Genomic DNA, 115,581 nt, shown 5'->3' on the forward strand with positions numbered 1-115,581 from the left:
AAAAATATTGTTGTTTCTACAATGTTCCAAAACAGCACTCAAAATAAAAATTGTTGAATTTACAATATATTTTTTTGTTTGTACAAAAAATATTTTTAATCCAAAAAGAAAAATTTTTGCTTTCAACAATATTTTTCTTAAATTCAACAAAAATAAATATTGTAATCAAAAATTTATTTTGAATGTTATATAAAATGTCTTGTGATTATCAATTATTTTATTTTTGGGTAGGCTTCGTGTGGAAAATAAAACCACAATAATTATATTTGTAATTTTTTCAAATATTTACTCCACAAACTAGTTATACTGTATTAATGATTACTGGATTGCAGTTGAAACAACAATGAAATTTTTTGAATTAAATATATTTTAGTTTTGATTTTAAAAATAAAATATTTGGGTTTAAAAAATATTTCAATAATTTTATTTTTTAGTTCAAAAAGGTAGAATTTCTCTGCGTGAGGAATTCCGAACCAAATCTCGAATGATTCTAAAACAAGAGAGATTCTGAAACAAATCCTCCATAGATTATAAAGGGTATCCACCACAGATTCCCAAAGGTATTCCTCTATGATACCAAAAAAATTCAGTGTGAATTCTTCTGAATTCCGGTTGGAATACTTCGATGATTCTAAAAGGAATTGTTAAGATGTTCCACAGAGAAATGTTCCCAGATTATGATGGGTATTCGTCTCGAATTCGGATGAGAATCCTTCTTGGATGCTGATTGAAATCTTTCTCAGAAACAAGCTCATTTGTCTACTCATTATGATAGGATGAATATGGGAGATATTTTTTGTTGTCTTCAAACTTTTTCAGTAATTCATTATGCTGTATGTTGAAAATCGATATCACTGCTAACAAACTTTTAAAATCCCAGGTGGGGAGTAATTTGTTTTTAGGGAGAGCTAAGCCCCCAAGCGAGCGAGCGCGTGATTCATCCTTCGCCGCCACACATAGTTCTCTTGCACACCACCAAATATGGTCCTAAGCACGTGTCTCACCCCGAGCGGTTGCAATGTCCTCCTCGAACATGGTCCAAGTCTCATGCCCGTAGAGAACTACCGGTCTTATAAGCGTTCTGTACATGATACACTCGGGCAGCAGGGACTATGTCCAAGGGCTTGACGATCCCTCCCCAGGCCATCTGCGAGTTGTGGGGCTTGCCTAGGATGTGGTGGGGTTTGACAGTGGGCCCTGTTAAATTCCTATGAAAAGCTGCATGTATCCGCAAGTAGGCCCCACCAAAGCGACCGTGTGCCGCTCAAAGCGCACAAGCCCAAGTCCTGGTGTTAGGTGGGACGCTAAACAGCCCTGACACGACGGCCCTCCGACGAGACAGGAGGTTTGCGCAGGCCCAGTAAGCCGCCTGGAAAACCAATAATTACGAACAATATAAGAGATAATGCGACTCGATATAATCGGCAAATACCTAGGCGACGAATACAGGATCAATATTGGAAGCTTGGAACATGGAACTGCAAGTCGCTAGGTTTCGCAGGTTACGACAGGATGATCTACGATGAACTACATCCCCGCAACTTCGACGTCGTGGCGTTGCAGGAGATTTGCTGAACCGGACAGAAAGTGTGGAAAAGCGGGCATCGAGCGGCTTCCTTCTACCAAAGCTGTGGTACCACCAACGAGCTGGGAACGTAAGGGCCACGTGCCACAGCCTGATATGTGTAAGGACATAAACGGGAACCTTCTTACGAACGAGCGTGAGGTGATCCAAAGGTGGCGGCAGCACTACGAAGAGCACCTGAATGGCGATGTGGCAGACGAAGATGGCGGTATGGTGATGGACCTGGGGGAACGCGCGCAGGACATATTTCTACCGGCTCCGGATCTTAAGGAAATCCAGGAGGAGATTGGTCGGCTGAAGAACAACAAAGACCCTGGGGTTGACCAACTACCAGGAGAGCTATTTGAACACGGTGGTGAGGCACTGGCTAGAGCGCTGCACTGGGTCATTACCAAGATTTGGGAGGAGGAAGTTTTGCCGCAGGAGTGGATCGAAGGTGTCGTGTGTCCCATCTACAAAAAGGGCGATAAGCTGGATTGTAACAACTACCGCGCAATCACATAGATGAACGCCGCCTACAAGATACTCTCCCAAATTTTATGCTATCGACTAGCACCAATTGCAAGGTGCGGGTTTTATGGGCGAACGCTCCACCACGGGCCAGGTGTTCGCCATTCGCCAAGTACTGCAGAAATGCCGCGAATACAACGTGCCCACACATCATCTATTTATCAACGTCAAAGCCGCATATGATACAATCGATCGGGACCAGCTATGGCAGCTAATGCACGAACACGGATTTCCGGATACACTGACACGGTTGATCAAAGGGACGATGAATCGGATGATGTGCGTAGTTCGAGTTTCAGGGGCATTCTCGAGTCCCTTCGTTACGGCAAGGTGATGGTCTTTCATGTCTGCTATTCAACATCGCTTTGGTACACGAGTGGTACAATTTTCAATAAGTCCGTCCAGCTATTTGGCTTCGCCGACGACATTGATATTATGGCACGTAACTTTGAGAAGATGGAGGAAGCCTACATCAGACTGAAAAGGGAAGCCAAGCGGATCGGACTAGTCATCAACACGTCGAAGACGAGGTACATGATAGGAAGAGGTTCAAGAGAAGACAATGTGAGCCAGCCACCGCGAGTTTGCATCGGTGGTGACGAAATCGAGGTGGTAGAAGAATTTGTGTACTTGGGCACACTGGTGACTGCCGAAAATGATACCAGCAGAGAAATTCGGAGATGCATAGTGGCTGGAAATCGTACATACTTTGGAATCCGCAAGACGCTCCGATCGTGTAGAGTTCGCCTCCGTACCAAACTGACAATCTACAAAACGCTCATTAGACCGGTAGTCCTCTACGGACACGAGACCTGGACGATGCTCGTGGAGGACCAAGGTGCACTTGGAGTTTTCGAAAGGAAAGTGCTGTGTACCATCTATGGTGGGGTGCAGATGGCGGACTGTACGTGGAGGAGGCGAATGAACCACGAGTTGCATCAGCTGTTGGGAGAACCATCAATCGTTCACACCGCGAAAATCGGACGACTGCGGTGGGTCGGGCACGTAGCCAGAATGTCGGACAGTAACCCGGTGAAAATGGTTCTCGACAACGATCCGACGGGCACAAGAAGGCGAGGTGCCAGGGGGCAAGGTGTATCGATCAGGTGGAAGATGACTTGCGGACCCTCCGTAGACTGCGTGGTTGGCGACGTGTAGCCATGGACCGAGCCGAATGGAGAAGACTCTTATATACCGCACAGGCCACTTCGACCTTAGTCGGAATAAATAAAAATAATTACATGATACATTTGGTGCGGGTGTGTAACACCCAAAAGGCCAAGCTCTTTGAGAAAGCGATTTTTGATTTTGAAAAAATCATAACTTTTTTTATTTTTTGTCCAATCTTGATGAAATTTTGACACAAGGTCCAATTTTTATTCTAGTTTTGGCTGCACACTGAGTTTTTCGGAATTTCTGGACGGAATTATTCCAGATTCCCTTGGGGTACCAGCAAACTGGTGTTTGGGGTATTTCGCCAGTTACTCAATATTTCTCCATGGAACCCATATCAAACAGTATAAAAAAATGTTGCCACACTAATAACGAGTCTCATAGCGATTTTTCCGAAAGTTGGTCTTCCATACGGACATCCCCAGGAAGCTTCTAAATGTCCCCAGGGAACCTGTAAAGGGGACAATTTCGATTTTACTCCGAAACATGTCGTGCGACGGCTCTTTCTTCACAATTTTTCATGAATATACTCGCTGTTGTTATAAAAGTGATCTATGGCCAGTTTGGCTACTCTTGTGACGCCCGGAATGCCCCCAGGGAACCTGTAAAGAGGACAATTTCGATTTTGCTCGGAAATATGTCGTGCGACGGCTCTTTCTTCACAATTTTTCATGAATATACTCGCTGTTGTTATGAAAGTGGTCTATGGTCAGTTTGGCCACTCTTGTGACACCCGGAATGCCTCCAGGGAACCTGTAAAGGGGACAATTTCGATATTACTCCGAAACATGCCGTGCGACGGCTCTTTCTTCACAATGTTTCATGAATATACTCGCTGTTGTTATAAAAGTGGTCTATGGTCAGTTTGCAGCCCTTGGTTCACCCGGAATGCCCCCAGGGAACCTGTAAAGGGGACAATTTCGATTTTACTCCGAAACATGCCGTGCGACGGCTCTTTCTTCACAATTTTTCATGAATATACTCGCTGTTGTTATAAAAGTGGTCTATGGCCAGTTTGGCTACTCTTGTGACACCCGGAATGCCCCCAGGGAACCTGTAAAGGAGACAATTTCGATTTTACTCCGAAACATGTCGTGCGACGACTCTTTCTTCACATTTTTTTATGAATATACTCGCTGTTGTTATAAAAGTGGTCTATGGTCAGTTTGCAGCCCTTGGTTCACCCGGAATGCCCCCAGGGAACCTGTAAAGGGGACAATTTCGATTTTACTCCGAAACATGTCGTGCGACGTATCTTTCTTTACAATCTTTCATGAGTATACTCGCTGTTGCTATAAAAGTTACCATTGGTCAGTTTGGCCGATCTTCTGACGCCCGGAATACCCCCCAGGGAACTTTACAGGTTTTTACAGGACAATTTTGATTTTGCTCCGAAACATGTCACGCTACGGCTCTTTCTTCACAATTTGTTATGAATAAACTCGCTGTTCTTACAAAAATGGTTTGGCCACTCTTGGGACACCCGGAATGCTCCCAAGGAACAATTAAATGGAACAATTTCGATCTTGCTCCGAAACATGTCGTGTGATGGCTCTTTCTTCACAATTTGTTATGAATAGATTCGAAATTCTTATAAAAGTGGTCATTGGTCTGTTTGGCCACTTTGTTCAGAATTGCTAACGTATTCTTTTCAGAATCCTAAATAAATTCTGTTCAGAAAACCATTCGATTTTTCTTTCAGAATCGCAAACAGATTCTGTTAGGAACCTTCAACGGGTTCTATTCAGAATCTCAAACGGATTGGGATCCGAATTCCAAACAAATTATGTTCCGAATCTCAAACAGATTCTTTTCTGAATCCTAAACGGACTCTGTTCAGAATGCTGTACAAATTCCTCTCCAAATCTCAACCGAAATTATGTTCAGAATTACGAACGGATTCTGTTTAGATCTCCAATCGAAACGGATTCTGTTTGAAATTTTGATTCCCGTACAGATTCGTTTCAGAATCTAAAATAGAGTCTGTTTGGAATTCCATACGGATTTAGTTTAGAATCTTCAACGAATTTTGCTCATAATCTTGAGTGGATGCTTCTTAGAATCTCGAGCCAATGCTAATCAGGATCCCAATAGGGTTTTCCTCAGAACTTCACCCTAAATTTTTACGACAAGTTATTGTTCACTAAGCCTCGAGCATAAAAAACATCAGATCGAAATTATAGAATGGGTCAGCATATGATTAACTGAGCCGAAAGGTGCTATGGCGAAAAAAACTATTTCTCGTGTCAAGTCTGCTACTGCAAAAAATGTACTATAGACCTGGGTGCTGCTGAAACAGTCGTCTTTTTGCTCTCAAGCGAGTGAAGGGGTATTTTGAAAATATTCCCATGAGCTATAATTTGCAGTTACTTAGTTGTAAACAATTTCTCGCTCTTAAGATTTATCTTTTCATGCTGCATGAGGGCGCACAAATGCGCGATACTCGACAAATCGATTTTATTCGAACCTCCCAGCTATAGACTAAAAATCAGCTATGGCGATAAAACCTGTAGAAATAATGTCCTCACAAGTACATAATTTATTTGAAAAGGACTCACAGGAATAAAATATGTTATCCAAATACACAATATTCTGTAATATGTAATATAGACTGAAAAAACAAATGCTGTAATAATAAGTTCAAGTTTATAAAAAGTTAGTACGTATTTAAAACCCCAACTCGATTTTCCAGCAGTCAGTTCAGCGGATACGGGCATCGAGGTTTTTTTAAAACTAATTGCTTGAAAAGGTGCTTCCGTTGCATGCAGTTTATTCTCCAACGGGATTCGAAATTCGAGTCTTTCAATTATCTGCAGGGTAACATTAATTATATTTTATTTCTGAAACTGCTGTTGGTAGCGAGGACTAAATACGAAATATCGTAAACCGTAACACACTACGTCAAAGTGATTACCGTGTTAAGGGAAAAAAATATATGTATGTATGTATGAATGCCATCATTATTTTCAATAAACTTTCACACAGTTCTGTTTTGTCTTGAATATCTGAAACATCATAATTCTGCTTCTCAGATTCCCCAGTAAGTCCTGGTTGAAAATTTACTTTTTCTCCGACTTCAAGACAGCATCACTAGTTCTTTAAACTATTTCTATGTGTGCACATTTAGATTACTCCGAGGATACTGCAAGCAGCGTAGAGCTAGTAGGATATCGCAAGAGACAATATACGGAATATTAGGTAGAAATGACAGAATGCTTCATTACTTATTCAAAACTCCCATCACTTGTAACTATGAAACAATCAGCCATTGGCTGTGATTTTACTCTAAACATTCTAACGAATATTGTAATTCTACTTGCTTTCATATATGTTCACGATGTCAAGCGTGAATTATAGCGAAGCCTGTTTCTATTTGTTCCTCTTTTGACTGGTGCCGCATCAAAATCAATGACTGGCATCGTCAAAATTCTTGGAATTCTATAATCCCATTGTATTATATTATGTGGGCATCGATGAAACACAAAGTATTCGGTGATACATCATTTACAGCCTTTTGCAAATAGAAGCCGGTTGCGACAGTATATAGATGCAAAAAGGGCTTGTTTTATCTGAATTTTAAATCTTACTTTTCTTCGCATCGATAAAATTTTCTCAAATTTCCTTGACCTTCAAATCTAGTTGTCAAGCGATATTAAGATTGACCAGTTGTAAAAATGCAGAGCTCATCGGAGTCGGATCTAGTCAACGTGCATTCTGATGTCGACGAATTCGTCTGTGATCTGAACGATGACGAAGAGCTTTTTGAAGTGCATCCGTTTGCATACGAAGAGGATGAAACGACATTTTTAACAAATCAGGAGATTTTAAGTGGTCAACAAAGTGACCTTCCAAAGTTCGTTAAAATGATGCAAAACTTGAACGTGACAAAAGTTTCAATCTATGTTTAAGTAAAATAAGTTATATACACAAATACGGAAGTTGCTGCAAGGAGGATACCAATTATCGTCTCTCGACCACTTTTATAACAACAGCGGGTATATTCATGAAAAATTGTGAAGAAAGAGCCGTCACACGACATGTTTCGGAGCAAAATCGAAATTGTCCCCTTTACAGGTTCCCTGGGGCATTCCGGGTGTCACAAGAGTGGCCAAACTGACAATAGACCATTTTTATAACAACAGCGTGTATATTCATGAAAAATTGTAAAGAAAGAGCCTTCGCACGACATGTTTCGGAGCAAAATCGAAATTGTCCCCATTACAGGTTCCTTGGGGGTATTCCGGGCGTCACAAGAGTTACCAAACTGACCCTAGACCACTTGTATGACAACAGCGAATATATTCATGAAAAATTGTGAAGAAAGAGCCGTCACACGACATGCTTCGGAGCAAAATCGAAATGGTTCCGTTTGCAGGTTCCCTGGGGATATTCCGGGTGTCACAAGAGTGGCAAAACTGACCATAGACCACTTTTATAACAACAGCGAGTATATTCATGAAAAATTGTGAAGAATTCTGAAGCCGTCGCACGACATCTTTCGGAAAAAATCGAAATTGTCCCCTTTACAGGCTCCCTGGGGTCATTCCGGGTGTCACAAGAGTGGCCAAACTGACTATAAACTATTTTTATAACAACAGCGAGTATATTCATGGAAAATTGTGAAGAGAGAACCGTCGCACGACATGTTTCGGAGCAACATCGAAATTGTCCCCTTTACAGGTTCCCTGGGGGCATTTCGGGTGTCACAAGAGTGGCCAAACTGACAATAGACCATTTTTATAACAACAGCGAGTATATTCATGAAAAATTGTGAAGAAAGAGCCGTACCACGACATGTTTTGGAGTAAAATCGAAATTGTCCCCTTTACAGGTTCCCTGGGGGCATTCCGGGTGACGGCAGGTTTTTCTGGAACCCGTAGTAGGCACGACTTCCACAAATGATGCGCCTACGTATTTTACGACTAACATTACTATCAGCCGTTAGCAAGGATCCAAGGTAGACGAATTCCTTGATCGCTTCGAAGGTATTCAACATCGTTTTGGAGGGAGTAATATGAAGGGCGGGGAATGACACGAGAAGTACGATATTCACGAAATACAGCTATTTGGTTTTGCCGACGACATCAATATTATGGCTCGTAACATTGAGAACATGGAAAAAGCCTCAGACTGAGAAGGGAAGCTAAGCGGATCGGACTAGTCAAGAACACGTCAAGGACGAAGTACATAATAGGAAGAGACTCAAGAGAAAACACTGTGTGCCACCCACCACTAGTTTGACGATACCAGACGAAAAATTCAGAGACATATCGTGGCTTAAAATCGTACATGTTTTGGACTCTGCAAGATGCTCCGATCGAAACCTCTGGATCGTAGACCGGTAGTAAACCTGGACGATGCTCTTGAAGTAGTAAACCTGGACGAAAATGGATTTCGACAAGGATCCGACGGGCACAAGAACACATCGTAAGCAGCGAGCATGGTGGATCGATCAGGTGGAGGACGATTTGCGAACCCTCCGTAGACTACGTGTTTGACGACGTACAGCTATGGACCGAGCTGAATAGAGACAACTTTTATGAATCTATGACAAAAGGTCGAAAACACATAAGGTCGAAAAGGACGAAAGGTCGATCAAGAACATCTTGATAACAAGTTGAGTGTATTCCAAAGGAATTTGTGAAATACATTTAACTTCAATCAGAAGTAATACACTTCTCTCACCAATCAAAGTTGATAATGAGAAATTTACAAAGCAGGAGTAATTACTATGAAACAATATTACACTACTAAAAATCCACCCATATTTATTGGCAAAAATCCATAGATTTAACTTATGATGTATATCAGCGCACACATAACCATTCTCCACGCAAAGTACTAATAAAATATATATCCAAATAAACTTTATGTGTGGTCTCGAATTAGCAATTATTTAATTTATGTGTGGTTCTATATCGATTATATTGGGGTGGAGCTATTGCAAAAATTTATAACGGCGACACATATATCTTATATAGATATTTTTGGCAGTGTATGAATATCTAGATAGTTATGTTAGAGGTAAAATAGATTGTTGATTTACGAAATGTTTCTGGTCTATTTCGACAGTTTTTCCCTTTCGACCTTTCGTTCTTTTGATCTTTTGTTATTTCGACCTTTTGTACTGTTCGACGTTTTGTTCTTTCGAGCTTTTGTTCGTTCGAATCTTTGTCCCTTTCGACTTTTTGTACTTTTCGACCATTTGTCATTTCGTCCTTTTGTCTTTCGACGTTTTGTCTTTCGACCTTCTGTCTTTCGACCTTGTCTTTTCGACCTTTTGTCCCTCACCCAACTTTTATGTACTATACAAAGGCCACTCTGGCTTTAGTTTGATTAAAAAAAAGTATTGGAAGCGTAAAAGTGTAAGAACTTTAACAATCGTGGAGATATTCTCGGTTTGGAATAACAACGGATACCATTCAACTGTACCTCCCTTTGCCGGATAACCGCAAAGATGTGGCTTGCATGTGGCTGTTGAATAAAAGTCTCGCATTTTCTATATATATATCCAATCTTGATTCACTCCTAATCAATTCAGAATTGATGAGGTTTATTAAAAAAAGGTATCAAAGTAGGGGAAAGTGGGGCAAGATGGCCATCCTAAGCGGTAACCCTTGTAAAATAGTGACACTCCTTCAAATTCTGCTGATTTGTCCATAAAACACCTTTATGATGACCCGTCTTTGACATAAGTATCAATAAACACTGATTAATAAAGTTTTAGTATCTTATAAACTGGTTTTAAAAAAGGTGTTTTTATGATGCCTAAATTTACCATATGGGGCAATATGACCACCCCCTCGGGGCAAGACGAGCATGAACAAAAAACTATATCAAAAGTGTGCTAAATTTATTTAGAATAGGGGGCACATTTCTTGCACTTCTATGGATTATTGGATTATATGTACAAATGATGCTTCGTTTAAAAATGTCGTATTTCATATTGATTTTTTGACAACTGGCACTACGACAATATCAGAATTTGCCTAAAACTAATTTCCTGCTGTTAAAACCATATCCTTTGTTTTAAATCATCTCTGATTCACGCAGAAACTATGTTGATCATTTTTTAAAAGCATTTAAGGGTTGGGCTACTCTTAATCCTGGAGATGACCTTGTTCCTATACAGTTGGCAATACCGCCCCAGGCCGACGTATATCCAAAGATTTATATCCTATCAAACCTAATTACTGTGAATCTCCTCAAATTATTATTGTATATATGCTATAGTTATATAAAAGCTTCGGTAAATATCAATTTGACCTGAAAAATGAGTAATTTAGGCTTCAATTGTTAAATTATGTAACTAGAAAATTATAAGAAAATTCGAATTTCAACTAAACCATCTTCAAATCAATATTACAAGAACAAGTGAAGTTGTCAAAGTGCATTTTTCAGTTGTATAGTCCTTTTACATGATTGTGAACCATCCCTTGTAATAATAATGTGAATATAATGCTCACTTAAGGCATAATTAACGTTGGCTGTCTTGCCCCATATGGCCATCTTACCCCACTTTCCCCTACCTTTTTTTTCTCTCTCTTGTTTTCATACAATATTTAAATAAATATATTTTATTCTATAAGCTACGAAATTAAAACATCTCATTTAAAAAAAATAATATAATATAAGCATTTCTCAGTGTCGTACTGTTGTTTACCGAGATAGACCTTTATCAACCAAATGAACCAGATGCGGTGAGCGCCACTGGCAAATACATTCATGTTTCTTGCGTTCTGGGCAAATACGCACGTATAAACTAAATAGAAAGCACAAATAGCAACCAAAACAAAGGATCGGACAGTAAGCAGGTGAATACAATACATACTGCCTGTGTGTTTTATACGCTATTTTTGCATCGCTATTCAAACGAAGAATCTATTGAAAAATTATCTGCATCTACGCCCGATATTCGACTTTGCATATCAGGTGATCAACACGCGTATTTCGTGTAGAACATCGTTGCAGCTGCAGTGAATCAATCCACGAATCATTCGTTGTGCTTCTTCAAGAAAGGATATAAGGCAAGTTCTCAACTCTACACACTATGCCTGATCTCACGTATTGCGAAGTAGGACACAACAAGGCAAAGCCCTATCTTACTCGTATCGCTTACTCATTGCTTGCACCTACCTATTATACTCACAAAAACAGATGAATACAATTATTTTATTTCCCAACACCAGCTGGTTCGAGTACATCGTTATCAATAATGTTGCTGCTACTGCTGATGCTCCACTGAGAGCGAGACTCACCACAAACTCGAAGAACAAGCGTACGTAACTCGACGGCATCTTCGAATCACGAACGCAGTAATCGCCAAGGATTCGATCGCGAAACAGCTCTTCCATTCGAACGATCAAACCAAGCAATTTAAGGTGCCGTGGTTCGGGTTCGATGTTGCGAAGTACGCCGTGGCTACATTGTTCCTGCTTTCACGGTGCATAAGCTCCGGCCGGGCCCCACAAGAAAGTTGCGCGAGGCGCCATAAATTTTGTTCGCGGGGCACAAATATTGACCAAGACTCTGATGGACGTACGGGCGGCAATATTTGCACGCTAGCACCGAGTTGAATTGCTGTTGCACTGGAATTATGGCGTTGGAAAGCATGCCGTACGCTCGAATTGGGATTTTGTGGAAGAATTATTTGAATGCCAGCAACGAAGACGATCGCGGTCCGGACGACGATGACAACAACGATGATATCGGATCCTCGACGATTGTCGGCGGAAGCAAGGTAATTGCGTCTTTTATTGCAAGTGACTACATTGTACATTTATGGGCTATAAACAGTTCTACAGCACTTCTTATATTTTCTTATCTGTAATACCATTTTCCATCCATTTATCTGTGTTTGTAATAACAGTTTTTAATTCCATTTATTTTTATTTCTATCCTTTTTCGTTTATCTCTACTTATTTTCTATTTCGATTCAATACTCAATGAATTCTTCTTTTATATTTTTTTAATTGGTTTCTGACTAAGTTCGCAGAATTAGTTCTTTTACAACCTTATTCGAATTTATTTCGCGGTAACGTGTTCTAGATTTTTCCATCATATCAAACAAAATTTGATTGGTAATCTATAGGTAGTCGAATGAAATCTTAAGTAAATACCATTAACTATATCTGGAGGAATGTCAAACGAAATTAACTTTAGTTTCATCGTAACTTCTAACTCATTTAACGTCAATTATAACTCTATTAAAGTTTTAAAGGAATCCCTATGGAAATCTGTCAGAGCCCCATCATATACCATTTAGCATGCATCAGACCTCCTTCGAAATCCCTTTTGAATCACTTCGCAGTAATTTCAAGCATTTTTATGACATCATTCGGGGATTTCGGGGTTCAAGTTCAATCCGCGTTTCCGATTGGTTCAGGCTGGTTCAATCGTTTTGCCTTTCTCGTACAACTAAGTTGTACCGAAAGGCTATCATTTCACTCCAAATTCGAACTTTTGATAAAAGTCCCGGAGACCCATAGTGTTATATACCATTCGATTCAGCTCGATGAGCTGAACAAATGTCTGTCTGTCCGTGTGTGCGTGTGTGTGTGTGTATGTGTGTGCGTGTGTGTGTGCACAAAATGCCATAAAAAACATTAGCCAAATTTTCACATAGAAACTCTTAACCGATTTTCTTGCAACAAGTTGCATCCGACAGAGACTAAAACGCTGTTGATCACTATTGAATTTCATAATAATTGCAAATTGCAAAAATAGATAATATTAAAATAGTGATGAGACATAGTCACGTAGAACAATAATGTGTTATGAAAAATGCCTTGCATCTATGAATATTTTATCCGTGGCTTCCCATTAAGAGTTTCATCGCACTATAAAGATGCTCGTGTTGCACGCATTTAGGCGTAAGTATGCTCTTCGTTCAGTTTCATAGTACTATGAAATTGTCCGAAAGTCAAAATTCGAACATAGGAAATTCGAGAAACTTTTGGCAGCGCCATATGTCGTCTACTAGTGTAAATTTTCTATCATAACATTAGACGGTGTAACTGTTTTGCCTTTCTTGTACATCATCGAGGTGTAAGCGTAAAGGTTACATTTATTACCTTTTTGCGCGAGAAAGGCACCATCACCGTTAGGTGGATTAATCTGGGTTTTTTTTTTCTCTATTGCTCTTATTTCAGACTGCATGGCTGGAGGTGTTCCTGTACGAGTTTGGGAAGCTGAGTGAAGAACGGCGCACATACTTTCAGCAATCAAAGTGAGTAAACCAGACACATATTGGTACATTGTGATGATGCAAGTGGCGGCACGTCCGTAACTCAAAGCAAAACAGAAGGTCACACACATCAAGGCTTATCATCTATTAAAGATTGAAGGATGGACGAAGATGTACATAGTTATCAGTGTCTTGCATTCTGGCCTGACTCAAAGGAAACATAATTCACGGTTCCGTCATCGAGAGTTGTATGGTGCATTGACCACCAACAAGGTCTACTCGTAATCTGTGAACCGTATATTATTACGGTAGTCGAAAACATAACTTACCTTACTTTTTAGTCAAACGTATGATGTGTTCTTCATTGTACGCGTAATTTTCTTGCTATCTGTGAAGATTGGAGGGACTTTTTTTTGTACTAGTTGAAATGAATCAATAATTATTTATACCGATTTTCTGTTCAACTTATTTGAATAGCTTACTCAACCCCTGATAACTGTTTTATCTTAGTATCGTAATATTACTGTTAACTTAGTGGCGCCAAATTCCAAAGTAATGACGATTATTTTTTTAATAATTAATGTCGCAACTGCAGTTGAAGCCATCTTGCACGCATAGTCGACATGGCTGCCGAAGGCCTTCTCGCCGTCAATTATCACCCCAAGGAGCTTCAAACTCCGGTTAGTTGCGATCGCGACTTCACCCACATTAATCACTGCATGTTGAACCGACTTGCGGTTGTCGTCCCGAGCAGGAAAAATTGGCTCAATAATACTTAATTCTGTTATTGATACCATACTCTGTTATGAACTAGCCCTGCATAAGAGGTAATTTTAAAAGTACCAAAGGAATAATACCCCAAAAACTAATATGCACAATACTTAATTCATAACAAACTCAGTTATTAAATTGGATTTCAATACCAAATGCATAACCAATTATTATTCGTTTGGTATTGAAATACCTAAGCATGGTATACCTCAAGTATTGTGCATATAAGTTTTTGGTATTATTTTTTGGTATTTTACCTCTAAATCATACCAATTTCTGTTATCTAGGTCGTCGCTCCTGCTCGGGGTATGTTCCATAATACCGGGCCCAGTGTTGAACCTTGCGGAACTGCGGTAATTGAAATGCTTCTCTAACCGGCGTCAGTTTCGTATAATAGTACATCAACTTAATCTTGTAATCTTGTAATATCAACGCACCCTCTGACCATAGCCTATCTGCGTTGTATTTAAATACCGCTGAGCGATACGTCTACTGGGCAACACGTCCGGTGTGCACTGCATTAAGATCTCCTTAGATGCAACCGGACCGAGATCTTACTTAAGGCTCCGAAGGGACCGTTTCGTTGTGATATGTTGCCATAAAATAGAAATATATGCACTTGCTTTTCTAATCTACGGGAATATTTAAATTTACTAATGATATTGATTAGTGACAAGTAAATTCATTCATCGATCAGATTAGAACGAGCTCAGTGCAATTAAAATATAAACGCAATACTTATCTGCAATTCACAGAAGATGTTGGGATTGTCCTTGAAGTAATCACGTTGTGAACACAGACTTCCTGTATTGACGGTGGTTGTTATGAATATGAATACCACTGCTGATACCGGAACTATGAGATGTTCTTCATCACTGGTCGTCTGGAAAGAGGTAGATAAAAGAATTGGGCCGCTTTCACTCGCCGGCCCGCAAAACATTAGTAAGTAATTAATCTTACTACAAAGACTAAAATACAGTTCTAATAATTCTGTCTTATTAATGGATATCACACATGCCCATCTGGCACTCAACTTAACCAAAAACATATCCTCAATACTTAATAAAACGATAACTGTATATAGTTTCTATTATTGTCCATATATACCTACTATTCAATCTAGGATTCCAAATCGGATAAATTAATTCAGTTCCTAACTAAAAGCTTATCCTCAACGCTTTGGCTGTCAATAGTCTCCACAATATGAACCTTGAAGGTTATAACTTTGTTCAATCCTACATCTGTTTATATTAAAACTCAATCCTCACTTTGCCCTGAAACTGCTTTCAACACATAACTGCCCCGAGCACAGCCACTACATGCGACCCACAGGACCCCAATCGAGGACGGCCTACACTATACCGTTGTGAGCTTACACCCTCTCCTGCCTAAAAAATAAAAATAATTAAACTAATTACACTAAATCTTACACTTTTGATCGAACCCGGCTGACATTCGCGTTAAACAATGTGTTCCATGAGTGCTGATCACTCATGATAACGCCCCGAATCGGCGAATAAAATGCAGTTTAACGCAGAGTTTAAACCCTCTCTTGCGCTAAGTAATGCTGAAAACCTAACTTCTAGGAATTTGATTCGTAGAAACAAATTATACTGAAATTGGTGCGTGGCAAAATAAGTTATACTATTAGCTAATTACGTTAAACCCTGATTACCCCACATTATTCTGGCCCGTTTGGAGTCATCCAGTGGCACTTGGTCTTAGCATTCGTTTTCTTTTTAAATTCTATAACAATTGACCACGCTTACCCCCATATTAGTAATATGTAGAACGAATGCTTGACTATTACTATACTAAGTATAGTAAAAGACCGGAAGTAATAATTGGGCCAGCCACCACCGTATATAGTACATCAACTTAATAAAAACAAAACTAGAAAACATTTACTTTCACTTTCCTACATCTGAATTGTTGATTTGATGCACTGCTCATTCAACCTCCAGCTCCATTCATGCCTATCGATAATCACCATACACCGTTTGTTTTACTCCTCGACAGTAACAGTGGTCGCTTCTGATTGTCACGACCAGTGTTGTAAAATGTCATTTGCATTTGTTTGTAAAATTTTCCCAGAACTTTTTCCAGACGGTAGCTATCAATTCATGATGTATGACGATCTTATAGCGCTTAAATGTGACTACAACTTTGTCTAACAAGGCATTGCTGTAAATATGTAATCTGGGGCGTGGGAGGCAAAATGTCATTCAAATGACATTATGTCAAATGACACTTGACATTTTGGAGAGTTTTCACTCTCCAGCCTCAGATGTTATATTTAGAACAATGTACCCTTGGACAAAAATGTAGCCCTACTCAAGAGTTATGAGTACATCTAAAATTATGGAATAAATTAGGCTTCTACGACAAACTGTATTCGATTTGCAACGACAAAAAATTGGCTCAAGCTCCTACAAGCGGCGTCCACCGGAGCTGCGACATCTTCGTAATGTGCCTCGAAAATCTCGACATCGATTCTTTCTAACAAAAATGAGGGACACAGAGAAACCCTATTTGAAATGGAGGCAAAGTACAAGTCGGTTCACTTTTATACATGCAAAGACTGCATAACCAGCATTCAGGCTAGTGTTAAACAAAATCCATCACGTTTCTGGAGTTTTGTAAGGAAACAAAAATCAACAGTTCGGATTCCTCTCAATGTTAGCTATGACGAGATTCAAGCTAGTTCAAACGTGGAAGCTGCTAACTTGTTTGCGACGTTCTTTGAAAGCGTATTTAGCAATGCGTCGCCGATTCCACGTAGCGTGCACAATCATATTCCTATGCACGACATCAATCTCCCACTCATTCAGTTCTCGGCCGATGAAGTTTCGCAGGCTATTGACGAATCTGGAATAGACAACATACCTCCATTGCTTCTGAAAAACAGTTCTGCGGACCTCGCTCTTTTCAACCAGTCCCGACTGCATGGAAAACTGCTTTAGTTGTCGCCATTCACAAGTCAGGGAACATGAATAGAGTATCGAATAATCGTGGTGTGTCCATATTGTGCATTACCCGATCAGTAATGCAAAACAAAATTATAACAAGGGGAGTTATTTATTTCAGAAAAATATTGCAACAAAATGTGTTATAAATTTGGCTCATCGTCGGGTCGCCCGTTGTGTGGGCAGTGCACGTTGATGATGCAATAATTGAAGAAACGGCCATTTATCCTCAGCTTGCACATCCTTGCGCTAATTGGCTGCCACCCAATCATGCGTTGGCGCATCTTGCCCAGCACTATGAAGCCGGTTCCCAGCTCGTTGGTGGTGCCGTAGCTTGGTAGAAGGTAGCCGCTCGATGTCCGCTTTTCCACACTTTCTGTCCTGTCCAGCATGCGCTACGATGTTGAAGTTGCGGGGATGTAACCGCGGAAAGTTATATACCGCCAAATGTTATTCCGCGAAATGTCCAACAGTGAAAATGAATTCCGCGAAATGGTTTTCGGCGAACTGTTAGGGTAAATGATCCAATAGTGGAGGAACTAAGCACGTTCCAACATTATTCATTTTCCTAGAATTAAACGAAATTTCTTTTCGCTTACCTTGGATATATATTCGAAAGCGTTCCCCATATATTTTATTGGAGAAATGCCTCCGTATGCCATGTATGCCGTCTCAAAATAACAACTCTAATTATTGGTACACTGTTCCAATAGTTGCGGTATTTTTTAAATTCGTGTTCTTATAGTTGCTAATCTCATTGTTTTCTACCGCAATTATTGGTGTACAGGCGAAAATTTGGTGAGGTGTTTTCTAGATGTTTACCAGTATTTGAAGATAATCAATGCTGTTTTCACTTGCTTCACATATTGACATATCGTTTTATCTTAAGACGTAATGGATTACTGCGTTTGACACTGTGCGAGGTTTCTAAGCCAAGTTACCATTTCTGCATTCGTATGTCATGAGGCTAACACGATGATACTTTTTATGCTCAGGGAAGTCGAGACAATTTCCGATCCGAAAATTGTCTAGACCGGCACCGGGAATCGAATCCAGCCACCCTCAGCAAGTCTTGCTTTGTAGCCGCCCATCTTACCGCACGGCCAATGAAGGCCCGAAATATTTGTATATATTGACACGCAAAAAAACTTGTGCAAAATATAAATTTTGCTGGATAATAAACTTTATCCACGCATGTTGAAATGGTTTATTATTTTATCTTTCACTTATTCAAGGTATTGAATTGAATGGCTTTATATGATTCTGAAGCGAAACTGAATAATTTTGTGCTTCATCAGTGAAATACTTGCGTATTATTACTTACCCCATTTAACGACTTACCCCACCGCACCTGATAGTTTTCACGTTTTTTGAAGACCATGCTTTGTTATAAAACCTCAACTGTCGGGTGTTATACGAAAGGCTAAATACTCATAAGGCTGAACTCAAAAGGCTGAAATCTCGAAAGGTTGAAAGTCTCAAAAGGCTGAAAGCATCAGAAGGCTGAAATGTTTCGAAAGGCTGAAATTGAGGGGATGAAATGAGTCCCCATATGAGTCGTTATACCAAAATAAAGAATAACGAATAAATAATAAAGAATAAAGAAAAACGAATAAAGGATAACGAATAACGAATATCAAATAACGAATAACGAATAAAGAATAAAGAATTAAAGAATTAAAGAATAAAGAGTAAAGAATAAAGAACACAGAAAACAATATACAGAATACAAAAATCAGAATACAAAAAACAAAAAATATAATACAGAATACAGAATACAGAAAACAAAAAACAAAATACAGAATACAGAAAACAAAACAGAAAACAATAAATAATACAGAATTCAGAACACAGAATGAAGAATAAAGAATATAAAGAACAAAGTGTAGACTTTATTTATAGTGAAATAGAAAATCAAGAATAAAGAAAGAAGGAAAAAGAATAAAAATTAAAAAAAGGAAGAGGAAAGAAGAAATAAATAAAAAGGAAGAAAGAAGCAGGTGGAAGCAAAACAGATGAAAGATTGAAGAAGGAAGAAAGAACATAGAACAAGAAAAAAAGAAGAGGAAAGAAGGAAGAAAGATAAATTATGCAAGATTCAGGAAAAGACGTTAAAGAAGGAAGAAGGAAATAGTAAAAAGAAAGTTAGAAGGAATAAATAGGAAAGAAGTAGAAACAAAAAAGAAGAAATACAGAAGAAGGAAGGAAAAAGATGGAAGAATGAAGAAAGAAGAGAAAAAAATAACAAGAATAAAGAAAGGATGAAAGAAGATAAAATAAGTTAAATGAAGGAAGAATAAAACAACGATAGTAGAAGGAAGAAGAATGGAAGAAGGTAAGAAGGAAGAACGAAGAAGGAAGATTATTATTTATTTATTCAGACTAAGGCCGAAGTGGCCTGTGAGGTATATAAGAGTCTTCTCCATTCGGATCCATACATGGCTACACGTCGCCAACCACGCAGTCTACGGAGGGTCCGCAAGTCATCTTCCACCTGATCGATCCACCTTGCCCGCTGCGCACCTCGCCTTCTTGTGCCCATCGGATCGTTGTCGAGAATTATTTTCACCGGGTTACTGTCCGACATTCTGGCTATGTGCCCGGCCAACCGCAGTCTTCCGATTTTCACGGTGTGAACGATGGATGGTTCTCCCAGCAGCTCATGCAACTCGTGGTTCATTCACCTCCTCCACGTACCGTCCGCCATCTGCACCCCATCATAGATTGTACGCAGCACTTTCCTTTAGAAAACTTCAAGTGCGCGTTGGTTCTCCACGAGCATCGTCCAGGTCTCGTGTCCGTAGAGGACTACCGGTCTAATGAGCGTTTTGTAGATTGTCAGTTTGGTACGGCGGCGAACTCTATTCGATCGGAGCGTCTTGCGGAGTACAAAGTACGTACGATTTCCAGCCACTATGCGTCTCCGAATTTCTCTGCTGGTATCATTTTCGGCAGTCACCAGTGAGCCCAATTACACAAATTCTTCTACCAATCTACCACCGATGCAAACTCGCGGTAGGTGGTTCACATTGTCTTCTCTTGAACCTCGTCCTATCACGACCTTCGTCTTCGACGAGTTGATGACTAGTCCGATCCGCTTAGCTTCCCTCTTCAGTCTGATGTAGGTTTCCTCCATCCTCTCAAAGTTACGTGCCATGATATCAATGTCGTCGGCGAAACCAAATAATTGGACGGACTTCGTGAAAATCGTACCACTCGTGTCAATCCCAGCCCTTCGTATTACTCCCTCCAAGGCAATGTTGAATAGCAGACACGAAAGACCATCACTTTTCCGTAGGCCTGTGCGCGTTTCGAAGAAACTCGAGAATGCCCATGAAAATCGAACTACGCTCGAAACCCGATCCATCGTCGCCTTGATCAACCATATCAGTCATCTATTTCAGTCACTATTTTTGCACCGCCTATTGGAAAAAAGCCAAAATAAAAATCATTTGTACCTATTTTTATTATCAACCGAATCAAATGTAAATCTGTAGTAAATTCACGAATGGAATTTGTTAAAATACGAATTGCAGACCTTGAGTACAGAGTAAGGTACCCCGGGGCAAGTGGGACCTAAAAAACGCTAGTTCAGCAAAATTGTTAACGCATACTTAGAAAACAGGATATTTAAGAACATTAATCTCGAATACATCATTAAATGCTTTCATTGTTGAAGTGTAGAGGTGCTGGAAGCCATTTATTCAATTACAAAAATATCGGTAGTGCTAGAAATAAATTTACCTTCAGGACCCTATTGCCCCTTCAAACGGGGCAAGTGGGACCTATTCTGTTTTTTAATGTCAAACGAAACTATGTTAAGGAATGTAGGGGAAAATACCTATTCTGGGCAGTCTAAGACATTCGCCAAATTGAATGATAAAAATAATGAATAATTACACTAAAACACGTGTATAGTTCAACTGGTATACATTCGTATGCTCTTCCTTTGATGATTGGTGTTCACTTAATATAATATCTTTTACCACAAACTTAGTAAATCTAATATAAAGTAACAGGTCAACGTTTCTTCTATTGGCATAGCAATTTCTATTATCAGCAATGATTTTGCTCCCTTCAGCAACTAGACATGGAAGTAGAAAACTAGTAATGTATTGGTGCCAGATGCTGGTTGTTTATATCCTCTAGTAGTAAAATTCATTCATAATAATCGGCCGCACGCTCATCTCGCTTCACTCAATTTTGGAAGAAATTTTATTAATTATCAAAACTGGTTTAAAACAAAACATTAATTTAAGCCTTGGCATCAATTTTATGTCACGTGGAAGATAGGCAAAAACATTTAAACACATTGTAAAACAAATTTTACCCCTTATGCGGCCAACAAAAAACAGACGTGAATAGCAGATAGGGTACCCGTGTACCCAGATATTGACAATTTCATAACTTTTACCATTTTTAACCTATTTGAATAATTTTGGCCATTTCGGAGAAGGGAACTTACATACTTTTCGTCCGCTGCCAAGATTTACATTTTTTGTCTTTTGTAATGCCTTAGAGTCTTCACGCGTAAGCAAAAGTCCATCAATCAGTTTCAAATATACAACTTGCTTTTTACGGTCCTTAGATTTGAAGGTCCTTACATGATATGTTTGTTTCATCAAAATAATCATGGGGTTGTGTACAACGACGTAAACTATGTAAAACCAAATCTATACACATAAGATTGAGCTGGAGCCACCTCATTCGTACACTACGTTTCACAGTTGAATAATTGATAATACCCTAAAAGTAGGCAATTATTTATGGTTGAAATGCACTATGTAGGAACGGGAATGGTTATGATTTTTTTGATGAGCTTGGAAAGTATTAAAGTTGCAAAAGGAAAACGGTTCTGTCAGCCACATAAGGCTTAAAATACTACGGTGTGGCTATCACTTTTGATATAATTCATGGTCTGAGTAAAAATCTGAATAGAAGCATTTGTATTCTAACACTTTTTTAAAATAAATGCCAACGCCGGATATTTTGTTCGTAGTTTTGCTAAATTAAATCACATGGAATTGTGCGTGGTATTTTTTTAGCGTGTGTTTGATATGCTCACAAACACATTCTCTCGCTCTATTCCGAAGTGCGCTGCTGCCAAAGAAAACGAACAGTCCCAATTTTATTTAGTGAAACATAGAGCAAATATTGGATAAATTTGCTAATTGTGGTGATAATCAAGTGGTAATAAAGTGACAAAAGTGGTTTACATACTAAATTCGTCGTCTAATACACAATAAAGAGGAGAAACAAGGTATCCAAATAAGTAACAGTTTGCTTTTCTTGGGCGATGCAATAATGGCAAGGATTTCGCAGGTGCATATTTGTTTCGGTGATTAATTCGTCAAATCTTGCTACTTTTACACAAACAACTTCTTCAAATGAAAGCCTAGACTTGAAATGGTGTGATTGAATCAAATTTATGTTCATAAATAGTGTATGTTTGCTGGAAAACGCAAATATTGTTGAGGGTGCCAACAAATGTCGCACCCTGCCAAAGCCGTATTCTACCCTAGATATACTGTTCATATTATTTCTTAGTATAAGTATTTTCAGATCAGGGATAGAGATTGGTTGCATGTCGGACTTTGTTTTTGCGAAAAGAAATGGATTAAAATGTTAGCAGATATGAAAACAAGACTACACTGCCGTAATCTGGAAAAGTGACGTAACAGCCATTTTACAACAGGCATGTTTTCCATTTTTCTGTTAAAGAGCTCGATGAGTAGTACTCGTTAACACCATTTTTGGAAAATGGCGTATACGTCACTTTTTCAGATTACGGCAGAACAGACGATTTACTGTTTATTTGGCTGTTGTCTTGTATTTCATTAGCTTACTTTTGTACCAAATGTTTTATGTGGCAAGGATAAGTAAATCTTTATTCACTTTTCGTATAAATAAATATTTCTCTGTTTAGAACACAAAAATCAGTACTTTAGAAGAAACGTTTTTATTCAGGCGATGCGCAGTGTTTTAACAGAACAAAATTACTATTTTATGTGTTACGCACTTTATTTGTCTGAGAATCTATTGCGAAGTTTGAAAATAACAAAATACAAGACAAATCCTGTTGACCTATTGTAGAATAAATTATTTGCATTGTAAACAGAAGAATATCGCATCATAGTTATAGCCATTGCTCTTCTTCATGCGGAAGATAATTTACAGAATGCAAAATACACATTTGGTAATTAACTGCACAATACTTTTTAACATCGAAATCAAACTGCGACTGATTCAGACCCATATGATATATGAATAACGAAGTTATTTCTCACTGGACAACCATCTGAAAACAGTTAAAATAGCTTTTCGGAAATGTTGTTCAAATATGTCCCACTTGCCCCATGTATGTTAAAACTCAAGGGCAAATGAAAATTGCAGATTTTGGCTTTACTTAAAAATTTCAAATCGTTTTCGATGTCACACAATTATTAAATTGCTCAAAACATTCACTTTTCACATCAATGATACAAAAACGACTATTTAGTTTAACATCCTTCTTCTTCTTCTTATTGGCATTACATCCCCACACTGGGACAGAGCCGCCTCGCAGGTTAGTGTTCATTAAGCACTTCCACAGTTATTAACTGCGAGGTTTCTAAGCCAAGTTACCATTTTTGCATTTGTATATCATGAGGCTAACACGATGATACTTTTATGCCCAGGGAAGTCGAGACAATTTCCAATCCGAAAATTGCCTAGACCGGCACCGGGAATCGAACCCAGCCACCCTCAGCATGGTCTTGCTTTGTAGCCGCGCGTCTTACCACACGGCTAAGGAGGGCCCCATTTAACCCCAGTTTAACCCTCTCTTTCCCATGACTTTTTTCAATGATTTCAATAGGAAGGAATCATGTTTGGAAAAAATGCTAGAACAAAAGTTATTTGGCTTAGCTAAAATTAGTGGAAAACGAAAAAAAAAGTTTTTGATTGTAAATCAATAGTTACTTGATTGTTTCCAATAGTTTCACTATTTTTTTTTTTAACCAGTTATTTTATTTATTAGGTTCAATTATTTAACAAAAAAACTCTAAGGAGCCAAACACATTAGAAATAATATCACAAATTAATCCGAAAAAGTGACAGTTTCTCTGTGGAATGTCTTCTTTGGTGGGGCACGGTCTATTGATCCAACCGTAATAGAATGCTCCCGTCGCTGACTCGACGATTGCGCTAGTTTCTTTTTTCCTTTTCCTCTTTCATCTTTTTGTGGTAGTCCGTGTAGCCCATTATTGCCTTCTTCACAAACCAGATCCGATCTGTTTTGTTCTTGAAGACCATTTTTTCCGCTAACTTCTCGCGTTCTACCATCGAGTTGGGTATTTCGAATGCTTCCATTCGTTCCGTTGAGCCGCTGTCCAATTCCACTACATCTTCCTCTGGCACTTCAATGACGTCATTCTCCATTGCTTCCGCCGATGTTTGTCCCGATGCTGCTTCGAAGCCAATAACGACCCCAGAGTATGATTTCCGCTGTCCGTTCTGCGTGTTCGCACCGGCTGCTTGCTCCTTCTGCTGATTCCCATTTTTCCTTTGGGGACACGCATCCTTTCGATGCCCTTCTGCCCGACACACGAAGCATTTTTTTCGTAGATCTTTGTAGAACACATTTCCTCTCCAATTTGACACTTCCAGCGATGAAGGAATTTCCGTCTTCACGTCTATGTAAACACCTCTCACTCCGGTGTACATATGGTCGAGTCCTAAGTTTGGCGGGAATTTTTCCCGGACCACGCGATCTACTTCTCCGTACTCCGCAAGACGCTGTTCTAGCTCCTTATCCGGTAGTTCTGGTGGCAAATCAAATACACGTATGTACTGCATATTGCTACCGGCAGCCGTCATATTTACTTCCACTGCAATCCCGCTAGAATAGTGAAATTTTCGCGGTTCCTTATTCTTCCTCAAAGACTCCTGCATTGCATCCATCGAAACGAATTTTACGAACAGCGACCGATCCAGTGCTGTTTTGTATACCGTTTCCATGAGAGACACATCGGTATCCAATTGTCGCACAAACCCGGCAACCTCTACCCATGATGGCCGGGGAGCGGTGGGTGGAAAACGAAATTGGACGGTGTTGATTATCATTTCGCACGTTCTGAACAACCGCAGTTAAAAGAACCGTACGAACGAGAGCGAATGAAGCCAAACCGAGAAACAATGCAGCCTGGTAGGTACCTACAGTGCCAAATCGAAAATAATCTGACTGCTACACATCCGCGCGCGACGAGTGCAAAACAACAACTGCACTATTTTTATTCAAAATTGATTATATTTGCAGTCTAATGAAACCATAAAGCTGTGCCAAATACTGCCTTTTGTTGTTGAAATAATTTGATGAATGTTGGAAGGTGCAAAATTTGATGGAGCTCTACAGCTACCATGGGAAGGAAAGGGTTAACATCCATTGAAATAAAATAAAGGTAATAGATTTTCTCGGCAATTTAAAGTCATGATCAAGCAATAGCATTAGTATGGTGCCTTAAATGGTTTTAATTCCAAATATTTTTGTGTCAGGGGAATTCGTTGATAGTTCTGCTTCATCTTCCTAGAACATTGTTACCATCAAAAACGTTCATCGATTCATCCGCAGTCGTAGTACCCACTTACCCCGTATTTTCACTTGCCCCGGGGTACCTTACTGAATTGAGTAGTGTAGAATCAAGTTTTATTTTATTGAAAAAAATGCGAGTTTTCTCTATGTTAGGGAAAATAATGAGCGATAATAAGGCGTCGATGACGGAAAGTACTTTAAAATTGTTTATGATTGTTGTCAAAAGTAATTCTGGCACAGACCAGAGTTAAATTAGTTTAGTTAAATTTTATTGTGCTGTCCCCACTCGCATAAGTCACATTTGACTTTTATCATTTTTTAGTTAACTCAAGGAATAGTGTTCATCGCATTGGGGATTCCTACTTCCCAATGCACTTTCCTACTTCTATAAATTATAATAAAAATTGAAATTGTTTGACATTGAATTATTGAAAAATATTATATTGAAAATACCCGCATATTGAAAACACCCACAAAATAGTTCCATTAAGACCTGCACGGTTCTAAACAATTTCAATCAAACTAAATCGTTTCACGGTAATCTATCGAATAATGAACAACTCATCAAAATTTCAACAAGAACCGTTGATGTTTCAATTTATTAGATTTTTTAAAGATTCATATGGAAGATGCGATAACCGAAATACGAAAAAACGATATGGGACTAATATGCGAGGGTGGACAGTGTAGACTGTAGGGGAAGGTGGGGACAATATATCCTACTTTGATGTCTTAGCAGTACCGTTCTTCATGGGTACTTTTCCTCATGCAACAGTTAAACAATATAGAAAATTGCATCATTATTTAAATTTCTTTAAGTTATAACAAGCTTTGTGAGTTCAAATAATTTTCTGTCTAGGAATCAATTAGATCATTTTATACCATTGTTTTGCAGTTTCACGGAAAACTTCGAACTCATATTAAACATTATTACCACAATGATGTAATTACTAGGCTTTCGCTAAGTTGATGGCCTCTTGCTAAGTTCCATCCTTTTTTTGGTTACCGTGAAGATAGGCATAGTCAATAGTAGTAATCTTCATGCTTTTTTTTTTATATTTTTGTCTTTTCTTTATTTCTGATAGCATTCTAGATAAGGATTTGTGATATTACAAATTGCGCACTCTATATCACCTGTTATGCTTCTCGATTTTTTATTCAACAGCGCAGCACGCATCCCGTCCTCTCTCGCATTTTTCACCAATTGACTCACTCACACATACATGCTAGCTAGGATGGCACAGGATTAAGGTGACACGGGAAGCACTAACAATCATCAAATCGTCATCATTTTCATCATTGAATGCTTGACTTTTTTTCTACAACAAAAAATATGATTTAAAAAAAGTATCACCGGCGCTTACTTGCGATCTGCATGCTGATACATTTACAGTTAAATCAAGCAACTAAAAACCGAAATACGCCGCTTCAAAGTTGCGAGGTGATAATGCTAGAAAGAGACGAAAGATAGGAAACACGGTGTATAGTGCCAAAGAATTAAGGATAAATACGAATATCGCTACATAGTTTTTAGTCTACGAATTAAACCGTAACAATGCTAATGGAACTTGTAGCTCATTATCTGGTTATAAAATTTATACAAAAGTCACTATTTGGTAACTTTTTTAGTCATTGGTCACTAAGTCACTATTTTGAATGGCATTCATCGCTACCAGGCCTGCATATGCGGCTTTGAAGTCGATAAATAGATGATGTGTGGGCACGTTGTATTCACGGAATTTCTGCAATACCTGACGTACGGCGAACACCTGGTCTGTGGTGGATAAATTCCTGCCCCACTGCACTATATGGTCCAGGATACAGATTTACGCGGAAAGATGAATTTTACGCCAAAACTATATTTTTCAGAAAAACCTTCACCTTCTGAATACTTTTGGAGATTTTCAAAACGCGTGTTTTGCTATAAAAATATCGTCTGTATCTTCTTGCATTGTCGAGTTATATCAATTTATTTGAAAAAAAAAACATGATTTTAGTAAAATTAGTAAAATTTGAGATAAAAAAATAACATATTTTTTGACATAATAAAGAATATGAATTGCTCTTTCAAATTCTGTGTAAACATATTTTTTGGTCTGCCCTAACCGGAGATATCAACTTTTGAAAGAAAAAATAATAATTTTGACTGAAAAACGATTATAACTTTTGATCGGTAAAAGATATTGAGCATATTTACCCATCAAAAGTTGCATTTTTTGAGCTCTAAAAGTCACCTGAAGACGACTTTTTCGAGAAATCTAAAACAAAAAAAGTAGATCAAAAATACTGTTTTTGTGAGGTACACCCTAATTCAATTAGGTAAAATTGCTCTAAATCAGCCAAATTAAGATCTACAGATTTTTTTTTGGCAAAATTGATTAGAATAAGCTGCACTACAACTTTGTAGAGCATAACATGTCAATATCCCAAAAAACAATCTCATTTTTTTTTATATGATGGGCCACCTTATTTTTTGGTTGCACCATAATGATGGCCTTACTATTCCGAACAATTTTGTAGAACAACATTTTTTTCTAAAAAATATAGTTTTGGTGTAAAATGCATCTTTTCGTGTAAATCTGTATCCTGGACCATAGTGCACTGCCCCACGAACTTTCTTGCAATTGGTGTTAGTCGGCGGCATAAAATTTGGGAGAGTACCATGTAGGCGGCGTTCAGTAATGTGATTGCGCGGTAGTTGCTACAATCCAGCTTATCGCCCTTTTTGTAGATGGGACACACGACACCTTCCATCAACTCTTGCGGGAGAATCTCATCCTTCAAACCTTGGTAATCACCCAGTGCAGCGCTATAGCCCTAGCTCAAGTGCTCTTCGTAGTGCTGCCGCCACCTTGAGATCACTTCACGCCAGTTTGTAAGAAGGTTCCCGATCATGTCCTTACACATATCGGGCTGTGGCACATGGCCCTTACGTGAACGGTTCAACTTCTCATAGAACTTACGTGCGTTATTAGCGCGGTACTGTTTCTCCGTCTCACGGTCTTGATCTTCCTGCTGGCGTTTTTTCATCCGAAAATCGAGTTTTGTCTGTTCCGCGCTCGTTTGTATCGTGCCTCGTTTGCCCTCGTGCGGTGTTGCAGCAATCTCGCCCATGCTGCTTTCTTCACCTCAACTAACTGTTCACATTCGCAGTCATACCAGTCGTTTCTATGATCCGGAGCCAACGTGCCTAGTGCAGCGGTTGCGGTGCTTCCAATGGCGGATCGAAGATCTCTCCAGCCATCTTCAAGAGACGCTGCGTCTAGCTGCTCTTCCGTTGGGAGTGCCACTTCCAGCTGCTGCGCGTAGTTTTGGACTATCGTCTTGCAGCCGCCAAATGTTTAGCCGCGGCGGACGACTCCGATGCGTGTTGTACACCGTCAAGAGTTTTGAGCGCAGACATACTGCAACGAGGTAGTGGTCGGATTCAATATTTGCACTGCAGTAAGTGCGTACGTTCGTGATGTCAAAGAAGAATTTACCGTCGATTAGATCGTGGTCGATTTGGTTTTCCGTTACTTGATTAGGTGATTTCCATGTGGCCTTGTGGATATTCTTGCGGGAAAGAAAATGCTTCGGACTACCATTCCGCGGGAGGCTGCAAAGTTCATGCATCGTTGGCCGTTGTCGTTCGATACGGTATGCAGACTATCCGGTTCGATGACCGGTCTATACGTTTTCTCCCTTCCTACCTGAGCGTTCCTGTCACCGATGACGATTTTGACGTCCCGCAGTGGGCATCCATCGTTTGTATGCATTTTGTATGGTATTTTCAAAATTTGAATAATTAATAATTTAATAATGATTATCTATACCTAATAAACTGTAAAAAAAGGAAATCATTTTTAAAAACCTATTTGTTTTCTAGATAAATTGCGTACGCGAAAAATTGTGTCAAAAATTGATCCATTTTTGGCGAGGCAAATTTGCCGGGTCAGCTAGTTTCATCTAAATAAATTATTGCTGTTGATATATTTGTAATAGTAGTGATTCTCGTATTTAAGGTCTATAAATACCATTTTTCACGAATTATTTATCAAACATGGATTATATAATACATTGACACACTTTGCACTTTCGGTTTCTGATTTAGTATTACCACCATACCCACGTATCACTCTAATAGCCAAAAGCCTTCGAGTGAGCTTGAATTGGTATCAGTTGTTCATATACATTTGATAGAAATTATTACAAAAGGCTGAAACACATAAGACCAGGCTTCGGAATTCTCACTCATGTGAATAAAAACCTGCGATTAATCCATTAAGCGGAGTGTGATTTTTCATGGTCCCCATGTGAGAAAGTATTCTCACACAACATTTTTATCCGGATAGAATGGCGGGTGATAAATTCGTGAGCGCCGGCTCGCCGGATAATTTAATTTTAATCCACATTTTTTTTCCTTCTTGTCGCCTCACCTGATAAATTTTACAAGCATATTTACAAAAATTTAGGACCGCAACGGGATTCGAACCGAGAACAATCTTAAAATATTTCGAGTGCCCACTATAACTACGCCACCACATGATTTGATTGAAAGCGAGGGGAAAAACTGCTGTATTGAACCTTCTGCTTATCGTGGCGCATCGTCAGATTCAATCCACTTGGAGAGGCAAAGTAAGCAGCATTTGATTTTCGCGAAACATGGGAAGAGTAATATTTTTCGCACCATCGCTTGTGCCGGAGTTTATCGCACTGTAATTTATCCGGATAAAACGAATGGTGGAGTGATCAGTTGTCGCGTGAGTGAGTGAGAAATCCGAACCCTGCATAAGACTGAATACTCATAAAGCTGTACTCAAAAGGATGAAAGTCTCACAAGGCTGAAAGTATCAAAAGGCTGAAATGTATCGAAAGCCTAAATTGGTGGGCAGTGTTGATAAACAGATCGACATGAAATTTTGAAAATTCAAATATCGCTGTGTTAGTTGCGCTTCCTGACGTACACGGAACCGCGAAACATCTCAATTTACGGTTCCTTTCACTCAAATCCGCCCTTGCGTGGGAGAAGCCAAAAATAAGTAAAATGCGAGAAAATCCGTTGAGTACTTTGCCTTGACTCCCGTGTTGAATTTTCACCCACTATGAAGTTTCACCAACTCAAATTTATGTTATTTTGTAGAACTCAAAGTTGAGTTCTTTAAACTTTTTTTTAGGTTCTTTATTTTTTTCTGTGTAAGAATAAATAATTCTCGGGAACTTTTTCAAATCGGCGTATGTAACATTTTGATCAAGCTGAGAAAATGAGCTTGAAAGTTTTCAGATTTCATTTTTATTCCTATTTAGAAACTAATCATTTTTATTGCAATTGAATACATCTCAACGATACATTATGAAAAGGTTCATCTTCACTGACCCTGAAATCTGCACTGCTTGTGAACATTTCAGTTATTTTGATAAAAATATATGTTACAACGTTCTGCAACAGATAAATCACATACGTCGTTTTGATACGTCAGCATGACCGAGGTCATGCTACTTTCGTCGAAATGTTACGCTGCTCCGTACGCTGCATTGTTGATACGTCGAAATGTTGCGTCAAGTTGAAACGTTTCACGCACATGCGACAAAAAAATTGCAACACTTACAACACGACGTAACAACATTTGCTGCAGAAAAACAACGTAAAATGTTTTTCTTAACGAAAATCAGAATATTTAAGCAACATGCTTAATTTTGAAATCAGTGATGAAAAAGTACAAGCAGACGCACGTTTCAAACTATTTAGTTGTTCGAAAAAACTTTTTAAAGTACATTTTCTGCTAAGCGGTGTATGTGCAATATTTTCAACAATGATGTTACACCGTTTTGCAAAAAATTGATTTACATTTTTAAAAACACATTTTCATGTAGCTTTGAAGATATACACATTTTTAGATGAATTTGATGCCATATCTAGACCAACATTTGAAAAGGGCGTAACAGCCAAAATTTATTCCTACTGATTCTTTGTCCACATATATAGCAATATATGTAGACGAAGAATCAGGAGGAATAAATTTTGGCTGTTACGCCCTTTTCAAATGTTGGTCTAGATATGCTGTTGAAAACGCGTTTGTTTACAATTTGCGACATACGCCGTTTTGAAAAAGTACCCGAGAATTGTTTAGATAGTGCAAAATCAAAGAGCGGTTTTTTTTTGCACAAAGTGTAGGGCAACATTGTCGGTAGGATGCAATGACAAGTGGTTGAATAGTGAATAATGAATGAGGAAACAAAAATGAAGAATAAAGAATAAGGAAATGGAAAAAAAACAGAGAATACAGTTTAACGAAATGAAAAAAAAAAACAAAGAATTAAGAATAAATCATAAAAAAGGATAAAAAATCAAGAATAAAGAAGAAAACCCAGATTAATCCACCTAGCGGTGATGGTGCCTTTCTCGCGCAAAAAGGTAACAAATGTAGCCTTTACGCTTACACCTCGATGATGTACTATGAAACTGAACGAAGAGCATACTTACGCCTAAATGCGCGCAACATGAGCATCTTTATAGTACGATGAAGCTCGTAATGGGAGCAAGCCAAGGATAAACATTAAAAATATTCATAGATGCAAGGCATTTTTCATAACACATTATTGTTCAATGTGATTATGTCTCATCACTATTTTAATATTATCTATTTTTTGCAATTCGCAATTATTATGAAATTCAATAGTGATCAACAACGTTTTAATCTCTGTCGGATGCAACTTGTTGCAAGAAAATCGGTTACGAGTTTCTATGTGAAAATTTGGCTAATGTTTTTTATGGCATTTTGTGCACACACACACATACAAACACACACACGCACACACGGACAGACAGACATTTATTCAGCTTTTCGAGCTGAGTCGAATAGTATATAACACTATGGGTCTCCGGGACTTCTATCAAAAGTTCAAATTTGGAGTGAAATGATAGCCTTTCGGTACAACTTAGTTGTACGAGAAAGTCAAAAAGGAATAAAAAAGGAAGAAAAAAAAGAAAGAAAAAGGAAGAGAAAAGAAGGAAGTATAAAGAAGGAAAAAAGAAGACGGAAGAAGCAAAAAAGGAGGAAAAAGAAATACACAGGATTTTGTTTTTACACGATTTTTTTTGCTCGTATTTTTGATCGTGTGACTTCAATTTGCCACCAAACTCTTCGCAACATGTTTCAAAAAATCCAGAATAAATCAAAGAAAAATCACATGATAATCCATTTACGTTAAACATTTAGGATGAGTGAAAAATTGAGAAAATGTAAATCACGTAAAAACAAAATCCAGTGTATAGTAGAAAGAATAAGTAAGGAAGAAGAAATGACAGGGAAGAAGGAAGAATAAAGGAAGATGGAAGAAGAATGTTGAAAGAAGGAATAAGGAATAAAGAAGAAGGAATAAGTAACAAAGAAGAAAGATTAAAGAGGGTAGTTAGAAAACGGTAAAAGGAAGAAGAAACATTGTGGAACGAATAAGGAAGAAAGAAGAAGGAGCTAGAAAGAAGGAAAAAGTAAAAGGCAGAAGGAAGGAAGAATAAAGAACAAGGAATAAGGAAAGAGAAAGAAAAAAGAAGCACGAAAGAAAGAGCTAATTAATGTTCACGAAAGAAAAAGAAACAAGGAGAAAGAAGCAAGAAGAAAGAGATAAGAAATAAGGAAGAATATAGAAGAAAGAAGGTTAAAAGAAGAAAAAAGTAAGTAAGAAAGAAGAAGGAAGAAAGTAGAAGAAAAAAATAGAAAGAAGGAGAAAAACTATAGACAGAGGGGAAAACAAAGGAGAAGGAAGAAGAAAGAAAGCAAAAGGAAAAAGAAAGAAGGAAGATGGAAGAAAGTTGAAATAAGAAGAAAGATGGAAGAAAGTTAAAAGAAAAAGAAATAAGGAAAAAGAAAGACGGAAGAAGATAGAAGATAGCGAAACGAAGGATTTAGGAAGAAAAAACGGATGAAAAAAGAACAAAGAAGGAAGAATAAAGAAGAACGAAGAGAGAATAAAGAATATATAACAAAAAATACAGTGGTAATCTTGGTAAGAATGGAAAACCAAATATAAGAACCAAGAGCAATTAATAAAATATTGCTCCTTTCGATGCTACCTCAAAATATCTCGTGCAGTACGTACAAAAAAAAATGAAAATTCTGAATCACAATTGAAAGAAAACAAGGCGTCCCAAAAAGAGTTCGGTTTATAACCGTTTTTTCAAAAGGACCTAAGTAACATTTTTTTCATGAATTAATTTGACTATTGCAATCAATGGAACAACATGAAAGCTTTTGATTGCAGTACTCAAATTAATTCATGAAAAAATGCTATGGTCCTTTTGAAAAGTTAAGCGAGAAATGTGAATTCTTCAACTTACCCCATTTACCGACTTACACCAGACCATGCTTTGCTATTAAACCTTAACTGCCAGTTAGCCAGACTAACTAATTAAGATCTCAAATCTTCCAAATTGCACCGCAAGCATATAGGAAGCTCTTCGCTACCTAGCATTTCCGACGACCACCTAATCATAAAAAACAGTTAAAGATAATAGAACTACGCAATACCAAATATGAGGTTTCCGAAAAATGTGGATATCTCAACACTACACAGCATCAGTGATCATAAATTTAGTGATTCACTCGGCAACTTTAAAGTGTGCACACGTCGCTACTTCCGTAAGACCTAATTTCCATGATGTAATGCGCCGTGAAAGTGAATGTTCCACCCTTTCGACACGTAGAACCCAGAATGTTTAGACGCTGATAAGGCATGAGCCTCGTCTAATGTGTACAAATTTACGACTGGGCCGTTAACGTTGCATCCAGTAAACAAAAATGCATTGGATCTTCTCTTTGTATTTCCACAGCAGCATCTCGGAAACCATATCGTCGGTCTTATCGCGCCAGTTGCTTCTATTTATCTACGAAATCTGTGATTCGTCGAAAGGCATACCCGAGGAGCAAACACTACGCAAACGTGCCTCATCTATCACGTCGTCGCTTTCGTCGGCGTCTACGTACATGACGGCTCGCAGCGGAACGACTGACTGTACCAATGGCACTGCTGCAGACGACACCAACCAAGTTCTACTCGACGGTAGCACAGCAGCCCTGCTACTGCCACCAAACACCGATCACCAACAGTACGATAACAAGGTAATTCTCCACTGCCCGTGGTATGATGGTATTAGTATGGGTAGTCCAGCAATCCTACTTGCAAACTATGCAAGTGGCTCCCATTTGATATCTTAACGTTGCGGATGCTGGACGTTTTTAGTTTAATCTCACTTACTTTATATAATAGCAATTATTGTTTCCTACAGATCGATTCCGATCCGTTAAATAACGATCCAGGTGAGGATCGATGCACTGTTCTTAGAGAGTTCCTATTGGAAGGTATAGGAGGACGTATTCTAAGAGTGCTGGACCAAATCGGAGCCAAAGTAGGTTACACGGTAGAAAAATTCCAAATTTACCTTACATTCAAACAATATTTCTTCACAGGACATTGTCAATTCACGAGAGTTTACGGATGTATTGATCCAGATTCTGCCGACTCGAAAAAAGTGGATTACTCAACAAACCGAGCTAGAGTATTCAGTTCAGTACAATTGGCAGCTGTTGAAGGTGCTCAAAATGCGCACCGGAAACAGCGATTGGAGAAATGGTGTAAAACGTAACTCTATGAACTTGAGCTCGTCGCAGATCATCGAATGCACCAGTCCAGTACAAGTTTCGTCTCCTCCAGCAATCTGTAGAATGCTGTCTTGTCCACCGGTGGCACAGGAACACAAAGTTGCTCAAACGCATCCTGATCCTCCACAGCCTACGAACCTGGCCGACTATCACACAGAGGCTTTCAAGGCCCACATTCATAATCCGTTGAGCCAAGATCGGCTTACCATGATCGTACTTAACCTGCTCGAAAGTCTAGTCATACACGAGAATATTTTCATGATAGACGAAAAGTCCGTCACCATCAGTTGTCTCCGAATGGCGGTCGAACGGCTCCGTCGGCAGGAAGTCTTGGAGGAAAACTCACGAAACAGATTGATCCTCAGACACAAACTACTCGGAATATTAATGTTAAGTTTGAACAACTTGTTCTTCCTCGACTCACTGGAGAGTGATCGCGTTAGCTTGAAGCAGATCACTTCCGAAGTCATGGAACTGCTACGAAAAGAACTAGACGTCGGCAGTATAAACCCAATTAGCTGTGATTTTGTGTACAACCTTACCTATACGATCGTGTCAACCGTGAATCAAAGTTTTCTCCATTATTGCGAGCATTTGGTCAGCGAACATTTTTTCCAAGCGATCTTCCGTTTACTCGAGAGCAATCTCGACATAGTCAAACACGTCTACAGCTTGCTGCAAGAGACAAACGGCATCAACGGAACTCACCAGTCCGTGATACACATTCTGCTCAAAATGCTTCAGAATTTTATCCTCGTTCTCGCTCCCAATCGAAGTACAGGGAAAAAGCCTCCACGTGCTCGTCACAGATTACATCACGCGCGCCAGGATCCCAAAACTGCTCACATTTGCGCATTGGAAAACATCCTGCTCAATATCTTTCCCGTGGTCAAGTATTCCGATCAACGAACACTGTTACACTTCTTCGGTGAGAATCAAATTTGCTGCTGTAATGCGACCATGGAAACGTTGGAAGCCATTCTGATAATTACCAACGATGACTTAGTTCCGAGGATCTGCCTGAACTTTGCCAACCGCAGTGTGATAGGTGCAATATTCAGCCGATCGAGCTGCACGAGGTGCGAAAGCGAAAGGCGTAGCGATCATTTCAACGAACGGTTCGATCGTGTTCATCGTCGAGTATTTGAGGCGTTTGCCCGAGCGGAAAATCGACCTAGGATGCCGATTTTGCTTAAATATCTACAAGACGTCGTCAAAGTGGTTCCCCCGTCATTAGGGAAGTCTGTTTTGTTTGAGTTGGTGTTGCCGCAGCTGATTAAGGAAAGAACAGAGTTTACAACCAACACGCTAGATGACACGACGAAGGATCTCGTCAACGGCTGTCTGTCCATCGTGGCAAGGTGTTTGAAGAATACCGACCTTTTAGAGATTTTTTTCACAGACAAAAACATAGAACTATTAAGTGATCTTTCCAAACGCGCTGAGTTCGTCTACCATGTTGGGGTGATATTTAGAATAGCTTTCGACGCTTCGGATTTCCAAAATATTATGCACGATCAACTGGGGAATATAATTATGAGCAATCTAAAAGCGTTATCCGATTATTTGGGATCACTGTTCGCAATTTTAAAAACTAGTGATATTCATATCCGATTAAAAGGTCCGGCGGAGAAATTCGAGAATGATCTCTCTAGCGAACAATCTACCAACAACGTTCTGCAGGTGTTCGCTGAGCATTGGAAAATTGTTCGATACTTGATCCAAGTGAATGATCATTTCTACAATACTTTTTGCAAAACATTTGGTGAATGTGAAGAACTTTTATGTTTGGTGTGCAACATGTTCAGTGCAGTAATATACCAGTATAAGCCAAATCAGAGTGAAACTCCGCCAACAAAACTATCCGCGGATGAGTTGTCCGAACAGACAAACCTTGAACGCCGCAGCATACTGAACATATTCCATTTCAACGATGAACTGATCGATCATCAGCTTCCGAGTGATGAGTTCTTCTACTACAGCTGCAGCTCGACCGCTTCCGATGGGATAGAAGATGAAGACTATTCTCTGCTTCGCGAGTTGACCAATCAGAAGATGCTACCATTTCCGTCGGCATCTCAGGAACAGTTGAACAATGGCAAGTTGGAGCGAACCTGGTCTCTATTTGAAAAACTAAACATACGGCAACTGTTGACCGAACTGGTGGACGAATATTTCCCAAGAAATGCAAAACAGCGGGCGCCGTTTAGTGATCTTCCCGAGCAAGCCCGACAATTGCTGTCCACCGGAGGATTCATTCGCAAACGGTTGGCCATGCTGGTGGAGCTGATTCTCAGTACGTTCCAATTGCTGGTGGCCAAGGACAACCGGTTGGGTGAGTAGCATCATATTTATTTTGTTTCGTTTCAATCAGCGATGAAAAAGGCACTAAGGTAGATACGGCTGCGGCATGTAATCTGATACGTTTCGTTTCCATTTTTCTCATGTGGGAAGACTGAACGACTTTTACTCGTGCGGAGATAATTCGTTTCGTTGTAAACAAGGGTGGCTCTTTATGTTGAAAATCATTGAAGTCATAATTCCATGAAGTTTTTTTTTTTTTTTAAATAGGCATACCGTTATGTGCCCTAATTTTGCACGCGCCCTAACTTCGCGCATATTTTTTTTTTAATTTTTAGGTACCAGTCAAAATAAAAAAATCTGGAGTTTTACAAAATATTATTATTGTTGAATGTTTTTCACGAAAGAATTTGAAAAACGAACCTGGTTTAGTACAACAAATAAAATTATTTCAATTAGGTCCTCCCATGGACCGCCGTATTTGCTTGTGCTTAGCACAGAGACGAAGAACATGACCTAAGTAAATCTAAGTGGCTACTTTTTGGAAATATGTGTAGTGTATTCATTATGCTCTGTTGGATATTTAGTAGGGTTTTGGTCACCGTGAATTTTTATATCTTTGTTAGTTTTTCACCGAAAAAAATCAACAACCCAAAGATATATCTGTTGGATATGTTTATTCGTCATTACTATTGAAAAGTGTGTATTTGAGTATTTTGTATTTATTTAGACTTTCGCTTTATGCGCGAAATAAGGCATATGAGAGTAATTACGGTACCTAATTTCGTTCTGGTGGATGGGCGCTATTTCTCGGATGTTATCGATGTGCGGACATTCAGAGATCCGAACATTGACTCTGATCACTACCTCGTTGTCAGTAAAATTCAATCACGGTTGTCAACTGTATCGAACGAAAGATCACAGCCAACGATGCGTTACAATATCCAGCGATTGTCGGCGGAAAGAGTATCGGCTGAGTCCGCCAGAAGCTCGACGAACAACGTTAGCGATAACATCAACGATTTATGGGAGTCGATCCATGGAGCGGTGAGCACAACAGCACGAGAAGTGGTAGGCACTCCACAGAGACGATCCAGGACGGGTTGGTTCGATGTGGAGTGTCAGAGAGTGACAGACGAGAAGAACGTTGCCAGAAGCCGAATGTTGGTGTCAGGTACCCGATCGAATAGAGTTCGATACAAGGAAGCAAGAGCAGCCGAAAAACGAACCCACCGCAGGAAGAAGAAAGAATATGAAGAACAAGTAATTAGCGAGGCGCAGGAAAAAATGGAGCAGAACGATATGCGGAGGTTTTATGAGTCTGTCAATGGCGTGCGGAGAAAGACAGCACCATCTCCCGTCATGTGCAACGACCAACAAGGGAATTTGCTGACAGATAAAACCGAAGGCTGCCAGGTGGAAGCAACACTTCGAGACTTTGTTGAATAGTGGAAGTGACGGTGCATCGGTGAACAGAATAAATGGTAGTGGCTATGGACAAGCTGTGGAGTCGCCTACATTAGATGAGGTTAGAAAAGCTGTTAAAGAGCTGAAAACAATAAGGCTGCGGGGAAGGACCAGCTCCTGGCTGAACTTCTCAAACAGGGCATTGAGCAGCTTTATGAAGTTCTGCACCATATTATGTCGAAAATATGGGAAGACGAGGAATTGCCCGCTAGCTGGTTGGACGGCCTCATTTGCCCTCTCTTTAAGATAGGGCACAGACTGGAGTGCACCAATTAACCCTCCTTAATTCGACGTACAAAATTATGTCCCGTATTCTGTTCAATAGATTGAGACCCCTTGAAGAGTCCTTCGTCGGCAAATACCAAGCAGGTTTTCGCGAGGGCCGATCATCGACGGATCAAATGTTTACCCTGAGACAAATCCTTGATAAATTCCGGGAGTACAACTTGCAGACACATCATCTGTTTATTGAATTCATAACTGATAACGTTGGATGGATCGAAATCAAGCGTAAGGGTTGCGTATGAAGTATCGACGTCATTTGTTACCTTAGATGGATTAAAACAGGTTGATGCTCTCTCGAATCTACTGTTCAACATAGCGCTAGAAGGGGCGATTAGGAGAGCTGTTGTGCAAAGAAGCTGTGCCATTATCACAAGATCGCATATGCTCCTGGGATTTGCGAACAATACGGATGTTATCGGGATTGATCGCCGTGCAGTGGAAGAAGCTTTTGCGCAATTTAAGAGGGATACAGCGAGGATTGGACTCACGATCAATACCAGCAAAACAAAGTACACGGTCGCTGGCAATCAACGTGGATTCATTAGTAGTAGTGGTAGTGAAATGGTGCTGAATGGTGAACAATTTGAAGTGGTAGAAGATTTAGTGTTTCTTGGAACATTAGTGACGTGCGATAATTACACGCGAGGTGAAAAGCCGTATTGCAGCTGCATATATGGCTAATTGCGGTTTCCGAAACCAACTTAAGTCACATAGTCTGCAAACGAAGACAAAATTCGCGATTCTTCCTATCGTAGTTCATTTAGCCGCTAGACAACCCCTCTGCGTGGGCTGATTATTTATATAAGTGGGTATCACGAGAAGGCGAACTACGCGGCCCACATACAGATAACGTTGTGTGGCGACAAAGAATGAATCGCGAGCTTCACCAAACCCAGGAAGCAGAAAACATTAATTGACCCGCACTGTTCGAACCATCCGTCACGAAAAAAATATTTTGTGAGTGTATCGTTCAACGACAGTCTGCTGCTCTTTTGTCTAACAACGAAGGATGCATCCTTCAACGCAACCACGAGTCGAGTTTTTAAATACAGTCCACTCTCGAACATAATTTTGGTCCAGTCGAATCGGATCGTGCATAGTATAGTATCTCCTGTTCCGGAGCCGGCAGAAGAACCGTCAAGTGCAAAACTCAAAGCGTATTCCGAAAAAGTCGGAAAATTCAAACGATAATGGTGTGAGCAAGATGGCCGCCATAGAGGAAGTACAGTACTCGATGTGCGGTCGCCATTTTGAAAAGTGATGATGGTAAAAGTAAATCATAAGAGAAGTGAAATAAGCGAGTAATTATGTGCTCAACACGTGGGGTAAGGAAACCCGAAACAAGTGAAGATAGTCGCTTCGAAGCTAGTGCTCTGGTTTGGCCACTTGGATCAGCAAGTGACCGTATCGGAGACGAGCCAGCCTCGGGCTGAAAGTCTCTTTAATAAAGACACAAAAAAAAAAAAAAAAAAAAGAAAAAAAAAAGCAAGTGACCGGTTGCGTGAACATAGACTTGGCTGTGTTCCCAACCACCGTCAAGCATAAGGCGTGTTTTTCGAAGCAGCAAAAAGCCGGAGACTCTGGAGCTAGTTCTGCACTTGGGCAGTCTACTCTAGATTCTTCCACTCCGTTAAGCAAGAAGCAGAAGAGAAAACTAAAGTTGGCGGAAAAGTTAACTGCCATGGACAACATCCAACGACTCGTCCGCCGTCGTGGCACAGCGAAAGGTAAGGTGTCTCGCATCCTCAATACTATCCGCCCAAATGGAGATGAAGTGGTTCAGCTAACGGAAGCTGAGGTAAAGGTCTTATGACGAAATTGGAAAAAGCCTATAAGGACTACAATGATGTTACAGATCAGTCAAGCAAGCCGTCCTCGAAGCCAGCGACAGAGCAAGAAGATTCACCATCGGCATCGACGCCGGCTACGTGTTCAAGCGTGGCTACCAACACGCAACAAGTGTTGTTACTCACGGCGGTGGTTGATGTATTGGACAAGACCTATAAACCCCATCCATGTAGAGTAGGGTGGCTCAAAAAACACTTTTTCAATTTTTTTGATGGGCCGCCCTCTTATTCGGTTCTATTTGGTGCCCTGATGCTCTGGACAAAATTTCAGCCAAATCGGTCAACGTTTGGGCGGTGCTAAACTCATTGGAAGTTTATATGGAAAATGTATGCAGAAACATCCTAAAACAGTGATTTGCAGTTGGACGGCACAATTTACTATGATACTCATTCAGTTCTTGTAGAATTAAATACAGAATGTTATGCTAAAAACCGCGAGAAGATTAGAGTTTATTAGGCAAAGATATTAGCATTTTACTGGAGTGTTGTAGGGGTGAATTTATTTCTTTTCAAAGGTAAAAGAAACGAAATTTGCCCAAACCCCACTTCAGAGAAATGCTAATAACTTAGCCGGGCAAACTCTAATCTTCTCGCGGTTTTCTGCATAACATTCTGTATTAAATTCTTCGAGATCTGAATGAGTATCATAGTTCTTCATCGTAAGTTGTGCCGTCCAACTGCAATTCACTGTTTTTGGATGTTTCTGCATACATTTTTGCATATAAAGTTCCAACGAGTTTAGCACCACCCAAACGTCGACCGATTTGGCTGAAATTTTGTCCAGAGCATCAGGGCATCGAATAGAACCGAATAAGAGGGCGACCCATCAAAAAAATTGAAAAAAGTTTTTCCCATACTAATTTGAGCCACCCTAATGTACAGTTTTATTGGATAATGGATCCCAAGTCAATTTAGTTACACGAGCCGTAGCTGATAAATTGGGCTGGATTTATCGAATGTCACGATGTTCGGGGTGAGCAAAACGAAGACCCAGTCATCCAGCTGCGGTGTGATTCATCTTTCGTCGAGGTACAGGGATTTCCACGCGAAATTCAAGTGTCTGGTAACTGACCAGGTAACAGCAGATCTCCCATCATCGGTTATCAATGTTAGTGCATTGGAGCTTCACGTTGGTGTTCAGCTAGCCGATCCGAAGTTTTTTCATCCAAGCAAGGTGGATATTCTACTGGGTAACGAAATGGTTCCTCAAATTGTTACTGCCCGGAGAGATTCCATTATCTGACAGTCTTCCCATCCTGCACGAAACTCAATTTGGTTGGGTTGTTGGTGGAGTGTTTGAAGAAGGTGCGTTTTCTGATGGAGTAGTTTGTTCGCACACAGTCACGATGGGCGATTTGAGCCAGTCTATTCAACGCTTCTGGGAAGTTGAAGATATCGCTGATGCCGATCAGCGTGACAGTGAAGAAGAGGAATGTGAAAGTCATTTCCAGACGACTCATCGTAGAGATGCTTCTGGTCGTTACATCGTAGAGCTGCCTCTAAAGGAGTCCGTCAGCGAGTTGGGAGATTCCAGACCGTTGGCACTACGAAAGTTTCATGCACTGGAGCGAAAGCTTTCGCAGCACCCAGATTTGAAGAAACATTAACATTAACAAACATTAACGAGTACGAAGTTCTTGGTCACTGCGAAGAAGTTGATGTTAGTAAGGATCAGACAGATATCATCAACTGGTATTTACCTCACCATGCCGTCCTGCGACCATCGAATACCACTAATAAGTGTCGTGTGGTGTTTGATGCATCGGCGAAGGTGTCTGGCTGGTCGCTAAACGATGTAATGAAGATTGGTGCCATCATTCAAAGTTATCTGCATTCCATCTCTCTTCGGTTCCGTGTACCACTTTATGTTTTGGCTACTGACGTGGCAAAAATGTACAGGCAAGTCCTCATCGATCGGCGGCATACGCCGCTAGAATCCTTCCATTTTAATCCAATGCGTGCCTTAGAACTGACAACAGTCACTTATGGCACAGCTTCCGGCCCCGTTCTTGGCAACGCGGACATATTTGCAACTGGCTATCGACGAAGGTTCCAAGTATCCTGTGGCTGCAGACATCCTGAAGAAGAGTTTCTACGTGGACAACGCATTGTTCGGGATCGGGTTTGATGACTTGTATGAAGCAAGCGAGGCTCAGGTGCAGTTGATTGGTCTACTCAAGGAGGGTGGATTTTATCTGCATAAATGGGCTTCCAACAATCCTGCATTTACAATGTTATGAAAACTCATATGTGAATATGTACGTTATGTGGAAGATATTGATTTGGAAAATGTATTGGAGGTAACCACTTTCCCTTCGATGGAACCCATGACCCTACAGTACGCTAGACTGGTGCTTTAACCAACTAAGCTACGAAGGACTTCCGTCGGCCTTCGCAACCTAGCAGCTACTGAACGAGCTTGAGATTCCCAAATTGGACGCATAGTCCTGCACTGCTGGAACGGATTCCAGAAGGCGATCGGGACGAGCTGGTTAGCATCGACGATGAAGGCTCTAAGGAAATAATAAAATCGTTGGAACTAATGTGGAATCCAATTTTGGACGCACTGCAATTCATCTCCATTCGAACAGTGCACTATGGTCCAGGATACAGATTTACGCGGAAAGATGAATTTTACGCAAAAACTATATTTTTCAGAAAAAACTGTTGATCTACAAAATTGTTCGGAATAGTAAGGCCAAGGGTACGATGGGCAGGACATGTTGCAAGAATGCCGGACAGCAACCCTGCAAAGATGGTGTTCGCTTCCGATCCGGCAGGTACGAGACGGCGTGGAGCGCAGCGAGCGAGATGGGCAAACCAGGTGCAGAACGACTTGGCGAGCGTGGGGCGTATCCGAGGATGGAGAGATGCGGCCTCGAACCGTGTATTGTGGCGTCAAATTGTTGATTCAGTGTTATCTGTTTAGATGTTAACTAAATAAATGAAATGAATGAGTAAGGCCATCATTATGGTTCTACCAAAAAATAGGGCCCATCATATAAAAAAAAATAGAAAATATTTTTTTTATTTCTCGGAATATTGACATGTTATGTTCTACAAAGTTGTAGCGCAGCTTATTCCAATCAATTTCGCTAAAAAAAATCTGTGGCTCTTAAGTTGGCTGATTTAGAGCAATTTTACCTAATTGGATTAGGGGGGTATACCCCGTTAGGCATAAGTACGTTAGGCATAAATACGTTAGGCATAACGGACGTTAGGCATAACGGACGATAGGCATAATGTACATTAGGCATAATGGACGTTAGGCATAAAATGACCCAAAGAACAGCCTATGACATAAAGAAGGCAGAATTGTGCCAAACGTCCATTATGCCTAACGTACATTATGCCTATCGTCCATTATGCCTATCGTCCGTTATGCCCAACGTACTTATGCATAACGTATTTATGCCTAACGTACTTATGCCTAACGTACTTATGCCTAACGTCGTGGACCTGGATTAGGGTGTACCTAAAAAAACAGTACTTTTTATCTACCTTTTTTGTTTTAGATTTCTCGAAAAAGACGACTTCAGGTGACTTTTAGAGATCAAAAAAATGCAACTTTTGATGGGTAAATATGCTCAATATTTTTTTCCTATCAAAAGTTATAATCGTTTTTCTGTCAAAATTACATTTTTTTTCATAAGTTGATATCTGCGGTTAGGGCAGACCAAAAAAATATATTTACACGGCATCTGAAAGAGAAATTATTATTCTTTATTATGTCAAAAAATTGGGGATATGTTATTTTTTTATCTCAAGTTTCACCAATTTTACCAATTTTTTTTCACTAAATTGATATAACTCGATATAAAAGATATAGACGATGTCATTATAGCAAAACACGCGTTTTAAAAATCCCCAAAAGTCTTCAGAAAAAATGACATCCGTGAAAAAAAAATGAAATGAGCAGATTATAAATATTGTTTTTTGAGGGACACCCTAATCCTAGTAAGTAAAATTACTCTAAACAAGTGAGCTTAAGAGCTACATAAAAAGTTTATATAGCAAAGTTGATTGGAAAAAGCTGCTCTACAACTTTGTAGAACATTTTATGTCAATATTCCGCAAAATAAAAAAAAAATCACATTTTTATAAAATGGCCCACCTTATTTTTCGGTAACTCTATAATAAGGGCCCAAGTATCCAGAACAACTTTGTAGAACAAATGCCTAACGTACTTATGCCTAACGGGGTATACCCCAACCAAGTGTCGTTTATCCAGTTTTCCGCGAGCGGTAATGGCCGCCAGCTTGCCTGCGGGTTAGTCTCTGATTTGACATTTCTGGAGGTCAACTGCACCCACCATTCGAGCATTTTGATCAATGTGGTATATAAGAAGGCTTGAATTCACTGAATCAGCACCTTCTTATATGCAACATTGGTCAGAATGCTCGGAGCGGTGGGTGCAGCTGACCTCCAGACACGTCAAATCAGAGACTGAACCGCAAGCAAGCTGGCAGCCATTACCGCTCGCGGAAAACTGGATAGCAAGAATGTTCGACCCCTTGGGTTTTGTGGCGCCAGTTATCGTGATCGGTAAACTTTTACTGAAGAGCATCTGGCAGGAATGGGATGAAGATCTCAAGGGAGAGCTGAAGAAAAGGTGTGACAAAATCCTAAGCGCGTTGAGTGGTGTTACTATGCTTTGGATTCCTTGTCACGTGGTGGCCAGTGGGATCATTGCATTTGAGCTGCATGGATTTGGTGACGCAACATTAGAAGCTTATGGTGCCTGCATGTACATCAGGTCGATTGTACCTAGTCAAGCTGCAGTTGTGAAGTTATTGTGCGCAAAGTTCCGTTCCGTTAGTTGAAGTTTGCATGTTGTTGGTGCCTGATTGTTGTGAGCTGCCGTTATTGTTCTGAATTCGTGTGAAGTTTCTTTGGTACATTAATCGTTTTATAATTCAACTTGAGCTGGACTAGACATAAGTCAACCTCGCGGCTAATTGTGGAATCTCAATTTGAATCAGTATTCACCAAGAATTCGAGACATTAAATTCGTAGCAGTCGATCCCAGTTTATTATGGAAAATAACAGAGTGTGTAAAAAGTGTTCTCTGCGTATTGATGGACAAGTAAACTTATTTACTGTTTGTGAAGGCGATTGTGCGTGTCTTTTTCATGCCAAATGTGTGGGTATTAGTGAAGACGACTTGGGCGTTCTATCGCAAAGACAAAATATAATGTGCGATGCGTGTATGGATGGACAAGTTCCGAAGGATGAGAGACGGTATGCGGCCTGCTCCTACTGATGAGAACGTTGAGAAAACGAAAATGATCGAGGAAAAGGTGAAAGAGCTGCGAGCTAAAGTAGACAGAATATTGAATTCGCTCTCCACTATCGCACCGACGACTCCTATATACGATGCTGCATTACATTCAACGCCTATCTCATGCAATACACTTTCCAGTTGTACGAATGCTTCTACTACCAATAATGACTGCCTCCAGCCGCCACAATATTTAACAGATGGCGAAAAGTTTTCATTGTTTCTTTCGAATATTGATCCATGCGTTACTGAGTGGGATGTTCATCGAATGGTTTCTCGTGCTTTAGGTAGCTCTGAACCTGAACGCATTGAAGTTGCAAAGTTCAGTAGAAATTGGAATGGTAGGAGAACGCTAGATTTCATTTCATTCAAAGTCGTTGTTAGTAGTAAATGGAAAACTCGACGTGGCCAGTAAATATCAAGTTTAGAGAGTTTGTTCAATTGCATAACAATACTTGGCGACCCTAATTAATAAAATGCTTGTAACACTTAAATGGTTTGTGCGTCGCTGTTGAATTGTATAATTATTAGAGTAGATGATGTTTGTTATGAATAACGATGATGTGTTTAAGTATCTATTAGTATTGTTGTTTGTGAAATGAGTTTAAATGTTTGATTCAATTTGATGTTTGTTTTTATAGTTTTAAGTTTTAAAATATTCATTAAGGCTAATTGATGTCAGCGAAGACTAATTGGCTAGCGAAGAATTTTGAAGTATTTGTTCGGAACCGGGTTAGTGAGATTAAATCTACTGGACATCAATTTATGTGGAAATACGTGAGAACGCTGGAAAATCCAGCCGATGTAGTGTCGCGCGGCCAATTTGTCGACGCTCTTCAAAAGAACGATCTATGGTGGAATGGTCCGTCGTTTTTGCGCAGTGAAGATTATCAGATGGTGGTCTCGAAACCACTATCCGTGGAAGATGTTCCTGAGTTGCGGCAGACCACTGTATCTTCTACGGTGGTGTCATTGGAGAAACTGCCGATGTTCTACAAATACTAGTCATTCAGGAAGCTGCAGCGAGTTACTGCAGGAAGCTGCAGGACGATGGAATGATTCGTGTCGGTGGACGACTACGACATTCAAGTTTGCCTTATGGTGTAAAGCATCAATGGATCTTACCTAAGAACGATGGGACCGTCCAACGGTTGATTCAAACTGTACATCGAGAGAACCTGCACATAGGACCGTCAGCACTACTCACCCAGCTTCGCCGGCAATTTTGGATTCTGGGAGCCCGTTCTGCTGTACGCAAGGTGACAAGAAATTGTGTGCGGTTTTTCCGGCTGAACCCTCCGTGCGCCAGTCAATTCATGGAAGATCTTCCCGTCGCAAGGTGCAACCAGGCTTCCTCATTCATGAAGGTTGGAGTTAACTTTGCGGGTCCCATTCTCATTGAACAAAAAGGAAGATGACTCCTGTAAAGGGTTATGCGAGTGTTTTTGTTTGCATGGTCACCAAGGGCATTCATTTGAAGGTAGTATAAGACCTTTCTACAGATGCGTCCATCGCCGCCCTGTAGCGATTCGTCTCTCGTCGTGGTGTCCCTGAGCAGATATTTTCCGACAATGGGGCAAATTTCATCGGTGCTTACAACGAGCTGAATAAGCTTTATCGGCTTTTCAAGCAGCAAGCCACCGAACTCAAGATTTTTGAATTTTTGAAAACCTTTGTAGGGGTATGTGGTGGACCATCATCATCATCAATTCTGCCAACCTCGGCAAATTCAATGGAAGATGATTCCACCGAATTCCTCACACATGGGTGGGATCTGGGAGGCGTCAAGACCATCCTTAATATGAAATATCAGTAAAGCCTCCTAACGATGTCCAAGTTTTCGACTCGGCTATGCCTGATCGAGGCTCAACTCAACTCTCGGCTCTTGTACGCTCCATCTGAAGATCCATTGGAATTTGAGCCGCTAACTCCCGGGAATTTTTTAATCCATCGCCCTTTAATGCCATCCCGGAGCCAAGTTATGAAGGAATTCCGGAAAATCGTCTTTCCAGATGGCAGTATATCGAGCGCCTGCGTCGAGAATTCTGGAAGCGTTGGTCCGATGAATATCTGCTGGAGTTGCAGGTGCGACACAAGTGGAATAGGAAGAACGGTGGTAGTTATAAAAAATGATAACTTACCGCCAAAACAACGGAAGTTGAGTAAGGGCGAGGCAAACTACACTGGATCGGATGGATTGGTCCGTGTAGTGGACGTTCAAAGGAAAGCTGGTCTTCTGAAGCGTCCGATACACAAGCTGGTCCCGCTACCTATACTGGACAACGAGCGCAAAGAACCAGTGAGGGAGGATGTTCGAGCCATCCGTCACGAATGAATGCAGCTGTACGAAGGATGCATCCTTCAACGCAACCACAACGCAGCAGCACAAAATAAGCACGCAAGGAGCGCATCAAAGAAGAATACGCGAGGGTGTTTTCCACCCAAGAAGAAAGACACCATCACTGTACGCCGTGCTTTCAACTCGGTTAGACGTGTTAGATAATTAGCTTGAAGTAAATTCGATTATCTAGAAATGTAATTAGTGTAAATATATTGGTTTAAACTAAGCAAAGGATTTCTTTTATCCGGTATCCGAATTTCGTGGTTGGTTTTCTCGGAGAGTTCCGTCGGTCCGCCTATGTCGAGTTTTTAAATACACTCCACTCTCGAACAAGCACCTTAATCGCCTGTTCAGAATACGATCACTTAATAACATGATAAAAAGTATCTATCTTGAAGTCAAAATTCACCCATCGTATTTAAATTTCATAGGATATTCATAAGATTCGGATATCACACAACTTAGTATAAATTAATGATTGTTTAGTTGATTAATTAGTAAAGTTTAGTAAAAAAAATAAATACCCAATGTCCCAATCAGTTATTATCCAAGTACTTTTAGCTATTCTCTCATGTTCGGGATCTTGCCGTGAACCTTGTGGTGTCAATGTGTTAATTCAGTGTAATATGTATAAGCTAATAAATGTCTCCTTAAAGAAGCCAACATATAGCCGTATACTTAAAATACGAGAAAGACAAACAAGAAAAATCTATATTGAATGAAATTCAATACGGTCTAGTTATGTCACGCAACCACCCTAGTTCCATTTCAAACCTTGTCATCAACACGGTGCAGCTTATGAACCGCGAAGCCTTATGAAAGATCACGGTCGCCAGACCGTCGCCCTGTTTTCGTTATTCTTTGTAAAGTTGCACAGGGAAAAGGCTATGACCTCACTTTAATTTAGATAAGTTTGAGGCCAATATTGATTTAACGAAATGTCTACTACATAGTATGTATGTCCATATTACGTATAGATTAAGCAATCGTCCCGAACGTTATTTAAGCATTTGGAAAATCAGCTAGGTAATTGTTCCATGAACATCAAAAGTCTATGCCATCGATAGGTAGATTACTCATCTTCTTATTACAAGTACGGTGTGAAACACATGAGCATTATGCAGGGCGCACATTCTCATCACCGTGGTGTTTCCGCCGTGTTCAGTTCATTAAAATGCAATGAAACATTTGCACGCAATCAATTAAGTTAGAACTCTTCTCCCACGTTTCAGAGGACGCCATGCAGTCGGCGCTGATCGAACTGAAGAAACTTCTGCTCAGCGGAGCGCTCGAGAACTGGGACTCACCGGAGGTCACGAAAAATGTAATGAACGCCCTGCAGTCGTTGCTCAAAATCGCTGAAGTTCGGGGTGAGGTGGCAGGATTTGAAATCATCGATGGTGCGCAGACGAACGAGTACTACTTTCCGGTGCAATCGTTCAGCGGGGTCGGCAGAAAGTCAGTCAGTGCAGAGGACGACATTAGTTCGACGGATGAAAGCTACACCACCGCTTTTGACGACGGGTACGATGGAGATGTGGAGAACGATCAATTGCTTACAGTTGCCTCGCGGAGAAACAGTAGTATGCGATCGAGGGAGGTTGGGTCCACCAAAATTAACCAGAATATCTGCAACATAGTGATCGACATATTGGTTGAATTGTCGAAAAAGTGTGCCACAGATCCTCAGAGTTGGTGTCCCACGCTATCGCAAATGATTTTGAAGCTCAACGGAATCAAAGATCATCTTGGAGGATCACTGTACTTGATCACTGGATTCGGACCTGTGCTGGAGCGGAGTGATGTTCGACTGAAGGAGCTGCAGACATCCATATTGGAATTGATCACAGATCTTGACACACCAGAAGTATTCTCCAAATTTCTCCAGTTGTTGACTCTTGATGATCCGCCAGTTCAGCTAATCTTAACCAAATTGATGAACATCGTAGACACTACATTTAAATTGGAATGTTACACCGAAATAAGCTTTCCAGATAAGGGTGACGACGGTTCTCGGATATCCACGTGCGATGCGCTTTTATCTAAGAAGATTAACTATCTACGGGAGCATCATAAGTTTTACAACATACGGTCGCCGTTCACGTGTTCGGCTAAAATGATTCCGCTAAGCTACGTAAACTTTTCACCGTGGAATACTGAAGGATTCACCGCTTCGGTTTGGTTTCGTTTAAGCGCGACTCAACAGGATAGCAACCGTCTCGCTATCACACATTTGATCTCCGTTGGTAGCGAGAAGCAAATCATTTCCGTGTTCATCAATCGCCAACGGCAGTTTACGGTGCGGTTTAATAAACCTGATAGAATCATCACAAGTGCAAATACAAAGCGGTACCTCGCTAGTGCGATTGATGTGAGCTGTTGTGATAACTGTGCCAAAGAGCTATCCCATATGTGGAGTTATAAAAATTTTCTGCGATCGATAGAACCATCCGTACAGGCGTTTCGTATTGACACACCGGGTGCACAATGTGTTTATTGCTACAAACATCTTCCGGCAACGACTAAGAAAGTGGCGACAAGCAGTCTCTCCAATGATTATTTTTACGACCTTCATTCGGAACAGTACAGTATCAAAGAATTGCAACTCGTAGAAGATCAATGGACATCACTGGCCCTATCCGTGCAGCAAGTGGATAACTCTATATCCATTGTCCTAACGCTAGATGGAGTTCAACAACAACATTTAACCATAGTAGAACCATGCCAAATTCACATCGACACGGCGCTTCCAGTACTCGCCATTGGTCATCGAATTGGTATTGAAGATGATTGCCCTCTAAGCTACTCACTCTCCAACGTTCAATTGTTTAGGAAGTGCTTCACAGATGTGTCCACCCTGGCAAATCTGTACTCCCTTGGTCCCAATTGGATCCATCTATCCGGTTTTCTAAAGGGAGAGATTGTCCCAAACTATGGCAATCTCAACCTGTCTAAGTTATCGCTGGAAGATCTCCATCCCCGGAATCACTTTCAACTGTTGCACCGATCACACATCGGTAACTTCGCTGCCCACAAACCGGACGTTTTTGTCACGGGTAAACCTGGGTACGGAAGGGTCGCATTGGGAATGCTAAGCTTTTCGCCACGAATTGCTCCAGTGGAAAACCTCTCCTTGCAACGATCAATACAGCTATCGGGAGGCATAACAGCTATGCTTTTCGCTTTTGCACGAATCGTCGAGCTTTCCGATTCGGCAAGAATCCACGCAAATGCTTTAAACTTGCTGTTGCGAATAGCTCATGACAACAACGACTTTTACAACGAGTTTGTCCAACGGGATCTGCTGGAACTGGTAGGGATTGTCCTCAAGAATAAGAAATGCCACAAAGAAGTCTGCGTCCTTGCGGCCATATTGCAAGTAACGTTCGATCAGCCGGTTTTGGTTTACCGGGGCGACACTTACAGTGTTCTGACTAATTCGGTAGCCAGGATTCGCTACCCGGAAATTATTGTGTTCTTTTTTGAAAACTTCCAAATCTGGATCGATCATTCTGAGGAGGTTTTGAATTTGGTGTTCAAAATCATGATCACGATCACCCGTGATAAACACCCTGGTATGGAGTACAATTGCAAACGGCTGGCTGATGCTGGTCTCGTTCCAACGCTGATCGACTTCTGTCGGATGAATTTTGTCATCCCACCAAAGACCGTCAAAATATCCGAGACGGCAGCTGATTGGTTGGTGACGCTGATCAAGAACCTCTCCAGCACTCCTCCCAAAGTGAGTTTACTCAAGGAAATCATTGATCTGCTGTTGCTCATGCACAAACCTACCGACAGTTACGTCACCCACGATCGGCAAAAGTTTTACTTCAACATCAATCCTCAATTGCCAATCAGAGCTACCAAGCCTAATGAGAATAAGCTGTCCCAACGTCTGAACCTTCGTGAAAGACGTCTCAAGTATTCTCAGCTGCGAAAGGTCATTCCTCTGGCCATCGCCAACACCAACAACGCTTCCTTCGAATCGACGACCAGCTTCATCGAAATGGGCAAACTTGAAAGCAAGAGAGCCGACTCATTAGAGACTTCACCGCAAGCAACGCCGAAGTCTTCGCAAGGTAGCCCAACTGCCGAGAACTACCAGGCCAACTATGAAAAGCTGAATCATGCTCTTGCTGATGTCAACATTCGCCGGAGAAGCTTGAAGAGCGAAAAGCGTAAAGTTCGACGATTGCAAAGTCCGACCGCCAGAGTTTGCTCGACACCTAAAGAACGGACATCCCCTTCAAAGGCTGCTGCTAGGAAGGAACTCAATATGTCCACGCAATCGCTACCAACTAAATTCAGTAAGTTACTTCAGAATTTTTCAATTAAAATAGATTGTCTTAACTAATTTTCTGATTGTATTCCACAGAGTTCTTCGAGCAAAACTATTTCGGAACAGGCAACGACTTCATCCAGGAGAGTTTTCTGCGCGCGATGTGCGATTTACTGCTGATCTTGCCGGATCAGGAAGCGCGGCAGTTCTTCTCTGCGGAGAATAAAATAATCGAAACTCTGTTGATACTGGCGAACAACTCAAACATTCGAATTAGGACGAGGATCATCAGTCTGATTGCGGTCATCAGCGATCGAGTGCTGTCCAGCTACACCGAGGAGCAATTCAAGATCTTTTGGCACCACTTGGGTAACCAGATAGGATCGCACAGTGTTAACATCGATCTGCTCAATAGCTGCTTCCGATGGATCACAAAAACTGGTTCGGTACTGTCGTTAGAGTCATTGATTTTCGAGTACCATGTGAATATCGTTCAAGAGTGCGGATTGAATGTATTGATGGCCACCCTGCCACAATCGCATACCGATCCAAGGTTGTTCCAACTGATACTGCATCTAATATTGTACATCGAACTTAAAAACCAGAAAGCGACACAGTATATGGTGGACAACGGACTCGTGGGGACGTTGGTAAAAACGGCGGTCAAAATGCACGAAAAGGATGAGGCCGGTGAAGTGATCTCCAATCGTGATTGCTTTCTGAGCTTTATCACAACCTTTGCACAACGATCGCTAGCCTCTGTGAACTTTGTTATTGTAAGTATCTAGTTTAACTTTTCTACAGTGTTCGGGTCGATATGATACGAATTGCATTTCCAAATCGCCATAACTTTTTAATGCAACATGAAGGTCTGAACTGTTTTCCTATTTCGTGGAAAACTGTGTTCGTGAATGTTGATCTACTTTGTGCGATGTTAAAAATACTAACACTTGAGGTGTTTGTGTCAAAGAGACCCGGATATGACTTAGCAATATCTTAATTGTTTCTATGCCACAAATTTACATATTCATATATCCAAAACAATCGCCAACTCTTGAAGGATCGACAGTTGTCCACTTTTATATGAACGAAAATTGAACAATTACACCGCCCGTTACAACGATTTTATTACTCTAAAACTATTTCAATATTACCGAAAATGTTATTATTTATTTATTCAGAGAAAGGCCGAAGTGTCCTGTGCGGTATATAAGCCAACCACGCAGTCTACGGAGGGTTCACAAGTCATATCTTCCACCTTATCGATCCACCTTGCCCGCTGCGTACCTCGCCGTCTTGTACCCGTCGGATCGTTGTCGAGAACCATTTTCACCGGGTTACTGTCCGACATTCTGGCTACGTGCCAGGTCCACCGTAGTCTTCCGATTTTCGCAGTGTGAATGATGGATGGTTCTCCCAACAGCTGGTGCAACTCGTGGTTCATTCGCCTCCTCAAAGTACCGTCCGCCATCTGCACCCCACCATAGATGCTACTCAGGACTTTCCTTTCGAAAACTGCAAGTGCGCGTTGGTCCTCTACGACCATCGTTCATCAGGTCTCGCGTCTGTAGAAAACTACCGGTATAATAAGCGTATTGTAAATATTCAGTTTGGTACGGCGCCGAACGCTATTCGATCGGTGCATTTTGCGGAGTCCAAAAAACTTACGATTTCCTTCCATAATGCGTCCCCGAATTTCTCTGCTGGTATCGTTTTCGGCAGTCACCAGTGAGCTCAAGTTCACAAATTCTTCTACCTCCTCGATTTCGTCACCATCGATGCAAACTCGCGGTGGGTGGCTCACATTGTCCTCTCTTGAACCTCTTCCTATCATGTACTTCGTCTTCGACGTGTTGATGACTAGTCCGATCCGCTTGGCTTCCCTCTTCAGTGTGATGTGGGCTTCCTCCATCTTCTCAAAGTTACGTGCCATAATATCTATGTCGTCCGCGAAGCCAAATAGCTGGACGGACTTATTGAAATATGTACCACTCGTGTTAGTCCTGCTCTTCGTATTACCCCTTCAAAGCGATGTTGAATAGCAGACACGAAAGACCTTGCCGTAACCCTGTGCGGGTTTCGAAGGGACTCGAGAATGCTCCTGAAACTCGAACTACGCACATCACCCGATCCATCGTCGCCTTGATCAACCGTGTCAGTTTATCCGGAAATCCGTGTTCGTGCATTAGCTGCTATAGCTGGTCCCGATCGATTGTATCATATGCGGCTTTGAAGTCGACGAATAGATGATGTGTGGGCACGTTGTATTCGCGGCATTTCTGCAGTATTTGGCGAAAGGCGAACACTTGGTCTGTGGTGGAGCGTTCGCCCATAAAACCCGCCTGGTACTGCCCCACGAACTCCCTTGCATAAAATTTGGGAGAGTACCTTGTACGCGGCGTTCAGAAATGTGATTGTGCGGTAGTTGCTACAATCCAGCTTATCGCCCTTTTCGTAGATGAGACACACGACACCTTCCATCCACTCCTGCGGCAAAACTTCCTCCTCCCAAATCTTGGTAATGACCCAGTGCAGCGCTCTAGCCAGTGCCTCATTACCGTGTTTAAATAGCTCCCCTGGTAGTTGGTCAACCCCAGGGGCTTTGTTGTTTTTCAGCCGGCCAATCTCCTCCTGGATTTCCTGGAGATCCGGAGCCGGTAGAATTATGTCCTGCGCGCGTTCTCCCAGGTCCATCACCATACCGCCATCTTCGTCTGCCACATCGCCATTCAGGTGTTCTTCGTAGTACTGCCGCCACCTTTGGATCACCTCACGCTCGTTCGTAAGAAAGTTCCCGTTTATGTCCTTACACATATCAGGCTGTGGCAGGTGGCCCTTACGTGAATGGTTCAACTTCTCATAGAACTTTCGTGTGTTATTAGCGCGGTACAGTTGTTCCGTCTATTCACGGTCTCGATCTTCCTGCTGGCGCTTTTTCGTCCGGAAAATCGAGTTTTGTCTGTTCCGCGCCCGTTTATATCGTGCCTCGTTCGCCCTCGTGCGGTGTTGCAGCAATCTCGCCCATGCTGCATTCTTCTCTTCTACTAACTGCTCACATTCGCCGTCATACCAGTCGTTTCTCTGATCCGGGGGCACCGTGCCAAGTGCAGCGGTTGCGGTGCTACCAATGGCGGATCGAATATCTCTCCAGCCATCTTCAAGAGACGCTGCGCCTAGCTAGTCTACCGTCTTGTAGCCGCCCAATGTTAAGCCGCGGCGTCCGGCTTCGACGCGTGTTGTACACCGTCGAGAGTTTTGAGCGTAGGCATACTGCAACGAGGTAGTGGTCGGATTCAATATTCGCACTGCGGTAAGTGCGGACGTTCGTGATGTCGGAGAAGAATTTACCGTCGATTAGAACGTGGTCGATTTGGTTTTCCGTTTCTTGATTAGGTGATCTCTATGTGGCCTTGTGGATATTTTTGCGGGGAAAGAAGGTTCTTCGGACTACCATTCCGCGGAAGGCTGCAAAGTTTATGCATCATTGGTCATGATAATTCGATACGGTATGCAGTGCAGACTATTCGGTCCGATGACCGGTCTATACATGTCGCCGATGACGATTTTGACGTCCCGTAGTGGGAATCTATCGTATGTCTGCTCCTGCTGTGCGTAGAACGCGTCTTTCTCGTCGTCGTCGGGTCTTCCTTCGTGTGGGCAGTGCACGTTGATGATGCTAAAGTTGAAGAAACGGCCTTTTATCCTCAGCTTGCACATCCTTGCGTTGATTGGCTGCCACCCAATCACACGTTGACGCATCTTACCCAGCACTATGAAGCCGGTTCCCAGCTCATTGGTGGTGCCACAGCTTTGGTAGAAGGTAGCCGCTTGATGCCGCTTTTCCACACTTTCTGTCCTGTCCAGCAAATCTTCTGCAGCGCCACGACGTCGAAATTGCGGGGATGTAATTCATCGTAGATCATCCTGTCGCAACCTACGAAACCTAGCGATTTTCAGTTCCTTGTTCCAAGCTTCCAATCGTGATCCTTTATTCGTCGCCTAGGTCTTTGCCGATTATATCGAGTCGCATTATCTCTTACATTGTTCGTAATTATTGGTTTTCTAGGCGGCTTATTGAGCCTGCGCAAACCTCCTGTCTCGTCGAAGGACCGTCGTGTCAGGTTTGTTTAGTGTCTCATCTAACACCCGGACTTGGGCTTGTGCGCTTTGAGCGGCACACGGTCGCTTTGAAGGGGCCTACTTGCAGATACATACAGCTTTTTATAGGAATCTAACAGGGCCCACTGTCAAACCCCACCACATCCTAGGCAAGCCCCACAACTCGCAGATGTCCTGGGGAGGGATCGTCAAGCCCTTGGACATAGTCCCTGCTGCCGTGTGCAGTCTATATTTCTACAGATGTTGTAGGTTCTCCAAACCACTCTGGAGTTCAGATCCTTGGTCTGTCAGTTAAATTACGCTTGGTAAAAGAACGATTGCTACCCATCATATTTATATAGGTTCCTAAAGACCATGCGTATGATTAACAATTCAAATAGGAACTGCTCCTTGATTTCATCTCATGGCTCCGATGTTCATCCCATAAAAAAGCAATTTAAAAGAATTTGGTTTGTTTAAACTTTTGTGATTTTTTCAGCAGTGAGCACGCATGTTGACAAAATGTTACGTTGAGATATAAATAATCTGTAGAAGTGTGTTGTTAAGTAGTTAGAGACACATTATGAGATCGAAAGTTGACATTTTTCCACACCATTCCGATCACTCACCAACATAGTACTCGGAAAAGCTCTCTAAAATTGTTCGTTTCTTTACATACGATCTCTGTACTTATTCTATAGTAGGTCTCGCAATAGTCAGTCGAATACAATACGTCAAACAAAACGCATATCAACCTTGTTACCCCCAGACGAACAACAAGTGAGAAATAAATCGACTCGCTCCTCTAACACTAAACTCCGATTGGATTTCTAATCCGTCCGCAATCATCCATTTTTGTCCGAGGTATCCCCTAGGGTCAGCTACATGTACCCCAGGTTGAGAACCGTTGCTCTACAACACTTCCGATATAGTCAGGGTTGACGGTGTGTCCTACGCATTCTTTGCGGATGACGCTGCATTCCTGGCGTCGGATAAAGATCCACAAATCGTTGTCATCCACATCCAAAGGCGCAATGAACAACCTCGAAGAATTTGTTCTATGACACTAACCCGAATGTCACTACCCCGAACGCCAGTACCCCGAAAGGTCACTACCCCGAATATTCCACTACCCCGAATACCCCACTACCCAGAAAGGCCATTACCCCGAAAATCATATAAATATATTACGCAATATAATTTTAATTATTACTTTTGTATATGCTAACAATTATCCTTATACTTGAGCGGGGAATGCTCGGGATAATGCGAAAGAGCGAATGCCAGAGACCAACAAAGAGAATGAAAGCACGACCTTCACGAGAAATTTGTGAAAACGTGATGTGACTTTCAGTATAAGCATTTTTTTTCTTTTTCTTTAACACATGTCCTGTCTATGGAACGGATATTAATATCTTCAGCAACAATTATTGTCAGATTTTCTGGGTATGATACACTGCGCGGCGTTTGTAATGTTCCTAAATGGGTACTTGCACAAAACTTCACGCGGCGAATGACTGTCGAAAGGTACGGCCGCGCCAAACGATACACCGCAATGCCATTCACCCATAAGAATCAAGTAAACGGGATGCAGAAAGCGCGGCGGTACCTTTCCTGAAGGGTACGCCGCGTGCAATTTTGAGAAAATCAGGCGATAATGTTAATGCGTTAAGTACAATACACGCACTAACCCGGGACAAGGCGAGAGAGTAAATTACTTTTTTCCTTCAAATTATGCACTTACCCGGAATATGATGGGAGAGTAAATGTTACCTTCTTGTAAAGCGTGCTTGCCCAGAATAATGCGAGGGAGTGAATGCCTCCTTCTTTTGAAGCACGCATCTGTCCGGAAAAGGGAGGGAGAATGAATGACACCTTCTTTTAAAGCACGCTCTTGCCTGGAATAATGCGAAAGAATGAATTTCTCCTTCTTTTAAAGCACGCATCTGCCCGGAATAAGATGGGAGAGTAAATGACACCCTTTGAAACACGTGCTTGCCCAGAATAAAGAGGCCTGCACATAGGATACGTTTGCGTTGCGTTTGGCACATTTCATATGGGAAAACTGTCAAACTTTAAAACACGCATTTACCCGAACTAATGCGAAAGAGTAAATGACACCTTCTTTGAAACCATCCGCTTCTCCGGAATAATGCTTCCTTCTTTAAAACCAAATGACACCTTTTAAAGCACGCGCTTGCCCGGAATAAGGTGGAAGAGTAAATACCGTTCTTTTGATTACAGGGGCTACTTTGGATTTTAAATTTTCTAAAAAAATTAAACAAAATAAATACAAAATTTGAAACAGAAAGCTGCCATCCAACTATCAACAATACACCTGAATGGTGATAATGGAAATTTGATAGTAATTTACGTTATAATTCTTGTTTCATAATGTCCAAAGTAGCCCCCGATTTGTCAAAAGAAGCCCCGCACGACGGTAACTTCTTTAAAAGAAGTTATGCGGCGGGATGCGGCGAAAAAGTAAATGTTTCCTTCTTTTAAACAACGCGGTAGACCGGAACAAGACAGGTGAGTAAATGACTCATACTGATTATTCTGAATATGTTATTTTTGACTGATTAGTTTCTATTTTCAACTTCATTATTGAAACGCAATCTAATAAAGTAATAAAGTGAGCAAGAAAATGAGTACATGTTTTTTTTTTAAATTTTTTGACAAATTCGGGGTAATGGTCCTTCGGGGTTATTAAAAAAACACATTAATTTAAAAAATCCTTCGGGGTAATGATAATGGGTACTGGCGTTCGGGTTAGTGATATTCGGGGCAGTGTCATAGAATCAACTCGATACTTCCCCCGGGAATCGATAACGATCAATGGCCAACCAACTACGTGGGACGAAAAGGGCAAGTCTCTAGGAGTGGTGTTTGACAAAAAGCTCAAGTTTGACACCCATGTTACCTCTATCGATGAAAAAATGGATCGCTCTTTGAAAGCCCTCTGTTGAATCGCCGGTCATACTGACCTATACTGACCTATGCATCGGCGGTTTTGGGCAACTTCGCAAAATCTCACCGCAAACGATTACAGGTGAAAAAGGACAAGCTGCTCAAGATGGAACTCAACCTGAACCCCTGGTATCATACCGACGATCTTCACAAGTTGGCCGGTGTCAACACTAGCGACGTAAGCATCGAACGGACTACGAGATCCTTTATAGCTTTCTGTAAAACTTTAGCAAATCTGCTCATCGAAGCACTCATTATTGTGATATTAGTTTTAGGACAATCTGAGACCTAGGGTTTGTTTGCACTCTTTTCCCTAACAAAGCTGACACTACCACTGCGAGATCAGTACGTGAGGCTCAAACATGAATACCAGCGTGTCAGTCGTCAGAACTTTTTACGTTACCAGTACAAAATTGAGCGTAAGTTTAAGCAGCGGCCGAAATCTTTTTGGAGTTACATCAACAAACAGCGCAAATAATCTGGTCTGCCATCTTCAATGCAGTACAACGGTGAAACAGCGTCTACCCCATAGGAGCTTATTATAATTTAAAGAACTGTTCGGTAGGAGGAAATAAAATAAACTACTGATTGCTTTGACGTCTCCAAATCAACTAACTCATCTCATTTTTATTCTCGTCGTTCTAGCTTCTACACATACGTATGGTATTATATTTCTACCGTTTAACGGGTTTCGCCCGATAATCGACTGCCCACACACTAAATCTATATACTTCAGCTCTTCCCATTTAGAAAGATTCTTATAACTGTATTTTAGTAAAATTCAAAATTATTTTTTAATTCAAGGGTACATTATTAAAATTATAATTAATTCGAACGTGATCAATTTCACATTATTTTTAACTTGAGTATACAAAATTATCATCTATCTTTCTCGTCCTTTTCAACCTTTTCGATCGCCTGATCGGTGAGCCTACAGGCATTTCATTACCCTCCACAGCGTATTTACGCTTCTTTCCTCTTTTCAATTCTGCTTCCGTAAATCCATGAAATTCGTCACAACTGGGACTTCTCGCTTGCTGCGGCTGTTGCCTGCTCCATTGTATTATTGGACCGTCGAAAGGGTTTCGTTGCTTACTCAAACGTAGTTGATTTCGATGGGCCATGGTTAACGCGTTTCCAATTAGAATCTGAAATAAGTTAAGAGAGCGCCTTTTAATAAAGCTTGCTTTAAGCCATTTAGCCGTATGGTGTGGGTTATGGTTTTTATACCATAACTCATCTCCTTCTGTCAGATTCTCAAAAGGATCTAATACATTTCTAGTAATGTACCTGTCACCTTTTACCAGAATTTCATCATGCATGGGAAATGGTTGTTGTTGCATATCATTTTGTTTGCCCTGAATAACATCGGAGCATAAAAAGTTTTTGTACTGCATTTTAGGGTTTATTAAATCTAAGATTATCTTTGGTTTATATTTAAAGATCATTTGTGTAGGGCAATTACCCTCCATCGTCAAACTATTGTTCCTATAGTTAATTAGGAATAAGTGTAGTTGGTCTTCCAAATCCAAGTGTGAAAAATCAGGATCTAATAAGAAATTTTTAGTACGTCTTTGACCGTTCGCACCAACCTCTCTGCTTGCCCATTGCTGGTAGGGTTATATGGTGGGCTCTTGAGGACATTTATTCCTTGCCGTTTTAAAAACATTTGAAATGCAAAAGAATTGAAGGAGGGCCGCCATCGGAAACTAGCACGTCTGGTAAACCAAATCTGGAGAAGAAGCCCACAAGTTTCTTTAACACCTTCTTACAATCTGTACCATTTTCATCCAATCCACTTCTATCCATTTGGAATAGCTATCAACTGTCAATAAGAAGGTGTGATGAGCAAAATGAAAAAAATCAATATGAATTCTACTGAAGGGACGTGTTGTTGGTATCCATTTAGATTCAGTTTTAACCTTTGGAACTATAGCCATACTATTGCACGTATCACAGCAAGTAACAAATCTTTCAATGTCCGCATTGATACCAAACCAATAAACGCTGGTTCTGGCTAACCGTTTCATTTTAACGATACCCGAGTGATTAGCGTGCAAAAGTTTTAAAATCTGTTTTCTCATCGTCTGTGGTACAACTACTCTGTTTTGATATAGAAGACATTTATCTACTAATTCTAAATCTTGTTGATTAGCGAATACATTGATATATCTTTTATCTACTTTTGTTGGCCATCCTTTTTGCATGAAGAAAATGACTGATTGTAAAAATTCATCCCTTGAAGTTTCTTCAGCAATCATGTTAAAATCCATAGGACATTCGTCACTAAAATTAATGCTACCGATTAATTCCTTATCAAACTCATCTGGGACTGAAACATTTAACGGGAAGCGGGAACAAAGTCAGCATTCCCCATTCGTTCCGATGGCCTATAACTTATTTCAAATTCGTATATTGACATTTCAAGCACAAATCTCTGTAATCGAGTAGCATAAATAGAGTTCTTTCCCTCTTTTCCAAATATTCCTACCAATGGCTTATGATCTGTGTAGATGAAAATTTTTTGCCAAATAGAAATTTGTGAAATTTTTCACCGTGCATACTAAAGCCAATGCTTCCAAATGAAGAATTGGGTAATTCTTCTGGGCAGCGTTTAAGGAAAATGATGCGAAATATATAGGTTTTTCTTCTTCTTCTATAATATGAGCCATCACTCCTCCAAGGCCATAGCCCGAAGCATCAGAGACAATAACAATAGGCTTATTCGGGTCATAAAATTCCAAAATTAGTATTTATCAACGATTTTTTACTTTCTTCAAATGCCGTATTGCATCTTTCGTCCCAAATAAATTTACTGCCAGTTTTGAGCAAATTATACAAATAATATAGTTTAGATGACAGTCGGGGTATAAATTTATGGTAATAATTAATTAAACCCAGAAATGATTTGAGTTCCGTAGTATTTTTAGGTGCTTTGGCTTCCTCTATAGTAGTAATTTTGTCTGGACATGGTTTTAATCCATGTTCGCTTATAACGTGTCCTAAATGTATTCAATTATTTACAAAAAACTTACATTTGTCCCAATTGACTTTAATATTAGCCTTTGCCAATCTGTCAAGTACCACCATTAGCTTTGCTTTACAATCATCAAGATCCTTTCCTGCGATTAAAACATCGTCCAAATACACCGAAACATTTTCTATTCCATTTAGAACCTGATCCATGACTTGTTGGAAAATTGCCGCACTTGAAGACGCGCCTTGCGGCAATCTATTATAGATATAGAGTCCTTTAATGGTATTAATCACCATAAATTGCCTAGACTTGTCAGATAATAACAACTGTGTGTATGCTCCTTCGAGGTCCAAGGAGCAAAATACTTTGCAATTAGCCAAACCCGCAAAAACATCTTGTGCTGTTGGTAATGGGTAACTATTCGGGATAATGCATTTATTCACCGAAACTTTACAATCGATGACTAATCTAATTTCGTTATTTTTTTTCATCACTACAATAACTGGCGATGCCCATTCACTCGTCTTGATCGGGGTTATGACCTTTTCCCTCTCCAATTTGTCTAAATAAGCCAGAACTTTATCCTTCAACCGGTACGGGACGTTATACGCTTTTTTAAAGATCGGATCTTGACATTTTATTACTAAATCGGCTTCAAAACCTTTGATTGGAGAAGAGAAATTTTTCACAAAAACGCTTTTATATTTATGTCTAAGTTGTTCAATTATTTCTTCTTGTGTAGTTAACGTAGTGCTCGTTATATTATTGATGAAAAATTGTCGCCATTTCGGGAAAAAGCATCCAACCATGGTCTTCCAAAAGTGGAATGAAATAGTTGTCACAATTAAGTACTAACAGTTTCATTTTCTTGGAAATTCCCTTTAAACACACCGTAACGTCTACTTCTCCTTCAGTAACAAGTTGTGAACCATTCACAACAATCAACTGTTTTTGCTTTTGATAGCTTATTCTGGAAATAGTCATAATATTGGTTTTTGCCCATCACGGTCACAGACGATCCACAATCTACCTCCATATTGAACGGCACATTATTAATCTTTACATTTAATAAACAAGGATCGCTAATTCTTCCAATAGAAGCCACATGCATACATTCAATCAAAAAATTCTCACCCTCTACTTCACTCTCGCTGTCCGACTCAGTGCGCATTCTGTTGACCAATTCACTCAAATATAGTTCCGGATTGTCGCCTGATTCATTTGAATTCATCTTGTTTACCGCATCCCTCTTCATGTTTTTCAATTTAAAGCATTTGCGCTATGACCCTTTACTTTGCAGAAATCACACACCATTTGAGAATAATCAGGACTTTTCCATCGTCGAGGACCTTCGTCATTCATCTGCATTCCATCGTTCCATCGCCTATTGTCCGATTGCCTGCTTTGTCCATTGTTTGTGCGCCATTGCCTGTTGCGCCATTGATCCTTTTTATACGGTGAATAACCTAATCTGCTTTTAACTGAGCCACGTTCAACCCGGCCTTCATTTTGTAGCGATCTCGATGCTAATTCCATAGTAGCTGCTAGTCTTTGCAATCTTGTTCCAGATCCCCGTTAGCTTTAAGTGCAGCTATTTGATCGAGCCCACTATTAAAATCCATATTTATGGCATTATTTCTTGCAATCTCCCAGGTAGCTATTAATTTCTCAGCACTCTCCAAGCTAAGTTTCTCTTCATTGAGAAGTCTCTGCTGGAGTGCCTTGTCACGAATCCCAGCGACTATACGATCTCTAACGGCCATTTCTTTAAAGTTCTCGAAGTTGCAAAATTCAGCCTGAAGTTTGACTGATAATACAAAATCCTCCAATGACTCATCTGGCTGTTGCATTCTAACATTGAATTTTAGGCGCTGTACCAAATCTGATTCCGTCTTATCTAGTCTAGCTTTCAATTTGGAAACCATTTCAGTGTAGTCAATTTGTGCTAAATCCGTGTTAGGCTTGAGTTCTCGGAAGATCACCGGACCACTTAAAGTAATGAAATGATCCCTTTTGGCGTCATCGGGAACCTTATTCATGTTAAAAAAAAATCTGAGTCTGTCCACCCAATCACTGAATGAACAACCCTTCCGAAAAGGTTCCAGTGTGGTTGTAATATTGGACTGAGCCATTGGTATTATAAATAAGTCAATATGCAACAGCAGGAATTAGCTAATAGGCAATAATTTCAGATACAGCTTCCCAAAAGTTAAAAAAGATCAAACTCACCGGAACTCGTCGTCAGCATTTACCGACCCAGGGATTAGAGGGATTTCCTACTCGCGGCAATGCCAGTCAGCAACCTCGCGAGCCGTCAATTGACGAAATAAATGGCAGGCTGGATGTGGAATTACCGGCAATGTCTCACTTTCTTGCTGTTTTATACTTCACCAGTTGTTAGAAGCTAAGGTTCTAAAGATTCTCTCACTGATGGATCACTCGTTAGATAATCTGTCCAGAATAGGGAAATCTTCCAGAATTAGTAACGTGTCCAGCTATGTCCCTAGCATAAGTGTTCCAGATTCTTCCTTCAGCAAGATTCTTCCTCTGCATCAGCCAAACGCAAAGTCCGCCGAAATATGTCTATGGTAGCACAGTAACTTGACCTTGACACTTTTTATCACTCGTCGCCACTATTATAATTTAAAGAACTGTTCGGTAGGAGATAATAAAATAAACACCCGATTTCTTTAAAGTCTCCAACTCAACTAACTCATCTAATTTTTATTCTCGTCGTTCTAGCTTTTACACATACGTATGGTATTATATTTCTACCGTTTAACGGGTTTCGCCCGATAATCGACTGAGCTTTCGCCCACACACTAAATCTATATACTTCAGAGCTCTGTGGGCTATTCGCTGAAAAATTTGCCAGTGTCTTCAGCGATGAGCGTATTAGTGCTGACCAAGTTAGACTCGCAGCTAGCAACGTTCCATTAAGCAGCCAAACATTAGGCGTGTTAGATGTCGACGTTGACGCTATATCTAGGGCCGCAACAAAACTCAAGTCGTCCTATAATCCAGGACCAGACGGTATTCCGTCTGCTTTCCTAAAAAAAAAACAAATTTCTTGTTTGCTTGACCCTCTTCATCGTATTTTTCATTTGTCACTGTCTAGTGGAATATTTCCATCTTGCAGAAAAATCGCATCTAGTCATCGAAAGCGACTATCGACTATCGTACGCTGACGATTTGAAAATGTTTCTCCAAATTAGTTCAACTACTGACTGTCTTAATTTACAACGGCAGGTCACTCATTTTGCCAGCTGGTGTTCTCTAAACCGTATGGTCGTGAACCCAGCCAAGTGCTCCGTCATAACGTTCACTCGAAAGAAACAACCGATAATGTTCGACTACAACCTACTTGACACGACACTCTAACGCACGAATCACATCAAGGACCTTGGTGTAGTCCCGGACTCAGAGCTAACATTAAAGCAGCACATCTCGTACGCTGTCGATAAAGCTTCTAGGACATTGGGACTATTATTTAGGATTGCCAAGAATTTTTCCGACATTTATTGCTTGAAAGCCATCTACTGTTCTCTTGTGCGTTCTACTCTAGAGTACTGCTTTGCAGTTTAGAGCCCAGCGTACAACAATGGCGCCGAATGGATTGAATCGGTCCAACGTCGCTTCCTGCGATTGGCACTTCGGAAGTTGCCATGTTTTTCCTACCGAGCTATGAGAGCCGATATCAGTTGATCGATCTGGAACTTCTTCGTGCTAGGAGAGATATTACCCGGGCGATGACGATCGCCGATATACTACAGGGACGAATCGACTGCGAAGGTATTCTGGAGCAGATAGATTTGAATGTTCGACCAAGGACACTCCGCAATAGCGGAATGCTTAGACCACCACTGCAAAGGACGAATTACGGACTACATGGGGCAATCGGTGGCTTGCAATGCGTATTCAACAGAGTTGCAACATTGTTTGACTTCCATTTATCGCGTAATATGCTACGTCCGAGGGTTTTTGACTTTTTATTAACATACCTAGATAGCAATTTTACTACTGTGACTTTTTTTAATTGATTGTGATTTCTAAATGTACTTTATATTTTAAGACCTTCATTGGGGCCACACAGAGCCTGTTGATGTTGTAAACAAATAAACAAATTTGATTGTAGCTAGTGAAATCCTGTTTTATGCTACTTCTGTCCAGTGTTGGTAGAATCATGCTCAAATCTCATTCAATACCCAATAGGAACGAATTTAACGAAGACGATGACGCAATGATGCAAATCGCGAGTCGAATCATGGATGATTCTCTGGGGCATGAGTCGGGGGAGGTTTGCCTCGCGCTTGAATTGAATCGTGGACGAGATTTGAGAATTTGAGTTCTTACCAATACTGCTTATGTCTCTTGTTATAAAATATAATTGCTCTCAGATAACCCAAATATCTGAACTGTTACTTAATAAATGTAATGTGAAAATACTGTAATACTACCATTGAATTAAAGAGATTATAAAACCATTAATGATTAATATATTTCCCCTTTTGCAGCCTTTTTGGGACTTGATCAACGGACTTATCCTGGCAGAGAGGCACAAAAATCCAAAAGTGACACTAGGAGTTAGGGACATCCAAGCCCTGTTCTATCGCAATCTGTTGCAGCTCTTCATTTATAGACCGACAGACTCGATCATTGGGCATAAGAACAATTGTAGGTTTCAAAAATGTTCATAAAGTTTATTTGGCAAAACTAATAGACGAATGTTCCGTTTCAGCTTTCACTGTGGACCTTCCCGGCTGTACGATCGCGAAGGCGGAAATCAAGGCTCGCTACAATCAGATCCACGACAAGGCAGTGCAGTTCATCACGAACTGCGACGCCGATCATCAGGTCTCCGAATCGGAAATTCTTCTGATCAAGAGCTTGATGAATCGTACCTTGAACGGGAACCCGCGCGGTGGCAACATCATCCTTTGGTGTCTTATGCCGAAACGACCAATCAGCCTGAAGCTCTACACGATCCGACAGCTAGGGCAATATATTGACGGTGGGAATTATCTCTCGCTGATCTGCGACGTTCGTATGTTGAAAGTATTCAGTCACAGTATTTTGCTGCTGAACCAAAAGGATTTGAGCGTTGAAGATTGGGCGGTTGTGAATAGCTTCTATAAGTCAATCGAAGGCCCAAACAATATTACCTGGTCATTGACGCAAACTCTGGAAGAGTTTGATTATCTACGGACGATTAACATCAACGATCAAGAACAGACGATTCTGAAGTCGATCAACAAGCAGGAAAAGTTAATTCACACTTGCACGATCGCTGCTATGGAGATCACGAGAAATATCGTAGAGAAGCAAAACAAGTTGCGCAAAGAGCTCATCATTCAGCTTAAGAAGGACAACGACTTTAAATTCTTCAACCAGTGGAGACAAATCATCGAGCAGATGACCCACGAAGATGCCCCGTGGTATAATGAAAAATTGTACCCTGCTTCATGGGAGCTAGACGACACGTACGGTCCCAGTCTGACACTGACTCGTATGAAGCGATGTCGGCAGACCGTTGCGGAACGGTTTTTGCAGAAGGACTTCAGAACAGCTGAAGATCAACCCTCGAAGCCGTTATTAGAATACCTAATACCGCATAACCGGAGTCAGGAGTTTTCGATGGAGAACCAAGTGCTGTACACATGGACTGTACGTCAAATTTCCCCCAAAGACGAACGCGATAGCGAATGCATACTGACGAGTACGGAGCTGGTGTTGAGTCTGAGTACGGGCGACATCTCGATCTACGATCTGTATGACATCACAAAAATATGGAAAAAGCGCTACCAACATCAGGAAACGGCTGTGGAGATTTTCCTCAGGAGTGACAGATCGCTTTTCCTGGTGTTCGATAGGTCGCTGGAACGGGAACAATTTGTAGGATTCTTCCATGACCTTGTTCAACGTGAAGGTCGACAAGAGCTGGACGCCCATACGCAAGCTTGGAGGGAAGGTTCCCTGAGCAATTGGGAATATTTGATGCATTTGAATCAAATATCGGGCAGAAGCTATCATGACTTGATGCAGTATCCGGTACTACCCTGGATATTGGCTGACTACGAAAGTCAAACTCTTGATCTTCAGTTAGAGAAAGTATTCCGAAACTTGGAGAAACCGATCGCCGTGCAGTATAAGGACTTGGAGAAGCATTACATCAACAACTACAATTATTTGAAGCAATCCGAAAACGACTCTCTCAGTAGACAGCGGATCCAACCTTACCACTACAGCTCCCATTACTCCAACTCTGGAACGGTGCTGCATTTCTTGGTTCGAATGCTCCCGTTCACGTCACTGTTTCTGCAATACCAAGACAACAGCTTTGACATCCCGGATCGAACGTTCCACTCACTGGCCACCACCTGGAAGCTGGCGAGTAGAGACTCTCCCACCGACGTGAAAGAACTGATACCGGAGTTCTATTGCTGTCCGGAGTTCATGGAAAACTGCGAAGGCTTCGACTTTGGGCTTCGCCAATCCGGAGAACCAGTCAATCATGTGGAACTACCGCCTTGGTGTCACCAATCGACACGTCTTTTCATTCTGATCCATCGTCAGGCCCTGGAGAGCGATCACGTGCGGAAGCGGATTTCCAGCTGGATTGATCTGATATTCGGCTACAAGCAAACCGGTTCCGCTGCCGTTGAAGCAATCAACGTGTTCCATCCAGCGACTTATGCGAATTTCAACGCTACGGATATCGACGACCCGGTGGAAAAACTCGCATTGGAAACAATGGTCAAGACTTACGGTCAAATGCCACGGCAGCTGTTCGATAGTCCTCATCCACAGTCGAATCACGCTCCCCTGTGGGCTAATCCTCCCGAGGTAGTTGACACTGTTAGTGGCTTAAAGTGGGGACTGTACTGCGGTTCACCTGTTCTTCCCAGTCCCAAGATCGTGGACATCCGAGGAACAGTCAATAGCCCAAGTTCCTTGACGCAGATCGAGGGAAACAAGGTGGTTGCGCTACCGTTGCGAATGAACATTTTCCGAGGGCAACACACCAAAGCTCAATATCTAATGGATTGGGGTCACCTGGACGACGTGGTACGCTTCAGGTCGGTGCAGGATAGCGATACTCGTTCGAGTGAGCTGGTCTACAATACCAATATGGATCCCATAACAGCGTGTGGAAGTGACCCGAATTGTCCAGACATCTGGTTTGGACATCAATCGGGAAGGATCGCTGTGTTTCAACAGCGACAGGCCAAGAAAATGTCTTTCTTCAATTCCAACATACAGCCGTCGGTGACGCGAAAACGATCTAGTTCGTTCCGGAAATGGATCGATCGGAAAAGTGCTACCCTTCGGAGAAGATTGGAAGGAGATGACGATGGAGAGGAGGGCACCGGAAGTGTACCAATCAAGTGGAATTTCCCAATTATTCTGATTAAACATCGAGCGGAGATTACGGCGATTTCGATTAGTATTGAATTTAAGATTGTTGTCAGCGTCAGCATGGATGGGACGGCAGCGATATGGGACTACAACACGTTGAGCTATGTTCGAGAAATTCCGAAACCGGTTAACGGAATTAATTCAAAGATCAGCTTGGTGGCGATCAGTCCGACCATGGGAGACATCGTGACGATATACTCGAGCACACGTGCGTCGTCGGTGTCGGGTCGTTCGAACGATACCTCCACACTGGTGGACGATGAAAGCTTCGAAGTAACGGAGAACTACAACATGGACTACGTGAACGTGGCGATGGCGTCCAGTCGCGATCAGCTGAGGCTGCACACGATCAATGCCAAGTACGTGGAGCATGTTTTTATGGAGAGTCCAGTTATGGCCGTTTGCTACTCTTCGGTGAAGGAGGGTTGCGGGGTTAATTGTATAGCCGTCGGTATGGAAAACGGTGTGATAAGACTGTATAGCAGCTGGAATTTGGCGATGGTTCGTGAAATTGCTTCAAATATGGGAGACCTTTTTGGAATCACGAGGTTTGTATCCTAAAATACTGTTAACTAAATTTTACAAATGTTTTCCCTATTCTTGATAATCGGCGCAATGCGGAACAATAATAGGGATGAACATTGTGAAATAATTCACACTCGGTTTAATTAAAGATTACTAATGCTTGATTTAATTGCAGCCTAATCTACTCGAAAAACCAGCACCTGATCGTTCTACTATCAAGCAATATGATTCAAACGTGGAAATCCGAAGGTCTTCCCGGGATATCACCTCAAATCACGGAATTACCGATTCGACGATCAATTGGTTAAGATTCGAGCTGCTAGAAAAAAAAAACAAATGTACTTCATAGGAAAGAAACATAATCAAGAGCTTTATCAAATCTGTTATCATATATTTGTTAGTTTGAAAGAAAAGAGTGATAATATATATTTTGTATTCTAAGACTAGTGACTTTATTCTATTCTATCGTTTGAGAAATTTCAAATCTTCATAACGAACACCATGCTGCAATAGCACCTCTATTAAATCATTAGCTCTCAGAACAGTTCCGGAAACAAGGTGGGGAAACTTCTGCGCCTTCCCTTCGTGATAGTTGAACGCTATCCGCTTGCTGATGAAATCGGCATAGTAGCAAATGTTACCAACTTTCACGAAACCTTCGCTCCGTGGGCTGTAGAGCTCCACATCTACTCGCATTGCTTCCGATGCTTCCAACTGGTGTGCCGGCACCTGCACCATTCTGTATCTCAACTCCAGCTGATCATAGAACCTTTTATACAGCTCGATTGTTTCATCAAATATTTGAACTGCCTCTAGGCTTTCCCGAGCCGCACCCAACATCTGCACGGCACTGGTTTGCGTCTTGTTGTAAAAATACTGTTTACCAATGGCCACCAATCTCAACGGTAGTGCCGAGGGGAACACAGAGAGTTTTGTCAGGTACCCCAGAAAGCTTAACATGGATCCTCCACCGCACAAATGCAACAAGTTTAGTTTGTGATCTAGCCCCACTTCTTCGTTGATCTGGTAGATAGAGTGTGGATCCTCACGTGCTGCCTCAACCAGAACGCTACGGACGAAATCCGGATTAGAAAATAACACATATCCAGCATCTTGAAGTACACCGGCGCAGTTCATAGGAATGAACAGGTCCATCAAAGCGGCATCCTCAGTCATGTAAAAGCACGTCGAATCATACTTCTCCAGCCACTTTTCTCCAATCGGACTAGCTTCCTTCGACGAGCCCTGCTCGTATAACACCACTTCCTGTCCGTCCGGTGTCCTTTCGTGCAGCTCATTCGGAATGGACAGGAATGTTCCGGCAACAAACTTATCTGCCACGGCATACCCACTTTCTTTCAGCGTTTTCAAATCATCTTTGGCAAGTGTGGCCTGCATCTTAAGCTGTTTAATCTCGTCCTCATTCTTTGACTTATTAATTTCATCTCTCAACTGAACTCTCCTGACTTCAATCTCTCGCTTGCGTAACTCGATCGATCGGTACAGATCCCACTGTTGCTTCAGTGCCTCGAAATCCAACTGGTACCGGCGAAGTTTCAGGTTGTGCTGCAACTTTTCAAGATCCGAGAGTTTCGCCTGGAAATCCAGATAGGGAACTAGTGGGGCGTACTGTTCTTTCGCCTTATCACCTGTGATGTACAGGGCAGAGGAGAGCGATCTCCGGGATAGATAACTGAATAATTTTCTTGTTCTGAGCATAGTGGGTGGAATTGAGTACGGAATTCAGCTCAGTTGATGCTCATAACATCGGAATATCGTAGCGTAGGCACAAACTCCGAGAATAAGATTGTTAACTACACGCACGAGACGCAGTAAAGATTATCGAATGAACTGCACGAAACAAACCAAATCAAGCTGATAACATCCTGATAACATCGATACGCACTGACATTTTCGATTTGTTTACGAAAATGATAAAGAACAAAACCGATGGCACTCACGTGAGTAAAGTGAGAGTGAGACCAGTGTGAGATAAAGAGATGAACCTTGATGATGAAAACCAGAGTTTGTTCAACCCTTCAAGTGACTTCACGGGAGTGATCACTTCTGAAGCTTTTTAATTCGATAACCAAAGTCACCTACAGAGTGCAAACACGTGATTTTCTTGTTGCAACTTTATTGGGGGGTGTATTGAAGTTTTTTAAAGCTGTTTCTAGAACAATTCTAATACATTTCAATTCATGAGTTTTAATTCACCATAATAATCATCAGGCGATAACAATACTTCCGCCTTACCAACAATCATTTGTTTACTTTGCTCGATAGGTAGACGGTTTGACAGTTCAATAGGTAGATTTGGCTTCACTCTTTGCGTAATGCCTTGTTCAGATTACAGCTGAATAACATGTTATTCGAAGGTGTTACTTCTGAATAACAAAACCGTTCGCACTAGCATTTTAGGTCAATGAGAATAGATAGAAGGTGAGGAAGAAGACCAAATGCAAGTGTATTAGTGGGTGATAGAAAATGTAAACAGCAAATGGTGACGTACATATTTGCAGGGCTTCTTATGGGAGCTCGTTCGAATGTAGTAGTGAAAGGTTTTTCGCCATACACGAAAGGCACGCACACAGTATATGGATTTCCATACCTTAGTATTTATTTTCATTGATTTTAGGTAATACTATTTGACAGCTGACAGCATGTGTCAAGCGCCAAATTTTTTCGAGCAGTTTGTTGTTTGTTTACAAATATGCAGCGAAATTCTTCAAATTAGAATTCAATTATTATTAAACAATTAATCTGTTTGCGATAAAGAACTGTTCAGCGGTAATGAGATTTATTAATTTGCTATTTTCTTCGTAATTGCAAGAAGCGGACCAAACTCCGAAGGCGTGAGTTCAGTATGGGATGAAACTGATAGTGGTTAGTGTGCGCTAAAAAGCCAGAAGTATTTGTGTGCTTCGTTTAAATTTTATTTTGCTCATTTTTCCTTCGGAAATCGGCTAAGAACTGTGGTTACAAGTAAGTAATTTCATAAGCTTGTTTACTGATGTTGCTTTCTATATAAAATAGTGTGTATTGTTTGTCTTAGGTTTCGTCACCGGTGAACGGGATGTGAAGTCGAGGATTCCATAAATATTACACAGGCAGAAAGCATCAATGGAGCCTGGAAGGTCAATATGGATCAGAAATAATACAATGTTTAGCAGCTACAAGACGAGCCAACGTGAATTCAAGTTAAACAAAATTGTATCGCCAAAACAGTGTGACAATGGAATTTATGGAACAACTTCAGCGTGAGAAAACAGGATTCCTGGAACCCGAACTAACTCGAGAACTACGGTGGAAATTCCAAAAATATTCAGTGCTATCGTTTGGAGCGACCGACTGCTTTTTACTGGGGTAAGTCCGAAACAGTTTATTATGCAACATATTTTTGAAATTTTCGAAATAATGTTACTGACGATAATAATTTTATGTATTTAGATGCGTCTAGTCCTTGGACCCAATGGGAAGTGTCATCAGTGTTGGTTGTCCTCCTCTATTTGGTTGTAACGTTGATCGGATTATTCTGCACCTATTTTGTAGATCCAGTTTTGCTCAAAAGGTCACCAATCGGAAAACCACAAGTTGCGGGTAGTGATAGTATTATAATTGGTTTTAAGAGTAAGAAACCCACCGTCGTTTCACCCACAAGAGGATGTACGAAGTAACTTCCAATTTTTATATTAAAATAACAATTAAACAACGCAGGATGATATCGCACGTAATCATCATCAGAGGAGATGGTATTAGTTGCCAAAATCAGCTAAAACCATTCATCACATTCCATTTATATCTCAACTTAGGTGAACGAGGCCAGGCACGGAACTACGTTGTTGTGTTTCGCTAGGAATGGATCGTGGAGTACTACTAACTAAAATAGATACTAGAGTAAAATGATTCAAACGAAATAAAGATATTCAAACGCATTCACTTCTTCTTCTTCTTTTTCTTCTTCTACGGGTCTACATTCCAAGTGGAACCTGGCGCGTTTTTCAACTTGGTATCCTTCACCATTTTCTCAGTTAAAATTTGAAAGCTTTTCTATGCCCGCCATTGCATAAGTGTATGTCCTGTTTGGCAAGTACAATGGATACATTATGCCCAAGCAATCGAGATTGTTTTCCACTCGAAAACATACTAGACTTAACCGAAAATCAAACTTGTTAACTCTGGATTCGCAGTCCTACGCATTCAGTTGAAGGCAGATAGCTTAAGGGCTGAATATATTCAAGTCAATATGAATTAGACGGTTCAAATAAAATGTATGGAATCCTAAAAATCTATTCTTGTTTTTATTAACTATGGATTCAATTCACTTTTAATCTAGCTTTATTTTTTATGAATTTTAAAATTATTTATGAAAGTTTCCCAAGTAATACCGAATTTAAAAATTGATGTATAACGTGTTTGAAGTAAGTTTTGAAAAGGTTACATACAACATACAGCTTATTGATTGATAGAAGATGTTTTGTATTACATTCTCACGACTTTCTGATAACATGTAATTTTTTGATATTTGTTTGGTTTTTCAAAATATTCTGTTTTACACTCTCTAGACATAAAACATGCCGCCAGGATGATTTCTCGAACTTACAATTAACGTGTTCATTTTTTGACATTTGTTTTAGTTAGAAGATATGTAGTTATGATCCACATGTATGTGTATTTTAATTTATTTTATCAAAATGGAATTCTAAAAAATGTTTGCATGTATTTTTTTCATCCAATCCTGTAAATATTTTTATTTGAAATGAGACATTTGTCAACAGCTTTTGTTGTATTAAATTTACAGATCATATTATGTTGAGCGAATGAACATTTAATATTTAATATTGAATATTTAGTATTTAAAATTTAATATTTAGTAATTAATAATATTTAGTATTTAAAATTTAATATTTAATATTTATGTAGTATTTAATATTTAATTTTCAATGTTTTATATTAAATATTTAATATTTAATATTAATTATTTAACATTCAATATTAATTACACATTTAATATTTAATATCAATTATTTAATATATGATATTAAATACATATTTAATATTTAATATTCAATATTTATTATTTAATATTTAATATTTAATATTTAAAACTTAATATTTAATATTTAATATTTAATATTTAATATTTAATATTTAATATTTAATATTTAATATTTAATATTTAATATTTAATATTTAATATTTAATATTTAATATTTAATATTTATTTTTTAATATTTTATATTTTATATTTAATATTTAATATTTATTGTTTAATATTTAATATTTAATATTTAATATTTAATACTTCAAATTTGGTACTTAATATTTAGTTTTTAATATTTAATATTTAATATTTAATATTTAATATTTGATATTTAATATTTAATATTTAATATTTAAAATTTAAAATTTAATATTTAATATTCAATATTTAATATTTTAAATTAAATATTTAATTTTCAATATTTTATATTAAATATTTATAAATATTAAATTTTGAGTATTAAATATTAAATATTGAATACACAGGATTTTGTTTTTACACGATTTTTCTTCGCTCGTATTTTTGATCGTGTGACTTCAATTTGCCACCAAACTATTCGCAACATGTTTCAAAAAATCCAAAATAAATCAAAGAAAAATCACATGATAATTAATATACGTTAAACATTTAGGATGAGTGGAAAATCGTAAATCGTGTAAAAACAAAATCCAGTGTATTAAATATTAAACATTAAATATTGAATATTAAATATTAAATGCGACAGTCCATCATGAAGTATACCTTGCCAATTTTCAGCTCCGTTGTTCTACACAGCTGATTGAAGAATCCGATAGAAAACGAATAGGAAATCAAAAATGACATTGCCGTATAATCCAATTGGACACGTGAAATGACCAACCACTTGAATGCAAGAAAACATGCGCAGGGCCTTCGGCCTTCAGTCGAGCAGCAAATTCGATCAGTTGTATCATGTTATTCGCAATAACATGTTATTCAAAGGTGTTATTCGGCTGTCAGAAATGTATGGGAATATTACCTTCGAAAAACATGTTATTGGCCGAATAACACCAAAGCGCCAATAACATGTTATTCGGCCGTAGTGCGGATATAGCATAACTCTATATATAATAGACTCTGATGAAAACTACACTGAACGAATCATTCCGTCAGTTACAGTATGATTTTTGCCTCACTCAAGCCCCATAACAAAAATCAGATGATTAGCAAATGACCATCATTCAGTTTATCATACGCCAATTCTATGAAATTCCATGCGATTGTCATCCAGAACACGATACATAATCATTCAAATGATAATCATAACAAACGAATCAGTGGATGATTTCCATTTGAAAATTAAACGGATTAGCATTCATTTGTCCAATGAAAATTGTTTGAAATAAGAAAGAAGTTTATATTTATTTCTATTGGATCCTTTTAATACCCAAAAACTCGCCCAAAATAATTAAAAAATATAGTTACATATTCGTGATAAGAATAAACTTATTTCTTATTTAGTTTTCAATGAATGATCATTCATTGCATATAGTAGTTGCATAGTAGAAAATAAAACATGGTAGGGGAAATAAATAACATAAAATAAGGCAACGTTCTGTAAAGAATATTATAGAATTATGCTATAGGACAATGTATAAGGCCCGATGCCCACGTAGCGTCTTTTCAACGCTGCGTGCACACGGCGTTAAAAGGACGCATGTGTGCATCGGGAAGAAGCGGTAACGCAGCGTCGCCACATCGATGCACACCTGCGTTTTTTCAACGCCACGTGCACGCAGCGTTGAAAAAACGCTACGTGGGCATCGGCCCTAATGGTTCGCCAACATTCCGGAAATTGCTCCAGCCCTGGCGCCAATCTATTTCGGAGGCTCTTACATTTGTAGGTCTTTGCTGACGGTATTATCTGTGAAAAAATAATAAGTTTTTCTTATTAATTGAATCAAATTTCAGTGTCTATCAGCTCACCCATTGATATAAACAAATTGAACGCATCGTTACCACGTTGATGTGTATCCTGCAAATTGGGTCCTAAAATGAAGAACCGATATTCGATTTTATTTCAGGGAACGATGAAGTTAATCATCCTGAACGCGTCAGTTTTTCTTTTGACTTAAAAATTGAAAGGAACATTGTTTAATTTGAAATTTGAAAATAGATGAAAAATGCTTCCTCGACATTTTCGGTCTTGTTTGACGTAAGGATTCAAACGCACTAGCAAAACACCGCAGGGCACTTGACTCAACCTTTGACAGTTAATATATGGGCCTGACGTTTTGGGCTGATGGTTGATTCGTTCTGAAATGTTGCATAGGCCAATATTTGCCTCAAAATGTATTAAACATAAAAATATTATTTTTACTGATTTAGAATTTTACCAGATTTTTTATAACATCGGTTCAAGTATTCTTGACCGATGCACTATCGTTTGCAACCATAAACGAAGTAGGGCTTTAGGACCCAATTGCGTTTAGAACGTTTAGACATCAAACTATTGTGCCCATCCTATACCTGTAGGAAATAATAGGATAATACAAGGGGTAAACCACTCGGCACAATGTGCCCGCGGCACATTCCGGCACAATGTGCCCGCGGCACATTTCGGCACACTTTTGGCACGTCTGGGCACCTTTTTTTACGTTTTCCTGTTTTGACAGCTAAGCTGTCATGCACGAAGTGTCAAGAGTGTAAAACAAACAATCCATCAGAATCAGCAGCGATCAGTCAGCAGCGATCATATTTCGGAACTTCCGCGTTTCTATCGTACTGGTAAACCGTTGGCCATCTTTCCGGAAGACGCAACGACACATTGTGAATGCGTTGCAGTACGGTGGGTGATCTAGCTACCACCAGCTTAGAGACCATAATCATCTTGCGCTGGAGTCGGAGGACTAGGTTTTGTAATTTTTAACAACTCCAGCAGACTTGGATACCTACCAGCGGATCGACGATGGAGCTGGTCATTGATGGGGATCAATTGTCGGAATCAAAACGCACCACTCATATTAAGCAGATAGATGATATCAAACGAAAACGAAGTGCCTGCCAGTAAGAAGATCAAAAAAGACTCAACTAGAAAATACTAGCGACTGGAGGACATCAGACGGGGATTCCAAGCGTAACACTGACTTCTAGAGATACGATCATCATACCATTCGGCTTTCGGTGGATGAAACCAATGTGGGTTTGCGAAAATTGACCTGCGCATCGTGTTGAATCGGTTCAACGGTGTCCGAGTTGTATCGTGTTCTAATAACATATAGCCACTTGAAAAAAGGTGAAGTATCAAAAATATGAAAAAAGTACCGCATGATTTGTTTAGGAACGCATAAGCGATTGCTGGGAGCGGACAGGCAATTGATATGTGCTACATGTTTGAAAAGGAAAAGCTGTTCGATGCAGTGTCAAAAGTTTTTTTATAATAAAATATGAGCAAAGTTCTCGTCCTTTGGAAAACGTTCTATTCTGCAGGTATTTTCTAATTATCCGAATTTATGTATACGTTATTATATAGTTACGATATAAATCCGAATTGGATACATTCATTTCCGTGTGGTTACGCACCTACCCGGTTTCTGCCCAAGCCCATTTATCCTGGTATTGATTTTTGCGGGATGTAGCATAGGTATGTACATACACAATGGTCTGATGCGTCACCGTCTGTTTCTGTGGGCAGAGAGGGCTGGACATTTTCCACGAGTCTGTTTTGAAGGAGGGCAGGACATTGTCCACACGTGTTTTGAACAAACGCCCAATAATCATATAATGTAGCTGTAGATCTACATGATTTACCTGAAATAGAAAACAATATTCAGTATGCAGGAAATAATACGCTGATTGCTCTAGCACTGCAACTGGCCACCTGTAGAAAATATTGTCGAAGATGCCGAACGCACATCACTATTTCGTTCAGCATTTTGAATGATTTCTCAATCCGCACTATCCTCCTGGCTGCCGTCCACATTCTTGCCCTCTTCTTCTTCTTCTTCTTCTTCATTGGCATTACATCCCCCACTGGGACATTGCCGCCTCGCAGCTCAGTGTTCAATTAGCACTTCCACAGTTATTAACTGCGAGGTTTCTAAGCCAAATTACCATTTCTGCATTCGTATATCATGAGGCTAACACGATGATACTTTTATGCCCAGGGAAGTCGAGACAATTTCCAATCCGAAAATTGCCTAGACCGGCACCGGGAATCGAACCCAGCCACCCTCAGCATGGTCTTGCTTTGTAGCCGCGCGTCTTACCGCACGGCTAAGGAGGGCCCTTGCCCTCAGTAAAGACAATTGCATCTTGTGAACTTGTGAACGAAATTCTCCTTGAGCAGCTTTACGAGATTTAACGAGAATATTTGAACTGATACTAAGATCATCATCCTGTGCTGGTTAAAATTTGGCGAACTCAAGACATGCATGTGCGTATGATCATGATTTCTATTCCACGATATCTTTATTTAAGCATGGTCAAACATTTCACTGTGAATATTTTAAAATGGTCCTAAATATTCTTTGAAGTCATGTTAAATGTGTAGTTGGTCAAGAATTTCATTAAAAAATGTTTATGTTTTTAAAAACTTTATTTTCTAGTGCTGATTTCTTATATTTAAGAAAACCCAAGTTTTCACAAACTTTTGCAAATTCATCTAAATTTCAGATTCTATTTATTTTTATAATATTTTTTTTAGTGTCAAGTGATTTGTTGGACTATAGTTTAACAGTGTGCTGGGTTATTTAGAGAAAAAGGCATAATAGCGGTAAAATACAGGGGTGCTTTTTTTGCCCCGTCCTCCCCTATTGTCATGTTTCATTTGTGTAAAAGATTTATTTTTTATCACCGTTCACCGGTTCCTCTGCAACTTCTCATCTGACAGTAGGAGATGCTGCTTCTGGTTCGATTGAGGCAAACTCTTCCAGAGTTGGTTGCTGCTAGTGACGATTACTGGACCAAAACTCCGAAAGGCATGAGCATTGAGCAGATATTTGAGATGCCGGCTGGCCGTGGTAGAAAACAACGTCGATGGAAGAAACATACCGGTATTAATGAGCTATATGGCCACCATGCCAGTATTAACAAGCTCGCGTGACTGCTGCGGGCCGACTGGAAGTCTTCTCAGATTGCCCTTGTACTGGATAAACGATGACGGTGGAAGGTTTGGGGTGGTTTGGGGATGTATTATGTGCATGAGGTGGTTTTTCATAATATAGTACTGAGCTGCAGGGTAATTATTCCTAAGTTCCCTAGAAAGCATGGATCTGATCTCACATTCGAAGAAACAGTATACCAAGGCGGTGGCGTTCCCAGCTGGCCCACTAGTAAACTCCATTGTAAACGGTGCGGATGATGCCATGGGTGGCGAATCACTAAACTCCTTATTCAACATTGCTTCCTTGCACGCGCATTTCATTGCTATTGTCTTCGGATGATTGGAATAGCTCGGAAACCAGGAAGTCGGTATTGATTTTGAACGTCGGTGCAGCTTGCTAGCCCAATTGTTCAATTGCCCAGATGGTATCTGAAACTGCGGCCTCTGCGGAATGGTTATTAGCGGACAAAGCTTTCATTTGAAGGAGCTCCAAAATTCCTATTTTGCCTAGTTGATTTCACCTCGGAGTTTCCACCACCACGCTCAATGGGAATTATGTTAGGCTGCAAAATTGATTTAATACAAATTAGGCATTCTGTCATTTAAATGTTTTAAAAAACTTACTGATAATGATGGTTGCATTCTTGTTACTCCGCTGTCAAATTTGTCGTTTCCGTTTCCGTTCTGCTGACATTGTGTTTAAGGCTTTACGCCTATTTGAAAAAAGTTCCTAGAAACGATGTTTAGCGGGAAATGGAATTAGGCTATCCATGAGGACGTTCAGCGATGGGACTGACAATCGAAATCAAAACAAAGTGTGTATGCAGTTGAACGGAACTCACTTCTGGTGTAAACCGCGCTTAACAATTTCCTTTGAATTGTACTGTCAGTCCGGTCAGAATCTGTCAAATAATCAAGGTAAACAAAAATCGTCAGCTGTTCGCAGCTGTCTTATGGATTGCCTTATTGGCTCAAGTCCTACGTCAAAAAACAAGTGAGTGTAATTCAAATGAGTGGTGAAGGCCGATGAATCACCCAGCAATGATTCCACTCACCGTCATCAGGAAACAAAACAAACTGTCAGTAGCTGTTCGGGCATCATTCGGCGTTTTTCCCGAATACGCCACGACAGTGATCCGCCTTTGTACCTTTCGTACGGCAATCGATGTAAACAAACGGTGACATTTGTATTCATTCATGAGGGGAAATGCATGAAAAAAAAATAGTTACTGTTCTCTTTTTCAAGTTCGTGAAGTTGTGTGAGTGAGTACTTTTTTATGGAGTTAGATAGAAAGCTCTCCGCAGGTTAATCGCGAAATCATTCATTGTGGGATTTTTGTAGAAGCACATTGCCGGACGGAGTAGAGTAGTCATAAGGGTAGGGTGTGGTGTGATAACAGCCATACGAATTGTACTGATTTTGGTATTTACACACTCGTTCCCACCGGCTCAAGAGTGTGCAATTGTTATTAAACCCTCCTATAATAGGCACTTGAAAGTCGAACTTAGTAGATTGGCGACCGGCCGCTCAAGTGGTTCAGATTTTGTGTATTTGCAAAGAAAACTTCTGCTAGAAAGAGTTATGGCTTCCGTGGCGCTTGACGATAGCAGGTTTATAATCAGCGGTGGACCAGTTCCACAGAATGCAACCGAAGGGCATGGTTCCCTGGGAGCGTACGTAAGGAATCGGCTGCGGCTTAATGGCAATGCCGTGGGTCTTGTAAGTATTTCGTCTCTGGTGGCGGAACCGACCATTGATAAGTTGTACAAGCAGTGCACATAGGAGTATAATTTACACATAAAACGGAAATACATATTAGGATGTAATATAATATACATAATGTATAGAATTTTAGATATATTATGTGCTGTGTTATGTAGCTGCATATTGAAAATTTATTCATACAAAACAATATTAATGAGAAGGAGAAAAAGTAATTATTACTCTATCGGGATTTCGGCTTTTGTGTTTGTTGCCATGAATTTGGTTCTGGCACTCCTACGTGCGACGGTTAGAAGGTTAATAACATGCAACTGTACACTTTCTTACATCTATGCTGCATAAATAGATCGACGGCGTTTTTGGTACGGAGCTGCATTACCTGGAACTGCTTGAGCAAACCGTACGCTTGGCCGAGTGCTTGCGGACATTGGCGGACGTGCGTGTGGGGGACGTAGTCGGAATCGTCAGCGAGAACAGACTCGAATTCCCGGCAGTTTTGTTCGGTTCAATTTTTCTGGGAGCGACCGTGGCGCCCATCAATCTGACTTATAGCGAACGTAAGTAACTGCAGCACAAACCACATCATACCTTCTGCGGGAGTAAGCTCTGATGCTGCATTTTGCAATCTAATCTAGTCTGGTTAATATATTAGCAAATCTACCTATCAACAAGCAAGATAACAAGAAGACTTGTCTGCCTTTCTGTTATCTTTCTGTTTGCAGCTCCAAGTAGCTATCGAACTGATAAGAGTGTTTTTCTTTCTCTGTACCACAGGTGAACTGGATCATGCGTTCAACCTGTCGAAGCCAAAGGTCATTTTTGTGTCGCCCTTCTCAGCGGATCGGGTTGTAGCGGCCGCCCGGAAGAACCGACACATAGTCCAGCGGGTAATCTTGTTCGGGGAGGAGAACCCTTTCGGTAGCGATGTGGAGCTGTTCGACGACTTTCAGAAGCCGGTTTCGTTCGTCAATCCGACGAACTTTTACATTCCCCCGGTGGACGTGGAGAACCATGTGGCGCTTATCATGTGCTCGTCGGGGACGACTGGACTGCCGAAAGGGGTCCAGCTGACACACTATAATCTGATGGCCAGTATAGCACTGTTGAAGTAAGTATTTAGGTGTTGTTTGTTGAAGCCAAAATTGATAACGGCTGTTCGCGTGTTATGGGATTATTGTATATAACCGCGCTTATCGACATTTCTATCTATCCAAATTTTCAGTTACACTTTCAACAGCGCTATCGATGAGCGAAATAAATTGAGAACTGGGTAAACAACAAGCAATCATTCATAATTCGAATTAACACTCGTTCTATTAGAACATTTTTCATGAATGGACCCTGTTACTAATAACTGTAGTATCCGCTAACAAGTAATTTATTCCTCCTTAAAATTGAAACTAAAAACTATTTTGTAATTTTATTACCTATCCTCAAATGGTCTCCAAATTATTTTTGTGGAAGCGGACGCTTTATATGTTGTATCTTTGGATTGATGGAATTTATGTTTTTGTACAATATAGCCATTATGATCGTTTTACAGATGGCCTCAAAGCTTTGAAAATTTCAATACCAATACCCTAAGTCGCTTGTTTCACACAACACAAACTAGGTGGCATTCGTCACTCAAAAGCGCTCGTCTTACAGATTATACAGAACTTTGTTTGAATTACCTTCACCGGGGTGACAATGGGTCATCGTTTTCACCGACACTCTGGAAGTCGGATAACAAAATCGCTCAATTGAAAAGACGAACCAGCCTCGGGTGTGTTCTATCTCCGCTGTGGGAACCCGGGGCAAGAAATTGAAGGACACCCTTTTTTTTCCTTTAAATATAAAAATCTAACCATCGATGATTTCTGAACCTTCCTTACAGTCTTATAACGTTACATTCATCATATTTTGCCCTGAAAATCGTAAATAAAGCTGAAAATATTGAAAAAAAATGCTTCCTTGATCTGGTAAAAATTAAAATAAAGGATTTTCAAGGTGGTGGCTGGCCCCATGATTAATTTTGAACTTTTTCTACACTATGTATAATGGGGGTGAGCGTGATGAATTGTTATAGAATTTAAAAAGAAGGTATCAGATCTGGTTCGTTCAGTCTAATGATCCGGATCGCATCTTTGGAACAATACGTAAGAAGAATGTAAAATGGTGAAACGGTTGTCATTCAGGACCATGCTTCTACCCCGTACATACAAGAGTTTCACCGCTATCTCGCTCACAATCACATATTGCTTGCATAAAAAACCCACGATAAACTTTTCATTTTGTAATTTCCCTACAAATGGTTAGACAATTTGCTGATCTGATGAACCGGAACTTTCAAAAAGTGAGCTACGAATCATAACAAAGATCCGGATCATTTTAACGGTTCCCGATCTGAACGCCCATCTCTATTTTCCACTTATCAAATTCTTAGAAGGCGCAAGAGAGGGTTTATACTCTGCGTCATAATGCATTTATTCCCCGATGCAGTGCATTACTATGAAGTAGAGTTTCCATCCCGGGACATCCCGGGACAAAAAATCCCGGGATTTAGGAAAATTCGGGATTTCCCGATTCCCGGGATATTATTTTTGAAATCCCGAAAATCCGGGATACCCGGGACAAAATATATTGTTTCATTTCCGGTTCGCAAACAGTGTAATTTTTCGTCTTACAAAAGTTATTTTTTTTTTGAAAACGAAACCCTAAGTTAGGTGATAAACTCATATCATATTTTTATACCTCCCATCAGACATGATTTTTTTTTCAAGTTCCTTTATTTGGTAGGCTCAGGCATGTATACGGAGCTCAGGTTTTGTGTGATGTACAATCGATATCATCTTATTATTAAGTAAGAGAGGAACAGGCATGAAAATATCGGAGATAGTTAATAGAACACCTTCACAAAAAATATTAGATTTCCCTATACCACTCAATGGAGGGCTACTGACTGATACTTTTTCCAGCAACTACAGCTCTCTATTGATTAAACGACAAGTATCTACAATACAAGATCAGCTACATCTATTTGGCGCCTGCTTCCTACCCATTTCCCGTCTACAGCGAGGTTGTGCATACTAGCTGATATTCGCCTTGCTAATCTCCTCGCGCCGCTCAACATTGAGTCAGTCTTCCTGAGCTTCATGCCTCCAAAACAATTCTTGATCCAATTCATGTCCTTCCAATCGACGCTCGTACAACAAACTTTCCAGCACATGCGCAAGTATAAGTGGTCCGACCCAGATGCTCTGCCTTTTTTTTGCTGCTGACCAGCTCCTGACCAAAGCTTTGCTTGGACTCCTACTGACCAACTCCCCAACCTCCCATTAAATTCTGTACGGCGCTACCCGTGACTTTCGCAGCCAATGCATGATCCCACGATACCACGAGACTTATGCGCCCGATCCATGGATCCCGAACTGCGATTACGTTTCTGTAGATAATCCATCCACACTATATTTAAGATCTGAAATCTTCCTGGACCATAATCTGTTCCAGGGTTGTTAATCGATGAATTATCGTCGTTAATTTAACGCCAACTTCGATAACGATAATGGTTGTACGATGATGTTTCGTTGACGATAAAGTGAGCGTTGATTTAACGTTATCGTAATCGAGTACTCGTTGATTTATCGATAATTATCGAGCTAACTGTAACGTATACTACAGTTAAAAGAACAAATATTCTCAAGTTACAAAACCTGTTTCAAGCATTGCATCGCCTTCAAATATTCAGAATCGCGTTTAAATCGTGGATTTAATTGGAATTCGAGAAGGTCGCCGAATTTACCAATCATTAAATTGCTTGTAAATAATCTGAGAATATTTTTAATATCTTAACTGTTTAGTTTGCTTTTATTAACAAAACTTCTATTTTTAAGATGCAAAGCACCCTGTTAAACGATTATTGCATCAAACATTGTTTTAGAGTTTTATAAAATATGAATTTTACCCCTAAACATTGAATAAAATCGTTTTTAAATCAAAAAATAAGTTTTCCAAGGAAACATCGAAAAATCCCGGGATCCCGGGATCCCGGGATTTCCCGGGATATACAAACATGTTCATCCCGATTCCCGGGACGACGAAAATGGCCGAGAAATGGAAACTCTACTATGAAGGCTTTCAAGGCGGAGGGAGGGACATCGCCTATAAGAGGCAAGTGGCGCCTGTGCTCGAGCGACAGTGTGGTGAGGGCATTTCGGGGCAGTTCTTTGCTCATCAAAATATTATACTTATTCTGCGTCGTGTAAGAGATGGCAGCAACAACTACCCAGCCAACCGGAACTGATGAACGAGACTCGATGGACTACTCACTGACTTCCATCGAGAAACCGGAAGGGCCTAGCCCTGCCCACAGCAACTACCGAACCCACCCCCCATGCCTCGCCCAAAGCTGACACCCAAACCAGTACCAGGGTATCACCGATTCTGTCTTTCTCTCTCCCCTCCCCATCTGGGAGAGAAGAATATCAGGAGATACTACTCCCAAAAAGACGGTTAACAACGTTTCAACCGGAAACTCAACTCCAACCAGTATCACCAAGGTTAAAGTCTCCCCTCATACCTCTGGTTTCAGAGTTGCCAGCAAAAGAAGTATAGCCAGTACATATCCTGATCCCGTCACTGGACTCTCAAATACATCTAAGGCGCAGCGATTAAACTCCAAGAATGGCGGTCCCTCCGCCAAATAGTTATAACCTTCAATCCGATAATCATAGCCTCCAACGTGTCTCAAATACCCAACAACACCAATACCCGTGAGCCAACGTCTGACCCAGGCAGTCAAGGCACCATTGGACTGGAAGCTATACCCCTACCGGAACCTTTGGATCGACCCCGGTACCTGGTGAAGACCGAGGACGCAGTGAAGACCGAGGACTAAGTGCAGTGTCCTGGATCGTCGGGGTGCCGGATACCAAGACCCAACCGAAACAACTGAACCGACCTCGGCATCCAGTGTACGAAGAATGTGAGAAGAGCCTGTCAAGATCCCTTGGTAGTCGGGGCCCTCCAGTGCGGACGTCTTTCCCACACCGGAACTGGGGAACATCCTCCGGCACCATCGGATAAGCCCAAGCCGTTGTTTCTCCCCTCGTGGGAAACAAATGAAAACCAGATGGCGTTCTCGGGTCCCCAGACGGACGACGTGAGATGCAAGCTCCAAGGCAACGATCAAGTGCAAAGCAGAAATCTCCAAGTCAGTACGAATCTCTCGCTCTCACCAAGGCCGCGTTCCGGGCAACACGGGGACCTCCACCCAGGCCATAACCGACCTGCCCAGGATACCTCCAGAATCAGCATCAGGTACGGTAAGAAACCCTCCCTCTTCTTTATCGTCCCCTTTCCCAACTCTGGCCCTCGCGCTGGAAGTGAAATTCTGTCTGCAATGGAACATCAACGGGTAATGGAACAACCTTCCAAAACTTGAGCTGCTGGTGCACCACAGCTTACCATGGACCATTGCTCCAAGAGGTTAACCGAGTTTCCAACGCTCTCATGGATCGAACTCTCGGAGGCAAGTACCGTTGGACCAGCAAGGTTGGGAACAATTTCAAGCACTCCGTAGCCATTACGGTACTGGTGGATCCTCTTCGATGTCATCGATATCGACGAGTATCTGCTGGATGTCGAGGCAACGTTCTAGCCGAAGCGTTTCAAGAAGGGGATCTCAACGACGGGTCACTCACCTTCTTCAATGGGCACTCTGCTACGACCATCGATGTTTTTGCGGTAAGTAGGTCCATCCTGCCGCGCTTTACCTGGAAAGCCGGCACGGTTCTGTACGGTAGCAACCAGGCTTCGGAATTCTCACTCATATGAATAAAAACCCAGGATTGATCCCAACAGCGGAGTGCAATTTTTCCATATTCTCCTTTGAGCAAGTGTTCTCACACAATATTTTATCCGGATAGAAAGACGGGCGATAAACTCGCGAGCGGCGGCTTGCCGGATAATTTAATTTTGGGCCTCCAAATTCTCCATCTCGCCACTTCTCCAGATAAGTTTTAAAAGCATATTCACAAAAATGTAGGTCCGCGACGGGATTCGAACCCAAAACAATTTTAAAATGTATAGAGCGCCCACTATAACCACGCCACCACACGAACCGATTGAAAGCAATTAGAAAAACTGCTGTCTTGAACCTACTACTTATCGTGGCGCATCGTCGTATGCAATCAGTTCGGAGAAGCAAAGTAAGCAGCATTTGATTTTCACGAAACATGGGAAGAGGGATAACAATTTTTCGCACCATCGCTTGTGCCGGAGTTTATCGCACTGTAATTTATCCGGATAAAATGGATGGTGGAGCGATCTGTTGTCGCGTGAGTGAGTGAGAAATCCGAACCCTGGTAGCAACCATTACCCGGTGCAGATCTCCACTAATGCTCCCTCTCCTGTCGATATCAAGAAAAGCCGTTGGAAATACGGTGAAGCCGACTGAGAAGAGTACGAGCGCGCCACGTCGACCGCCTGCGCCGACCAACCTCCCTCGTCCCTCACCGATTTCTCCAACATGATTATCACAGCTGCCCAGCAAACCATCCCCTAGTCTAGTGGTCGTCCCAGTCGTCGTGCTCTCAGATGGTGGTCCGAGGTCGGCGCGCTGTCAAAGCCAGACGTAAAGCCCTACGTGCATTGAGGAAGCTCAGCGCCGACCACTTTCTCATGCCAGACGCCCTGGACTGCTATAAAGAGAAGCACAGGCAATGTAAAATCGCCATCAGGGAGGCGAATGCCAAGCCGTGTGAAGACTTCGTTGACAGCATCAACCCTTCCCAAACCACCGCCGAACTATGGAACTATTAATGCGATAAGCGGTAAATCCAGGGCGACTCCTATTCACCTTGACCAGGGCAACCAAACACTCTCTGATCCCACACAGGTTGCCAACACCCTCGGGGAGTACTTTGCCTCCCTGGTGGCAGTACCCGGCCGAATTCCAAAGAATCATTGCCACCCGTAGCCTGACTCTCAACACCACCTTTATTCCCGCGGACCCCCCAACTGCCAGTTAAACCTGCCTTTTTCAGCAGGTGAGTTGCCCCACGCACTTGCTAAGTGCAACGGGAACTCATCCGGACCGGATGAGTTGGGGTATCCAACTCGTGAAAGCGCACTTTCTCAAGCTCGTCAACGACACCTGGGAAAACCGCTCATTAACCGACGTGTGGAGGTCCCCATTCCCAAAAATAACGTGGCGGGTCGGGATCCCACCAAATATAGACCGATCTCCCTTACATCGTGTGCCTGTAAGACCACGGAGAGAATGGTTCACCATCGGCACCGTGAGAAGCTGGAAGCTGATGGTAGGTTTGACTTCCAACTGCACGCTTTTCGCCCAGGGTATGGCACCAGTACCTATTTTCCCAACCTGGACAGCGTGCTACAAAACGCGTATGACGAAGGCAAGCATGTTGACCTGGTTTCTTTGGACATCGCCAAAGCCTTTAGCAGGACCTGGACACCCTTGGTCCTCAAATAACTTCAGGAATGGAGCATCACCGGCAACATGCTTGCCTTTATAAAAAACTTCCTCACCGGACGGAGCTTCACGGTTCTGATTGGCGGCACTGCGTCCAGAGAATGCGCATAGGAGACCGGCGTCCCCCAAGGGTCAGTTCTTGCGGTCACACTCTTTTTGGTCGCAATGAACGGGGGTTTCGGCATCCTACCGGCGAATGTTCATCTCTTCGTCTACGCTGACGACATCCTCCTCGTCGTGGGTAACACTCCTGAACGAACCAGGATAAAGGCACAGGCAGCGGTTACAGGGTGTCTGCAAATTATCCGTACAACAAGACAGGTTTTTAAATATTTTTTGGAATAAATTAAAGAACCAGCATGCATTGCATGTTATTATAGTAGGACTACATAAACCAAGCTGAATTTGTTCACATTAAAATGACCCCTGTATCCTGAGTTGTACGCCTTCGATCGTGTTAGAAAAAAATAACGATGGCCGCACGTTTCTGTACAGATTAGGGTGGTTCAAAAAATCGATTTCGCTCCACAGTGCTCATCTGATTCTTTATCATGTTCTGAGTTTCCTCTGAAGATTTGAGCTCATTTGGAATAAAACTGATTTAGCACAAGCGATTTCAAGTTTACATGCAAATTAGTATGGGGAAATTTATGTTTTCATTATACTGTTAATAACGCTTCCCCATAAGGCGCAGGTTAAAAGAAAACCTACATAGCTAAAAGGAATACTCAACAGCTTTCACCCAAAGGAAATCGCATGTTGATTAATCGCCCCAATAATTAGTAATCGATTTTAATACAGGTTGCGAATCTTTAGTCATGATCGTTAAACTTCTTTCAGGGCATCACTGAAATGTGCAGTGCAACATAGTAGCCTGAATTTGTGTGTGCTATCTTTCGCGCCACGAGCAGCAATGTTGCCTGTTGAGGAGTTATGCAATTAGTTCCAGAAAACGACGGTATAGATTAAATTCGATTACTAATTATTGGAACGATTAATTAAGATGCGGTTTTCACTAAGTGAAAGCTGTTGAGTATTCCTTTTAGCTATGTAGGTTTTCTTTTAACCTGCGCCTCACGGGGAAGCGTTATTAACAGTATAATGAAAAAATAAATTTCCCCATACTAATTTGCATGCAAACTTGAAATCGGTGCTAAATCAGTTTTATTCCAAATGAGCTCAAATTTTCAGAGGACACTCAGAACATGGTAAAGAATCAGATGAGCAGTGTGGAGCAAAATCGATTTTTTGAACCACCCTAATACAGATACTTTTCACACATTTTTGACGATTGTGACATGATTTCAAATGTCTCGATAATATGTTCGGTGTTTTGATGGCTGTTGATTTCAAGACCATACCGAATGATAAATTCAATCCAAATCGGGTGAGTAGGAAGGCAATTCCTTTTTGTTCGGAACACCGGAAAAAAGCATTCACAAAGATTTTTTTTTATACATGAAATGACAGTCAGTGCTCTCAGAATATACATTTGTTACAGCCTGCTGAGTTGTTATGCCCATATAGCTACCGATTCAGTCCATTATTGTCTGTTTTTGATTTGTAGAAGCAAACTATCAAAATCTGTACGGATAATTTGCAGACACCCTGTAGTGCCATTCACCGTTGGGCTGCCTCCATCGGGTTAATTATGAACGCCGGAAAGTGCATCCGGGGCCACGTTTGCCGGAGCCGTCACCAACTTGTCGGACCTTCCATCATGATTCCATCTCGAACTGGGAAATCGTCCGCGTCCTTGGAGTGGACATTAAGGTGGCCTGTAAGTCCCGGGTCAGTCTGATGAAAATCCTGGCCAAAAACATTTGACCAACAACAGACACACTAGGGTAAGCCAGGCGATTATAGATAGTCGCCTACTCTATGGCCTGGAGTTAACCGGCTCCGCGCGGAGCGATTTAATGACCGTCCTTTCCCCGGTTTTCAACAGTTATGTTCGGTTTGCTAATGCCTCCTGTCAGGTTCGACCACACCATAGCCACCCGGTTTAAAACTGGGGAAAACACCGACGAATTGAGAAGATCTGTCCTAGAACAGTTGGGAACACGATTCCAGAACCATGAAATCCGATACACCGATGGTTTAGTCTCCAACCACGGTGTCGGTTTTGGAGTTTCCAGAGCCGGTTTAAATATATCGGACAGTCTAGCTGGTCAATGCAACATCTTCTCGGCTGAAGCTGATGCCATCTTCGTTGCAGCCATAGTTGCGGTCAACAAACCGATTGCAATCTTCACAGATTCAGCCAGCGTCGCCACTGCTCTCCAGAGCGAGACACCATTGGATCCAAGGAATACTTGCGGCAATGGCAGCAAATACTTGTCTTGCCGGGATCCCTAGCCATTGTCGCATCAGGGGACACGTAGAAGCCGATGCCCTAGCAAGCATTGGCAACAAAGGTCTTTCCTAAACCCGCTCCGTCTCGCTGGCCGACGTTAAAAAGTGGACAAAAAGTGTCGTCGGTCAGGACTGGGCGCGGATTTGGAGTAGCAACCACACACTATCCCTGAGATAGATCAAAGGCTATACCGGCCCATGGAGGGAACTGAATTCCCAGAAAGAGCAGGAGACCGTATCGAGATTATGGACCGGCCATACAAGGGTCTCCCACAACTTTGGTGGAGGCCCTTTCCGACCTCAATGTGACCTGTGTGGAATCAGGAACAGCGTGGAGCATTTCACCTATATATGCCTATATAAGTACAAATTACCTAGGGAATTTTATGGGAACCCAGGCTGCATTAGAGAAGCTTTAGTCGACGATGAAGCCAGAATGGCAGCTCTCTTTTATTTTCTGAAGGATGCTGAGCTTTATTACCAAATCTAAGACCCCGAACACTTTTTTTCGGGAGCATATACGGTATACCTCCGCTAATCCGACAAATGTATGGCCGGACTATCGGGGTTTCTCTCGTTAATCTTACTGTCAAATCCATACAAATGAACCAAAACAGAATTACAGCACAAATTTAAAAACTGACAGCATAATGTGGTGTTGATACTTTTTAATTCGGAAAATTTAGAATTAGCGAGATCCGGACTAGCGAGGTCCGGACAAGCGGGGAGATACTGTACCTATAACTTTTTACTTTTCAACGCAATTTATGCAAAGTGTGTGCTTTTTGGTAGGTAGTCCAAAAAGTCGCAAATGCATTGCCTGTGAGTAGTCATACAAAAATATTACAAAGAACACGTAATGAAGCGTTTTTGAAAACTTGTGAAAAATGAATTTCAACAAGTGCCTGGGAAAAACGCCCCACCTTATCCAAAGACGTTTCATAGCCCTTCATTAGTTTTTTTCTATCCCATAATAAGAATCCAAAAATGACGCAGTCTGAAATGGAGGGTACCTGAATAATCGGCAGCGCTTCGTGTCGATTGTTGTATGCTATGAGCAGTTTTACGTAATTGCTGATCGTGTGCTGTGTTCCATATGCTGTCGCTTTTCACTTTTTCTCTCCGCAGTCGCAGCTCCTAGAATGTTGTATTCGACCTTGCCAGAGGGCAAAGAGCAAGGGTCGGACCGGCTAGTAAACATAGAACGCCTCAAGACATACATAAATTGTGTGCAAACATTTTATTTCTTATGCTCTATCTGCTCTTCATCAATTTCCCGTGTATCTCAACTTCTATCCTTCCTGTCTGCTAATCTTCCTATTTCTGTTCCTCTAATTCCCTTCTTCATTCACATTCACTTGTCATTTGCCTCCACATCTCGTGGCAACTCACGCCAACAGCTTCCCTTCATTTGACTCCTACGGCCTTCGACACGGCGTACGGCTACCTCGCGAACACACCGCTCCATGAGCCCGTGCATGCACTGCTCCCGCTATTCATGCCGACTACGGGAAAAACTTGGACCGCACATCGGTCGCCACTTTGTCTGCGTCCTGGAATGCCTTGGTGCACAGCGCGGGTGTGATCCTGTTCCCGGATTGCAATCGTCGGGAGAGAATGGCTTGCTGCTAAAATCGCACTTTGAGTCGCTCGTCGATCGCACCTTAAGCCACCTTTGTTTGCACGGCTTGATCCAGTCGGCGCCGAGTGCCGTTTCCACCAAAATCCGCAACGAAATAATTCCCAAACAAGAGCCCTACCAAAAGGTTTATGTCAGATATGTTTTATCATTTGCGTTTCAGATAAACTTACTCCTAGGAGGCTCTCTTTTACGGCGAATGTTTGATACGTTGGCTACCGGTCGCTATCCGTTGTGGTAGGAAGTTCCCGTATACTGGATCCTATGCACGTTCTGCCTATATTTCGGGATTATAACGGATTAAACGCCCATCCGTGCATTATTGTCTCACAACTAACCTGGCTTGCTCAATGAGCTTCGCTCGAGCACACTCCGCGCGGGGGAATTTATCCGCACCCGTAACTGTGGAGAAGTCCCTTCCGTGCCGCCTCAAGTCCTCTGCTGCTCTTGGTGTGTGTCCTGCTCGGTCTTATTCGGTCACGGCAAACCGAATGGTCAACCCTTGTCTGGAAAATGCCGAAATCGAAACCGATATTGGTCTGCTCTTTACGCGACCGCCAAATAGACTAACCTTGACCTATGTTTGGAGTTTCCTCTCCTGATGATCTGGCGATTTATCGGCTGCGTGGCACTTTTTCCCGTCTTACGAACACGATGGGTTCATCCGAGGCCTCGCTTTCCGGCCCAGCCTTTTGTTGTCCAGGAGCACTCCACCGATGCAGCGAGCGTGGCAGTTGTGGGGCTTAGATCGGAATCTTTTCTTCGTCCCTACTGGTGACCGTCAGACGGTATGTGTGAGCCGTGAACGGAAATGACGAATTTTCGTTCAGTCACGAACGACAGGAAAATTCTTTGTTGCTTTTTCGGATTCAATCCTAGTATCCCTTGCAGCATAACATTTGATAACAACATAACAAGGTGTCATAACACTGTCATCGGCTGGGTGTTAACTTATGCTTCAAGGTTTATTTTTGTATTTTGGTTTGCACACATAACGTAAAAGAGTGAGAGTTAAGCTCCTAAATTACGAACGTAACAAGAACGCTGATACCTGCATGCGGCGAGGCATGCGGTCTGTTCTGTTGCCCTGTCCGGGATTGATAATGACTGTATCGAGGTGTTGAACATGCGGATACGTAGAGAGATCCTCAAGTTCAAGCGGAGAATTATTCCGCCCTACAGTTGATTCCCCGCTTTCTGGTTTCCCGCGTCGGAGCGACACGTGAAGCAGCTGCATAAGGTATACCCTTTCCTATCACATCTATAGCAGAACCACGGCTTAAGGCTTTGGACAGTCCATAAAACCATGTCCTTCTGCATCGCAGCTTCAACAAGTCATGGCAGAACTAGTGCTGTTTTCCCTTGGTGGTTGCGCATTGCCTTGCAGTGCGCATGGTTCACCCTGGTTGCCGATCATCCTCTGTTGTTGTTGATTGATGTTGCGACGGTAACCATGGCTGTCGATTTGGGTATTGATGATTTTGGGCGATTGTTGACCTTTGTCCTTGCGGCGAACTCGTATCAGATCATTTCCGTGGTTCTCGTAGATCCTGTTGCCATCTATGCTGCAGATTAAAATTGAGCACGTGGCTCAGGATCTGATGCGGACCGGTTTTGCACGAGAGCTGTGCTACTCTGCGGAGTGACCAATCTTCGATCGAATTGTACCTTCATGGCATACTCTTAGATAAAGTAGTAGAGGGAACATAGCGCCATACAATACGTTTCAGAATTCCGACTCTGGAATTAGTTATTGATTGAATACTAAATGATAAGTTTAAGCCCTGCTGAGAAGAAGTGTTGTGTTGTGATAGACGGAGATACCTTCGAGGGGGTCGAGAAATTCGTCTACCTTGGATCCTTCAGTTCAATCAAAGTTAATTGCCTATTTCCGGGGATTAAACCACCCGACTTGGACGTTAATTTACAATGTTATGGAAACTCATATGTGAATATGTACATTATGTGGAAGATATTGATTTGAAAAATGTATTGGAGGTAACCACTTTCCCTTCGATGGGACTCGAACCCATGACCCTACAGTACGCTAGACTGGTGCTTTAACCAACTAAGCTACGAAGGACCTCCGTCGGCCTTCGCAACCTAGCGGCTACTGAACGAGCTCGAGATTCCCAAATTGGACGCATAGTCAAATCACTCGCAATCCATTTCTCAAGCCAACACTACCACATGTGTATAGTACACGTTCACATTAGAGGAGCGTGAGTATTTAGAATGTCTGGCGGCTGTACACATTCTTCATCAGCAACTGTACTGATCAAGTCGGTCGTCAAGCTCAGACCCGACCGCATTGCGTAGGCAAGAGCACGCAACTCAGGTTCAGTTCAATCAAAGTTAATTGCCTATTTCCGGGGATTAAACCACCCGACTTGGACGTTAATTTACAATGTTATGGAAACTCATATGTGAATATGTACATTATGTGGAAGATATTGATTTGAAAAATGTATTGGAGGTAAACACTTTCCCTTCGATGGGACTCGAACCCATGACCCTACAGTACGCTAGACTGGTGCTTTAACCAACTAAGCTACGAAGGACCTCCGTCGGCCTTCGCAACCTAGCGGCTACTGAACGAGCTCGAGATTCCCAAATTGGACGCATAGTCAAATCACTCGCAATTAACTTTGATTGAACTGAACCTGAGTTGCGTGCTCTTGCCTACGCAATGCGGTCGGGTCTGAGCTTGACGACCGACTGGCATATGCTTACACAACCTCACTTGATCAGTACAGTTGCTGATGAAGAATGTGTACAGCCGCCAGACATTCTAAATACTCACGCTCCTCTAATGTGAACGTGTACTATACACATGTGGTAGTGTTGGCTTGAGAAATGGATTGCGAGTGATTTGACTATGCGTCCAATTTGGGAATCTCGAGCTCGTTCAGTAGCCGCTAGGTTGCGAAGGCCGACGGAGGTCCTTCGTAGCTTAGTTGGTTAAAGCACCAGTCTAGCGTACTGTAGGGTCATGGGTTCGAGTCCCATCGAAGGGAAAGTGGTTACCTCCAATACATTTTTCAAATCAATATCTTCCACATAATGTACATATTCACATATGAGTTTCCATAACCTTGGATCCTTGCCAACAGCTGTTAATAATGTTAGTCGTGAAATACGAAGGCGCGTCATCTGTGAAATTCGGGCTTACTACGGGGTTCAGATGAAAATACGGTCAAAAAAAGATTCACATTCTCACCAAATGTGTCATGTACAACGCCTCCTCCAGCGTTTTGCAGATAGTCAGTTTAGTACGGCGGCGGAGTCCAAAGTATGTATAATTTCCAGCCACGATGCGCCTCCGAATCTCTATGCTGGTATCGTTTTTGGTGGTCAACAGTGAGCCCAAGTACACGAATTCTTTAACCACCACGATTCGGTTAAACCGATACCAACTCATGGTGACTCACGTTGTCTTCTCTTGAGTCTCTTCCTATCATGTACTTTGTCTTCGACGTGCTGCACTAGTCCAATCCGCTTAGCTTCCCTCTTCAGACTGATAGAGGCTTCCTCCATCTTCTCAAAATTGGGTCCTAAAATGAAGAATCGATTTTCTTTCAGAAAACGATGAAGGTAACCATTCTAAACGTGTCAGTTTTTCTTTAGACTCAAAAATCAAAAAGAACATTGTTTAATTTGAAATTGAAAAAAAAAAATGAAAAATGCTTCCTCGACATTTTCGGTCTTGTTTGACGTACGGATTCAAATGCACTAGCAAAACACCGCAGGGCACTTGACTCAACCTTTGACAGTTAATATATGGGGCTGACGTTTTGGGCTGATTGTTCATTCGTTCTGAAATGTTGCACAGCCCAAAATTTGCCTTAAAATGTCTTAAACACAAAAATATTATTTTTACTGATTTAGAATTTTACCAGAATTTTTAAAACAACGATACAAGTATTCTTGACCGATGCACTATCGTTTGCAACCATAAACGAGGTAGGGCTTTAGGACCCAATTACGTGGCATAATATCAATATCGTCGGCCAAACCGAATAGCTGAACGAAATTCGTGAACATTCGGTACAATCCCTGCCCTTCGTATTAGTCCCTCCAATGTAGTGTAGAATGGCGGACACGAAGAATGCGCGTCTCGAGAATGCCCCTGAAACTATGCACAACACCCGATCCATCGTCGCTTCGACCAACCATATCAGTATATCCGGAAATCCATATTCGTGCATTAGCTGCCATAGCTGATCTCGATCGATTGTATCATATGTGACTTTGATGTCGATGAATAGATGATGTCTTCTTCTTCTTCAATGGCTCTACATTTCAACTGGAACATGACCTGCTTTTCAACTTTCTATTTGCATTTCTTCAGTTGTGAATCGAAAGCTTTTCTATGCCCGCTACAATGGATACATTATGCCCATGGTGTCGAGAAAGTGCCCAACCCGAAAACATCCTAGGCCGGACCGACCGAATCGAATAGATGATGCGTGAGCACGTTATATTCGCAGCATTTCTGCAAATATTTGCCGTACAGTGAATTCAGTCTAGTACTGCCGCACGTGCTCTCAAGCATACATTTTGGAAGAGTGTCTTGTAGACGGTTTCGTTCTTCCTGCTGGTGCTTGCTGACAATTGTTATTTTCTATACTGTTATCTTTCGTTTCGGATAAACCTGTCCGTAAATATTTCGGTGTTTGTTTCTCGAACAAAAAACATAACGCGGCAATTCCAGACCAAAGTTTGTATCAATAAATCATAAATTAATATTAGAATAATAGTTTCAACAATAACCGACATTTCTAGCCCAACTAACACTAACTAATATTTAATTCTTCGCTAATTCTGGTTCCAAACACACCTTGCTCACTAATCCAACCAATTTGTTCCCTTCTACAGAGAGTCCGCGGAACTGCTGGAACCGCCACCGGGTGGAATTGTCCTGCTCGGGGTTCTACCGTGGTTTCACGCCTACGGCTGCATGACTCTGATCAACGTGCTGTGCAACAAGCAGTTGCTCGTTTCCCTGCCAAAATTCGAGGAAGGTCTATTTCTGAGCTGCATCGAAAACTACCGCTGCACGATGGTGTTCGTGGTGCCGCCACTGGTGGTGTTTCTGGCCAAACATCCCCTGGTCGACAGTTACGATCTGAGTAGTGTGGATACTCTGCTGTGCGGTGCGGCGCCATTAAGCAAAGAGACGGAGGACTTGGTGAAAAAGCGACTGAACATCAAGTACGTCCGGCAGGGTTATGGCATGAGCGAGACTACGTTGGCCACGTTGGTACAGAGCGGTGAGGGCCACAAATCCGGGAGTGTGGGGATTGTCCAGGTGGGGACGTTGGCGAAAGTGATTGATCCAAATACGGGTAGGGCGTTGGGGCCAAATCAGCAAGGAGAGCTGTGCTTCAAGGGATCGCAGATCATGAAAGGATATATTGGCAATGAGGTGGCTACTAGGGATACGATAGATAAGGATGGGTGGTTGCACACCGGAGATATAGGGTACTACGACGAGGATTATGAATTCTTCATAGTGGATCGATTGAAGGAGTTGATCAAGTACAAAGCGTATCAGGTTCCGCCGGCGGAGCTTGAAGCCATTCTGTTAACGAATACTAAGATCAAGGACGCAGCGGTGATTGGTTTGCCGGATGAGAGTGCCGGTGAGCTCCCGATGGCGTTTGTGGTAAAACAGGAAGGTGTGGACATTAGTGAAGAGGACATTAAAAAGTATGTAGCTGATCGGACGTCACCTGCCAAGAGATTGCATGGCGGTGTGAGATTTATCGCGGAAATTCCGAAGAATCTGAGCGGAAAAATTCTGAGGAGAGAATTACGGGCTCTGCTGCAGAAACCTAAATCAAAGCTGTAAATATTTTAGGGGTTTTCAATGTGCGTGTATTGATAGTTACCAGTAAGTTTTGTGTGGGTTTAAATTTAATAAAGGACAACAGTGCAACTTACTAGATGGAATGGATCTATTGTGTTTTATTCATTGCTTGTTTCACAGCGTCCGGTAGCTTAGCTAATACATCTTGATGTGAAGTGCCACTGGCGGTCCCAAGGACTCCACAAGCGTTCGGGAAGCTGACGTCCTTGCCATAGGTGTAATGTCGACCAAGAATATCCGTCAACGCTCCTCCTTGTGCCTCCAATACAGCTTCTGGGGCGCATGTATCCCACTTTTTGCAACCCGCACTGGCAAATACGTAGGCGTGAGCTTTTCCTTCCAACAATTGAAGAACCTTATAACCAGCTCCGCCGACGCGAAGAACTTCATCTGGAGAAAGGGCGTCCAATGCTGACTGAACCAAAGCATTGGAGTGGGATCTAGTGGTAGTCACAATGAATCGATCCGAAGGTGGCTTAATCGGATTGAATCCACCAGCTCCGATACCTTTGACTCCCCATATCGTTCGACCGAGTGAACCATTGTCCGTTTTGAAATACGGCTGATGAATAACTCCTCCAACAGCGCGGTCATTGACAGATATCCCTATCAACACTGTCACTCGCTCGAGGAATCCCTGCGTGTACTCGCTGGTTCCATCCAGTGGATCCACCCAAATGACCAGGTCCGATTCCTTGACCTGTTTCAAGCCATCAGGGCAAGCGTTTCGTTCCAGGAAGTCGCTATCCATTTCGGTGACCAGCCAGTCCTCTGGTACCTGAAAATCAGTATCAGTGATAAGCGGATATTTGACCCCATTACGAAACAAATCGTACAGTCGACCCACAGTTATGAATCAGTTGTTGGAACAGTATGCAAAACAAACAAACGAAGATCTCTTTGCATGTCGTCAAACTACAGTAACTTTATTTAGCTGGACACCAGATAAATTTTACTGAATTTTCATGTGATTGAATTAGTATTTAGTTCGTTGCAAAATGATTAGTTAACATTATTGTGGTTATTGTTTGTTGAACTGACTTGTTTGTCCTTGTCCATCTACATTCGATTGTTAAACATTCAGTTTAGTCTAAATGTGAACAAATCAAGCACTTGTTAATTGACATATGTATGACATCATAATCAGGAAATAGAAAGTGTTCAGAAAATTCCATAATTGTTATGATTCATATCTGTGAGGTGACTGCATCAAATATCTTAGGGTCTGTTCACAAATTACGTAACGCAAAAATCCGAGTTTTTGACCCCCTCCCTCCCCCTCGTAACAAAAAGTAACATTTTTGGTACCCCCTCCCTCCCCCATGTAACGCGTAACTGTGAAAATTTTGAAGGCAGATTTTTTTTTCTTCGCTGAAGCATTTGGGTTGTGGTATTTATAAAAAAAACTGTTAGGGACGGCACATGATCAAAAATCAAGGATTTTAAGAATGCAGCTAGTAGAAACGAAAATAGAATTTGCGATCATAACCATTTACATAGTTTAGCGGAACTGTGGTGTCGAGAAATACAATATTCGTTTGGTATTTTTACGCATATCAGTCACGCTATTTCAGCATGCTTGATTTCGATAATGACTAATGTTCGATAACGATAAATAGCAATTAATTGCATATTATTCGGCAGCTCGGCCGTACGAAAACCATTTTTTTGTTAAATATCTTGGCTGTGCATATACACAGCACATGTTTTGAAATGGACAAATTGATATGAAATTTGCGAAAAAGAATCCATGTGTCTTGGAGGGACTTTAAATAAATTTTTATTAGCGTTATGCGTAACATTTGGTAGTACCCTCCCCCTCCCCCACCTTTTAGTGTAACAAAGTATAACGCATGTTGGACCTCCCCCCTCCCCCCAAAAGCGTTACGTAATTTGTGAACAGACCCTTATGGTTGAGAGGTAAATTATCTACCGCCTTTGTATTACCTTCAAGTCGCTTTTTCCCTCTTCACCAATAACGGTCACATCGGGGAACAGTCGCTGCAGTGAGGCCATTATGCACCGCTGGGCCGATCGGTCCGCCTCGGTTTGCAAGTCATCCTTGCCTTTCTCGACGATACCGAGGTCGCCTTTGGCCATCACATCCCGGATGATTTTGCCGGCTCGGCCAGCAATCTGAATCGAGCTGGCCATTAATCGCATCATCAATGGGGCGGTCGCACTAGCCATTATTTTCTGCTCGGTCACGTCGGGCGATCCGAAGTTATCGAGGCTTGTTTCACAATGAAAAGTGCTTTTTTGCGATGCACCAAGTACCGATCCGGTTGTTGGCGATTGACACTACGGACTGATTACTGAATCGCCGCAAATGAAATCGATGCGGAGAATGATAGTGGCAGTGATGCCAGATACACGCTTGCACCAGCCGCCTCACCAACACAGCAAATTCGATGGTTGCGAATTCAATGCCTTCTTTAAATAAATGCGAGAAAATTATTGTATACCTTTTAATCCATTTAATAGGCAAGATGGATCACATTGGTCCCAGCCAACATGAACAAAAAAAAATGTACCTTGCAAGCTACCGCCGCAACCCTTTGTCAAAAAGGGACAATAAGTTCCGTTAGACAAAAAAAACAAAATAATGAATGGGGTACTCTCTGTGTGCGTTTGATGAATGATTTTTCTACTTCTCACTCAGTGTGAATGTATTGCGTACCGTGAAGACTGAGAGAATGAAATAGAAGTTATCAATGGAAATCAGCTCATCACTCACCACAGAAAGTTCTTATGAAACTTTACAGTGGAGCAACGGAGAGAGGACATGTTTCACACACATTAGTGCTGTCCAATGAGCAGCTCGAAGTAGCTCGAAGTTGTTCCCGTCCTGCTCATTCTTTTTTGTCAACAAATGGGCATGAGCGTGACGGCAACAACTTCGAGCTACTTCGAGCTGCTCATTGGACAGCACTATTCTGGCTCTACCTTTGTGTGTTTGCGAATAGGATCATCAAACACGACACTCGCCATATAGCAGTCCGGCCAGTCAGCTGATTATAGTGAGAAAACTTCGCTCCAAAGATGGTCAAAATTATTTGAAATATTTAGAGTTATTATTGCTATTTTAATTAAGACTCGTGACATTTTTTTTATTTATTAACTTCGTCGAACAATAGTCTATAGACTACATTAAAAAAATTTATAACTATGTTCTATATAACTAATACTCCTAAAATATTTTCTTAGGCTCGTACGAGGCATGGGTAAATCAATTACTTCAATACTGATTGTAAACAGACATCTTTTGATTCATTGGGATAAACTTTGCATAGTTTGTTCGATGATGGCTCGTGGCAAATAGGTTTCGATTTCTCAATTGTCGAGTAGGAGTGTAAAAATTCAAACAAGATAATAGTTTAGTGGAGCCCTTGCGGTGCGAAACAATATCATTCACAAGAGAGCCAAGTGGAAGGTTTTAAAGCTAACGGTTTGTGTTCACTATAAATATTGACTTTGAATGAAACGTAATCCGAAGCACTTTATCTTTCGGTACTAGCTTTATTATACAAATAAAACTTGATTCAACCATACGGAGAGAATTTCGTACAAGTTAATCGATGTCAGCACACTGCCGTAATCTGGAAAAGTGACGTATGCGCCAAATTACAACCTGCATGTTTTCCATTTTTCTGTTAAAGAGCTCGATGAGTACTAATCGCTAACACTATTTTTGGAAAATGGTGTATACGTCACTTTTTCAGATTACGGCAGTGCAGTAGTTCTTCCCTCGATGTTGGTCATACCAAGCAGAAAGAGCGGGATGAAGAGAGTGGCAATATAGAAAAAGAAAGAATACTAGGGTCTGAACAGCAACGTTCACTGACCTGCTTCCTTTTCCATTTCACACTTCTAGTCTAGTCACAGTCTAATTGGAAAGTGTCTAAATCCACATTTTAAGTGGTGGAAAAGTGATCAGAGGAATACTTTATCGTGTAGCAAATCGTGACAGTTTTCCTTAACGAGTAATATCTAATTCAAAGAGCATTGATAAGGTGGAATCAGGTATACATTGTCGAACCTAATATCAACGACCCTAGTAATTCCTAACCCTACTTCTATATCGCATGACCACATGCTCAGGACCCAAACGGTTATCGGATCAAAGTTGGAAAGAGGTCTAACAGACTTGAGCGACCCACCTCGCGTTCATAAGCAGTCCACGCAAGATCCAGTTGGCGGGTCGAAGTCCCACGAGTACGGCCAAAAACGGTAACGAAGGCATTTGGAATCTGTTGAACCCGATAACTCCCTCTCAATACGGTGGCCGATAGTAGGCGTCATCTTGGACCTTGGACACCTCCTGAAAAGCCATTACCGACCCACGATAGTTGATACACTCCGTGGTGTAAAGAGTCGAAGCCGACTACCCATTTCCGTAGTCGGAAATAGGCGTTATCCGGCCCACGAACGTTCTTGGAAACGCTGTTAAATAAATCACGTGCAACGATCCATGTGGCAGGCAGAAATCGGTGTCAGGCCATTTGATCGAATGCCGTTTGGCCGAACGGGTCATATGGCCGAATACCGATTGGCCGAAAAGTTCAAAAATTTGACTTCAGATTACAAGTGAATCATTTATTTGAGAAACTGCATAAGTCCATTTTACACTATTTCGAGAAAACAACAAAAAACTGTTTTTTAACAAATTTGCACCAAATCTTTCGATTTCTTCGATATAGATTAATAGTTTTTGGCAAAACTGCAAAAAATGTAAACAGTACTCTACAATTGCTCTTCAAAGTACGTGGACATATGTAGTTTCTCAAACAAACGAATTTTTTTTCATACATTCCTGAACAAATTTTTTTTCGTAATTTTTGCCAGAATATGTATTTTTGGACGAGGATTCAGAATATATAAAAATCTCATTTTCGCCAAAAATGTTACACATGCAGTTTCTCAAACAAACGGTTCAAGTAGTAAATAGTTAGTAATGAGAAGTAGGCAGTTTGAAGTGTTTCTTTCTTCTCCCTTCTCTCTTCTCTCTTCTTCTTTCATTCTTATTTCTTCTTCATTCTTCCATCTTCTTTCTTCCTTCTTCCTTCTTCCTTTTTCCTTCATTCTTATTTCTTATTTCTTCTTCCTTCTTTCCTCTTTTTTCCTTCTTCCTTGTTCCTTTTTCCTCCTTCCTCCCACCTTCTTCCTTCTTTCTTCTACCTTCGTCCTCTTCCTTCTTCCTGCTTCTTCTTCCTTTTTTGCTTCTTGCTTCCTCTTCCATCCTTCTTTCTTATTTATTATTACTTCTTCCTTCTTCTTTCTCCCTTTTTTTTCTTCCTTCTTTCTTCCTTTGTCCTACTTCCTTTTTCCGTCTTTCTCATTTCTCATTTCTTCCTTCTCGCTTCTCCCTTTTTCTTCCTTCCTTCTTCCTTTTTTCTTCTTCCTTCTTCCTTCGTCCTTCTACCTTCTTCCTTTTTCCGTCTTTCTCATTTCTCATTCCTTCTTCCCTCTTTCTTCCTACTTCCTGCCTTAATCTTCCTTCTTCCGTCTTATTTCTTCATTGTTCCTTGTTTCTTTTTTCTCTCTTCCTTCCTCTCAAGGAAGAGGACCCTTATTTTTGCTTCTTCTTTCTTCTTACTTCTTTGTTCCTTCCTCCATCTTTTTCTTCCTTTTAATTTTTTTCTTTTTCATTATTCCTTCTCCCTTCTTCCTTTTTTTCCTCTCCCTTCTTCTTTTTTCAGTCTTCTTGCTTCCTTCTTTGTCCTTCTTTCTTTTTCCTCTTCCCTTCCTCTTTGTTTATTCTTCAGAGAAAGTGAAAGTTGGTTTCTTGTCCAGTCGTGTTTCTCCAGTAAGCGGATTTTCGAAATTTGGTTTTGCTTTGTGCGAAAAGCAAAACGACCGGCGGGCGCCGTGATTTTGTTCTGCTTTGCGCGGGTGAGTAAATAAATCAGAAAGTGAAAGTTGGTTTCTTGTCCAGTCGTGTTTCTCCAGTAAGCAGAGCGATCAGCCGGTCATCGAAAATCAGTTCTGCTTTGTGCGGAAAGCATAACGATCGACCGGTTACCGAAATTTTGTTCTGCACTGTGCGGGTGAGTAAATTGATCAGAAAGAGAAAATTCAGTTCGCAGTGCGGTTGTGTAGTGCGGTTCGTTCGTTTACCAAAATGAACCCTGCCACACTCTTTACCCCATATATCCAACATCCCAGTGATTTCTCGTAGAAGTGCAGATGACTCGTCGGCTTCTATTAAAGCGAGTATCACGTCAACAATTTCCTACCTATTCCTCAATTGACCTGCATTCGGACACGGCCGGCGCTGGTATTGCTTATTTTTGGGTCACCAGTTCTTACCCATTGAAGATGATGTTAGTCCCAAACTTCATCTGTTGGTTCTCTGTGTAATTACAGCTGACCTGGCAATAACGGAGTAGCAACCGTGGGCGGTCAATCATGCTCATGTCTGTGCTTCCTTCCTCTTTGTTTATTCTTCATTCAGAGATAATCTTGCTGCGTATTGCTTGCTACTCGATATCTCACTTATCACTTCTCACTTCCCACTACAAACCCTTCTTACTTCTCACTTCACACACCTAATAAGGAAACGTATTTCAACTGTTCGGCTAAACGGCATACGGCCAAATGACCTTTTCGACCAAATGGCATTCGGCCAAACAACATTCGGCCAAACGGCATTCGGGCCAAAATGACTCTAAATCCAGAAATCATCCACGGTACATGTCAGCAGTGCGTAGCCAGCCGGCCACACACCGATCTGTAAGCTGCAAAATAAGTTATCTAAAATTCCAAACTATAGTGTTATACCCAATTCAAGCGAAAGAACCGTTGAACAGTGCTTGTGAACGACCTTGAGAGCAGCGGAGCCCAATCATTGACTAGCAGCCAGTGCCTAGACCTTAAGCAGGGTCCATCTGACAAGTAGTAACAGTGCATTTACCGCGAATTTTCGCATCTCGTTGTGGTGAATTATTATATTCCGAATGTCCAATGAGTTGATGGCGAGACAGGTGTTCATTGCACGAGCCTACTTTGGTTACATATTCCGCAACCTTTACTTTCAAGTCATCGACATCGCCCTCGATGGCAGTAGAATTGCGTCGTGACGAAAGATTATATTTTTCAGCACGAGTTTCGCAATCGTCGCACATAAACGTTCTTCGATGCCAGGGCACATGCTGTCGTCTCAGATAAACCTACACACGCAGCATTGTACCCCTTCGCACAATGAATGACCATCGCACATTTTGAATTATTCAGTTTTGCAATCGATGGTGTAGCAACACTTATTGCACTGCATTGCTACTGTCGGCCTATATGAGTAAGGCGGAAAGCAATTGCTTCTAGGTTAAGAGACAGGCAACAGCATGTTTCGTCTGAATGTGCGCGTCGAAGCTTAGGTGCTAGTGGCCAAAGTATCGGTGAGTATATCCCTGCCAAGAAAAGATTGAGAGATGATCAGCGAACGACATGGCACCGACGTTTAGGATCCTAATGTGGTTCAGTTGATATACGAAAACAAGCAAGCAGAAGGAATGAAACTCGTAATTTGTGGTGTGTGCCAATGTCACCTTGATGGCAAAATGGTACGAGCACCGTTGCCGAAAAGTGTGGACGAAGGTTAGAAGGAAAAACTGGATATTATCATGCCGATCGAAGTGGACCGACTTTTTCTAAATAAGAAGTCTGATAGCAGCAACTAAAGGCTTCTGATGGATGTAGATTGAGAAACTCTCAAAGCGCTACAGTCAGACGGTGGCAGAAAGTTCATCAGCAAGGATTTTCAGAACTATCTTTCTGTCCGCAAGTAGCCAGTTCGGAATTTTCCACAGCACAATGGCATAGCAGAGATGCGAAATCAACACCTGAAAGAAACGGCGCTCGGTATGCTGTTGAAGGCAAAGCTGAATCAAAAGGATGATAAACTTGCGTATCTATACCTACGGGAAGCTGACGAGGTCCTTGGGCTGAAAGTCCCGTTAATAAAGACACAAAAAAAGCTGACGAGATGCGTCAGCCACCATGGATATGAGCTTCGTGGACGGGCGGTTAGCGACTTCAATCGCCTAGACGTATGTGATATGAAGTGTTGGTTCGATTCCCGCCCCGGTAAAGAGGAAACTTCGTGATATGGAAAATTCTCCACTTGAGTGTTATGGTCCTGTCCGTTGTCTCATGCTTGGTGTTAAGTGTTCAGTCTGTACGACCTCTGGTCGAAGACCGTGTTCCTGACTTTATTTCTATATGCAGTGCTGGCGATATGGGAAGAACGTGTGCAGATTAAATCAAACGATCTACCATCTACGGATTGAAGCAAGGATTTGCGAGTGTTTGGCACTAGACGCTGACGGGCATACTCAAGCAACTTTTTCAAGCAGTGGGGAGGATTCGAGCAGCTAGGGGAACTGAACGAAAGTCAACTATCATCTACGATGATAACGTGAACTTTGTCGATTCGGACCAGTATAAAAGGAGGTCTAAACCAAGATGAATACACCACTAGGTGTTATAATCTGCCAAATTCACGATTCAACCATCTTGGATTTTAGTATGGGAGAGCCAGCCGGTTTGTTTTTGTTTTGCACAGAAAATGAATTTTTCACCCCCGCCTTCTTCTCTTTCACAAACTTGGCAGATTGGAGCACCTAGTACTGTATTAATCTTGGTCTAAACACATTGCTGATGCAGATCTGATGACATCGAGTTGCAGTACTGTGCTTCGGAGTTCATGCTTGCGGACATTTTGTCCAAGCCGCTTAGCCGGGATTGGCAGGCGCATACACGAATACACCATAGTGAAAAGAAACAAATGAATGTATGAATCTTTTTTTCATATAGAAGTAATTGTATTTGACGCATTCTATTCTTTTTGTATCCATTGTACTTGCCACACAAGATACATACTCATGCAATGGCGTTCATAGACAAAGTTGAAAAGCAGGACAAATTCCAGTTGTAATGTTGAGCCATTGAATTTAATTGATCTCAAATCATATTGGAATCCTTCCATCCTATATAACTTAGGATATCCAAGAACAGATGTACGAATAAATTGATATTAATTCTTTTTCGTTTTCAATCTATTCAGTTTTCCGCGAGCGGTAATGGCCGCCAGCTTGCCTGTGGGTCAGTCTCTGATTTGACGTTTTTGGAGGTCAACTGCACCCACTGCTCCGAGCATTCTGACCAATGTGGCATATAATGTCGAATTCGTTTTTAAACCTGGGTCAGTGCCAACCCGAACCCTGAATAAAAAAACATTTTCAGTTCCATCTGTCATTGGATATGTTGGTGTGCGTAGCATCGTGTTTGTTTTGATTCGAAACATATGATCCAGATGATCGCGGACATCCAGTGCACTGGCAGTACGTTGGCCTAATTGACTAATCAGATCATGATAAATAAATAAATATGTTCAAGTGCGTGAACTGATTTTTGCGGAGAGTGGAATTTACTTTTGGGCGGATATAAATAGGGGAACTGCTCCTGGAATTTATCTCATGGTTCCGATATTCATCTCATCAAAAGCAAAGCAATGGAAAGGAATTTGGATTGTTCATTATTTTTGTGATTTTTTTAGCAGTGAGCACGCATGTTGACAAAAAGAGGCGACGAAATTGGTGCTGTATTTCTTTGTTTCCCGATGAGATGAATACATATATGTATTTATGTTCAGTGAGATGGAGATCGGAAAAGTTCCCCTATTAAATTATATTATATTATCAAGAATTTCGTATAGAATTCATGTAAAAGAGATTTTATATTTTACAAAAATTCATCTATTTCTACAAGTTTTTTTTTGGAGAACACTCAGAAGCATGAAATTAAAATTCTCTACCTCTCCTGATAAATGTAGCCTCCACCTTCGGAAAATTTTCCGCCGGATTTCGGGCCCGTGCATTTTCAATTTTCAAGAATCTCCCGGAGAAATTGCTCAAGGTACTCCCGGGGAATTTATGTACGAAACTTGCGGAGCAATTCCTGAAGGAAACTTCGAGTAAGCTCCTGTATTCCAGAAGGATTACCTGAAGGAATTATTGTAGGAATTTCCGAATTAATTCCTGAAGCAACTTCAAGAGATAATCCTGGAACAGTATTCAAAGATATTCCTAGAAGGATTTCCAAAGGAATTCATCTCGAAAGGATCCCTTGGAAAACATATAGTGGAATGCCTGAAAATTCAAGAAAGAATTACTGAAAGAATGTCTGGAGTAATTTCTGGCAGAATTCCCGAAGAAAATTCTAAAACACAAGAAAGAGTTTTTAGAAGAATTTCATAAGAAATAAATCTATTCGGTATTCCTCAATTATATTTTTCTGACAATTCCTATCGGATTTTGTGAACGGGTTTCAAGGGGAATTCCCAAACTACATAATTCCATCCACCGACCTAATTTAGGACGCAAAATGTGAGGAAAACCTGAATGAACTTATGAATACATAACTTCCCTAACAATTATTTTTAAAACTGAATCTAGACAACAGTACTGGATTAATTTCATTTAAGGTGAATCGCGTTGGAGTCCAATTAAAATTCTACATAGCGCTTTGAAGGGCACATAACTCGAAAAGTAAACGACAGACATAAACGGAAAGTAGTTTTTCACCTTTGCTCACTTGCAGCATACACGAAAAAATGGTTTCCAGATGTGCTAACCGCCTAAATATTCACATTTGTGCGAGCAAAAACGCGAGGTGAGGGATAGCACGGCCATTGTGGCTGCCATTTTTGGACGCCGCCGTAACTCACCTTAAAACTACAATTACAAATATCACAAAATTCTCAGAAAAAAAGATTTTCAATGCGCATTTTATTTTAATAAACAGACAGTTTCGTTTCTCCCTTCTGCTTGTTTATTCCGCCCAGTCCCACTCACCCACGTGGTTTTGACAGTTGAAGTACATTTGTATTGGTGAACCCGGTGCGAAACCGTGAAACAACACAGTGCGAACCCGACAGCTTTGGGGTTGGAACTAGTGCGAACCTAGTTCCAACCTGAGCGAATAAAAAAACACTTTGACAGCACTTAGGTTGGAACTGGTTCCAACCTAGGTTGGAACTTTTTAAAAACGAATTCGACATAAGAAGGTGCTGATTCAGTGAATTCAACCCTTCTTATATACCACATTGATAAAAATGCTCGAATGGTGGGTGCAGTTGACCTCCAGAAACGTCAAATCAGAGACTAACCCGCAGGCAAGCTGGCGGCCATTACCGCTCGCGGAAAACTGGATAAACAAAATATTGTGCCTTTAAACAAAATGACAACTTTCGTGAATATTTTCAAGGCTTCCATAGATGTGTAAAATTTATCCGCAGTGCAAACAGCACGTGCCATTTAAGCACTCACCGCTAGAACCCAGAACCACGTGGCGGCCAAATTTTCAAAAATATCAACGTAGGTTTTTTCCTGGTACATAGTATACAAATACAAATACAAATACATAAATCGCACCAAGCGCCAACAAAAAATTACCCATTTTTAACAGTTAAAGTTCAGGTTTTTTCATAATTGGTTGATCCTTGTATGGAAAAACTTAAACTGGAACTGTTTTCAACAACTAGTTTACGAGAAATGAAGATTTTAAAATAGGTGGGCGAAAACTGGGGGGAGGGCGATTTCTAGGTGTCTTACCCTACCCCATGACTGTATGAGTATTATTTTGTGTGACAACTATGCCCAAGGAGCCCACTCGAAAACATCTTTGACCGAATCGGGAATAGAACTCGCCGCCTTCGGAAGGCAATTCTATGCTTTTGCTCGCAAGGGTAGCTGGAGATCCGTCGTAGTAATTTTTTCACCATTATTCCTTCTGGACTTCCGTCCTCCTGGAAGTCGAAAAAAATCCTCCTGAAATTCCCACCAGTTTTCCTACAGGAAACTCTTGACAAAATCGTAACAACATCCGAAAGAATCTAAACAATTCTCTTGAAAAAATTAGGTTTTCAATTGAAACCACCAAAGATATTATTGGGCAATTCCAATAAAAAAAATCGCGAAAGATTCTGGAAGAAATCCTAAAACTATTCTGAGAGAACTGCTAAAGATTCTTAAAAGAACACAAAGATTGCTGGGGAACTCCCGGAGAAATCTGCCAGGGATCCTACATGAATTTCCAAAACAAGAAATGTTTAAATGAACGACAGAAAAGAGAAATTTGCGGGAGATTTTTTGGAGGAATTAGTTGAAGAACATACTGAATAATTACTAAAAGAACATTCTGAGGGATTCCTGGAAGACCTCGTCCTTGGGAAAACCTGCAAAACAAAAACAGTAGAATTTTCTTTTGCGAACAATCCATGAATATTTCGGGCACTAGCACGCGCCGGTGCGTATATATAGCTGATTATAGCTGATCGAAAAATGAAAGAAAAATAGATTTTCTGCAATTTTTTATCAAAAACAAAGTGACGTTTCACAAAATAGCAACCCTGTATGGAAATTTAGCAACCCAATATGGGGCGCTGAATTTGGAAACCCAAGGCTTATTTTGAGTTGCGTTCTTATTTTACATTCCCTTTTAGATACCTCCGGTGTAAAAGTGGGTCCCTATAAAGGGCCCGGAAATAGCGATATGGCCCCAGATGGGGACTCCCGTGGAGGTCATTCTGAAAATTATTATCGTAAGGTTTACGTGAAAACTTACATGGATTTTTTCCACAGCACTTTTCACGTAAATGCTACGGGATGATAATATAAAGCAAAACATGTCAAACGTCAAGCCATTTCATGGTATGACTAGGTAAATTTTACGTGAAAATCCCTTTTGATTGATTATATTTTCAAATAGCGGCCATAACATGAAGCAACAGAAGAAATGTTGTACTCAGCATCGAGCTTCATCGCAGTCAGTTGCAAATCCGGCTCGATTGAGGGAGCTATCGGAACTGATGCGACAGCATCGATTCTGTCCACACCAGACTAGTCGTCCAATCAAACTGACAGCTTTACTAAATCCGCCAAATCCGCATAAAAACAGCCACGTCAAGCCTCTCCGCATTAGTCATTCTCCGATCCGCATCAATACAACCGGTAGAACTCAGTTTGTGCCACTCATTGTATGAATAGGTAAATTAGCATCAACCATTCGCCCCTATCTAAATCCATTGTAAAACCTCTTTTCAATAAATATGTTATTTTCCTTTAAACAAAAACTTCTTTACTTCGGAATATACTAAAGAGATACATCATATCGTATGATAAATCATAATACATTACATAATGATAACTGCACAAAAATCCATTATCCCTTATTTGAAAATATAATCAATCAAAAGGGATTTTCACGTAAAATTTACCTAGTCATACCATGGAATGGCTTGACGTTTGACATGTTTTGCTTTATATTATCATCCCGTCAGTGGCGTAGCCAGGGGGGTAGTTTTGGGTATAACCCCCCCCCCAAAAACAAAATTTTCGGAAGAAAATTTTTTTTTCAAAAAAAAAATGTTCAGAAAACCCCCCCAGACCAATTTTCTGGCTACACCACTGCATCCCGTAGCATTTACGTGAAAAGTGCTGTGGAAAAAATCCATGTAAGTTTTCACGTAAACCTTACGATAATAATTTTCAGAATGTGCTCTAAGGATATCCTAAAACAAATGTATGGATGAATTGATATAAAATCATTTACGTTTTACTTTTACAATCAAAATAACAAAAGTTAGTCGTTAAGCCGCGTTTTGGCAGAACCCCAACCATATGTTCTTTCTTGGGTGACTATCTGGCGCTTATTTTTCGTTGCTACTAAAATAAGCGGAGTAGTAGGTATTTTTTCATGTGTTGTACAATATCACAAGTCGGTCAAAACAGCGCTGAACCTTGACCAAATATGTCTCTGATATATTTAGCTAGTACATAATATGCTTTTCATGTTGTTCGTTAATTTTGTCTGATCTTCTGAAAATAAATAAAATAACGAAAAGTTCGCGTTGTGAAACTATTATTTATTGTGTCCGTAATTTGTCGGTTGAGTTCCCGTTGTTCGACTGTCCGCCCACACGCAGTAAGAGATTCATACCCATACACGGACAATCTCAGATACTCATTAATGGGTAAAATTTCACTCTTTTCGGAGAATAAGTGGATCTACTCATAAAATGAGTAAGACAATATTTACTCTTTAATGAGTAAACGCAATATGTGTCAAAAAATGAGGCTTTTTTAACCCATTTTCGAGAATGATTCAGAACATTGAATGGGTAAATTTTACTCGCTTTGGGAATAATGTTTTTTGGTGACGATCGATAATTTGAATGATTTTTCTGAATTCAAAATAAAAGAGCAAATGAAACCATATGAACACAATAAGTTTATTTATAATTCATATAAGTGATTTTAAAAATTAAAATATGTTTTCGCCAAAGGGACCGACACAAGTTTTTCCAAGCTGAAAAAGAGGACATATATTGTCCGAATGTTTGTCATCCTGGGATGTGCCGTCTTTTTCTGGAATTTTTGACTCGGGACACCTTGTGTCATTTGATTTCCCTGCGGGACCTGATGAGTTTTCGCTGGTTTTCGCAGGAAATGCAGCAATATGATCCGTGTTGAACTGTGTCTTTTGTGTTGGTCCCTTGAGTCCTGCATGCTAAAACAAATTCTAACTTAAGGAATAAAATCGAAGTTAAAAACAAAGTGCATACTTACTTTTACACGTACTAGCTCTCATATGTTGTTAACGGTCGTAATAAATATTAAACTTGAGCAACACAAATCAAATTTAAATTATATATTCAATGTAAAAAGCACTCTGCTTTTTGATAACTTCTAATTTATCTCCTAAGTATTTTTTCATCCATTTAGGAGTAAAAGATAATCATTTTCAAACCGAAACGACATTCTCAAAATGGGTATTTTTTCACACATTTCAAGTTGTCAAATTTTCCCCATTTTCTGACAGCTACATACTTGAACTTAAAATGAGTACTTTTTTACTCATTAATGAGTTTCTGAGTTTATCCGTGTACTATCAAACGTGGAATTCTCAATGTGCCAGCTGAACTATACACAAAATGCCGTTATCTCTTTCGCTAACCTTTCAGTCGCACTTTAATACAACACAGGGTTGCTAGCATAACAAAAAGTATAAGCCAGCTGTTGAATATAAAATCTATGCAATATTTTACGAAAATGGTTTCTACGCAGTTGATTCAAAATTCAAGGTCAATATCAATATTGTCCTTTGAAATAAATCCACATTCGCACATGGTCTGTCAAAGCGTTACATGAATAATTTTAGACTAC

At 41.1% G+C, this 115,581-nt stretch overlaps 4 protein-coding genes and 3 long non-coding RNA genes across 11 annotated transcripts; 3 read left to right on the forward strand and 4 right to left on the reverse strand.

Moving 5' to 3' along the window:
- The first annotated feature begins 11,461 nt into the window (after window positions 1-11,461).
- LOC134221898 (lysosomal-trafficking regulator) lies at window positions 11,462-71,635 on the forward strand. Of its 2 annotated transcripts, none has more exons than XM_062701067.1 (10): window positions 11,462-12,008; window positions 13,420-13,496; window positions 34,570-34,858; window positions 35,026-35,145; window positions 35,207-37,733; window positions 50,153-53,230; window positions 53,299-53,978; window positions 67,762-67,921; window positions 67,986-71,211; window positions 71,364-71,635. In XM_062701067.1, exons 1-10 carry the CDS (start codon window positions 11,865-11,867, stop codon window positions 71,494-71,496), a joined length of 10,434 nt encoding a protein of 3,477 aa, XP_062557051.1. In that variant the 5' UTR covers window positions 11,462-11,864; the 3' UTR covers window positions 71,497-71,635. The 2 variants fall into 2 exon arrangements, with proteins under 2 accessions (XP_062557051.1, XP_062557057.1); XM_062701073.1 differs by having other exon boundaries at window positions 34,573-34,858.
- On the reverse strand, window positions 71,556-73,106 carry LOC134221955 (serine--tRNA synthetase-like protein Slimp). Its single transcript, XM_062701121.1, has one exon. The coding sequence runs from the start codon at window positions 72,905-72,907 to the stop codon at window positions 71,651-71,653; it is 1,257 nt and encodes a 418-aa protein (XP_062557105.1). The 5' UTR covers window positions 72,908-73,106; the 3' UTR covers window positions 71,556-71,650.
- A 422-nt stretch (window positions 73,107-73,528) lies between these two features.
- LOC134208119 (uncharacterized) lies at window positions 73,529-75,123 on the forward strand. Of its 2 annotated transcripts, none has more exons than XR_009978509.1 (4): window positions 73,529-73,609; window positions 73,827-74,173; window positions 74,244-74,554; window positions 74,639-75,123. It is a non-coding gene; the product is annotated as an uncharacterized LOC134208119 (long non-coding RNA). The 2 variants fall into 2 exon arrangements; XR_009978510.1 differs by having other exon boundaries at window positions 73,827-74,074.
- Window positions 75,124-81,048: 5,925 nt separating this feature from the next.
- On the reverse strand, window positions 81,049-82,259 carry LOC134222010 (uncharacterized). Of its 2 annotated transcripts, XR_009982392.1 has the most exons (3): window positions 82,137-82,259; window positions 81,919-82,024; window positions 81,049-81,857 (listed from the first exon to the last, which is right to left on the reverse strand). It is a non-coding gene; the product is annotated as an uncharacterized LOC134222010 (long non-coding RNA). The 2 variants fall into 2 exon arrangements; XR_009982393.1 differs by lacking the exon at window positions 82,137-82,259 and having other exon boundaries at window positions 81,919-82,055.
- Window positions 82,260-82,507: 248 nt separating this feature from the next.
- LOC134221931 (uncharacterized) lies at window positions 82,508-100,447 on the forward strand. 2 transcript variants are annotated; one of them, XM_062701099.1, is made up of 5 exons: window positions 82,510-83,014; window positions 83,364-83,574; window positions 83,792-84,125; window positions 84,240-84,287; window positions 99,367-100,447. In XM_062701099.1, the coding sequence occupies exons 1-5, from the start codon at window positions 82,877-82,879 to the stop codon at window positions 100,340-100,342; spliced, it is 1,707 nt and encodes a 568-aa protein (XP_062557083.1). In that variant the 5' UTR covers window positions 82,510-82,876; the 3' UTR covers window positions 100,343-100,447. The 2 variants fall into 2 exon arrangements, with proteins under 2 accessions (XP_062557091.1, XP_062557083.1); XM_062701107.1 differs by lacking the exon at window positions 84,240-84,287 and having other exon boundaries at window positions 82,508-83,014.
- Window positions 94,067-97,597, reverse strand: LOC134222003 (uncharacterized). Its single transcript, XR_009982391.1, has 5 exons — window positions 97,583-97,597; window positions 95,060-96,340; window positions 94,827-94,994; window positions 94,662-94,765; window positions 94,067-94,605 (listed from the first exon to the last, which is right to left on the reverse strand). It is a non-coding gene; the product is annotated as an uncharacterized LOC134222003 (long non-coding RNA).
- LOC134221965 (3'(2'),5'-bisphosphate nucleotidase 1) lies at window positions 100,431-102,825 on the reverse strand. The gene is made up of 2 exons (XM_062701127.1): window positions 102,308-102,825; window positions 100,431-101,138 (listed from the first exon to the last, which is right to left on the reverse strand). The coding sequence occupies exons 1-2, from the start codon at window positions 102,548-102,550 to the stop codon at window positions 100,449-100,451; spliced, it is 933 nt and encodes a 310-aa protein (XP_062557111.1). The 5' UTR covers window positions 102,551-102,825; the 3' UTR covers window positions 100,431-100,448.
- Between the last annotated feature and the right edge of the window lie 12,756 nt (window positions 102,826-115,581).

Source organism: Armigeres subalbatus, chromosome 1, assembly GCF_024139115.2.
Source record: "Armigeres subalbatus isolate Guangzhou_Male chromosome 1, GZ_Asu_2, whole genome shotgun sequence".
NCBI lineage: Eukaryota > Metazoa > Arthropoda > Insecta > Diptera > Culicidae > Armigeres > Armigeres subalbatus.

Coding starts and splice junctions, on each gene's coding strand:
- LOC134221898 (XM_062701067.1), top strand. CDS start 11,865: ATGGCGTTGGAAAGCATGCCGTACGCTCGAATTGGGATTTTGTGGAAG. Junction 34,859..35,025: donor ACCAACAGTACGATAACAAG/GTAATTCTCCAC, acceptor TGTTTCCTACAG/ATCGATTCCGATCCGTTAAA. Junction 53,979..67,761: donor CCTCTGTGAACTTTGTTATT/GTAAGTATCTAG, acceptor CCCCTTTTGCAG/CCTTTTTGGGACTTGATCAA.
- LOC134221965 (XM_062701127.1), bottom strand. CDS start 102,550: ATGGCTAGTGCGACCGCCCCATTGATGATGCGATTAATGGCCAGCTCG. Junction 101,139..102,307: donor AGGGAAAAAGCGACTTGAAG/GTAATACAAAGG, acceptor ACTGATTTTCAG/GTACCAGAGGACTGGCTGGT.
- LOC134221955 (XM_062701121.1), bottom strand. CDS start 72,907: ATGCTCAGAACAAGAAAATTATTCAGTTATCTATCCCGGAGATCGCTC.
- LOC134221931 (XM_062701099.1), top strand. CDS start 82,877: ATGGCTTCCGTGGCGCTTGACGATAGCAGGTTTATAATCAGCGGTGGA. Junction 83,015..83,363: donor ATGGCAATGCCGTGGGTCTT/GTAAGTATTTCG, acceptor CTGCATAAATAG/ATCGACGGCGTTTTTGGTAC. Junction 84,288..99,366: donor CGAAATAAATTGAGAACTGG/GTAAACAACAAG, acceptor TCCCTTCTACAG/AGAGTCCGCGGAACTGCTGG.